This window comes from Cibotium barometz, chromosome 6 (assembly GCF_041138505.1).
Source record: "Cibotium barometz isolate CiBa-2024 chromosome 6, ASM4113850v1, whole genome shotgun sequence".
Taxonomy (NCBI): Eukaryota; Viridiplantae; Streptophyta; class Polypodiopsida; order Cyatheales; family Cibotiaceae; genus Cibotium; species Cibotium barometz.
The window spans coordinates 36,170,621-36,314,799 of NC_141051.1; the positions used below are offsets into that span (position 1 = coordinate 36,170,621).

At 43.5% G+C, this 144,179-nt stretch overlaps 5 protein-coding genes across 8 annotated transcripts in view; 3 read left to right on the forward strand and 2 right to left on the reverse strand.

Annotated features, from left to right (window-relative positions):
• Positions 1–1,387, forward strand: part of LOC147637688 (serine/threonine-protein kinase AFC1-like) — a 3,786-nt gene extending 2,399 nt beyond the window's left edge. For 2 of the 4 annotated variants that reach the window (XM_086799517.1, XM_086799519.1), the window contains 5 exons: positions 150–294; positions 391–455; positions 539–636; positions 790–895; positions 978–1,387. In XM_086799517.1, the coding sequence (XP_086655643.1) occupies positions 150–294; positions 391–455; positions 539–636; positions 790–895; positions 978–1,115 (552 nt within the window). In that variant the 3' untranslated portion in view covers positions 1,116–1,387. Of the gene's footprint in view, positions 1–149; positions 456–538; positions 637–789; positions 896–977 lie in introns of all 4 variants that reach the window. The other 2 variants (XM_086799518.1, XM_086799516.1) reach the window with 2 other exon arrangements.
• Positions 1,388–21,358: 19,971 nt separating this feature from the next.
• Positions 21,359–95,172, reverse strand: LOC147637689 (uncharacterized). The gene is made up of 4 exons (XM_086798939.1): positions 95,023–95,172; positions 94,780–94,936; positions 51,570–51,735; positions 21,359–21,637 (listed from the first exon to the last, which is right to left on the reverse strand). Exons 1-4 carry the CDS (start codon positions 95,054–95,056, stop codon positions 21,452–21,454), a joined length of 543 nt encoding a protein of 180 aa, XP_086655065.1. The 5' UTR covers positions 95,057–95,172; the 3' UTR covers positions 21,359–21,451.
• On the forward strand, positions 29,737–32,624 carry LOC147637690 (uncharacterized). Its single transcript, XM_086799520.1, has 3 exons — positions 29,737–31,557; positions 31,641–31,962; positions 32,092–32,624. The coding sequence occupies exons 1-3, from the start codon at positions 30,071–30,073 to the stop codon at positions 32,551–32,553; spliced, it is 2,271 nt and encodes a 756-aa protein (XP_086655646.1). The 5' UTR covers positions 29,737–30,070; the 3' UTR covers positions 32,554–32,624.
• Positions 36,649–37,674, reverse strand: LOC147637691 (uncharacterized). Its single transcript, XM_086798937.1, has one exon. It carries the CDS (start codon positions 37,651–37,653, stop codon positions 36,649–36,651), a length of 1,005 nt encoding a protein of 334 aa, XP_086655063.1. The 5' UTR covers positions 37,654–37,674.
• On the forward strand, positions 81,904–83,657 carry LOC147637692 (uncharacterized). The gene is made up of 3 exons (XM_086798938.1): positions 81,904–82,362; positions 82,477–82,795; positions 82,923–83,657. Exons 1-3 carry the CDS (start codon positions 81,905–81,907, stop codon positions 82,950–82,952), a joined length of 807 nt encoding a protein of 268 aa, XP_086655064.1. The 5' UTR covers position 81,904; the 3' UTR covers positions 82,953–83,657.
• Positions 95,173–144,179: the final 49,007 nt, after the last annotated feature.

Here is a 144,179-nt window from a genome sequence, read left to right on the forward strand (position 1 = left end):
AAGGGAGGATGCATTTTGTCAGTTGCCCCGGTTTGCAAATTTAGTCAATTGAAATTGCACCTATTAGTTTCGTACTGAATTTTTCACTTGAACATCTTGGCAGTGTTTTTTATGTATGTTTTTCTGACTGATACGGTCTTTGTTCACAGAGCTCTCGAGCTGGAAAACACTTCACATGCATCCCCAAGTCCAGCCAGATAAAGCTTATTGATTTTGGCAGTGCCACATTTGAAAGCCGTCATCATTGTTCGATAGTCTCAACGAGGCATTATCGTGCCCCCGAAGTAATACTTGGTGAGCATGGTGCCGTGTGCTGTAGTTCTCTTTTAAGATGTGAGTTGTCCTCTAGTGGAAGAAGCCTCACTTTGTTTTTTCCTTCTTATTTCCTAGGTCTTGGATGGAGTTATCCTTGTGATATGTGGAGCGTTGGGTGTATTCTTGTGGAGTTGTGCTTGGTAAGCTTTTCATCCACGTCGCTCTTATCAGGATTAATAATTTCATTGTTTTGTTTTATAATCATCTCCTTTTTCACCACCAGGGTGAAGCATTGTTCCAGACACATGAAAACCTGGAACATCTTGCTATGATGGAGCGAGTTCTTGGGCCAATCCCTCAACACATAATAAAGAGGCTTGAGTGAGTCGCTTTCTACTTAACTGGTTTATTACTAGTCTCCATGCACGTCTTTCAAAGGAATTGTAAGGACCTTGTTATAAGTTCTGCGCACTAGGCAAAAGGTGTGTGCACTTTTAATGGTTTTTTCAAGATCTGACTGTTCCCTCTATGCAGTCGGAGGGCTGAAAAATACTTTAGACATCGACGGGAATTGAACTGGCCTGAGGGGGCTACCTCAAGAGAAAGTATCAGGGCTGTGAGAAGATTACCTCGGCTACAGGTGAGTAAGCCTTTGGTTTGACTCTTGCAAACTTATGGGGTTAAACAGGTTGTCAGATTTTGATGTTTGGCTGTCTCTGCAGAATCTTGTGATGCCATATGTGGATCATTCTGCAGGTGCTTTGATCGACTTGCTGCATGGTCTTCTTAAATTTGATCCATCCGAGCGTCTGACAGCAAAAGAGGCACTGAAACATCCGTTTTTCAACCACCAGAGATGATTTTGTCGCATCTGCTGTAAAACCTGTACTCTCAGTTGTAAACGTGAATGCATGTTGGAAAGGAGGTTTTTCACAGGAAATGCTTGTGAAGAATTTTCATTGGTATAGTGTACACAAGTCCCTTAGGAACAGCTACAGGCTGATCACAAAGAGACGCACTGCTGACAAGGATGTGGATTATTTTTCCAACCTGAGTCTTCTCAGGGTATTTGTGTGCCTATGTCATGTCCCTGTACAAATATTCAAACACTTCAATCATTTTATTTCTTAACTCATGAAATGTGACAGTTTTTAAATTCTTTTCTTTAGCTGTTGAGTACAATTTTAGTCAAATAACCTCTTTCAAACTGGGGAGTAGTATGCCTTAACAGTTTTGGGAAGTTTTTGGGAGAGAGAGATAGAGAGAGAGAGACAGAGAGAGAGAGAGAGAGAGAGAGAGCAATCACAAATCACAATGATTGATAACTTTTTTTTGGCACTTTGCATTATCTGAGAGAGGCGATTCTGTTTTTTTTTTTTTTGCCCTGCGCTGGCGCTCCGGCTGCGAGGAGACAACTTCACGACTTCAAAAAAATCCTATTTTTTTTCTTACCGTGTGCTGATTCCAATTCTAAGGTTGAAACCTTTAGGCAGAATAATTAAATAGCGCCTGTAAGGGTGCTAATTAATTATTGTTCAGGCTCAGGCTGTATGTGTAGAATTATCCCAGTTCTGTATGTTTTAGTGGCTGTAAGCTGGTGTGCATAATCTTCCTGTTGAACTAATGTTGTACTTTTTTCTTTTAAGGCCAATAAGCAGTGCAGATTTGCTACAACCAGATCATCATTCTGGCATAATTACTGGAAAAGGCAGCTATACATCTTCCAATGGATTGGCCTTCTGATGTTTCTCACTTCTCGAAAAGCAGAAATCCGTTTCTTCAAAGATCCATAAACAATGAGTGGGACTGCACAAAAACAAGCAATGAAATAATGTGACTACCTATTTACTATGCCTAGGCTTCCATCTTATCAAGGATCAAGCCTACATAATATATCACGTCTCATGATGTTTTAGATAAGAAGTATGGTGTCAAGTTTACATCCCCCGGATGTGAATTTGCATCTATATTCTAAATATTAGAACTTAAGCACCTTATTCTTGCACCACTGTATGGGATTAGGAAAGAAAAGGACTTTTCACATCATTAATAGTTCATAAGGTTAGGAAAAAGCAATGCTTTGGTTAAATAAGCAACAAATATTATCTAGTGACTGATTAAAAAATATCTCCCTTACAGTAATTGCCCCCTGATGCATGATTTTTTTCCTTGCAGAAAGGGACTAGTAAGCATTCACTCAATCCATTGATCAGAAGACCAATTGATTTTAGACCTCCTAGGAACAAAGGCATGCATCTAGTGCCGCAAACAGGATTAATTCCTTTTTGGTGAAGGATGAGAAGTTGAACGTAATATTAAATAAAGAGGGGGGGTGGTGTTAGGCCAAATTTGAAGGGATGAAGAGCCCCATTGGGGGGGAATGATCATAATCTTCACACATTTATTAACATATATTATATTTATTGGAAAAAAAAACTGAGATCTCACTTCTATAAGCAAAGATGTGAGGAGCCGACAATGGGCAAGCCAGACTTCACATGTTAAAAGTTGCAGAAATTGAATAAGCTAGAATGGAGTTTGGCTTTGATGTCAAGAAAATCTGGAAGAGTTTCTTTTATTCAATTGATTTTGAATTATGGGACTTCATATCAATGAGGAATAATAGCTGCTTGAGAGCTTCCCAACCTACGAAATTATATAATACAAAGTATGGTTAGGATTATTTAATGTCTAAAAGATATTCACAAAGAAAAGAGGACTTTTTTGCAAACCTCAAATCGACAATATATATATATATATATATATATATATGTATATATATATATATGTATATATATATATATGTATATATATATATATATATATATATGCATACACAGTTTTTTATCTAAGAGATTGATATAGAAAAATGAGTCCTTCATTGTGTACAATTCTTAGGGGTAGCTCGAGAGAGATTGAGACATGTGAGTAAGAATATATATATATATATATATATATATATATATATATATATATACATATATGGCTATTTAGTGCTGGGTATTTTTAACTTTTTTGTTAAATCTTTCATTACAAATGCAAAAATAAGAAACTAACAAGTGTGAAAATATAGCATACTACAATTATATTGTAGTAATGTTTTGCTATACTTAAGTATACTTTATATAAATGTATATTTAAATATAATATATAACACTTAAATGTATTTGCTTTTAAGTATCTTAGGTATGTGAATTTGTAGCATTAAACATTTGATGTATTTATAATTTAGTAGCTCTTCGCATGCATGTCTCGCACTTGCTAAAAAATATGTGTACACACTTACCCATCATCAGTGAATGTGTGCGTGCATGTGTGTATGTACGTGTGCACATGCATATGCTATGTGCATGTGTATGTGTGTGTCCACATGTTCTATGTACATGTGCATGTGCATGTACACGTGGCAAGAATTTGAAGGTTCGAGAAGGGGAGGAGGAGGTTGGGATAGAATTTGAATTTGGAGGTTTTGCACAAGTTAGCCCACTAGTTTAGAATAATGAAGCCTTGCAGTTGTCTTGTGACACCTATTACGTCCAAAGAGATTCGATCCCACGACCTCAGGGAGGCATTCGAACACTTCCATGGGTTGTAAGATTATGCAAGGCTACCTATGAAAAAAAGAAATCTCAAAATATTTCTTTCTAATACTATATGCTTCAAAGATAAGGCACCAAAATGTTGTTTTGCATTTCCATTAAATATATTTAGTGAGTTTTTTCATAAATAAAGTGTTTTTCTAAGGTTTGATTTTAGTATGTAATGATTAATGCTTGAAAAAGTCAATGAAATGAATGCCCCTCCTTGCCCTTTCTATTTGCATGCATTCATCCATATCCTTTCTATTTAAGGTCTCACAATTTATTTAGTATGTAATGATTAATGCTTGAAAAAGTCAATGAAATGATGACCCTCCTTGCCCTTTCTATTTGCATGCATTCACTCATATCCTTTCTATTTAAGGTCTCACAATTCTCTATAAAAAGCCTCAAAGGGCTCATCGCATGAGTAGAGGGAGGGAGAGAGAGGAGAAGAGAAGGGGAAAATTGTCTGAATATACATATCGAAAATTGTCTGAATAGAATAATAATATGCCCACTTATTTATTCGATTCACACTTCACTCTAGAAAAAGATTTTGGTCCATAATTTTTATGATACTTCATTAATTTATGCCCATTGACACAACCATAAATTAAAGACTTTACAAATTGCAAAGTCATAACCTTAGAAAAAGATTGGATTTCCATGTGGCAAGAGACTTGTCGGATGTGTACAAGGCTCTAAGCCTGAAAGGCATCTCTTGAGGGAGATGCATGAAGTGATCAACCGACACAAGATTTGTATCAATTAGTTGTTAAAAGAAAATGTTTGGCTTAAACTATTTAAAAACTTAATTTGATGCTAAGGTTGTTCTCTTGTTATTGATCAATCAATGAAAAAGAATGTGAGGGGACATATTGAGATGATTGAATTGAATATTGATTAAACACTTGTTGCAACTGCTGCCTTTTTTAAGGGCACAAATTCATATGGTATTTTGCAAAGGTTTTCACATGGAAACTTTTCTTATGAAGAGGCGAGGCCAAGTAAGGGATGATTCAACAATCTCAAGATAGACTTCAAAGATCAACCATCACATTATAATGTATTTGTATCATCCAAAATCAAATAAAATCGGCCATAACTTTTTGTAGCCCTCGTTTCAGGGAACTTTTTGTTGGAATTAGGGTTGCAGGAAAGCACACAAAGCTTGGAGAAGAAGAAGCAAGAATGCACACAACACAAAGTGTATTAGATTGTGTCAATGTACAAAGATAAGTTAGCCCTAGAGTGATGGGCGTATATACAAGCCGGGGGAAAAAACCTCCTAAAGAGGGAAAAAGTGCCCCGGCGGTCCTAAGTGTGTTCACACACATCACTGCCTATATATATATGGCAACAAATCCCCCCTGGGAGTGATGGTGTGAACGAGAGCTGGCACTCATGTATAGGGGAGTGCCATGCCCGAAGTAGATCAGTCCACAAAGGGAAGCAAGCCCAAAGCTTTGCGGAAAGCTTCGAACTTCTCACGAGGAAGCGCCTTTGTGAAAAGATCGGCGAGGTTGTCCTGTGTTGGCACATAGGCCAAGCTGATCTCTCCTGCTGAGAGTCTCTCCCTGACATAGTGATAATGCACCTCAATGTGCTTTGTGCGAGCATGAAAAACTGGGTTTCTTGCAACTGCCAATGCACTCTGACTGTCAGTGAAGATAGAGGTGGCAGATTCCTGTCCAACACCCAAGTCAACCATAAGCCGTCTGAGCCACACACACTCAACCGTAGCTGTGAAAGCTGCCCTGTACTCAGCTTCACAACTAGAAGTGGCCACAGTAGGTTGCTTCTTGCTCAACCAAGATATGCATGAGCTACCGAGCATGAAACAAAAACCACTTGTGGACACTCTTGTGTCATAGCAACCAGCCCAATCTGAGTCCGAAAAAGCATGTAAATCTGGCGGCAACGATCCCCCCTTGGGATAAAACAACCCAAGATGTATGGTGCCACTCAAGTAGCGAAAGATGCGTTTAACTGCCTTCCAATGCTGAGACCCTGGGCTATGCATAAACCTGCTCACCTGTGAGACTGCAAACTGAATGTCCGGCCTCGTAATGCATACATAAATGAGGCAACCAACAGCTGTGTGATAGAGTGTGACATCAAAGTGATCTCCAGCATCATGAAGACTCAACTTCAAACCTGTCTCCATTGGAGTAGCAATAGGCTTGCAGTCTTCAAGGCCAAATCTCCGCAACAATGTCTCAATATACTTTGTCTGACACAAAGCAATACCTCCATCACACTGCTTAAATTGTATCCCCAAATAATGATGCAAATGCCCCAAATCTGACATCTCAAAAGAGGCATTCAAATCAGCCTTAAAATCAGCAATATGACTCTCATTTGGTCCTGTGAGCAGCATGTCATCGACATAGAGAGCAATGATTAGATGTACACCATCCACACGTTTAACATACAAAGTGCTTTCTGTTGGACTATTCTGAAACCCATGTGCAGTCAAATATGCATGTATTTTTTCATACCAAGCTCGTGGAGCTTGCTTTAAACCATATAAAGCCTTTTTTAACCTGCACACTTTGTTTTCCTGCCCTCTTTGAACAAAACCACGAGGCTGCGATACATACACCTCCTCATGCAAATCTCCATTTAAGAACGCAGTCTTTATGTCCAGCTGATGTACATTCCAACCATTATGAGCTGCCAATGCACAAATGCTACGAATGGTAGTCATACGACAAGTGGGAGCAAAGGTCTCATCAAAATCAATGCCCTTTTCTTGAGCATAACCCTTTGCAACAAGTCTAGCCTTATAGCGATCAACACTGCCATCTGGCTTTCGTTTCAACTTAAAAACCCACTTACATCCAATGGCCTTTTTACCAATAGGCAAATCACACAAAGACCATGTACCATTCTTCATTATAGCATCATATTCACTTTGCATTGCAGCCAACCAATTTTCTGAATTTTGTGCCTCATCAAATGAAAGAGGTTCTTCCTCTTCACACATACTAGACACAGCCAAAGCATAACAATCTGATGCATAAGAGGCATGCTGAAAACCTGAACGAGTACGACTAGGCATAGGTGCATCAATCTTACTATCACGCAAGGTTTGCACCAGCCATTTAGGCATACCTCTAGCCTGCTCATTTTCAGCCCTATCCTCGTGAATTACATCCTGTAAATCTGCATCAGAAATAGGCTGATCTATGATGTCGTTTGAAATTCGCATAGGCTGAATATTTGCCTCATTAGGACTTACATTTGAATTCCCACCTGTAAACAGAGGCAACAATGTATCAAATACATCCCGTGAGCTCACACCTGTCTCTTTGGTACATGATAACAAAGGCTGCACAGCATCTTCTACAAAAACAACATCTCGACTAATCAAGATACGCTTTGACTGTGGATGATACAATCTGTAACCTTTGCTTTCAGCACTGTAACCAACAAAAATGCATTTGACAGCCTTATCATCCAATTTTCTGCGTTGTTGCACAGGCACTAAAGCATAGGCCAAGCAACCAAAGACACGCAAGTGACCAATAGAAGGCTTCCTGCCATGCCAAGCTTCATATGGAATAATAGACTGCAAGGCCTTAGTGGGACACCTGTTGAGTACATATGCAGCACACATGACAGCCTCAAGCCAAAACGCATGTGGCAAAGCTTGGCTCTTGACCATACATCGTGCCATCTCCATAAGTGACCTGTTTTTCCTCTCAGCAACACCATTTTGCTGAGGGGTATATGGCACTGTAGATTGGTGTTTTATCCCACGACTAGCCAGAAATGCATCAAACTCTTTAGACATGTACTCCCCCCCTCGATCAGTACGGAGGGTGCCCACAGTACAATTGGATACATTTTCAACCATAAGAAAAAACTGTTTGAAGCACAATAACACTTCGGACTTTGCCTTCAGTGGATATACCCATGCATGCCTTGAGTAATCATCAATGAAAGTCACGAAGTACAAGTGTTTACCAAATGACGGAGTTTGCATAGGCCCACATACATCACTATGTACAAGCTGCAATTTGCGAGTGGCCCGCACAGAACCATCCTTTGGAAACGCAGAACGCTGCATTTTGCCCAAAATACAGCCTTCACAAACATGTTTCAATGGTGCCTCAAGAGGGGGCAATGAAGCAACCATATCAAATTTCTGCAAACGCAGCAAACTAGCAAAGTTCAGATGACCAAAACGAGCATGCCATAGTTTTGCATCTGAAACTGCCTTTTCATCAGAAACTGCATTTGCTGAATCTTCCACACACTTGTCATAAGAATTGAGCCTATACAGCCCACGAAACAAGGTTCCAGATGCAATAATCGTATCACCAAAAGTCAAATCATGAACAGTACATCTGTCATCCACAAATTTGACTACAAATCCAAGTCTAGCAAGCGCAGAGACAGACAATAGATTCTTCTTTATCCCTGGCACATACAAAGCATCTGAAAGTGTGAAAGCGCTGCCATTTGCAGCAGTAAGCATAATTTTACCAACGCCCTTCACTGGGTAAGAAGCATTATTGGCACATGTGACAGTATTCCCATTAGGGACAGCCTCAAGAGAAGTGAACATATCACGATGCGAGGTAATGTGCTTTGTAGCACCACTGTCAAAATACCAAACATGAGAGTCAACAGAAACTGCCAAACATGCATCATGTACAGATGGGTCATACTGGTAATACACGCTAAACGCCCATTCTGTATCCTGCACAACATTTGCAGAATCTGCATTTGTAGAAGCATCCGCTATTGTGGCTGCATTTGACTCTTTCTTCTTTGCCTCTTTAGCCTTTAGCTTAGGGCAATTCTTAATGACATGATCATTTGCCTTACAATAGTTGCACCTGGTCTTTTTCTTGCCTTTATCAAGAGCCTTCTCAGACTTATTGTTACTACCTGTGGAAGGAGAAGAAGTTGCAGATCTACTAATAGGAGAAGAAACAGTGGAAGGGGCTGCCTTACCACTTCTTCTCTGCTCTGCTGGGCAGCAATAAATGCTTGATCAACTGCACGCTGCCTGGCCCTGTTTTGCCTGGACTGCGCTTCTTGCAAGAGCTTGTTGACTAAAGTATCATACTTGACAGCATCAGGTCTGTCCTCATTAAGAAGTCTCCATGTGGAAGCAAAAGTCTGATATGTCTCAGGTAAAGCATCAAGAACAGTCTGCACAAGAGAATGATCAGGAATAATCTCACCTGCAGAAATCAACTGTTCTTTGAGATCTTTAATCTCAGCAAGAAAAACATTCATGTCATCATCTTCTTGCATAATCTTCAATTCTAGCTCTTTACGCAGGTGAGCGATTTTTGCCTCGTTACGACCTGCATACAAACCAGCTAGAATATCCCAAGCCTGTTTTGCTGTTTTAGCTGAACGAATATGTGGGGTGATGTTACGTTTGACAGAAAGTGCAATCAAGGCATGAGCCTGCGCATCTTTACCATCCCAACGAGCTTGTTCAGCAGTGGGTAAAACAGCACCAACAGTAGAGCTGCTAGAACCTGCAACATCCTCAACAGATCCTACATCCACAGAACCTGGACGTACATCCATACCCTGCACAATGTTCCACACTCCTTTTGCAACCAAAACATGCTGCATCATGTATGCCCATAGTGGGTAGTTACTGTCTCCATCCAGTTTGTCTTCAGTAGAGACAACATGCGAAATACATCATTGCTGTTATCAGCCATGGCCACTGACTGAAACTGATGCAAAAGCTGCCTGTAATGAAGCAAAGACTGAATAGAAAACAACTCGTGCTATGTAGCACGGTCCACAATAGAGTACGTATGCCTGTTTTGCAGAAAACTGCACTGTCGAAATTTCTGCAGAAAATGACGAAAACACCTGTGCAGAACTTGAAATGCAAAAACGGAGCCCGAAACGACCTCAGATGCAAATTCTGAGAACGCCAAGCCCTACGGGCTTATTTGCAGAGTATAGGGACCTGCAAGCGCTCGTGAAAACTCACCTCAATCGGAGAACGTGAGTCGGAGGGTGCTGACGGTGTAGCCTTGGAAGCCGATGCCTGCTCTGATACCAATTGTTGGAATTAGGGTTGCAGGAAAGCACACAAAGCTTGGAGAAGAAGAAGCAAGAATGCACACAACACAAAGTGTATTAGATTGTGTCAATGTACAAAGATAAGTTAGCCCTAGAGTGATGGGCGTATATACAAGCCGGGGGAAAAAACCTCCTAAAGAGGGAAAAAGTGCCCCGGCGGTCCTAAGTGTGTTCACACACATCACTGCCTATATATATATGGCAACACTTTTTTTGTTTTTTTTTAAGTTTAAAACCTACATGTTACTTTACTTATAGATTTAATAAGTTATCCTTACTTTAATTAGTTTTTTTAATAAGTTATCCTCACTTTAATTAGTTTTTTTAAAGTACAAGTAGTATACTTATAGATTTAATAAGTTATCCTTCCTTTGATTAGTTTTTCTTTTAAAAAGTTTTAAAACAATTGAAGATTTTTTTTGTCAAACACCAATTCCAATAATTATAGGATAGGTGGGCTAGTTTTAGAATGGGCACACTATTAGATATTGGTGCCACTAATACTATTATTCACGTGGAAATTATGTTATCTATTCATTATTTTATACATTACGATTTACCTTAGTGCAAACCTTGGTAGCTGTCCCATCTTTCTCAATGCATCTCCATCTACAATGTGTCACCCCCGCTAGAGCCCCTCTTGTCTCCAAAAAAAAACATCAAGCCAGAACTTGCAAACTAAAGAGAGAAAGATAGAGAGGGTAAGACTACAATGTGATTTGAAAGAGAAATCCTCCAATCACTCGCCGATGTTGAGAGAGAGAGAGAGAGAGAGAGAGAGAGAGAGAGAGAGAGAGAGAGAGAGAGAGAGAGAGAGAGAGAGAGAGAGAGAGAGAGAGAGAGATGATTCTTTCATGTTCCTTAAGGCTCAAAGAGATAATGTTCAGAAGGCTATAGCTGTTTGGGATACTTTAGGTCTTGCTTTAGGGTTATGCATTAATATGCAAAAATCTGCTCTAATAAGCTGTACCAAGAGCTATTTACTTGGTTTGGGATGGAATGGGCATCACACGCCACTTGGGTTATCCGATTGGACTTGGTGTTGATTCTCAAGCTTTGTTCGCATGTATTTCTGCAGGGATAAATGATAAGTTTGTGTATTGGAAATCTCAGGGTTGGCTTATGCATGTTCGGCTCAAAGTGGCACAATCCATTATGATTAGCGTGATATCTTTTTTCTTACCTTTATTGTCATGTACGGACAAAGCTTTGCATTAGGTACAATAGCCAATTTGATTTATGCTATGGAAAAGAGCAAGAAATAAGCCAGGGAAGACATGGATTTCTTGGGAACATGTTTCTACTCCGAAGAGGAGTGGAGGGGCAGTCCTATTAGATGTCAGATTACATATGGTCGCTCTAGGAGATGGCTGTTATTGTTGAAATTTGAGCATAATGATGAGCTATGGTGGATCATACACTAGAATCAACATGATTAACAAAGTGATTAGCAAATAATTAAAGCGTAATTAGTGAATAATTAGCAAATAGATTAATGTAGGCATGGATACTCAAAAACCAACAAATTCTCATTAGGGCTATGCCTCAATTTATAGAGTTTACATCAAGCATCAAATCCCATTGATTTCTCCATGATTCACTCCCAAAATATCTCCACCTCTTGCCTGATTCTCTCCATCTCTTCCCTTTTCCCTGAATATCTCCCAGAATAACTCCACACTCCTAAATTCCCTCATGCTACCCATTATTCTCTCCCAGTAGATTCTTCTCACCTTTTCACAAGTTCTTTCACAATTACATCTCCTCTTTTACACCCTCTATCTAAGAGCTTGTTCCCGCACACACCCTATTCACTTGTATTTTCCAACACCTCCCCTCAAGTGAATAATCCTAGCACACCTGGACCCTATACCAAGTTTCTCTCTTACTTGATAGCCCGTGACCAGTGCCTCAAGTCCCTAAACTCCATAGTCCTTGACACTCTCTCTCTCTATGTGTCCAAGGCTACTATAAGTGCCCGCGACCTTGACTAAAGTGCTCACACATACATCTACCACTTGGCCTACATCATCGGTGGCTCAGAGGTGGTTTTACTTTGTTGGGGCAGGTTACATTGGGTTGTGGGGTCCTCTCTCTCTCTCTCTCAGAGATTTTCACATGGCTCCTCACTCTTTGGAGCCTCACATCTTCTCTTTTCTTCAGTCTTCTTGTCGTAGCAGCATCTCTGCACGCGTTCGTCTCTTCTTTCAGTCTTCTCGGGGCAGCTTCTCTTCTTGTGGCAGCTTCTCTTCTCGTGTCCATGTCTTCCTTCAGATCTTCTTCTCGGTGTGGATCCTCTTCTTGGAAAGAGATATTCTTCTTCTTTCATGGCTGGGGCCATGAGCTCGTCTGTCAGGTCATTTTGCTCCATGTGAGCAACATGTTTCAATGTTTTGCTGACAGTTCCTTTGGGCTTTTTATGTTTATCTTTTATCATTATGCAATGCAAACCCAAATTTATGCGGGAGGTCTTACCTCTTGCCTTATTCTGGACAAGGGCAATGTCTGTTCCCATTTTTACACTGATGCAATGTGCCCAATACATAATGCGTATAGCATTCATTCTTATGCACATTCCAAATGCAACTCTGGCTATGAATAATCTTGAATTTGAGTGAGATTTACAGGCATTAACCAAGGGTTAAATGCAAAATGATGATTTTCACAAATTTATCAGCACAATTTTTCTAGAAATTACATTAAATCAAGGGTAACCAATTTGTACGGGATGGTTGGAGTATCAAACCAACTCCGATTTGCAATCTGAAGTTATAGGGATCTGTATCAGATACCTAATGGTTAATTTGAACCCTCAATTATACCAAAATACAGTGATTAGCACTGATTAATCACTGATTAGCAAATTAATGCTCTGTTTTGTGTGTAAAAAATAGAGTATGTGGGGAGTCCAGATCTGGTGCCTTCCACTTCAAATGAGCTCAAATGCTTTCAAATGCATCAATAGCAATGAGTCTAGTAGAGGATTAAGCCAAGAAACACAAGATTTGACCAAATATTAAAAGCTTAATCTCTGTTTTACCAAAGTCACCTGCAGATTTGATGAAGAGCTTGGATCTCAATGTAGACTTGATGAAACTCAATTCTGTCTTCACCAGCTTGTAGAGCATGCTTGATTACACCTTGGGCTAGGAGGAATTAGAAACATTTGAACTGAGCTTGAAGAAATCTTCAATTCCCTTCAGAAAAACGACGCCCAGTAATTGAGCTCCCGCCGGCGTTCTGCGCTGAATTGGGCCACAAGATTTGAGTTGTGTGTAGCCCTATGAGTCTACTATAAGTACCTAAAAGGGCTTAGCCTAATGTTATGTGTGCAAGGCGAATGGAGTCCTCCACTGGCTGGGGGTGAAGGGGAGAAGTGAAAACTCACTAAAATTTTGATTTTTTGCTAATTATCTACTAATCCTAATTAATTAACTAATGGCCTCATAAACCTAATTGATTCTAGGCATGGCTCTGATACCATGTTGAAATTTGAGCATAATGATGAGCTACGGTGGATCATATACTAGAATCAACATGATTAACAAAGTGATTAGCAAATGATTAAGACGTAATTAATGAATAATTAGCAAATAGATTAATGTAGGCATGGATACTCAAAAACCAACAAATTCTCATTAGGGCTATGCCTCAATTTGTAGAGTTTACATCAAGCATCAAATCCCATTGATTTATCCATGATTCACTCCCAAAATATCTCCACCTCTTGCCTGATTCTCTCCACCTCTTCTCTTTTCCCTGAATATCTCCCAGAATAACTCCACACTCCTAAATTCCCTCATGCTACCCATTATTCTCTCCCAGTAGATTCTTCTCACCTTTTCACAGATTCTTTCACAATTACATCTCCTCTTTTACAACCTCTATCTAAGAGCTTGTTCCCGCACACACCCTATTCACTTGTATTTTCCAACAGTTATTGCAAGATATGTGTGTATCTCAAGAGCCATGGGTGGTAATGGCTAATGTCCTCATAGAGGAGGTCGCACTTGTGCATGGTAATACCAGGATTGATGGTACATGGTGGGATGTAGTGAATGGTTCCCAACAGGTTCGAGCAGTGGCTTCACCTCTCCTTTCTCATTTGATGATCTCATGGAAGGAGGTGTTGGCACACACTAAATGGAAGCCTTCAGATCAACGATTATAGTTGAATTCTATGGTAGGTGAGGTGTTGGCTACTTCATGACTTTTGGAATGGCCTGACAAACTTGTTGAGTGGCAAAAATTCAATAGAATGGCTCGATTAGGACTAGTGAGAATTCTAGATGCTTTGTTCCCACGTAGAGGTCGCTTATTGTCTTTTCAAAAAATCTGTCAATATTTTCGAGTTCCACGTGAAAATGTAGAGTTATGGGAGAAGGTGAGGGAAACACTTACATCATTTGGTGATATTCCTCAGTTGGAGGATCAGCAACCTTGGTTAGATTGGGCATTTAGAAAACCTCGGGATATTGTCCAGCGTACAATAAATCAAGTGTACGATATGATGGTGGAAGATAAGCGCTAGATCATTGAGAAGGCTAGTAGGGTATGGAACATCAGGAAAGAGTAGGGCCTAGTGGAAGGAAGTAATCTTACAGGGCTGGTGGTCTAAGATTCCATATCAAGGGAAGGTGTTCCTATATGATGCATGCTAGTTGGAGGCCTACCATTGGGAGACCAGTTTGCGAAAGCGATGGATTGCTTCTAGGAATTGTGTGTTTTGTACTACATGCTTGGAAACATGCCTGCATCTTTTCATTTCATGTTCGGTGTGGAAAAGAAGGTGTGGGATTTTCTTTCTTGTGTATGGACTCTGTTGACAGATAGGCCTATAAAGGTTAAAGAATGGATTTTTGACAAGATCCCGAATGGGCCAGATAACCCAAAACATTCAGTTTTCTTTCATTTTTTCAGGTGGACAGATTTGTGGCATATCTAGTTAACTAGGAATGCCTTTGTATTTGATGAAAAAGTTGGTATTACAACTCACATAGGTTGTATAAAAGGGCTACTATTTTGGCAAGTTTCTGTCTTGCGGCGGCCAACTCATTTGATGGAGAATGACACGTCTATATATTGGATGAGGGTACTCTGAGATACACCTGTGGTTCGGAGTAATTAGTGAGGGAAAGCTAGTACATCACATGGCGGCCATGTGGCCATTTCATAAAGTAATTTTGGTAATTTATCTTCTATTACGAGAGAGAGAGAGAGAGAGAGAGAGAGAGAGAGAGAGAGAGAGAGACTTTCACTCTACCATTCCATGCTGCTAAGAACTCATTATTAGATCTTGCTCTCCTTCTCTTGTTTGGTTGCATAAGTACCCAATTTCCTTTTGAGATGACAAGTTTCTCCCATTGCCGCATTGAAGAAATTGTATATGCCACTACTACTAAACAACTAGAAGAAACAGGTCTCCATTGTTTGGAAGTTATCTCCTTACAATTTGTTTGATACTCCATGTTTTGTTCTAAACGACATTTTGCACATGCATGGTGATATTTTTCTATCAACAAAATTTTATGAATAGAAGAGCAATAGATGACAGAGAGTAGAAATGTGACAGAGAGTAGAAATGGAGTAATACCTGTCAAAGAGAGGAAAAAGAATAATGATGGAAAATAGAAGAGCTTAACAATGAGCGAGAAAAGTTATTTGGGAGGGAATTTTTTTCACTCCTCTTTGATTTCCTCCCAAGCGCATTGACTGCTCCGACAACCTAAAAATTCGGTTGAAAATAAAAAATACACCTACATTGAATGTATGACGTTAACATTCAAAATAAAGAATAGTTTCGAACCTTCATTTTTGCAAATTAGAATTTGATTTACGAGTTTTCTAACGTTACATTAGCCTTTCTCTCATTGGAGGAGAGGGATTTTTCATTCTAGCCAACAGGCCCCAAAATGAGCCCTTACTTTTCCTAATGTTGAGGCAAAATGCCAAGAATCATTTGGTGCTACTACAAGGGCTGAAAATTCAACAAACTCACATGTATGTGGACTAGCCTTTCATAATGCCTGACATTTCAGCATGTCATTCATTTGTTGATGGGGATAGTGGCTTAAAATAGAGCCTTGATGAGGAATTTGGGATCTCGGATATTGTTACACCAAGTGTACAAAGAGCCAAAGAAGTGTCGAGAACACCTCGCAATGATCTAGGTGTGAAGGTTTACAAGGGTCAGATATCTAGTGGTGGATAGGCTGAGATATGATGGATATATATACAGCCCATCATTATGCTTGTATGGTCAAAGAAATACATGAAATAGAACCCATATATTTTGAGGAGGTACTTAGACATAAACATTGGGAAGATGCCATGGATGAAGAGATGGTTGCATTGGATGCAAATGAGATGTGGGATTTAGTGCCTAGGCAATTGGATGCAAGTGGGTCTATAAAGTAAAGTAGAATTCATACGGGTCGGTAAGTAGGATAAGGCAAGATTGGTAGCCAAGGGATATGCATAGAACTATGTCATTGATTAGGAGTCGTCCTTCAGTCCCAGCTGGTAGGATTTTAACCGTGAGAGCAGTCATTGCTATGGATGCAGCTAAGACATGGTCTAAATTATATCAAATGACTGTAAAGAATGCATTTCTACATTTAGATTTACCCAAGGTCTACACGTGGCAGCCACTACGATATGAGGACCATACGTACCCAAGGTTTGTTTTGCAGGTTGCGTAAAGCCTTGTATGGCTTGAAACATGTACCTAGAGCATAGTTAGACAAGATAGGAGAGTATGTTATCACTATTGCAATTTATATCCATGGCACATTTTTCACTTTATGTGAAAAAGATAGACAAGGGAATTGTTCTAGTAGTCAGGTGACTTGATTGTTATGTCATGGTTATAGGGAAGAGACAAGAATATAAAAAAGTTCAGCCATCCAACTCTCTTGTGTGTATGTGTGCTTTCTTGCAAGGAGCTCAAGCTCACCCTCTCCCCTGCATTCTTCTCAATTGGGGGATTGGAATATGGATAACCAACACACATGGTATTCTAGTAGAAAGAAAACAATTACCATCATGGAATATTGTAGACTCGCTAGTTTTAAATGCTTCTATTAGTGAATCCTATAGAGCCAAACTCTTTGTAGAAGTTTAACGTTCATTACGGCCAAGTATTGCAACAAGAATTACTAAAGTGAACATATGCGTGCCTATTTCAGTGTTTGTAGAATTTTTCAGCAAGTACACAATAAAGAATAGCAAGACAATGCTGACATATAGAGTTAATGATACAGAAAAAGGTCTTGATTTTCTTGATTATGGTTGGGATATGAAAATTTTCAATAAGGTGCATTGTGAAGTGCCAAAAATACTTCTAGTGAAGTATATGATTGGGTCTCAAAATTTTATAATGTCCTTCTCTTACAAGCATAGTCAGTTCATTGGTGACAAAATTATCCCAATGGATCAAGATTTGGATACATCTAGTGAAGGAAATCAATTTATTGACATAGAGGTATATAAAGGAGGAATATTATTGGTTGTTATATCTCTTAGGCAATGTTGTACACTCACTCAACTGCGCCATGATCTTACCGAAACTGAAGCCAATTTGCCAAAGAGCTTTACATTCATTATTAACAAAACAAAGGTGATTTCAATGTAATGCTTTCTTATTTCATCATTGAATCAGTCTTTTTAATTCATATCAATAACATCACATAACAACATGTATTACAAAGAAGAGAGCACATACATTGCAGAGATATACCAAATGGCATTCTTAATATCTTTCATGATTAACTAAAAACAGGAAAGGAGTTAAATTCCATCTTTTATGTTCAAAAGTAATAAGGATGACTGTCATTATCAAAATATAAATCTTACGCTATTTTCATTTTAGAATTGGAGTTACAGATTCAAAAAGATCAATGTTTGGAGGCATATGATCCAGCATAGAGAAAAGCCTCTTCAAACATCTACAACACATTATATTTTAGTAACTTGAAATTAAATCAAATTAATTAAACATAGAGAAATTAATAGTACATACAATCCAAGTTTGTTGTGAGTCCATTGATAGAAGTGTAAAGCCAGCAAACTTTTTCTGAGCAATTTCAATTACCACAAGATTCCAATGGGAGACGCTACAACATAAGAAAAGGATAATCAGTCTTCCTTCATAGTTCTCAAAAATATTGAAGACAAACACTACTTACTCTGCATGGTAGGGAAAGAAGATTAAGGAAACACATTATTAAGTACTATCGAAGACTTCTATGACACCGCGGTCGGCCACCACATATTTTGACATTCATTGGCCTAGGCACTAGAGAATTTATATTTCTCTTGTATAATGGAGTATTTTACATGCGTGATCATTGCTTGTATATGGTAGGCACGCCATGGGATAATAAGGTTAGAGTTACTAGCTAGGACAATGTGTTTACACTAGTGTAGGCAGTCTTGGATGCACTAGGATCTCATTTTTAACATTGCCCGACCAAGTGTGAACATTATGAGGCAAGTATAAAGGTAAAATTGTAACTCTATATCCTCATTCTTGTATACACTCTTGTATGCTCTCAAGTAAAGATAGTGCTCTATTCTTGTATACACTCTTGTATGCTCTCAAGTAAAGATAGTGCTCTATTCTTCTCTGAAACCTTGCCTATCTTTAGCATGGTGATGGCAGCTTTGTTAGGCTACTTCGGTGTGCTTCCATTGACGTAGCTACCACGAGGATTCCCCGATTCAAGCAAATGAGATAGAGGTAAGTGAGAGTTGCCTCACTAATGCATTGCATGTTTCCCATGGCATATTGGGTTCGGGTTGGAGTTTAATTGCATGAGAGAAGAGTCCCATTAAGTGACCAAAAGACCAACATTAATGGTTCTGCTTGCCGTGTAAAAATGCAAGTGCAACAATTCCCATGCCACACTCTCTTAAATCAAGGAACCAAACAAAAATACAACATAACATAAATTTATCTCAATACAAGAGTCAAATCAATGTGTACAAAGCATGGTGTTAGTGATTTTATTAAACAACCTTGCCACAACACCTCACTCAATACAACAAAGAGACTACACATAAAGGGCTAGTAAAAGTTAGTCAAAGATATGGCAGATTAGTGCTTACATCCAAATTTAATCCATGTATTGAAGTAGAATGAAGGTAATGTTATATGTGGAAGTGAAGCAATTCATTGCAAGGGCATGGAGAAAGTGTCCATGAAAGTCTAGATTAATCACAAATCTTGTAACACAAGAGAGGCTAATTCACAAGAGCTCAACAAATCACTCCAATAACAACCAACAATCCACATGACTAGATGTACACTACAAAAGGGGTGATATTAACCTAACCATACTTAAAGGGTCAAGAGGTTATATCAAACCTCATTTGGATAAAAACACTCGATACATTTGGTAACTTAACTAGACATAAAAATGTCCTTTTTAGAGTTTCTAAAAACATTTTTTAGCTATGTGAGTTGTTCACCAATGCAAATTTCATGCAAGCTGTATAACATACATTACTAAAAGGACATTGAAAAAATATTGGAAGAAAAAGGAAGGCTTGATAAGGCATCCTATGTATAACATACATTACTAAAAGGACATAGAAAAAATATTGGAAGAAAACAGAAGGCTTGATAAGGCATCCTATTCCTCTCAACAAATGAAGAGGTACCATACCACCTTTATCCGCCTATCTTTTAAATAAAAACCTAACATCTAAGGTCCACAACAAGTCTAAATGCTACATTCATTATCTTTTTCAAGTCATTTGTAAACAAAATGTGTGGACTTGGAGGTAACTAAAAAGCGCTCGAGTCTCAATGAAAATCAATAGATGCATACATGCCAACATATGTAGTAAGCCTTGCATAACTTTGCATCTCCCTTAAATTGAACTAAGAACTATACGAACTGTAAATTTAAATCCCTAATTGTACCCTTGTACCATACTACTTCCCATGAGATTCCATGTGCATGTTCCATCAAGGTATGTCCTAAAAATGCAATGCTACTAGAACCTCCATATTTTAGCCCATTAAGGATCTTTAAAAAATATTACTATGTGAAGCGATAAATGTATTCATGTAAATAGAACTTAGATTAACGGTGTTGATAGCAAGTTTTTTTTTTTTTTTTGAAATAGAAGTCACTATTATGTGGTCAAAGAGCAACATAGGGAGAAAGTTTGGATTATGAAACTCATCAAAACACCAAATCTTGTAAGTTTTAGGACAAATGAGAGATCTTGAATCATGTAAGATTAATATTAATTGAATGTAATAGGCTCTCAACACCTCTCCTTTCCCCAAGTCTGATTTTGTGCCTTGTTTTTGTTACCAAGAATGTAGGTTGTAGAGTTTTTCATGATTCTCTTACTAGAAATCAATTCTAACCATACTAGATTTTTGTGATGGGTTTCAAGGCATCAAAAATAAGATGCAAAAGGTAGCATGTAAAAATTCATCATAGATAACTGGGGAAAACATTTTGAAGATAGCCACTTACCAGGACTAGGACACCTGAATCTTTTGTTACCAAATTAGTATTAAATTAAGTAGGAAATCTTGGTGGTTAGTAGACAAGGGAGTTCATGGTCTTACCAAATTAGTATTAAATTAAGTAGGAAATCTCGGTGGTTAGTAGACAAGGGAGTTCCTGGTCTAAGGACCAGCAAGATAACCACCAAATGGAATTGAAATCAGATTGCTTATTTAAGAAAATAGCACTTCTCAAAAAGTAGACAGACGATCCAAGGCTAGTCAAAGTGAGGTTTAAAATGTAGCTTATGTTCAATTTGCTAAAGATTATATGGGATCAGCACCACATCAAGCTCTTTGTTATGGCCATGAGAAAGGTGGCTTCCGTAGTGCATTCTTGAGAGACTTTACTCCATGCCTACTTCATGTGTCCATCTATTAAGCATTGTGTGATACATGCATTGATCACAATTCCAAATCTTCGTGCTATTCTTAAAGAGGGATTTTCATGCATATAAAATCATTCTCAGATACACAAACTCAAAACATTCCAGAACAGGTATGAAGCTTTTTGAATCTGAGCTTAGTTTGGATCAGTTAGCATGGATCATCAGGTATCCATGTTCTAGCATTCAAGAACAAGTATAAAGTTTTCTGAATCTGAGCTTAGTAGCATGGATCATCAAAGCCAAAGTTCTTTACAGGTTGCTCTTAAAAGCTCTTGATGTCTCTAATAATCAATGTTGATGCCCCCCCACCCCCTTCTCTCTCTCTGTGTGTGGGTAGAGCATTCTCCTTTGCCAAACAATTTTTCTTGCTTTTTGGCCCAAGTAAAAAGGACAAAGTTGCTGCTGTAGGTGAACGTATGGACAATGTGAACTCAGCTCAAAAGACACCTTTGGTAGCAAGGCTCTTTCTTAATACATAAAAGTCCAAGGATTGTTACCTATAATGAAAACGGACTACTGAAACAATGCAACACATCCTTTGTTCAGAAAAGAAATCTTGATTGAAGAAACTACCGTACACGAGCAGTTCATGCTGTGCTGCTGCCAAAACCTCATAAACCACAATATCAAGGAGTTTCCTTGTAAGGATCTCCGAATAGCACTTCACAAGAAGACTCAAGGGCATGTAACAATAATTTAGGACTCTTAATTTGGCTGTAGAACTCTCCATACTCATCAGGACATTTGCAAATATACTCTACATCACAACAGAGGGTCTTGAGCTCCTCTATGAACATCTCTAATTGCTCCACCTGTATAAAATTAGCCTTTCAAAATCTCTCTCTCTCTCTCTCTCTCTCTCTCTCTCTCTCTCTCTCTCGTAATAGAAGATATATTACCAAAATTACTTTACAAATGACCACATGGCTGCCATGTGATGTACTAGCTTTCCCTCACTAATTACTGCGAACCACAGGTGTAACTCGGAGTACCCTTATCCAATATATAGCTGTGTCATTCTCCACCAAATGAGCTGACCGCTGCAAGGAAGAGACTTGCCACAATAGTAGCCCTTTTATACGACCTATGTGAGCTGTAATACCAACTTTTGCATCAAATATGAAGGCATTCCTAGTTAACCAGAAATGCCACAAACTTGTCCACCTGAAAAAATGAAAGAAAATTGAATGTTCTAGGTTATCTAGTCCATTCGGAATCTTGCCAAAAATCCAATCTTTAACCTTTGCGGGCCTATCTGTCAACGGAGTCCATACGCGAGAAAGGAAATCCCACACCTTCTTTGCCACCGGACATGAAATGAAAAGATGTGAGCATGTTTCCAAGCATGTAGTACAAAACACATAATTACCAAAAGCAATCCGTCGCTTTCGCAACTAGTCCCCCAATGGTAGACCTCTAACTAGCATCCCCTTTGTATGACCTGCCCATTCCATCCCAAACCAAGCAAATCGCTCTTGGTACAGCTTGTTAGAGCAGATTTCTGCTTATTAATGCATAACCTTGAAGCAAGTCCAAAAGTATCCCAAACAACCATAGCCTTCTGAACATTATCTTTGAGCCTTAAGAAACATGAAAGAATCGTCTGCCAATGCCTGGCCAACCATCTGCTTTTCGCTTGGAAGTGTAAGCCCTACAACTTCACCGTCCTCCACTAGGTTATCTAGTCGAGATAAGATTGGATATGTAACAATTGCAAACAAGAGAGAGCTAAGTGGACATTCCTGCCTAACCGATCTCGTCAAATGAATAGACTCAGTCACCCCACCATTAATCATAAGCCTAGCCACTGCATATTGGCTAAAATAGTATAAATCAAAGAAGACATGCGAGGGCCAAATCCCATAGCCTGGATAAGCTGTGAAAGAAAAGACCAATTGATGTGATCATAAGCCTTTTCAATATCCAGTTGAATCATAACAACCTCTTGCCTTAAAGCCCTTGCATAATTAATTCCAATTTGTACATTCAGTACATTATGCAAAATATTCCGACCTTTAATAAATCCATATTGCCTTGGATGAATCAAAGTAGGAAGAAAACATTGCAACCTGTTGGCCAAGACCTTTGCAAATATCTTATACATGGCCCCCATCAATGTGATTGGTCTCCATTGACGTAGATTAACTGTGGATGAAACTTTGGGCAATAAACATACAAGCCCAATCTTCCAACTCGCAAACATGACACTTGTATTTCACACCTCCTGAAAAATAGAAGCGAGAGGGACCTTCAACTCATCAAAATACTTCGTGAAAAGCTCATTGGGGAGTCCATCCCATCCTGGACTTTTCCCTTTAGGCAAATGCTTCAACATAGCTTCCACCTCATCCTCAGAAATCTCTTTTCAATTTATTTGTAGAAACATCTGATACCTAGTGACAAACCAAGTGAAACAAAGACTCTCTAGTTGCAATGACATCAGGAGATATGACCTCCTGCGGATCCAATAAATGGCGATAAAAGTCCATACACACATCCAAAACACAAGCAAGATCAATAATCAATACTCCTTGCCTATCTTGCGTCCTAACAATATTCTCACGTCCATGCTTTTGCTGCAAACAAGGAAAGAACATACGTGACTGACAATTAGAATCCATTAGGACATCCATTCGAGCCATAAGCTTATATCTCACATATTGATTCTCATGCAATGCTACAACCTCATGAGACAACCAATCAATAGCTATCTCAATGTTAGGGCGAGAACCGTCCTCTTGAATCACCTAGTTCAAATCAACCAATAACGATTCAACAGTCCCAAGTTGACACCCCAACAAAGATTACATGGCCTCGAAAGTTTTGTAACACCTACAACATAAACTGATGGAAAACAGTATGCTCCAAGAAAGTTTGGTTAACCTTAACAGGAGCCTTTCCCAATAATGGCCTATAAGTATCCACAGAATTGCTATGCATCTCCAATACCAAAGGGAAATGATCTGACAAAATATGATTATATTCCACCTGCATGGACAATATCTCTGGCAAAAACAAATCATGCTGGCAAATATACATTCGGTCCAGATGAGCCCTTGTACCCACATACTATTGAAAGGCATATGTAAATCCTCTCTCATACGGGTGTAGCCATGACATGATGAGCCCTTGTACCCACATACTATTGAAAGGCATATGTAAATCCTCTCTCATGCGGGTGTAGCCATGACCACATATCTTGTTTCAAAACTTGATTGGCAAACACATTCCAGCTATGCATCTCCGGCCCATCCATAATAGAGTCAAGTATAGAAGCATGCTCGACAATTCACATACATTAAAATCGCCCAAGACAAAGGAAGGCTTAGCGTTGCACAAACACAATAAATCGTCCCATAATTGACGACGTTGCGCAACACCATTAGGCGCTTTAATCCCACAAGCCATAATATTTTATCTATAAACTCCACTTCCACAACAATGAACCGCCCTCGGACATCCTGCATATTCAATGATGGCTTAAACTGAGATTTCACTACAATCATGATCCCTGATTGTGTAGTGGGATGCCCACTATAAAACACACGAAATTCCTTGTAATCATATACTTGTCCAGCCATGGAATGTTGTTTATGCTCCACAATACAAAACATATCCCATTGACCTTGAAACACAGTACGCCACATGCAATAATTCTTGGAAGGTGAACACACACCTTTTACATTCCAAAGAGCAATCTTCATAATCCATCAAAATAGAAAGCCAATCAATGAGAGGTACCACCATCGGCCTCTCTTTCCTTAAAATATTACACATGATCGTCAATGCCTTCTCTCTCCATCTATTCCCATACTCTTCGTAGCAAAACATCCACCCGTTCCTTCTCACCTAAAGTACGGGTATCACTAGGTGATATATCCTATCTCCACTTGCCATCTAAATACTTCTTGTCCCAAGCTAAGACCATAGCCTCTTTTTTATCAAATAGAAGAGAAAAATTTACTTGATTTTCTTTCGTAACTTGTGGTCTCAAATTATACCGAGAGTGTGATACCCTGCCTTGGTTATCTTTCTCTAAGTCCATCTTGTGGCACTAGGATGAAATGATGAAGAGGCACCATGACCAGCACCCACATTTTGATTACCACTAGAAGTAGCCGTCTAGCGAGCACCTCTCTTTGCCACCACAAGCCAAGGTCTATCTTTTGTATCTTCTAAAACTTGTTTACCTTCATCTATCAAAACTTGTTTACCTTTATCCACCACTTGCTCACTTTGTTTTGCTACTTATTTGCCCTTCTCTATATTCAAACCAGATGGCAAAACAGGAGCTAATGTATCCTTATGAATCAAACCCTAGGACACATTCGGTTGTGGTTGAGCATTCACCTCCTCTGGACACTTTGAAATGAAGTGACCCATCTCCCCACAACAGAAGCAATGGTCTACAAACGATCCCCACTTTAATTCGAAATACAAAGGGTCAAATCCATCCACGCATAACCTCAATTGTTGAGGTCGGGGCTTCCCGGTATTCCACAACATGCAAAGCCTATTCTCTTTTTATTCTTGGAGGACATTCTAGGCTGCACCAATACCTCCCCAATAGTACGCATGGCCAACGGTAACAATTCCCACATAGTTGATGGAAAGTCTACAACCTCCACCCAAATAGGGCATGCTTGGCGCAACATATCTCTATACTCTGCCATAGGACACCAAGATACAACATGCACCAACTGTCCATCTAGAAATAACGGGACTTTCTGCACAACCAAATCCCGAACTTCTTTGGATGAGAATAGGACCTCATAGAATCCTCTCAGACCGTCAAAGATCTTCTCCACAAAATTACCATCTAATAAATCATGTAATCAATCTATAATCCTGTTGAAGAATGGAATTCTTCCAATAAAAAAGAAGATTGCAACCTTGTTATGAAAGGATTCCACTTGTGCCACAAACCGCTGTGTTTCCACTCAGGCATCTACCACTTCCTCTATTGGAACCTTGGTAGCCCTAACATGATTTGCCATCACACATGGCTGCAAAATCTAATTAGCTTGTGCAACTCGAAAGTCACAAGCCACCTCATGGTTCTCTTCTTGAGGTGCATCAAGAAGCAAGGTATCTTGAAGCATCCGACCAGCCTCCTCTCCATACTCACCACCGATCAATCTCTGCCTTTTAGCCTGATCTTCAGACTCTAGCTTTGGCCCTCCACCCTAAAACTTCTATGCATCTTTTGTTGAGACATGTGCCTCTACAAAATCCATATCTATGGTTCCCTGACTCATTTCCACAAATTAATGCTTACACCAGAAGAAGGAGAAGAGTTACATTTCAACCCTGCAAACAAATTGGAGAAGATCCACTGCCTAGATGGAAAATCTCGTTGCACGAGTGGCTCGGAAAGGGAGGCAAAACCCTAGCACAACTGGTGGAACCGCTTCAGGCTCATCCACACAGAAATTAGGACAAACACAAACACTCTGCAGGCTGAAAATCTGCGCGCGCGGCTGCAATCGCGAATTCTCTACTTCCCAGATGGAAAATCTGTCTGCACGAATGGCTCCAAAAAAGGGGTAAAACCCCAGCACAATTGTTGGAACCGCTTCAGGCTCACCCACAGAGAAATTAGGGCAAACACAAACACTTTGCAGGCTGAAATTCTACGTGCGACTGTGAGCGTGAATTCTCCACTGCCCAGATGGAAAATCTCTCTCTCTCTCTCTCTCTCTCTCTCTCTCTCTCTCTCTCTCTATATATATATATATATATATATATATATATATATATATATATGTGTGTGTGTGTGTGTGTGTGTGTGTGTGTGTGTGAGAGAGAGAGAGAGAGAGGTGACCCTATCTCTGCAAGCCTGCGACTGCACGTTTGCGACCTGCGACATTCTACTCGCCTCCGACTTGCTCGTCTGCTTGACGTGCGACCGGCTCGACTCTACTCGCCTGTGACCTACTCCTCTGCTCGCCTACGAGGCTTTGATCGCTCCAGTTCTAGATTTGGCAGAGAACGCGATTGTCTTGTTCTTCCCGGCTCATATGCCAGCTGCACCCGATGTTGGTTCGTGGCTCAAAGCTATGTTACAAGGTAATTATGTGCGTGGATGCTACATAGTTGATCGTGGGTTCTATGAGGTCATCTTCACTGAACCACAGTACAAGCAAATGCTTCTTGAAAAATCTCCTCTTTTCTTTGGTCGCCGATTGGTGCATGTGTACCCATGGTCGCCTACAAAGGACTACCAATGTCTTATTCGCCATAAATGTTCAGTATGGGTGGAGGTGCCAGAGATCCCGCTTTACTCTGAACCGGCTCTGCCTAATGTTGCTCAGAACTTGGGAAGGGTGGTTTGTCCACTGAGAGCTTCGAAAAATGCACATCGTTTCTGCGTTCTATGGAACACTGATGTGCCAACGCCACCAAGTGTGGTGCACCATCCATGTTGACATGAATGGCATGGTTCCACAACAAGCTCATTTTACCCTCAAATGGAGGAGGATTGCTGGTTCTTGTTTCTCTTGTGGGAAATTTGGTTATATGAAATCTGAATGTCCTACAGTACTGTTTCCAACACCGGCCAATGCTGTATCTCCTTCACAAAAGCATGTTGTTGCTATTGTCAACAATGGTCAACCACCAAAAGTGTTGAAGCCCTCTAAAGTGCAACCTGTCAATGGTCAGGACAAGGGCAAATCCAAGGTGAATAATGCACCATCAGTGTCCAAGGATAAAGATAAGGAAGCTCAAGAATTGAATGCTTGGCAAACACCTTAAAAAGTCATTAAACCCCGACCAATAGTCCAAAGGAATTAACATGAAAATGTTTCTAAGAATGGGTCAGACACTACTGCCTCTTTCCCAAGTGTGGTTAGAGGAGTTGCTGGTGTAGGCAAAATGTGGACAGTTGTATTGCATGGGCAATCAATTCACATATATGATGGTATTGATGCTAATGCTCTTGCCAATCGGTTTTCTCTAAATGAGATGCAAAATGATGAACCTACAGAATCGTCCCGCTCTCATGAAGAGAGATTGGTAGATATTCAGTTGGTCACCTGATTTTCATGCTAGTTTTCATCAACATCTCTGTTGTAAATATGTATATACTAGTCAAGTGTGTTTCCTATAATGTGCGTGGCCTCTGTGACGCCAAATAGAATCACCCTCAATCATATGCTCCAAGTCAAGCTACACGAGCTTCATTGTGGACCTAATATAAAGAGACTAAGTATATCCCATGCACTTTTAGAAGAAGTACAAGAGCGGATATGAGTTATCTCTTGCCATTTACACAAGAGAGCAATCAAGGCACGAGCTTGCGCATCTTTAGCATCCCATCTGAGTTGTTATTGTGTAGAAGGAACAAGTGAAGGCGGTGCACTTCCACAAGAACTAGGATCACTCGTTCCAACAATGGATCCCCCTGATGTGCTAGCTGCAGATGCGGGACCAGCCTTCACTCAACACCAGATACATACACCCACAAATTCTTTGCAACCAGTATATGCTTCATCACATATGCCCAGGGGACCAGCCTTAACACCAGATACATACACCCACAAATTCTTTGCAACCAGTACATGCTTCATCACATATGCCCACATGGGATAATTAGTCCCATAAAGCTTGTCCCCGGTAGAGAGCATCCCAAATACATCATTATTAGCCATGGCTCAAAGTAACTAACAATCTGTCCCAAGCTTGATGCACAATGCACTGCAAACCCTCAATGTCCACTGAAAGGCAGGCTTCTGTGATGCCCAATGATTCACTGATGACAAGGACTTGCAAATGTATTGAGATGATAAAGTGTAGGGATAGAAAAGTTATCTGAATAGAGCTTAATGACCAAAACATACCCCAAAGATGTGTGTCAAAATGTTGTATTTCAATGCCGATTGTATTAAGAGAGAGCACGATGAATGCCGGATTTAACCCAGGACTCGATTCGGCTCTATTTTTGGAGAAGCTGAAAATTTGCATAGGGTTTTTGATGGCCTAAATGGGCTTCGATTCTGGAGTTCTTCGTCTTGGGAGACTCGGGACATGATGAGGAACACGGGTGTGCAAAAAAAAAAACTACAAAATTTCTGGCCTCAAAAATCAGCGGGCGGAGCAAGCAGCTCAGCCGGCGAAATGGGCGCTGCTATGGCAACAAAGGTGAAAATCCCCAAAATTGATTTGGGGGTTTTCTAATTCACACCTAGGCGATTCTTCCAATGTAGGAAAAAATGTGGAGCGATGGTCGTAACAGGCAGTGCTGGCTGATTTTGTGGTGGCGCAAGCGGCTATTGGCTGCTGCTGCAGATTCATACGGCAGGCAGCTGGGAGACGACAGCTGCTGCAGATCTGAGTGGCAGGCAATTGCCTGGGAGGCGACGGGTGCTGCAGATCCGTACAAGGGCAGATGGCGGGCAAATCCGTATGGCAGCTATGGGTGGCTGCAGGGCTGGCGACCAGCACAAAGGCTCTGATACTAATGTTGGGTGAGGGAGCTTGCCTGCACACACACACACACACACACACACACACTTTTTTTTGTAAAGCTTCATGTCATTAATTACAGGTGGGAAACCTCAAAACGAGGAAAACCCACCAAAAAGATCACACTTTTTATTTACAAGTGGGAAACCTCTAAGCGAGGAAAACCCAGAAAAAGAAGAGTAACTATAGGCTTCACTACCTAGAAGCAATCAAAGTAAATCCTATAAGCATCAAGAGTAATGTCCCCAGCATCATAAGCAAAATGAAGTGCGTGACCAAGCGAGAACTTGAAGTAATGGAAGGGAACAATGTCATTGGCTTGGAACATGAGGTTGTTCCGAACATGCCATATGGTCCAAAAGACCCAGAATCGGACCCAGCTGAAAAATACAGCAAACTGACACTGTGATGCTTGTAACACCCAGTGTTGCATAGAAACGCGTTTCATACACTTATGAAACGTACGAAACGTTTCTAAACGTTTCGTACAGTATGAAACGCGTTTCTTAAAACATGCAGTTTTTAAAAACCTCAAAAAACGTTTCTTTCCTGGATTCGTACGGCGCACATTATCACGCTTCCCAGTGGCCGCCGCATGCGAGTTCGCCGATTTGCGTGCATCCATCTTGTCCTTCCATCGCATCTGTCGACCCCCAGCTCCTTGGTGTCCTTGGGCCTTGTGGAGGTCTTCCAAAGGGGTAAAGTCCTGTTTTGCTCTAAGTTGGTTTTCTCTGCACAACTCACAAAACAGCACACTTTTTTCTCTTCCATCAATATTTATGGCATATCTTCGACGGTGTCGCACTTGCAGGGCCAACAATCTGCATTTATCCTCATCTTGTAGGATGCCTCGAACAGGTGATTCTCTTTGGAACAATGTCACCTTCGAGTCTAGATATGGTGGCTCAGGCTCCGGAAAGTGGAAATGCAACTTTTGTGCTGATAAGCACCATGGCAGTCTCACCAGGTTGAAGGCACATTTCTCACAAACAAAGGGTTTCGGCATTGGGCCATGTAAGCATGTGCCACAAGAAATCTATGATAGCCTCAAGGCTTGGAAGGCCATGCAGCTAGGTATCCCCCTTGAGGATATCCCCAATCTGGGAGAGCCTGAAGCACGTCAAAGTGTCTCCAAGAGGACTCGCAGTATCAGAGAGGAAGATACCAGTGGTGATGTTGCAGGTGGTGTTGCAGGTGGTTCTAGCTCGGCACCTCGAGCCAAAAGAACTAGTCTTCCAGTGTTCAAGAAAGGACATGTACAGGCAGGGATGCAAAAGGCTGCCATGAAAGAGGCAACGAGGGAGTTGATGAAGTTGTTTATTCAATGTGGATTATCCTTCCACATTGTCAGGACTCCTCGATGGAAGAAGGCAATAAGAGCTATCTCCCGCATTGGGTGTGAGTGGGATGGCCCCTCCTATGAGACATTGCGCACTACTGAGCTTCGCAAGGAGCAACTGGCTGTGGAGATGGAGATGGAGCCTCTCAAGGCCACTTGGGCAAAGTATGGTTGTACTTTGCTTTGTGATGGATGGACAGATGCGCGGAAGAGAAATGTGTACAACATTCTTGTGTCCTCCTGCAAAGGCACAATGTTCATTCGTGCCATAGATGCATCGGTGCCAGGGATAGTGGTTACAGGGGAGTTCATTATGTCCCACATGCGCCAGGCAATCAATGAAATTGGGCCTGATAACATTGTGCAGGTGATCACGGACAATGGGTCCAATTGTGTATCCATGGGCAGGATGTTAGAGGAGGAGTTCCCCAAGATTGTGTGGACACCTTGTGCAGCACACAGCCTTGACTTGATGATTGAGGATGTGGGAAAGCTTGATTGGGTGAGCCATGTATTTTCAGCTGCATCTACCATGGTGAACTTTGTCACAAAGAGGCCAAAGGTTTTGAGCATGTACAGGGCCAATAGTGATCTTGAGCTTCTAAAGCCCTCCAAAACTCGGTTTGCATATATGTTTATTGTGGTGGAGAGACTAGTGAGAGTGCGACATGGCTTATTACGCACAGTTGTGTGTCGTGAATGGACAGCATGGGAGGACAAGGATGAGCCCAAGTCTATAGCATTCTCTCGTATGGTCATGAGAGATACTTGGTGGCAGGATGCAGAGGGACTTGTGAAGGCACTTCAGCCCATGTATAGTGTCCTTCGGCTCACAGACATGGAGGGAAGTACCATTGGGTTGCTTTATGAGTTCATGGACAGAATTGGTGAAGCTCTCAATGATTTCACTACCTTGTCGCGTGACAGGTGCTCACCCTTGGGCTTTAACTTTAGTCTTTGAGTTATTTTATAAATCTTGATCTCTTATGTGTGTCACATGTTACATGCAGAGTTCAAGATATTAAGGAGATCTGGAATCGGCGTTGGGATTGGTTTCATAGGCCAATCCATGCTGTTGCTCACATTTTGCATCCCCTTTGGAGGAATGAGGAGCAATACCTCAATGAGGAGCTAGAGTCAGGATGGATCGAGTACATTACCAAGTTGGTGGGAGTGGGAGGTGATATACAGCTGATGCGAAAGCTCGAGGATGAGCTTCTCATTTACCGCAACGGTAGCCATATGTTTGGGCGAGCTACTGCATTGCTCAGGGAGACACAGTTGGAGCCAGTGTCTTGGTGGGAGAAATACGGTATTGGGACACCCAACTTGGTAAGGTTTCTTGATTCTTGAATCTTGTATCTTTGTCTCGTGAGTCCTATTCTTTCAAAATCCACATTCAAAATTCAAATGCTACTGTCTTTTTGACTCTAACTTAACATTCTTTTTTGTGCAATGTAGAGACGGATTGCACTGAGAGTTCTCTCCCAGGATTGCAGTTCAGGGCCTTGTGAGAGAAACTGGAGTACATGGGCTCTTTTTCACACGAAAAAGAGAAATAGACTGTCCTCAGCACAGTTGGAGAGGCTTGTCTTTTGTCATTGCAATCTCCGATTGCTAGAACAAAAGGGTCATCCCATTGAGCCTCGCCAAGTGAATCCAGACAAGATTGATATCATGAAGTGCAAGGAGATTCCCGACATTCCTCAGGAGGAGAGAGACATCTATTCTATGCTCTATGAGGAGATCATGGCTCCGGCTCGCACTACACGATCTTCTCGAGAGGCTAGTACTAGTGGTGCACCTGCACCTCTAGAGGATGAGGCCTTTGAGGACTCGGCTACCGGCAGTGACCTTGAGAGTGAGGCTGCAGAGGCAGAAGATGCAGATGAGGATGAGCATGAGGATGCAGATAGTAGCTAGCAGCTGCCAGTATCATTTTATTTGGATTTTGGACATGTTATTTAGTTTGAACTTTGGACATGTTATTTATTTTGATCTTGGATTTAGAGTCATGAATCATCACCCATGTGGTGATGCTTTTTGATTTTTGTTTAGTCATGAGTCATGACTCATCAGTGATCACCCACGTGATTTGTGATATCATCATATCTTACATGTATTCTGTTTTTATTGAAATGAATTCAATGTGGTCTCTTAAAAGTTCTGTCAATATTTTTTTTCTTTTGTATATTTCAAGTAAAAAATATACATGTTTTTTCTGTTTTGTATGAAACGTTTTTTTACCCGCTTCTTATCTTTTATGAAACGTTTCAAAACGTATGAAACCCGTTTCATACCTGCCGTTTCTGAAACGCCTGGCAACTATGGTAACACCCCAAAAAGCCAAAAGCATCTGTGAAAAATGCCCGAAGGGAAACGAAGGCGAAGAGCAGTCAAGACCCGGCGAATGAACGATCTGGAGCATACGCAACCCCATAGTAAATGTGGGACAGTCTCCTCAGTAGCTTTACATCGGACACAACGTGAAGGCGCAATATGACGTGCATGTAACAAGCTACCAACAGGAAGAGCACCAACCAAACAGCGCCACAAGAACAGGCGTTCTTTAAGAGGCAGATGACTTTTCCAAATGCGAAACAATGTACGTTTCCACCACATTGAAGATTTGGAGAGAGACCATAGCTGATTACCATGTCTGACTATCCATGCATCCGATTGCAAGAGGGCATAAACTGTCCCAGCTGAAATACATTTCATAGCAGTGGTTCCAAGATTCCAATCAGATAGACGGGAATCCACATTCAAGCGAGGTAAAGGAGAAATATCAACAATCATCCGCTGAATTTCTGTCCAAAGATGAGAATAATGGGATCCCAATTGAAAACAATCCGCCGCAATAGAGAAGGAAAGAACCTGACCAGTGTCATCCACCACCTGATGTATCTGACAAATTCCTTTTTGAGATAGAAAATATGCCTGACGAGGTGAACGGTCAACCAAAGTGGAAGAAAATACACGACTCCAATGCAAACTCTCTAGCCGCAGGGAATTGCCCATCAAAGATCGGGAACCATGCCATATCATATGTGAAGTAACTTCCTTCCAATCAATAATGAGAGAAGAAGTGAAAGGACATCCCGGAATGTGTCCTTCAAGTTTTCCACATATAAGATCCCAGTATGTGGGTTGCCAATGACCATAGAATGGCGTGACAATATGCCGACACAAATGGGACACCATGAGAGTCCAGGGTTGCTGCTGATCCAACAAAACCGGCAAAAGCATAGCTTTCCTAGCCAAAACATGACGTCTCAAATCCAAAATATTCAGGCCTCCAAGGCGCTTAGGAGAGCATAACTTGTCCATGGATAACAATCTGAGGCCCTTTCCACGAGATGAAGTGCGCCAGAAATGCGCCAATATACTTGACATAAGGAACTTCAAGCGGGATTGAGACCAATATAGCAAAGGTAGATAAAACTACACATAAGCTACAAGAATGCATTGCACAATTCTAAGACGCACATGAAGCGGCCAAGTGGACAACTTCCAATAATGTAACTTGGAGTGCAAGCGCTCGGCTACCCAATCCAATTTCCGTGTAGCCGATACAGTCCAACCCAGCGGATAACCCAAATGACGAACTATAATGTTCGGAGGAACAAGTTCGCCTGGCCAAAGCAGCTTATGCCAATCATACTCAGTCAGAGCCAATAGTTCGGAGGAACAAGTTCGCCTGGCCAAAGCAGCTTATGCCAATCATACTCAGTCAGAGCCAATAGTTTGGATTTACGAAGATTCACTTTGAGGCCTGCTGCCAATCCAAACAAATGAAGAGTGTGCATAATTTGTTCCACATCATCTTGGTGATTGCGAGGCATAAAGAGAGAATCATCTGCATAAGCTTGCACAATAAAATGTTTCCCAGAGGGTAATTTCAAGCCCTGCAATCCTCCAGACGAAGTCAAAGATTCCAAATACATAAGCAGGGGATGAGTAGCAATCGCATAAAGCAAAGCACTGAGAGGACAACCTTGCCTTACTGAACGTCCCAAATGCCAAGGATCTGTGAGAAAACCATCCAACAAACCGGCAGAGGTACTGTCAGCATACAAGAAATAAACCACAGAGGATAGCTTAGGCCCAAAATCCCAGCCGAAGCATGGTATCTGCAATGTAATCCCAAAGAACAGTGTCAAATGCCTTTTCAATGTCAACCTGCATGACCAATACATCTTGTCGAGTGTATTTCGCATACTCCATGCCAATGATGACATTTGCTAGATTATCAGTAATTTGCCTTCGTAGAATGAAGCCATACTGAGATGGATGCAAACCATCATGCAAAAACCCTTTAAGTCTATTGACAAGCATTTTAGCCAGCAATTTATAAACCACACGCATGAGCGTAATCGGCCTCCATTGCGAGAACTCTTCACAAAGTGCTTGCTTTGAAATCAACTTGAGCAAGCCTTCTTTCCAAGATGAAGGCAAAACGTGTAGCTCCCATGCCCTGTTTATCATTAACAATAGTGGCTGATCCAGGTAGTGCCAAAACGACAAGAAAAATTCTACAGTAAGGCCATCCCAACCGGGAGATTTCCAACGGCCCAAATCACACAAACTGGCATACAATTCTGTCTCCGTGAAGGCGGCTTCCAAAAGTTGAGCCTGGTGCGCCGATAAAATCGGTGCAACTTGAGATAAAAACAAGCGACGAGCCTCTCGACCTTCTTGCGTGAGAGAAGAGGCCTCAAAAATCTTTCCATAATGAGATTCCATGGCCCGTGCAAGCCCCACACGAGAGGTAGTCCAATCACCAGTCGGGAGTTTAATCCTCTTAATAGTTTGAGACTGCCTAGAAAGATGTAAATGACGAAAGAATTGTTTAGAAGTGCATCCTTTATCCGCTATAGCCTTTTGGCGAGCTCTAGTCTGCCACTTTGCCAATTTTCTCTCATCATTACGATGCAACAAAGCACGAGCAGAAAGCAACTCTGTCATCTGGATTTCAGTAAGAGATGAAGTGTTAGCCAGATGCATCAAACTTTGACAAGTGCCTTTGGCCTGTTGAACTTGCTCTCTGAAATGCGATAAATAGTGTCTGCCATAATCCTGGATCACACATTGAACCCGCATAACAAAACGAAACCATGCTGTGTCCATATCAACATGCATTTGAGAGATCAATGGCGAAATAATATCCACAATCAGATTGCGAAAAACCTCATGCTTAAGATAAGCATTATTGACATGCAGAAGTCTCTTTCTAGTTAATGAATCATTGGCAGAACATGAATCGAATTGTATTTTCAAGCATATCGGAGCATGATCCGAGAGACACAAGGAGTAATCAATCCACATATCACATACAAAATCATCATACTGCTGCATCTGAAAGAGATACCATCGGTCCAGACGAGCACGATACATTGATCGAGCGTTATGCTGAAATGTGAATCCTGGATCATTGGCTTGCAACAGAGGCCACAAATCCAAGGCATTACATGTGTGCTGAAAGAGATCCCAAGCTTGTCGTTCCACATGAAGCATGTGAGAATGTCCAGTAGTATTATCCACATGATTTGGAGCATTATTAAAATCGCCACAAAGAAATGCATTAGAACGCCAACAATAAGAGGAGATGGCATGCCACAAACGAGCCCTGTCAGTAGAGGCTGTGTATGCATACACACCACCAAACTCAAAAACTTCCCCATTGATAATACATTGAATGACCATCCATCTGCCAGCTGGATCATTGAATACCAACATGGGAAATAATTCATGGCGAACAAGCATCAGCACTCCAGAGTATCCAGCGGATCCTGCATAAGCTATCCAATATCCCGCAAAATAGGAAGTTTGTCCGGCAAAATTATGCTGATTATGCTCTTGAAGAACAACAATATCTGCTTTGCAAGTATGTACATAGTGCCAGATTAGCCTCCATTTATCCTGATTGCATAATCCGCGCACATTATATGAAATGCAATGTATAGAACTATGCATCTTAAATGGTATATACAGTGGGCGAGAAAACCAACAGAAAGCTTAAGAACTCGTGCCCATGGGCACATCCGCATCTGTCGCGGAAACATCAGCTGCCAAATCAAAACTCGAATGTGGAGGAAACAAGTGATGGCCTTCCGACGTTGAAGCGGTGCCCCCTGTAACTACTTCCTTATAGGATCGAACAACTTTATCCCAGGCCTGAGCCAAGGAAGAGTTATCATTACAAGGCAGTTTTTGCTGAGCAACATTCTTCAAGGGGGGCACATAATTGCGAGAAGATGGTAGAGTACGTGCTTTGACAGTTTTCTTGGGTACTATCCACGCCTGAGTAGCAGGAAGCTTCTCTTTGCCCTTGTCTTTGATGTTCGGGGAAGCAGGAACACTTGGCATTTGAGACTGCTTCCCTTTACCTTTATTTAGTCCAGTTGTTGATGTGGATGCAGAAGCACCTTTAGATTGTGCCTCAGGGGAAGATTTCGCTGGAGGAGGAGTCTGAGGGGTAGGGACAGCCGAAGGAGGGGGTTGTAGATTTGGTTCAGAACATTCAGATTGCATATGACCAAATTTGCCACAGCGAAAACAGGAATTGGCAAATTTCCCCCATTTAAGCTTGAATGGTCGCTTTCCGACCACTGTGTCCCCAGAATCAACGGTAATGCCCATAGGAGCAGGAAGATCAGTGTCCCATAGAATACAAAAACGATTTGTATTGGCATCCAACTTCGGGGGGCAAATCACTTTGCCCAATTGAGCAGCCAACAAAGGAAGAAAATGACGCCAAGTACGAGGAAAATCCACCACTTCAACCCAAACCGGGCACTTATGTCGAATAAGGCTCTGATAATCTTTAGTAAGAGCCCAGGGAAGAACATGAGTCATTTGCGTATTGAAGAAGAGGGGAGACATTTCCAACAAAGCATCTCTAGCTTCCATGTCTGCTAACAAGACCTCATAGAATCCTCTTGCTCCAAAATAAACACCCCGGACTGCTTGACGCTTAAGCAAGAAATCAACCCATTGTCCCACATCCTGTGCACTAGGCATCTTGCCCGGGAAAAAGAGAATCACTGCATTCAATGCATGGGTGGTTGCAGGATCAGGGTGCCCAGTTTTGTCCACTCAAGCACCCTGTAAATAGTAAAAAAACAGGCATTTATTTACATTTAGAGGCCAATCTCTCCTAGCTAACGAAGGAATTTCCTTTCAAGTTCTTTTGTTAGAACGTCACATGCAAAGTTGGGAATATAGTTGCATAATCTAATTAAGCATTAGATAGTTAAAAGTCCTCATTTCCTTTTTTTTTTCTTTTTTTTTTCTTTTTTTTCCGAGAAAAGATCCTTTCATTAGTTATGTAAAAAAACGCCCGTAGGGCTACAAAAGAGATCTCTCCTGCTCCTAACAGAGAGAAGAGCAGTGAATACATCATGGCAGCCCGGGAGACTCTCCCTAGGTGCTGCAAAATACAAGCATCAGTCTAAAGAACTGAGCGGCTAAATCATACAATAGGGGGAGGGAAGAGCCAAACAGGTGGCCTGTAGTGCCAACGGGGGGATCCCGTGTGTAGGGTGTAGAACGGGCCGCAGCGCCAAGTGGTGTGAAAGGCCTGGCGCCGTAAGATCGCCTCATCCGAGTCTCCCCGGATGCGGTCGTACTGTCCTCGCAGGGTGTGGATCAACTCCTGCCAAATCCCCCGAACAGTCTCTGCTGGTGGCTCTAATCTCCCCTCAAAGGCCGTAAAGCACCGGGCCCTCCAGGTGAACCAGATGGTGAGGCTGCTGAGGAGCTCCCATCGTAAATCCCTCTCCTGTGTCCAGCTGGCGGACGAGAAATCCGGTGCCGGAACCAGGCGAGGCTGGCCCCTAATAAATCTGATGGCCTGACTGCCCTGCTCCATCTCATAGCCCATAGCAGGCCCTGACGAAGTCGACCAAGCAGCGGCACCCCACGTAAACATACCCTCTGGAGAGAGGGGGGCCAGAATACGCAGCATCCGCAGCCAAATCTGCTGTGCCTGAGGGCAGTCCCAAAGGCAATGTCTCTGTGTCTCCATAGGGTGGCCGCATCGGACGCAGGCCGCCGGAAGACCGCTGTAAACAAGCCAAGTGCCAACTGCTGAGCCCCTGTGGGCGACCAGCCCCCACTGAAAAGCCGAGATCCTGCGGGCCTGTCGACTAGACCAGAGCCGAGCCCAGAAATCCTCCAGGAACTCCTGTGATAGTCCCTGCAATCGCCAATGCCCCGCTGCCGCTGGAGAAACCGTCCTCCTCGCCGTCAAAATATGTCGTCCCAGCCGAACAGTATACTGGAAAAAGGTGATCTCTGTGGCCTCAAGGGATGCATAAGGATCATGCCACTCGTACTCCCCGGGGTCCCACTGTAGCCGGGCCAAGGGGCGCGCTGCATATGCCCATATGCGCCAATCCGGGAGCACGTCAGCAGGGTCGGGGTCAATATGCCACTTCCGAGAAGCGGCAGCCACTACCCGAATCCTCTGAAAGGTGCACTCTGCAACCAAAGGCGACTCCACCTCCACTCTCTGGAGTCTGCCCTAAGAGTGGAGGTGGAGTCGCCTTTGGTTGCAGAGTGCACCTTTCAGAGGATTCAGGTAGTGGCTGCCGCTTCTCGGAAGTGGCATATTGACCCCGACCCTGCTGACGTGCTCCCGGATTGGCGCATATGGGCATATGCAGTCCTCATTTCCTTAGGTACAAGCTCAATGTATACACCATGTCCCAAATTTGGTTGGTTCCATAAAATGCTAATATCTTTCACATATAAACTCATATGAGATTTCCACTTTGCATCTTAGATCTTCACATAATATAGAGCTTAACTTGATTTTTTGAGAGATTTTTAAGCTATTTGTCTATTTTCTTTAAATATTTCAAGGCCTTTAAAGTGTTATAATATATGCCACTTTTTGCACCCACAATAACTACCACTTAAAAATGCATAATCTTGTAGATCAAAAGAGTGGTAGATAGTGAGACATTGGTAGAATGTGGTGGTTAGTCAAAATTGCAAATCCAATGGTTCGGTTTTTAATGATCTCTTTTCTAAAATTCTTCCAAGCTATCAGAAGGCGTGCAAATACTAATAATCTAATTAGTAAAATTACATTTTTGATGTAAATCATCTAAAACCTATAGGGACTAGTGTACTTGTATTGGTGCATCTATGGAAAAAAAATTAGATCACTCTAAGTATGGAAAGATCATTTTTTAATTGTTTTATCATATTTTTAGTTAATTTTGATAAATTAGACTAATTTATATTAATTTAAGTTATATTGGGGGTAAATTTGAGTGTATGTGTATTTTTTCTATTAGTTTCTTAATCTCGTTTGAAGTACCTTTTCCCCCCAAATTTGTTGTCCAAGAATTGTCCCAGTCCAACATAAACTGGACAAAACTGGACACCCTGATCTTGCAACAACCCGCATACTGCACAACCGGATCCATGAGCTCCTGCACCGGAATACGCACTTCTGGGACTGGAGCAGGTCCTTCCCAAGCACATCTTGCTTCTTCGAAATCCTCATGCAGGCATTCCTTAATCAAAGACATGGCATCCAAATTCGAGGTGTTCATTGCTTTCCGACGCTTATAAATGGCCAGCTCAGGTGATTCCATCATGCACACCTTAAATTTTCTATAATCCCCAGAACTGCTGAAAGCCCTACTGCTGCTACAGACAAGAATTTGCTGCGGTACCACTGGCCGAATCTGCTGCAAGCCCCAAATGAAGTAGAAACCCTAATGCTGTTGCAGACGAGGAAGTACTGCTGCTGTAAAACGCTGCTGTAGAACAGGAGTCAGGCTGGCTGACACACACACACACACACAAAAACACGCACGCACACACACAGTACGCACGCACGCGCGTACAGACACAAACAGAGATGTACAACGCAGCACACACAGGGGCGAGTGAACACACTCAGCGGCACAGAGAAGACTCACGCTGTCGCTGGACAGATTCTTTCATGTGGTCGCGGCTTTATCAGACAGGTAAGTGGCGAGCAGAGTCGAGCAGAGACGCAGGCGATTACAGTCGCAGGTTCGCAGGCGAACAGAGTCGCAGGCTCACAAGCGAGTAGAGTCGCAGGCGAACAGGGTCGCAGGGTCGCAGGCGAGCAGTAGAACAGGGTCGCAGGCGAGCGCACCACACCACACACACACACACAGAGCACGTACACAAAGAAACATGACAGAGAAGAAGCATGCTGGAAGTACTCTCAATGATAATGTCAAAGTGAAGTACAAAGTACTAACAAGCCTAGGGCTAAGTGTGCCCAACACACTAGAGTGTGTTCACACGGGGAAAAACCACCTGCCACCAACATAGGGTAAAAGTTTCCGCGTGTAAGACTCTTCGCACTAGGACTTCCCAGAGGCCAAAGGCTAACAGTAGGCTGTGATGAAGACTCTAAAAGTTAGACCACTCTGTATAGGTAGGAAGATCAGCAGCAACGGAGAGCACTGGGACTGGTTGTTGCCGATGAAGAGGGAGCAGAGGGGGTTTTTATTTTTTGTAAACCATAATGTGCACACCCAAAGTGTGTTGTGCCCACATGATGATGAATTTGCGGGTATCTTGCAACTAAAAATGCCACATGGTACAAATATATGCATTCATGCCTCCTGTCGATCTCGAGAAACATAAACTCTTGGAGTAGCTAAGGGCAGTTCGTGTGCATTCCCTCTAAGCTCCCCCCCTCCCTGTTCGATTCCTGTGCCCCCCCCCTGCCCCCCCCCTGCAGCAGCCTCACCCGTTTTGCCCCCTCCCTCCTTTCGCTGCTGCTGCGCCCTCACCCCCACCCTGCGCCACCCTGCTCCCCTCTCCCCCTAAGCCTGCCCCATACCCCATCCCGTTTTCTTTTGCTGCCCCCCGCCCCTTCTCACCTCTGCACCCCCCATTCTTATCTTCTTTTTTGCCTCCCGTTTCCCCGCCCTCCCTCCTCCGTATCTTTTCCCGTTTTTTCTCTTTCCTCTCCCTCTTCCCACAGGTTGAGTTTCAGGATCTTCAAGGTGTTCTCATCTCGGCAAGTCTCGGCATTTTCTAGTCTTCACCCCCAGGGGCACTCCATGGCAGCCGCTTTGTCATGCCTGGCCGAGGCCATCGTTGCTTGCTTATCCTTTTCCAAAGCGGACCTTCATATCCTCACCACGACTATTGCAGCATTAGAGGCCTCCACCCTGGTTTGCAAAATTGTTGGTAGCCACCCCGCGCGTGGACAACTCAGAGATATTTTACAATCAAGCCTCATTGGTGAGCCTACAAAGATTACATACATTCACCCTCTAGGGCGTGGCTACTACCAGGTGGAGTTCGACTCGCCAATGGAGTCAGACCGAGTCATGCAACTGAGCCCCCTTGCATTGCGTACAGCACAGGCCTTGCGTCTAGCCCACTCGCTAGCATGTCGGACTTCCCAGTAACAATTTGCTTCCCAAGCCTTAGGAAGGAATACCTTCCTCTCCTCCCATAGCGAGAGTGGAGTATTCAGACCTCCCAGGCCAATGTTTCATTTGCAGGCAAATGAGCCATCTAGCCAGAGCTCGCCCTTAGCGTCAGTCGAGGAGACCGCCCCCAGCGGCCCCCTATATTCCGTTCAAATCCTCACCAGGGGGTAGAGAGAGAGGCAAGTTCTCAGGCAACGGAACACCAGGTCCGCGGACGACACAGCTGCTAGAGAGTGGCGAATGGTTGGCCCACGCCCAGGCCGTCAGCTGACCACCAAGGCTGAGCTTTGTCGTCATACGCGCTAGGCTAGCAGAGCATAGGAGGATTTAGTTCTATCAGAGAACCGTTTTTAGCATTTATCACAACTGGCCCCTCCGGCCCCTCTGATTTGGAAATTGATTCCTCGTCAAGATCCCTCCCCCGACCTCAGTGCCCAGTGAGGCCGGTAGACCCCACTAAGCCCCCGGTGAGCCTCTCCCAGCCAGCAACCTTCCTCTCCGATGGATCTCTCCTAGCAACACCCCTCTCCGACCTCTCCACCCCCCCTCCTCCCCCGCCCCCTCCGCCTCCTCCATCCTTGCCCCCGTCTTTACCCACAGCTATTCCTTCAGCCCCGTCCTCTGCATCAGAGCCCACCCTCCCCGCTCCCTCTGCCTCTCCACTCCCATCGACCCCCAACAGCCCTCGACCCGCCGCAACAGAGGCAACGAGTTCCGTTTGCTGCTTGATTCACTATTTCTCTGAGCCGGTTGAGATGACCATCACCGCCTCCCCGGTGAGGGCTCTCCTGCCACATGGCCCATGTGGGCCTCCCCAAGATCTTGGGACAACCTATGGATTATAGTTTCTGTCTTCCGGCAGAAGGGACATATATGTTTGAGGAGACAGTAGCATCAATTCGGATGTGTGATTTTTCACCACTCTAGACCCTCTACGCCAAAGAATGGCACGATGATCTTCTCTTTCCCTTTGAGTGCAGCCCCGAGGACGGAGTAGGACTTTGAGTCAGTGACTGCCAACATCCAGGGTCATGCAATTGAGCTCTCCCATCATCTTCACGATCTTCGCATCACCGACGTACTCACCCATCTATGGCCATTGGTTGGGATGGATCTTGGAAGCTCATGCCACAAAGATTAGGACAGGGAGATGGTGGCCTCCAGCCCGGAGGTGCTACTTTTTGTGTTCATGTATACTTCTGTCGTAGTACCTCTTACACGTACCTCCATTGTGATCGCTGGAGTCCGGAGTACACATACTCACGCTCGGAGAGAGTGGCATCGCATAGAGGACAGGATCCACACCCACTTGGTGCGCCTGCGTCCCAGGACAGATTGTGATTATTCCCCGTCTAAACCCTCACCCAAGACTCTTCAGAGGGCAATTCCGCCTCACAGAGATTGATATGCGGATAGTCTCGTGGAACATACAAGGTTTAGGGGGGCCTTAGTGCTTTCAAAGACGAGGCGCCCTCACAGGAGAGCTTCAGAGAGCCACAATGGGGGGACCTATTGACATTCTTTTCCTTCAGGAGCATCACCTCTTTGAGGGGCGCATCTGCCGATGCGGGAAGATTTTACCAGGCAGGAGTCATACTTTCTGGTCTCCATCCTTCGGCTCTTCAAGGACGCAGGGAGGAGTTTGTATTGCTGTGAGTGAGCAGCTTTTGCCGACCTTGATAGGCTCAGGAGTCATAGTCCCGGGGCGATCACGGTGGGTCACCATTTTGGATAGCGTTCGCTTCCTCAATGTTTATGCCCTGAACTCCGCTGCAGGTAGAGCCCTCTTTTGGAGCATAGTCTGGCAGGCCCTTCCCCAAGCTGACTTTCGATGCATAGGCGGTGACTTCAACATGATAGAGGCAATAAAGGACAGAGGACGGAGGAGGCATGGCCACAATCTCAAGAGCAAAGTACTCTACCTGGGAGGAGATGATTCTGGCAATTAGGGGACAGGACCCTTGGCATCTTTCAAAGTTTGGGCACAACCCTAAGAGCCTTAGCTTCTCACAATCGGATAGGAGAAGCACCGGCCGACCCTTTCTAGGCTTGACAGGTTTTATGTTGATGAGTGGGCTTGCAACCAAAGGGCATGATTGGTATCTTAGCAGGCACTACTTTCTCAGATCACGCCCCGGTTATTCTGTCCCTAGAGGACCCCTGGAAACATGACAGGCATGCGAGCTCCAGGATTCCGGACATCGTCATTCAGGACCCCAAGATCTACAACAGGATAGAGCACATATGGGCCGGACTGGACTTTACCTTAGGCTTTGCTACGTGCACTTGGGATGTTGGCCTAGGGGAGATCAACGGTTTCCTACAGGACACCCAAAGCAGATTGGAGGGATTTCGGAAGTAGGAGCACAGTTTGAGGAGGGGTCTGGCCTCTTTACACTGGCTTCATGAGTGCTCCCCAGATAGCCCATGGATTGAGAGTCAGCTTGCTGCCACCCACACGGAGATTAGATCCATTGAGTAGAGGAGGGAGGAGTACAGATACCATGCCAAAGCTTCATTCTGGACTCAAGCCGGTGACAGAGTCATAGGGAATTTCTTTGAGATAGCCAACCCCCACAAGAGGAGAGATGGTATTCGTAGGTTTTGTGGCCAGGATGGAGCTATTGTTTCTGATCCCCCCCATGTGAGAGCCATCGCCACTGATTCTTCTGATCTCTTCTCACAGGAGCCCCATTATCCCCACAGGTGATGGACGCATGAGAGAGGGTCTGGCAGCACACAAGAGAGGTGGTTCCCCCCTCTCTTCACTCCTTCTTATCGACTCCATTCACAATTTCATTGCGGAGGAGTTGGTGGGAGGCGGTGACGGCACTACCAAGGGGCAAATGCCGGAGGGCAAACGGGCTTCCAGTATCTTTCTTTCTTCGTCACTGGGACCTCATGGAAGGCAGCCTTCGAGCTACCTTCAATGAGATTATGCTCACAAGGGCCATGCCAGAGAGACTCTCAGAGGGTTTGATACACTTGATTCCTAAGGAGGGTGGTGACAGATTGGAGATCCAACAGTGGAGACCCATCACTGTTCTAGGGACAGCCTATAAGATCTTGGCCAAGGCCATCAGTAGGAGACTTCATCCCTTTCTCCCGGACTTGATTCATGACACTCAGACTGGCTTTGTTCAGGATTGGAGCATTCTGGACAACATCTTTACCTTCTGGAAGGCGACAGCTTCAGCCAAGATGCGGCAGCAGGACCTCGTAATGCTACTCCTAGACTTTGAGAAAGCTTATGATAGGGTGGATTCGAGCTTCCTGGAGGGGCACGATGAGCCACATGGGATTCCCCGTGGAGTGGATTCGGGGAGTCTCAAGATTTTACTCAGCCTCGCACAACCAAGATCTCATTCAAGGAGCCTGTGGCAACAGATTCCCGCTTTCCCACTCGGTACGGCGGGGCTGTCCTTTGGCACCTTACCTCTTTCTATTCGTCGCAGAGGCCATGAGTAGTTTTCTCTCAGCCCAAGAACCGGACTGTAGGGATTGCATCTCCCCCTCCGCACGCAAGAGGAGCTGCTTGACTCAGAGTTTGTAGATGACAAGGCAACTTTCCTTTGCAAAGATGTGGGGAATCTGCAAAGCTTCACGGAGGCAATCGAGGTTTTTTGCCGCACATCAAGAGCACAGATGAACTAGCACAAGTCATGTGGTTTTTGGGTAGGCTTTGCACCCACCCCAACTTGGCACCCAGTTGAGGCTTTACAGTGGATCCCGAGGGGCACTCCAGTTCGCTATCTTGGTTGCCAGGTCGGCATTGACATCTCTCCTGAGCAACAGCTTGCCCCTCTTCTTCTAAGTATTCGGAAGAAGCTTTTATACTGGAGTTTTACAAGCCTCTCCCTAGCAAGTAGAGTGGTGGTGGCGAACCAAGTTCTTCTTGCCACCATGTGGTACATCACTTCGTGTTGGGCCTTCTCTCGAGCATGTATTGGCCATGTGCAGCGGTTGATCAAGAACTTCTTATGGGCCGGCAATGACGGGAGGCCAGCCAAGGCCAAGGTGGCATGGAGAGTGATCATTCAGCCACGTCGTAGAGGTGGGCTAGGCCTCATTGACCCTGCTATTCAGAGCCGTGCCCCGCTGGGCAAGCTGATCGTTAGAGGACTCCTTCCCGGTGGCGAGCCTTGGAAGGACTTCCTCTTTGCCCAAATTTCAGCCCGCACCCCAAGTCTAGGGGGACCTTGGTCCCCGTAGAGTACCAAATGGATTTTCACAGAGATGCGGGCCTGAGGTTTTACTCTAGCTTTTGAGGACAGATTTGCAGCCAGCTTACTTCGAACTTGGGATCACCTCAGGCCGGCCTTTAGGCAGATAGCTCCGGCAACCTCAAAGGAACGGCTTCAGTAGCCTTTGGTCTGGAACCCCCTCTTTCGTTTACCCAGTGGCGGCGTGGCCACATGTTGGGGGCCGACCTCATGTATCATGGGGCACCTTGAGCATAGGACCAGCCAGGTCCCTTGGAGATTGGATCGCACACAGGGAGGGTAGTGGTCAGCTCACTTTTTCTATTGGATCCAATGGCAGACTAGAGAGATCCGAGCTCCCCTTAGAGGATTTCAGTGGTTGCACCTTGCAAAGGGTGAGGGTGATTGGTTTTCAGGCATGGGAGTGGCACATAGCCCCACCACCGGCCAAGGTGGCCAAGGAGAGATTCTAGCGGCTATGGATATGGGAGTGCCGACCTCTCACGTGCCTGCAGTGGGCCCGGGAGAGTGGACTTGGCATAACCCCGCTGATTAGGAGGAGACTCTGGATGCCCTCTTTTTGGCATATACGGTGCGGCTAGGCCACAAGATCTAGATGTCAGAGACTGATGGCACCCCGGCAGCAGCAGCACAATGGCAGTCACAAGGCCTCTCACAATGCTTCCTTTCAGACTTTTGGAAAAGGCTTTGGGACAGTTTTCGCCGTAAAAAGATCACCCTCTTACTATGGCTGATGGCACACAAGCTTGGCGGTCGGCACTCGGCTGGCAATTGGAGGTCGGCCAGCTGCTTCCCCACAATGCCGCCACCCTCAGGAGTCTCAACAACATTGTCTTTGGGATTGCCCAAAGGTTCAACAGATCTGGCAACGGATTCTTTGTATCTTCACTATGGACAGGACCTCCACCCAGATCATTACGTGTGGTACTATCGCTTGGGCCACAAAGGCTGAGGTTAAAGCTTACGAGGCATGGTACACATGGGAAATGATGTCCCACTTAAGTGATCTTAATATGGGTGCACTTGCTAAATCCTTCTTGATTGTTTCATAAGGGTTCTAGCACCCTTATTTTGATTAAAAGACATTAAACATCTTATATAGAGTTTAGGCTATCACGTACTTAATGTGAACTCACATACAAACACTTTATTTAAACCATCTTTAAATAAACTCGTTATGCACATATGCTCAAGCTTGCAAATCACCCCTTATGTGAATCACCCATAGAGACCCATTTGAACATACTATAAAGACTCTTGAAATGAACACCCACTTATCATCATAAAGATTAATGGGGCATCTATAATAGCCATGTTCCATGAATTGTTACATAGCTTTATAGTGTGGGTCAATTTGATTTTGCTATTGTTTGTAGAAATTCCATTCTTAAAGACACTAAGTCTCAATCTTACATCATGATGTAATATTGAGATACTGAGTCTCAATATATTGAGACATTAAGTCTCAATATTAGGATGGGGGATGGCTAGCCCTACAAGTCTCTCACCATCGTATTTCAGCAATACCAGTCATCACAGCCCCACCTACAAACCACTGGCGACCAGGCTCATGTCAGAGATGGGAGATTTGCAGTAGCATCGCAACCTGGCACATTTGGTGAGCTAGATGCAACGAGGCCATCGATGGTACCCACACTCCGCCAGCTGAGTCCATAGCATTTGGCTCGACATCATTCACAACCTTCGTGGTAAGTGGGGGAAGCTACAGGAAGGTTCTAATCGCATGCAAAAGTGGCGGCAAGCTTTCTTGAAGCTCTGGAGGTGGTGACCCCACTTGGCATTACAGACCACCTGTGTGGTTGTCCCCCCTCCCCCTATATGAGATAGCCTTCTCCTCACAGAGTGGCCAGCCGGAGGAGAAGCGTCTCTTCCCCTTATGATCATTTGATTCCCGCCCGTATATAAGATGAGTTTGTATCTAGCCCTTCATGGTTGTATCTAGCCCTTTGTGGTTGTCTTTCATTAACTAATAGAAGGATCTTTTTCCCCGAAAAAAAAAAAATTTGCCACATGGTGTTTATGGTTTTTTCTTTTTTTCTATTTTTGTTGCAATCACAAAGGTTTGTGGTTTGAACACACCTGACTATCTTGCTGTAGCGAAGCAAGAAACACCATCAGAAAAGGGCTCAGCCAAAAGTAGTCAATAAAAACAAACCAATGCTGCGTGAATCGTCCACTGTATGTGCTAAGAAATGCACCATGTTCAGGGCTGAAGCACGTACACGCCAGAGAGTGGCCCCACGGCTGGTTGTAGCACACAGAAAATAAAGAAAAGAAAACGCAAACTGCCAAAGGAGGGGGATCCTCCACGGTATAGATGTATGCCTCCAAATTCTGTAGCTTCATCTTGGCTATTCACCCCTAGTTGCTGCCTTCGGGGCCTGAGCACGGTGGGTGCCGGGTGGGATAAGGGAGGCAGAGGGCACACACGCAGCGCCTCACAGATGGCAGCTGCCACTGGCACGCAGCGGCGACGGAGGGCATGCGTGCAGCCACCAGCATGCAGGCATGAACAAGGTAGCTTGTAGAGCACCCAGACACAGGCAAACAGAGGGCAAATCAACCTATGTGCGTAGCACGAGCAGAAGCCAGGGGGCGAAGGCTCACATCATGCCTACACGCGCGCGCGCGCGCGCGAGAGAGAGAGAGAGGGAGAGATGAAATGAAATGATATATTAACGTCTCTAAGAGGCCATAATGACCTATGAGACCAAAACTGAGAGTACATCTGAAGTTAGTGTCTCATCAAAGAGAACAACTAAATGAGACTAAAAAGTACAATAAACTGATTGTCTTACAGTTATAAAAACAGAATTGTAAGACTCCAAGATGATACTGAGTAGAAAATATTGGAAAATGTATATCAAGTAGATCCATGTATGCTGATCAGTTGAAGTGTTGCCCTCTCCTTAGATCAAGTATCTCCGCCATGGGGCTGTCTAGAATATCCATATACAAATGCCATAACACAGCCCAACACGAGGCTACCAAGCCGGAACACAGACTGTAGAAATGCCGAGCCAACAATATAATCCATATACCTCCGTGTGGGTATTGATTCTTCCCCAAAAACCACGGGTCTTCTACAATACAGCTGGTACAACAGGTTCAGCTCTCCATTCAGCCGGTACAGCAGGTACAATGGCTGGTACAGCCGATACAGTGGCTGGAACAGCAGGTATAGTGGCTGGTACATCCGGTACGGTGGTTGGTACAATAGGTACAACAAGTATAAATGCTGGTACAACATGTACAATGAGTAGTACAACAGGTACACTGGCTAGTACAAGTACAGAAGCTGGTACAGCCAGTACAATGGGTGGTACACCAAGTATAAAAGTTGGTACAGTCGGTACAAGGACTGAGTACAACAAGTACAATTATTAGAAATCATAATAAATGATTGAATACCCTTGCCTTCAGTATTTCTTCGCGATGGAAGCCTCCAAAACAGTCCCCAACAGCTGGCATTCTTCATGGGCAGCCTTCAAGAGAGAGAGAAAGAGAGTAACCATCATTAGGGAAGCCTTCAACGGTGGTAGAGGCTAGTGTGCAACAAGAGAGCCTCTATTAATGAAGATAGAGGACTCCAATTTATAGATTTGGGCCTCCCATGAGCTAAAATGGCAAGAGAAGGCTACAATGATAAGTGGAGAGCCACACAATAGCTGAAGTGACAAGTGTGAGGCCACTTGTCTCACTTTGATCCACTTTCTAACCAGTGTCAGGCCACTTGTCTCACTTTGGTCCACTTTCTTGCCACATGTCCCAATCTAAGAGATGGGTCCTTCCATAAACTTTATCTCTAAAAATATCCCAACTGGTAGACATTCTGTCATAGGCACTTTGCCAACTCTTGGTATCTGCTCAATTCCAGATGTACTGACGCGAACATAGTTTCCATCGGAGTCGGGCCAAAAATAGCACTCTCCTAAATTTTAGGAGTGTGGGTCTTTGTATTCTAGGATAATCCCCCATTCCCAAAGCTTGTACTTTCCAAATATTTAGACATCTTGGAGTCCACCAGACTCCTTTCATACTGGGAAATGTCCAAGCTGGTGACAGAGACCAAAACTGAGAGTACATCTGAAGTTGGTGTCTCATCAAATAGAACAACTAAATGAGACCAAAAAGTACAATAAACTGATTGTCCTACAGTTATAAGAACAGAACTGTAAGACTCCGAGATGATACTGAGTAGAAAATATTTAAAAATACTGAAAAATGTACATCAAGTAGATCCATGTATGCTGATCAGTTGAAGTGTTGCCCTCTCCTTAGATCAAGTATCTCCGCCATGGGGCTGTCTAGAATGGAGAGGTCGTAGAAGCGAGGTAGGCGCCTCCAATGCCGAGTAATGATGGCTCTGATCTCGCGATGGTGAGGATGCCGTGGTCGGGATCTTGGTGGGCGTGGCCGACGAGCACGACATAAGATAACTGCTCTATCAGTGGTGACTCCTTGGGAGCGTGGTCGGTGCCCCGATGGCCCAATGGAGGAGGTATCAGAAGATGTGTGGGCTGGGTTGCTGGTGCTGGTGCCAAAGAAATCTGTCAGGGTCCTCTGTCTAGGTACATCATGGCTCAGCATCCTGTCTGCCAAGAGGGTCTCTCTGTGTCTCCTGAGCGAGAGAAGAGAGAGAGAGAGAGAGAAGAAGAAGAAGGAGAAGAAGAAGAAGAAGAAGAAGAAGAAAAAGAAGAAGAAAGATCTATTAACATCTACAAAAGACCCGAAAGGCCTATGAGACCATGAATACAATGATACCATGGTCAAATATGAGACCACAAAAGTATATTGAAGGGATTTCAAAATTTATTGACAAATGTGGCAGCACATGATCAAGGCTCGCTAAAACAATAGTACTACCCATCCTATTGTATGCAGATGGCATAGTTCTTACATTGAATTCACCAAAGGGATTAAAGAGAACACTATATGTGAGGAGAGGCATCCCCCAGATGCTATTGGGACAAAAAAATGTAATATTAAATGACTTCTAGCCTAGCATGTGCAGGCATGCATGCACACACAGACAGAGAGTGTTTTTTTTTTTGTGTGTGTGTGTGTGGGGCGGGGGGAGGGGGAGGGGGGGGGGTGGCAGTGGGCTGGGGGGTGTGCGGGTGTGGGTGTGGGGGGGTTTCTTGATGCCACGAGGAAAGTGAGGGAAAATCAAGAAATACCACCATAAAAGCATGAGCATTTCAATTATAAAATGTGATTAGTATAAGAGGGTAAGGTGTCACTACATTACCTGACATGAAAGCTTTTCAACCACAGTCTCGAATTTCTTTTCTGACACATCCACCATTGAATCTTGTAGTATCACGTCTGTCACCTCCTTGGGAAAAGCCGCGCTTTTGGAAGGTTTTTCCAGCTTTTGAAAAAGTTTTTCCCATTCATCAATCTCCGCTAAATATCTGGCTCAAGTTTCACCAGAAGGCAACAAAACCACATAGTAAGGCTAACAAAAAAGTTGGAGTTTAGACACTTATGCCAATGCAAAAGAAGTGCAATCTAGAATTCAGGTTCACTAAATTATAAACTCCATGCATAGAGTATGCTACAAGATTAGAGTGTTCCTGTTCCTCTTCGCAGTGCATTCCATGTATACAAAAACGTTCTTCCAACTGATCACATGAATGCCAAAGCTTGAGAGAGAGAGAGAGAGAGAGAGAAACCTGAGAGAGGGTCACCATAGGAAGCTGGATATAGGGGGGAATCAGTGTACGGAGCGGAGACATGAGCATCTGGAGGAGTTGTAATCCCACTCAGGCCACCTACGTAGGATCCTTACAATTGTCGGGAAGGATGAGGAGGCCCGATACATGTGGCTGTGACTAGATCTCCTAGGGGACAGGCTTACACATTGCAGCTTGATATTTTCCACCCGAGACATCTGCATATGCCCAGCCCAATGGGCAATTGCCATACATGCCTCTATATGACAACATCATAGAATCCTCAAAATTGGGCGACATTCTCCTCCTAGCGGATTTTAATGCCAGCACGAAGAGCCATCACGTTCACTTACTCGATTTTGGACACCCCACAGAAGTTGAAGCCTGGGCTTAATGCTTATTGGCAGCCTTAGATGGAGGCTCCTCTCAGGGTGCCCAAGCAGTCCTGGTGTGTTAGCTATGGGAGTTGACGGTAACTCTGCCAAGTGCCCAGAGTTTGAGCTGGCCCCCAGTAGAGCCGGCCCCAAGGGAGGTGTAATCAGGCACCGATCAGGTCTCCTTTAGGGAAGGCGGAAATGAGGGTTCCAGGCCATGGCTCTCTCCTCTTGGCAAGTGGGGGGAACCTGAATGAGGGCGGGAGAAGCTACCAGGGCTCGCTGCAAACCAGTCCTCAAAGCCAGTGCTGAGATTGCCGAGGGGGGACTCCAAGAAGATCCATCGAATTGAGGAAAGCGCAAGGAAATGCGGCTGATCAGGAAATTCTTCCACGACTCCTCCCCGGGCTGCAATCCACGCACGATCAGCTTGCCCAAAAGGGACCTGCTCTGGGTCACAGGATCTATCAAGTCCAAGCCTGTTTCAGTTCGAGGCTAGATCAGTACGCACCAGGCCACCTTCGCCTGACTTGGGCAACCATCTCCTCTAAACCAAAGAAAGTTCCCGATCAAACGTTGCACCTGCCCACTGCAACAATGATGGAAGGCCCAGCATGATGTGATGTACCACATGGTAGCCAAAAGAAAATGGTTGGCTACCACCACTCGCCCTGCAAGTGATAACCGAGCAAAGCTCCAGTATATGAAAGCTTCCTCCGAGCACTCAGGAGGAGCAGGGCTATCTACTGCTCTGTTTAAAAATCAAACCTAACATCCAAGATACTGCACAGCCGTGCCATAAACTCGTCAACTAGGCGCCAAGCCAGGTTCGGAGTGCTACTAACCCAGAAGCCACACGACTTATGCCAGTTGATCCTCCCCCCTAAAGCCAAGAAGAACTCCTCAACCATTGCTCTAAAGCAGTGGAGGTTCCCTTATGCTGTGGTGTCATCTACAAACTCTGCATCTAGTAGCTCCTCCATGGTGCCAATGGACAAGCGCAATGTCATGTGCACACATGGACATGGCTGATCCAAGCTAATCCTTGATTAGACAGCAGATAATGCAGTAGGTTTGGGAAATAGTAGCCTTAGGTGCAAGCCAGGACCTTGTCAGCCAACTTAACAAGCCATCCGCCAACAGGATGCCCACACGTATGAAAAGGCCCCTCTGTTGATGTTTATTCAGGTTGTGAGCAGGGAGAAGGGCAAACTGACCAGCCTTTCTTGGGTCTATAAAAGGCAAGGCTTTGTCCATTGATTATTCATCTCTCTCCCATATGGAGGCACGTCATAGATAGGATTTAGAAGGTCATTAGTCACTCTTTTGGGCAGGCCAAAGGTCACAGAATTTGTAAGTCGCAAGACCAGCATCCAGACCATGCAGGAGTCTACAGTTCTCGAAATTACTGGAAAAGACTTGGATAGCATGAAAGATCAATATGTCGATTCCGCAGAGATTGGTACTCAGTATACTTTGGCCCTCCATTATGAGCTTGGCCATTACTCAGTGCAGAACGGTTGGTTGTTCTACAAGTACGTTCTCTGTGTCATTCGGAAAAGTGAGCAGCTCTTCTCCATGATGTCCATGACTCCTTAGTTGGAGGCCAAAGAGGTATCAACAATACCCTCAAGAAATTGGAACGGTCCTTTTATTGACCAAAAATGAGACGTGATGTTTATTCACATGTTCAAGCATGTAAGATTTGTCAAAGGTTCCACATATGAAAAAGGTTGGGTTACTTCAACCTTTGCCTATCCCCTACGGACCTTTCATCGACATTTCTTTGAACTTTGTAGGCCTCTACCAGCATCCACCGGATCTCGTAACCCTCAATGTTTTACCATTGTGGATCGCTTTAGTAAGTTCGGCATGCTCATCCTATGCAAGCATACGGCCACAATTGAGAAGGTAGTCCGCCTTTTTCTCAAGCATTGGTACCCCATTTGTGGTTTGCCTAGCACCATTACATCAGACAGGGATTCCAACTTCACCTCGAATTTTTGGAGGACATTATTCAAGAACTTTGGAAACCAATTAGCCTTTGATGTTCTCAAGTTATACTATCATGACAGCAGTCCAAATGGGAACATTTTCTTCCATTGGTCCAAGCCATCTTAAACGATACTCATTCATCCAGATTCCAATGTTGGACGTACTCCGTATGAGGCAACTTTTCGTTGTCATTTCTCTTCTCTTTTGACAAGAATGGTGTCTCCATCTCTTGAGGCTAACAAAACGACAGTAGCATTCTCCAAAATCATTGAGTCGGTTAAAGACCGCTTGACAAAAGCCCAGGAAGCTTATAGCAAACAGGCAGATAAGTCTAGACGAGATGTCCACTTTAAGGAAGGGGATTGGATCTATTTGCGCATAATGAAACAGAGATTGAAACAAGTGGGCAAACGTTGTCCCAAGCTTTCTTTCCATAGTTTTGGACCTTTTCCTATAGTTAAAAAGTTAAGTGATATCTCCATGAAGCTGAAGTTGCCTAACAGTTGGACAATGCATGATGTTTTCCATGTTTCTTGGCTAAAAACCATATGTTGGACCAAAAGTTTTTGATGTTTCACATGAACAACAGCCAAATGTGATTGACGAAGCACAAGTCATTGAGCCTAAGCAAATCATTCTTCATCATTGGAAGCATGGTTCCAGTCGAAGACTTCGTCAGTTTCACACAAAGTTTCAAGATCAAGATACCCATGAAGCCATTTGGCTAGACAAGGAGTTCTTTCAAGAGTACCCCGAGTTATTGGCGGACTACTTGGAAGCCATGAACCTGCCGCCAAGCTAAGCAAGAGAGAATGTCGCATGCACTCTGCACTGTAGTGCATGGTGACAAGAGGGCTCATCATCAGTGCATCATTATACAGCAATAGGACCCTTTAGGATTTGATATTGTCGTATGCCATGGCCCCATTGTAATCCTCAATCCAAGATATGTCAGGTACGAGCTATGTAGGTCATTCCTCAGCCTAGTGTCAATCAAATCCCTTAACCCACTTGGAGAGAATCATTCATGCGTGTAGAGTCAATAGAAACCTTAGGATTTGCATTAGAAAGCACTCTGCATTTGCATAGCATTCATCCCATATGCATATACATCATTGCAAAAGCATTAGATTATTATTCAGCATTATTTCACATTTTTACCATATTTTCTAGCATTTTATACACAATATTTCAGCATTCATATCATTATTCTAGCATTTATCACATAATACAAGTCGTATAGCATTAATTGCTACAGTCGGTCAGCTTTATAGCCAGCCGACCAGCAGCCATACTCATATAAATAGCATCGCTTGGCTTTATCTCATATCATCTCATCAAGCGAATCATAAGCGATTCAGTCCTCACACTTGGGCACATCATCGCTTGAGCATACTTCATCAAAACGCAACATTAAGCATTCAGCCAAGGAAGGAAGTGCTTCAGCCCTTGAGTTTTCAGCCTTCAGGCAGAATTCGGCATTCATCCATCACCTCGTTTGCTCCAGCCATCACGATGAAGGTAAACGCAGCTTGTTCATTCATTCATAGTGCATAATCTCAACCTAGAACAGTCCCAAAGCAGCCCATCTCTCAGCCTTCCTCCATTCCCTTGGAAGAGTGCATTGACATTGAGATTTGTCATCATTGGTGCTTCTACAGCCGGGTACAGTTCAGCCCAACTCTTGGTCTTTCAAAGGTCTTGTATTTGGCTTATCGCAGTCAAAGTCAGTCATACATTCATTCTCTTCAAAGATAATAAAGCAAATACTCCTAGCAATAAGAGGGGGCCCTTCGGTGGGTGATTTGGGACCCAACAAGGTGTACAGATCTATCTCTCTCGCATCTCTTAAATGTGAAGCGATAAAGTGGATTGCTAAAGACTCGCGAAACTCAGGATAAAGAAGGCGGTGTGAGACTGTGTGATTGGATCCTTCATCTATGCATAATTCCGTAGCATGTTACAGATTTTGTCCACATGCTACTGTCCGACAGCTTATGTTGGCCGACCAACAGCATATGAACATATAAAAGCAAGCATTGCAATACACCTCAGATCATTCAGGTATTCAGCAAAGTGCAGAGGTAGTCAGTCATCCAAATCAACTCAAGGCTATTCAAGAAGGACCTCTTCAACATTCAGCCAGCATGTGCGCAATCCTACAGCTATCTAGACTTGCATTAGTGGCCAGAAGAGTCTTCAACAGAGCCTTGGATTGGTGGATGTAGGCTACTCTATGGGCTATCCATAGGTACCACACATTCCTTGGTATGTGCCTTGTAGATCTAGTTATTAGACTTATTAGACTTTAGGTTACATGGTACAGTTAGTACATGTACTTGTTATGACACCTAGTTGTGTTGGGACACCTATCCTAGGGTTTCATCATATTGGGTGTAGTCTTTGTACTTTCCATTATTCTTCAATTAACTCTACTTCAGCAACACGCTTTGCTTCTTGCTTCCGTTGTCTACTCCACCCAACAGTGGTATCAGAGCAGGCTTTGCCTTGGTTTCCAGCCTTCCCCCGCGTGAAAGCTTCGTCTGGATCTCACTTTTGCTGCCTACCTTCTTCCAGGACAGATTTTCAGCAAGTCGCCTCTCTTTGTGGCTTCCTGCTTCCGTCCCAAAGGTTTCTGTCGCGAAAAGTTTCTCCAGATTGCTTCCTTTTGCTGGGCGACTGCTTCTACAGGCTGAATTCTCTCTCCTGGAGCTTGACAACTGCATTCCAGGGCTGTTTTTTGCTGGTCGACATCATTTCTGGGTGTTTTTCAGCAGATTGACTTCAAATCAACCCAGATCTGCTGCATTTTGCTGGTCGCCTCTCTTCCTGGGCTCCATTCAGCTAGGCGACTTCTATTTTGGCTGCAGATTTGCTCGTTGACTTCATTCAGTAGCATTCCTGGCTGGGGCGACTGCATTTCAGGTTCATCTGGTAAGCTTCTGTTCTTTCTGTTGCACAGTTGGCAAGGCCCTTGTGCCTCTGGACTTGGCTTTTCAGGTACCATTTGACAGTGGACAGCAGTACACTTTGGCAGTGATCTTGCTCAGCTGAGGTTATGCTTTGAAAAGCCTTGAGGCTTACGCATTCAGTCTCACTGATATTTGCAGTTGAGAGCTTGAGGCTCCTGCTCTTTGCTTTTGTCATTCTTGTGCATTTGTCTGCATAATGGCTGGTGGCAAAGATGATTTCTTTGGGGCCTTCGGTGCTGATGATAAGCTTGATGGGGTTAACTACCCTATGTGGTCATTCATGATGAAGCATGTCTTGGTGTCCAAGAACTTGTGGAATCTAGTGTCTGGCAATGAGCCTAGGCCCGTCAGCCAGGCTACACCTTCTTCCAGTGATGTTACATCCACTGGTTCTTCCCGTGATGCCTTTACTCCTCCTACTTGGGAGATGATACAGTGGGATGGCCGTGATGCTAAAGCACACGCATTTATTGCTCTGTCTATCAGAAAAAGTATTGTTCCTCATATCAGATCATGCACTACTGCTAAGGACTCTTGGGATAAGCTTGCCTCTTTGTATCAGGTACGCAATGAGGCCCAGCACTACAGTGCGCTATTTGGGATGCTATGTGGGCATTGACATATCTCCGGAGCAGCAGATAGCCCCCCTTCTTCTGAGCATTCGGAAGAAGCTTCTGTATTGGAGTACCGCTCGTTTATCTCTCGCTGGCCGAGTGGTTGTGGCCAACCAGGTTCTGCTTGCTACCATGTGGTACATCACTTCTTGCTGGGCCTTCTCTCGGGCGTGCATTGGCCAGGTGCAGAGGCTCATCAGGAACTTTCTTTGGTCCGGTGGCGACGGGCGGCCCGCCAGGGCCAAGGTGGCATGGGCTGTGATCACTCAGCCGAGGGAGAGAGGCATAGTTGATCCTATTTGTCAGAGCCGAGCTTTGCTTGGCAAGTTGGTGGTTCGTGACCTCCTACCAGGCGCTGAGCCGTGGAAGGAGTTTCTTGTTTCCAGGATTCTCAGCCGCACTCCTTCTCTTAGCGGCCCCTGGACCCCCAGCATCAGGTGGATCTTTACAGAGCAGCGATCCAGAGGAGTGGGCCTTGGCTTCGAGGAGCGTTTTGCAGCTAGCCTTCTGAGGGCCTGGGAGCATCTGAGGCCGTCACTCTTCCAAACTCCCCCGGGCACCGATGAGGAGGGCCTGAGGCAGCCATTGATCCGGAACCCCTTGATCCGACTTCCCAGTGGTCATATGGTTGGATCGCGATCTCACGTGTCGTGGGGCCCGTTGAGCTCCGGCCCAGCCCAGTCCCTAGACGACTCGATATGTTTTCAGCAGCTGCCTCTAGAGGTTCAAGAGAGGAGACTCGGCGGGATGAGGGGCAGAGAGTTGATGAGGCAGGACACTGAGGCGGCAATCCCCCGGGAGTGGCGGACTCCAGTACAGGACCCTCCACCTCCACAGTGGATGGGCGTCTTTACTCGGCATGAGATCCTTCTAGCGGTCTGCGGCTCAGCACAGAGAGTCGCCCCACTCACCTTCGAGGTGGGAGAGGGAGGCCAGCTTCAGAGGACCCGACTAGATTTGGATAAGTTCCAGGGTTGTATCTTTCAGAGGGTGCGGGTGGTCGGCTTTCATCAGAGACAGTGGCATGTAGACCCCTCACCGGCCTCGATAGGGGAGGACTATTCTTGGAGATTATGGGCTTGGGACAGTAGGCCTCTTATTCGCCTTCAGTGGGATCCAGGCGAGTGGCTTTGGCGAGATCCCTACTCGGCCCCTACCAGCCCAGGCACCCCCTTTTTTCAGTACACAGCGAGGCTGGGGCGGCGGATCCAGAGGCACAGGATAGCGGGCACCCGGCGGCGGCCGAGCATTGGCGGCGACAGGGGCTCTCCCCTGCCTTCCTTAGGGACTTTTGGCAGCGCCTTTGGGCAAGCTTCCGGCCCCGGAAGGTGACGCTTTTTCTTCTGGCTTACAGCACATAGAGGACTGGCTGTGGGGACTTGGCTAGCTTTTGGCAGACACCCAGCGTCCTGCCCTCGGTGCGGCCATGCACAGGAGTCGCAGCTGCACTGCTTATGGGATTGCCCACAGGCACAGCAGGTCTGGCAGCGAGCTCTCAGGATGGTTTTTGCAGGCTCGTCAGGTGAGATGATGGTGACGTGGGGTGCGGTGGCTTGGGCCACGGACAGCGGCCCGGCCCTTGGATACGAGGACGTCCCTGGCAGTGTGACCATCCAGGTCTCTGACAGGGCGATGGCGGTGGTTCCGACGCCAGACTTCTCTTCGGCAGTCTCCCAAGAGGGGGACGGGCACAGATGGGAGATGATCAGCAGCATGACGGCTTGGTACATCCAACACATTCATTTACATTCATCACATCACATTTATTCACATCCAACACATCCATTTACATTCATCACATCACATCACATTCATATCCATTACATTCTTTCTCATAACCATTCCATCACATGTATTCCATCCACATTATATCACATCACTTCTATCCACATCATATCTCATTCATACACATCTCATCTCATTCATCCACATCCATCCAATCGTTCACATGTACGACTACTCACATCTATCCATACCTAACACTTCACATCTATCCATACATTCATATCTAACACTTCACATCCACATATATTCATGTCACATCACATTCTTTCACATACACATCCACATCCATTCTTTCACATACACATCCACATTCATTCTTCATATACACATTCACATCCATTCTTCCCATTCTTCACATATACAAACCAAAGAAGAGAAAGAACTGAGATGTGCGGAGGAACAACGAGATAAGGAAGCCACACGCAAATATGAGGAAGACCAACGCCGTTGAGAAATCGCCAACCAAGGGTTCAGCAAAGAGTCGACTGGGAGGCTATGCAAATCCAGCATCAGCAAACAATGGCACAGATTTTGGCATCCCTCCCCTAGCTGGCTCCGAATTCCTCGTCCTCCACCGCCCCTACCACCATCGTCATACGAGCCTCTCCAAATTTTTGTAAGTATGATGGTAAGTGTGCTCATGCTACTATTACTCAATTTATTCATCAATTTAAAGCACATTTTCCAGCACCCCAAGTTCCAACTCACTGGGGAAATTGTTACTTGGTGGCGACATTGGTCACAACTTCACACAGACCCCATCACAGGCCAATTCCACTTTCATTGGACTACCTTTGTGGCTGACCTCAAAGCCCGTTTTCTTCCACCACAGTACATGACCAATCTTGAAGACGAGTTTTACAAACTCACTCAGGGTGGTTCCTTGTTTTGACCTATTCCAACAAGGTCATTACAATGGCCCAACAGTTGGGCATATCGGAAGAAGATAAGCTCAAGCACTTCATTCGAGGTTTAGACACTAACATTAGGTACCCAATTAGGAATTTTGAGCCTCAGACTTACGCACAGCCACTGACCCTCGCTCAGAATCAAGAACTCATGCTGAACAGAGGTCCTTGAGGCAAAGCAGGTACGGTCTTCCCCTAACCCCCAACAGCAATCATCTACTGTCACCATTTTAGGCATCTCCAAAATTCATTTGTGTGGATGGACTTTGGATGCCCAAAAGATCAAGAATGTACAAGCTTTGGGAATGGGGGATTATCCAATACAAAGGACCAAGTGTTCGTAGCATGGTCCAGGCACTCGAGACGGTTTCTTGGACACAGAAATGGAATTTGGAGCTCAAGTGTCAAGTGGAAAGTATATATATGGCGAACTCTTGAGGATTTGGGAGAGATCGAGCAATGAAACAGGTTTCTACGTGGTGCTTACATGTATTTCTCATGTGGTGGAACACCAAGAGATCATCTCCTAAATTTTAGGGAAAGTCGTTATTTTTAGCAATCTCCGATGGCATTTCCGTTCACGTCATTACCTCTGGAATTCGACAAAGATCGAGTACACAGCTTGTCACCTCATTCTCCATTCCACCTCGTCCTATTGGGGCAGATCATACATACTTGGCATTTTCACTAGCCGGATCACCAGTATCACCAGCCCCCCACATACCGACGCCACACACTACCATCTACTTCACACATGACATGGCCGACATATACACTAGCAGAGTAGAGGATGGGCTCCTCCTCATGGATCCCCTAGCACCTATGGATACCATTATAGCCCAGCTGGCATCACTCCTACACACGGCTGCAATACAGAGCTTTCCACATCGTGTCCACTCAGGAGAGCCTGCGAGATCTGGGACTATGCCCCATAACACATGGTATGATGACGAGTGCAGAGCCCTATACTCACGACTCCGCATACAGAGAGCCTTGGGAGCCATCACAGAGCAGGAGTCGAGGAGAGAGATGAAAAGACTTACTCGCCGCAAAAGGCGGGCCTTCGCAGAGATATAGGAGCTAGAGATCTTTCATTTCTTCATGAGTAGAGATAGCCCTGTCTCATGGCGGCACTTCAGAGAGCCCCGGACACCGACACCTATTGCAGACCCACAGACATGGCACACATATGCAGAGGGCCTATACCACGTCCCACAGCAGCCACCTATACCTCAGCCACAGGAGCCTCGACCTACAACAGCTAGCTTCTTTACCCACTCGATGGTACAGGAAGCTATCCGCCGCCTACAGCATGGACAGGCCGCCGACCATATGGGCCTGCAGGGTGAGCATCTCATATATGCAGTAGATTCTTTGGCTCCTTTTCTTGCACACCTGTTTAACAGGGCACTAGCAGAGGGTTTGCCTGCAGAGTGGACGATGCACACCATTGTGCCGATTCACAAAACAGGGGATATGCTCGATCCGAGCAACTACAGGACGGTGATGGTTGGCCACGTGCTGGCCAAACTCTATGGTGCAGTGTTGGAGCAAGAGCTTAGCTTATATGCTGAGCGAGCAAGTTTACGCTCATCAGGGCAGGCACTACCACTGACCATGTATTCACTTTGAGATGTATGATTGATCAGGCCAGAGTGAGGAAGAGAAAGCTCTATTGCTGCTTTGTGGATTTCCGCAAGGCGTTTGACACAGTACCACGAGAGAGGCTTTTTCAGCGCCTGCAGTCTCTTGGCATACTAGCAGATATGACATGGGGCATCTATGCATTATATGAGCAGGTTTTTGGCCGAGTCAGATGTCCAGGAGGTATGTCCGAGACTATTGCTAGCACCATTGGTGTGAAGCAAGGATGCCCACTTTCCCCCACGCTATTTGGGTTATACATTGATGAGGTGGCTGACTTCATTACACAGGGAGGCGGAGATGGAGTTGATTTAGCAGGTACATCAGTACATATTATGCTTTATGCTGATGATATTGTATTAGTGTCTGAGTCTCCAGGTGGTCTACAGCAGCATCTACATGCACTCGATGATTTCTGTACACAGAGGGGTCTTACTGTGAACCTTGGGAAAACCAAGGTTATGGTCTTTCATACATCGAGACAGGGCAGGAGTCAGCTGACATTCACTCTCGCAGGACGCCAAGTGGAGGTGGTGACATCATACGTGTACCTAGGGGTTACCTTCTCTGCAGCAGCCACACGCTTCACCATGGGTTCAGCAGCCAAAGCTAGATTGACACGGGGATATGCAGCATTGGCTATGCTAGAGAGACAGTGCCATCAGGTGCATTTTCAGGAGCCCCGGACGAAGGGGTGGCTATTTGACACATTAGTCAGACCTGCATTGATGTATGGAGCAACGGTATGGGCGCCAGGCCTTGCTACCCATTGGTGGACACAGATAGAGAGACCACGGGCCCTCATGATGGCACGCACGATACGCAGCAAACCGTCAGTACCTCATGACATTATCCGAGCAGAGTTTGCTGCGCCTCCTATGATGGTAGAGGCCATATTTCAGACTATATCCCTGCTAGACAGATTCAGAGAGATGCCACAGGACAGATTGTCATACAGAGCTTTTGAGGCATCTAGACAGCTGGCTGAGGCAGGAGACAGAGGATCATGGTATGCACAGATCACACATTGGTTCTCACAGCATGGCCTAGACATGGATCATCTACCACCATTCCAGTATGACAGGGATGCACCACATATCCGTCTCTCACATAGTGAGAGGAACAGAGTATTGAGACAGGACCTATGGCAGCTCTATACACGAGAGACATGGATATCGCCTACACAGCCTCTTCCACCGAAGATGCTATACTACAGAGATCACTTCATGAGTATCACTGATGATGGATTTATAGAGAGGCCTAGATACATGGAGGGCTTCTTACCACACGGCTCCCGAGTGGCTATTGGTTAGCTTAGAGTTTCATCACACCGATTGGAGATTGAGACTGGCAGAGCAACACGGATCCCCTGAGAGGAGAGGGTATGCAGATTGTGCAGAGAGGAGGTGGAGAGTGAGGAGCATTATGTATGCAGATGCAGAGCATATACAGCCATCAGAGAGAGATATCCCATTTTATTCAGAGAGCCACATTCCCTACACCAGATCTTTGAGGCAGCAGACCAGCGCATACTGGGGAGATTCATTCTAGACATTCAGCGCCACAGAGAGACATCATTACAGGCTCAAACAGCTCCAGAGGGGGGACGACAGACACATTACTACATTTTTTCAGAGATCCATCCCACTCCCAACCCCTACACGGCAGGGAATTACTCTCAAGAGAGCAGAGACACTCAGAGCCCACAGGAGACAGAGGACACTTGGCTTTTGGACACCACGCCTATACCAGAGAGAGATGACAGAGATCAGAGCTCAGTTTCACAGAGAGGGTGCGGAGCGACTGGCTCGCTTCAGAGCACACCCAGGCATGTTCTTCAAGGAGCTGTGGACACCCCCTTCATTGATGTATACCATTTTATACCCCCAGTATGGTACAGGATGGAGCTAGCTAGGTTGCATATCATGATTGTATACTCCATGCATATAGCTTTGCATTCTCCTAGTAGTAGAGCTCCATCCCCTCCCCCACTCATTGTACTTATTGCACACCCAGATTCAGCTTTTTAGTTCAGCACTTTTTCATTTTGTTGGGATGACAGAGGATACCCCATACAGGTACACCGATTTGTCTCATAGAGGCCAAGTTCGGTCTTTTGGAAGACGTTAATAAAATCTTTCTTTCTTTCTTTCTTTCTAGTGTTTGAACCCCATGTCCCAACGTTGTTGAGACAAGCTCATTAATCATTTATATGCAAGAGGCTTCTTATGTGTTTGGATGGATGAAATGATAATGCTCTACTTTTTGTTGTTTGGTTTGAGATTGTTGAGGAAATTCATGTGTGAGTGAGGATATGAGGTTTGTTGAATCAAGTCTGTGTCAGAAAGCTCTAATTTTTAAATCAGTATCTGATTGAGTCAGCTATTGTCAGTTGTGTGTTTGGTTTAGTAAGCTGATGCTATGAAAGGGTAGATCTTGACTTGTTTGAGGCCTGTGAACTCTGGGCTGACAATCAAAGACTTGTCAGAAGTCAGCCGGTTAGGTTGGGAACTGGATGGTGATTTACATCAGCTGAGGACTGTGTCACATCAAACGGGGGTCAGCTAGGGTCAGCTGAGTATCAAAAGGAGTCAATTGAGAGTATACAAGGGTAGATATGAATCATGATGTTTGTGGGTTGAAAGGAAAAGATTAGGGTTTCTGTCTGACTGTCAGATTTTCAGTTAGTCAGTCAGCAGCAGGCAGATTTGTTGAAGGGGAAGGTGTTTCAATCAACAGGGGTGTGTTGGAAAGTTGTGTGAGGTTCTGAAGTAAGTTTTGAAGATAGGTAAGGGTCGAGGAACTTTGAGGAAGCTTGGCGGACATAATTCTGACTGGGGTCAAAACCAACTGTCTGATTCAGTTTTCAGTCCAGCAACTGATCAGTGTGTGTCAGCTAGGAGTGTTTTTGGTCAACTGGTGGTCAGCTAAGGTCAGCTGAAGACTTGGGAGTGAAGACCAAGGTTGCGGGAGGTCAAGACTGACTCAGGAGGACAGCTAGAGGAGTCAGCTGAATCAGTTTGAGGGGTTTAGAGAGTATTTAGGTGTCCAACTGTGTCAGCTGGAGAATAGAGGACATCAACTAAGTGAATTGGTACCTTGATTTGGTTCCCATGTATGTATATGCTAGTTGTATCTACGAGATCCTGGCTGCATAGAAGCATGTTAATGGATCTTGGAGAACCAAATGCAATACATAATGCCATGGATATTTGATGGATCTTGGAGAGCCAAATACCATAGCCCAAGTACATATAAATAGATGGGGTTTCTTCCAAAATATGTGTTTAAATGCATACATTTGTGGTCATGGCTTATTTTTATTTGCGTGTATTGTTTTGTTTGCCTGAACAATGCTTGTATTTTATTGCATGAGAAGCTCATGGATCTGGGGACACCTGGATTGCACCCATGGGTTAGTATGTTACATAACCTGTCTTCAATTAACTTGTATTGATGGATTTGTACAGGAATAATTGACATTTTGAAGGAAGTCCACTCTTATGTAGTTTTCTATCTCTATGCATGCATGCATGACAGTCTAGCTAAGTATTGTTGATAAACTTCTTCTCCATGATGAGAAACCTCCATGCATGCGACATGCATGGTCAGAAACCCTCATGCATGTGACATACACAGTTAGAAACGCTCATGCATGCGACATGCATAGTTAGAAACCCCCATACATGTGACATGCATGGCCAAAAATCCTCATGCATGCAACATGCATGGCCAAAAAACCCCATGCATGCAACATGCAAGCTTTTTCAGCTACATGCATGCATCATGCAATGCTTTATCTTTTCATGTATCTAAAAGTGTGTCATGCAAGCTTACTTTTCTTAAAAGTAAAGCATGCAAGCTCACTTTTCTCCAAAAGAGTCATGCAAGCTAGTTAACTCAAAAGAAAAAGATAAAAAGTAAACTTTTCCTCCTCTTTTAGCTACACAAGTTGCTACTTTAATGTGACGACGACGCTTATTAGCTGTGCGCTGATATTGCTCTTGGACGCTGACCATCTTATCCTCGATCTATAATAAAATATCTTGCATTTACTGAATGAGTTGGTCTGCTAAAGCCACTTTATGTTGAAGAACAAAGTTGGCAGGAACAAGGCCATAAGCTGCTTGAAAAGATGTCATTCCAATAGCTATATGATAAGAATTATTATAACCAAATTCCACAAAGGTAACTATTCTTCCCATGAAGATAATCGAGACTGAACATAATGACGCAGCATTTCTTCTAGAATCTGATTAACTCGTTCCGTTTGTCCATCTGTCTGTGGATGATAAGCAGAGATAAAGAGTAAATTTGTACCAAGAGACTTAAATATCGAAGTCCAAAAATGTCTTGTAAACTTTGGATCTTGATCAGAAACTATAGATTTTGGCAATCCATGAAGTTTGAAGATATACTGTATGAACAGTACTGCAATATCTGAAGCCTGGGCTGCTTTCTTGCATGGAATGAAATGTGCCATTTTAGAAAATCTATCAACCACCACAAGAATCTGTGTATTGCCTTTAGAAGAACATGGCAATGAAGTGATAAAATCCAAACTAATACTTTCCCAGCGTTCATTGGGAACTGGAAGTGGTTGAAGAAGACCAGCTATAACTTGTCTGCTAGCTTTTATACGTTGGCACGAGAGACATGCTGTAACAAACTTAATAACATCTTGCTTCATTTGAGGCCAATATATGTAGCTATCAAAAGACGATATGTCTTGTTGATACCTGGGTGTGCAACATAAGTGACCTCGTGATGTTCTTTCACCAATACTCTTCGAACATGAGTATCATGAGGTACACAAATTCGGTCCTGATAATATAATAAACCATCCACTATTGCTCCATAAATCTTCAAGCCAGAAGAAGTTGCATTCTGAGAATTGAGAATTCGAAATGCATTTCCAAAATCACAATCTTTTGAATAACGGTCCTTGAAACTTTGAGGTATATCCATTTCAACTGTAGAAATAGCTAAGACCAAAGCTGGCGGCATAGGACTGCGGGCATCCGCAACCACATTGGTAAGACCAGGAACATACTCAATTGTCATATGAAAATTGGCTAAGAATTCGACCCAACGCGCTTGCCTAGCATTCATAACTGGCTACATGAAGATATATTTCAAAGAATGATGATCTGTTTTCACCACTTAATCCGCACCAAGGAGATAATGTTTCCATGCACGATAGGCATGAACAATAGCTAAAAATTCCTTGTCATATATTGGGTATCTTACTTGAATTGCAGAGTGCTTATGACTGTCAAACGCAATAGCACGTCCTTGTTGCATCAAGACGGCACCAGTGGCAATATCAGAAGCATCTGTGTAAACATCAAAGGGGAGAGTAGGGTCAGGAATAGCCATGATAGGAGTTGTTGTCAAAGCTGTCTTTAAATTTTCAAAAGCTTGTGTTGCAACTTCAATCCATTTGAATAATGGAGCAGACTTTAGAAGTTCTGTTAGAGGAGCAGCTATTTCGGAAAATCGATAAACCTTTGTGTGATAGAAGTTGGCAAGTCCCAAAAAAGAACGAACATCATGGATGTTTGTGGGAGTTGGCCAATTGACAATAACCTGTATTTTCTTTGGATCCACAGAAATACCATTTGCTAAAACATGATGTCCAAGGTACTCCAAGGATGTCTTGAAGAATTCACTTTTGCCTCGATTAATATAAAGAGCATTGTCACGAAGCACCTGGAAAACGATCTTAAGATGTGCCTTGTGTTCTTCCATATTACGACTGAGCACCAAGATGTCGTCAAGATAGATAATGACGAACTTGTCCAGAAAAGGACAAAAAAGATCATTCATCAGACTCATAAATGTTGCAAGAGCATTGGCTAACCCGAATGGCATGACCAGGTACTCGTAATAATGACCATATTTTGTGCGAAAAGCTGTCTTATATTCATCACCTTCGCGAATGTGAGTCTGATGATATCCAAACTTAAGATCAATTTTGGAGAAGACCTTTGCATGGAGCAATTGGTTAAACAATTCATCAATGCGCGGAAGAGGATACTTATTCTTGATAGTCAACTTATTAAGGACACGATAGTCGATGCAAAGGCGCATAGACTTATCCTTCTTTTTCACCAAAAGTACTGGAGCTCCAAAAGGGCTTTTGCTTGGTCGAATATGTCCTTTCTCCAAAAGTTCAGTAAGTTGTCGCTGTATCTCCTGAGATTTCGTAAAAGAAACTCGATATGGAGCACGAGTAGGTGGAGTACTGCCAGGAAGGATATCAATAGCATGGTCGACTGGTCGCTGAGGTAGGAGAACCGCAAGAAGCTCCTGAGAAAAAAGATCCAAGTATGGAGCAAAGAAAGGTTGCCTGAGGTACATCACCTTTGTATCTATGTCCTCGGGAGGATCGTTGGCTGAATAGACCATTAAAAGTGCTGAGGAACAACCACTCTTATGGACCAACCGTTTCACTTGAAGAGCTGAAAGGGTTGGTGGAGAAGGTTGGTCTCTAATTCCTTCGAGTGCCACAAGCATATCATTTTGAGCAAATTGTATGAAATGGTTCCGGAAACTGATCAGGGGATCATATTGATACAACCATGCTTGACCAAGGATCATATCATAATGTGCCAAATTCATGACTTGAAAATCCAATTTGTCACGATAGTGCTGAATTCGAAAGGAGAGGTGTTTGGCAACGGTGTTACACAAGGATGTGGAGCCATCGGCAAGCTCTACCTCATAAACAACGGCACTTGGAGAAGTCCGAATCTTCAATCTCTGAGTAGACTGCTGGGGCAACAGTGAAGAGGCAGCTTGTGCTGTGGCAGTAGCGGTAATCACTGAAGCATGTGCAATAGCATGGTGATTAACTGCACGCTTTCCTTTGTCAGCAACTAGGGGTTTCTCCTTGGAAGTGGAGGATTCAGCATTAGAATTATGTCGATGGGTTGGTCTTTTGGCTCACTCAAACCAACGATGAGGCCCATTACAAATTGTGCCCAATCCTGTATTTTGTTGATCCCGTCCAGAAGGAACAGTGAAAGGACAAGGATTGCGAGATTGGTCACGTCCTTGGTCCCGTCCACGATCTGAACTGCGTGGTTGAAAGTATTGAGAACGTCGAGACCGAAAAGAGGACGATTCTTCTGATCGGCGAGGGTGTTGAGAATTATTCCATTGGGGATTAGGCCGGGAGGTAGAAGTGCCAGAAGATTCTCTGTGACTATCTCGATTCATACGAGATCCATTGGCTTTCTGAAAGGCATTAGCTCGACCGGAAGAGGCCGAATTTCGAGAATTAATGTCTGCAACGCGCTCCGCGTATTGTATGGCATCGGCAAGATCGACAGGGTCATATTTCTGAACATTGACACGCAGTGTGGGGTTAAGACCTTCGACAAAGGCATGAAGTTCATCTGCTGGGGACAAAGAGTCAATCTCCAATATCAAGTTGGTGAACTGGGAGATATAAGAGGCCAAGGAACCAGTTTGGTCCAAATGGCGTAAGCGAGTACGGGCTTGGAAATCCGCATTGGCAGGTATGAACTGCTTATGGAGGACCTGCTCGAATTTTTCCCACGTTGTAACCGATTTTCCGGCGTACTGTCGTCGTTGCCACCACAATAAAGCAGTGTCTTTGAGGAGGGATACCGCAAAAATCACCTTTTTGGAATTAGAAAGGGTCATGGTTTCAAAGTATAACTGCAGTTTGTAGAGCCATTGGTCTAAGATGCGCTTATTGCGCTGACCACCATAAGAGTCAGGGGGTTTAATTTCCAATTTCTTTGTTTTACTGGCTTGTAAAAGACGATAAAGAGTTTTAAGGTCGTCGCCTTCAACCTCGGAAGGAAGTACATCTGCGTTCGTTGGTACTGTTGCTGAAACATCTGCTACTGGTATGGAACTCGTGTAGGAGTGGCGATCCGTGTGGAGCTGCTGGATCTGCGAAGCCAAGGATGCCATAGACTCCTGGAGTTGCTGTTGGAACTGCTGCTGAAGTTGCTGCAAAGCTAGCTGCCATTCCGGAGGGGCTGGGATGTCAACGGTTCTGCCATGAGAGAAGATGTTGATGTAGAGGCTTTAGGGTGATGAGGCTCTGGGGGTTTTTGCTGTTGATGACACCGCTGGGCTCTAGTAAGAACCATCGGCTGGAGAGTGCGGACATCTGGAAATCCCGAGAGGAGAGGCTACGTACTAGTGAAGCGGGTATAGACCATCCAATATAGTAAGGGCGATCCTCTAGGACTGGGCTCGCACGAGAGTCTGCTACTCGAAAAGAAGGTACAAGGGTAGGGACAGCTACTGGTGTCAAGGGTGTATACTCTGGTGTAGAGGGATGCACCGTGAATGAAGATGGATAAACGTCCTCAAAATTATGTGGAGAATATCGCTGTTGAGAGTTGCAGAGGCCATGATAACAGAATAATGAAGAACCATGAATCGGGCTGAGCGAACAAATGCTGGTCGAAAACAGCACGCCAGGCTGGCGTGCTTTTTTTTTTTTAGCATTGGTTGCTAGCCGTGGGTCCCCCCCCCCTATTTTTTTGAGTTAGTGCTGGTCGCTGCTATGGACGTCTTCCTTCATTTTTTTTCTCTTGTGCGTGGTGCTGTCCGCTGGCCGTCGGTTCTCCCTTCTTTTTCTTTTTTTTTTTTTGAGTTAGCACTGGTCGCTGTCGTGGGTTCCCCTTCTTTTTTTCTTTTTTTGTTTCTTGTGCGTTATGCTGGTCCACCACCCTTCGTGTCTTTTCTTTTTTGTGTGTGCTGGGCGCTGTAACCGGCTAGCCGGCGTTTTCTCTTTTTATGTTTTTGTGTACTAGTCGGCCTGGGCACCGTAGGCTGCTGGCCGTTTTTTTTTTTTTGTTATAAGGTTTACAGATGTCCCTTAAAATAAAAGGACCGGCTGCTAGGATGGGCGGCCACGGTATTATGGCCGGGTGCTGGTCTAAAGCACATGAGGGTGGCGATTCAAAGAGGCACGCCCTTTGGTGAAAGGGGTGCGATGCATCACAAGGGCACGAGGCTTGTCAAGTGGTGCGACTCTTCAAAAAAGGTACGACCCAAAGCAAAGGCAATCTTCATGCAAGCGAGGGCATCTGCTGCTGCTGCAAGGTCGTGAGGGGAGATGGTTGGCTGCAGGGTGCAATTGCCATAAGGGCTTCCTGCTTGCTTGAAAAGAAGAAGGTAGCCTTTTTTTTTGTAGAAAAAAAATTGGGAAAAAATGACTAATCAAGTAAAATTGGCAAAACTGAATGGGGCATTCTCTCCTGTTCTTCCATACAACTCTTGCTATCCCTAATTCTAAGGTTAATTTGGTGACTTAGGTTTTTTGATTTTTAGGGTTAGGGTTAGGGTTTTTTGGATGTGGGCATCCTACAGGTTGGAGCTTGTTTGCTCTGATACCACTGTGAGGACTTCCTAGTCTATTAAGACATGATTAAAATTGAATACAAGAACTAAAGATAATTAGAGAGCAAAAAGCTGAGTTGTTTGCATTGAGACATAGGCCTTTCTTAAATAGAGGCCGAAAGGTTACAAGTGAGGAGACACATCCCTAGGAAGGGGTGTGGCTCTTGAATCAATGGTTATGTCCTTTGGACTTAGGGGTGTCTTTTAATGAATAGACATGTCCTTTGATAGTGACCCATGTGTAAGGGTGTGACCCTTCACAGGTTGCCTTTCAGTTAATAAGGAATTAAGGAGTAATTAAGGAGAGATAAAGAGAGTTAGTCACAATCGTGATATGGGCAATCTTGGTGAAGGGTGCAGGGCACCATATTGCTAACTTGTAGCTGGGCTACTTGTAGGCAAGTATAGTGTTTGTAAGTTGTTTTCCTATTCAATCATCTTGGAAGAAACGGTGGTGTATGGCTGGGCCAATCCACCCATTTTATGTACTTGTAAAATTCTTACTCAAGGCAATACATATCCTTCAAGGAGGGGGGACCAGCCCATCTTCTGGTCCCTAGTGCAGTATCATTTCTTTTCAATACTTACACATTGTAAAATCAATTGTTATGGCTATGTATGTGGGATATGGTACTGATCAAAGGATGATAAATCTTGTGATTTTAGTATTAAATTTTGTATAACCACGCCCCCATTTGTGACAATGATCCTTGTGAGCCGGTTGATACCTCTCTATATCGGAAGCTGGTTGGTTCATTGATCTGGTTGATGAACACCAGATTGGACTTGAGCTTTCCTGTGGGGCTGTTGAGCTCGTTCATGCAAACGCCTTCAAAGTCTCGTTGGGACCACGCAGGGTTGCAGGTCTTGCAGTATCCGCAAGGTACGAAGGATCATGGACTCTTCTACGACACTGGAGGGGAAACGAAGGACCAAGTCCAACTCCAAGGCTGGAGTGACTCAGATTGGGGAGGAGATCCAGAAACGAGGAGATCTACATCAGGCTACGGATTTACCCTCGGCTCAGGAGCTATATCATGGAGCAGCAAGAGGCAGCCAACTATTGCCTTGTCATCGACAGAGGCAGAGTACTGGGCTGCTTGTGGTGCTGCTTGCGAGGTTGTGTGGCTGCGGAGGTTGCTTGACACGACTGGGTTTCCACAGAAGGAGCCCACGGTCATCCAGTGCGATAACCAGAGCTGTATCGCTATTGCTCAGAACCCGATCTTCCATGCCCGGACCAAGCACATAGAGATACAATATCACTTTGTTCGTGAGAAGATTTTGGCTGGTGACATCTTGCTTGTTTATTGTTCGACGGAGGACAATGCCGTAGACCTCTTCACAAAGTCTCTACCTTAGGCTATGCTCCGGCAGCACTCCAGCTCACTGGGGTTGGTTCCACATCCAGGAGGGTGTTAGCAGTCATCTCCTATCTGTACACCAGGGCCTCTGTTGTGGGTGTGCCCACCCATTTTAGGTGTTCCCTCATTTTTCATCACTTTCCATGTATTGTCTCATTTTTTCTGGGTGTGGGAGGGCTATTGGCTGTCATCTTCTGCAGGCTGACTGGTGGAATTGCTACCCGACCTGGTTCAATACTAGACAACTGAGATTTTGCTGACAGAATGTGTTTTTTACTGGTCGTGAGCATGTATGGCTGCTGTCAGTCTGTTTTGGGCTGGCCGACCAGCAGCCTGGGGCCATATAAAATGGCCCCTGCCCCCCACACTTGTTTTGTACCATTACCAGGATTTTCTAATGTATATACAAAGTTTATACAGCTTCTCTATCCCTCTCTCATTTGCGTTTTTCTCTCTACAGCAGTTGTCTTCATTTCCGTTGTGCATTTTGACAACTGGATGGTGATTTACATAAGCTGAGGACTGTGTCACGTCAAACGAGGGTCAACTAGGGTCAGCTGAGTATCAAAAGGAGTCAATTGAGGGTATACAATGGTAGATATGATGTTTGTGGTTTGAAAGGAAAAGATTAGGGTTTCTGTCGGACTGTCAGATTTTCAGTTAGTCAGTTAGCAGCAAACAGATTTGTAGAAGGGGAACGTGTTTCAGAGTCAGCAAACAGTCAACTACTGTCAGCCTTAAGTTTGTGGAGTTGAGTCTTGGTGGGACTTGAGGTATTTGAGGGATTGGAGGTGTTAGTGGACACTGGAGAGTTGAGATCTGACTCAGAACAACTGAGCCAGCTTGTGATATGCAGCGGAAGTCTTTGTATTGGAAGATCCTGTCACACAATATGCTCACACCGTCTTCTGTATCCTGAGTTTCGTGAGTTTAGCAATCCACTTTAATACTTCAAACTTTAAAGAGATGAGAGAGAGATAGATGAGAACTGTACACCAGATTGGGTCCCGAATTACCCACTGAAGGGCCCCCTATCCCGATAACGAGATAGTATTTGCTTTATTTCTTTAGAGAGAATGACTGTGGACTGTAGATAAGCCAAACGCAAGATCTCGGAGGATCGGAGAGCGACTGATCTGTACACTGCTGTAGAAACACCTCAATGACTTGATCTCGAGCCTATGCACTCTTCCCAAGGGCATGAGGAAGGGCTGCACACCTGAGGCTGAGAGAAGAAGGTGGACTGTTCTACACTATGTTAGAATGCTGAAAACACTTATGAATGCTGTGTTACCTTCACCAGATGACTGCTGCATGTGTGGATGATGCACAGAAGGCTGGACACTGATGCAAACAGCAGATTCAAGGCTGGAAACTGCTGTAGACTGAATCTTCAGGGCTGGAAACTGCTGTGGACAGAAACGCTGAAGTGTAGGGGTGCTGTGGACTGAAACGCATGAGAAACAGGGGCTGCAGGGCTGCTGCTGTACGGCTGGAACAGAAACGCAGAGAACTGCTCTACGGCTGTGCAAAAACGCAAGGCTGCAAACTGCTGAATCTGGCGTTGAACTGGGCTGAATGGTATGCTGAATCTGGGCCTGAACTGAGGCTGAATCAGGACTGAATGCAAGCGCCTAGGGCTGACTGAAGCTATGGTTCTCAAGGGGCTGGAGAAGAAAGCTTAATTGCTCTAGGGCTGGATTAGTCTTGGGCTGAAAGCAAGGGTGAGGAGAGCTCTTAGCACAATGAAGACTGAATGAGAAAATAGGCTCTATGCAAGCCTATTTATACTAACTGGAGCTTGGTCATTTAATAAAGTTTATATTTATAAATTATAAATGCCCAATAATGCAAATAATGCTAAATAAATACTAATAAATATGGAAAAAATACCAGATAAATCCCAGTAAATTCCCTAAGGCTTCGGGGATGTTCTAAATGATGCACAGGCATATGAATGCATATTATGCAGGATGCAGAGTGCTTTCTGATGCAAATCCTAAGGCTTCTACTGACTCTACATGCATGAATGATTCTCTCCAAGTGGGTTAAGGGACTTGACTGACTGACTGACCCGCTAAGGCTGAGGAATGACCTACGTAGCTCGTGCCTGACTTATCCTGGACTAAGGATGTACAATGGGGTCACGGCGTACGACAATTATCATCCTATTGGGTTCTAAAACTCTACAACTGTTGCACTTCTGATGATGAGCCATCTTGTCACCATGCACTGAGTGCAGAGTGCATGTGACATTCCCTCCTGATTAGCTTGGCAGCAGGTTCATGGCTTCCAAGTAGTCCGCCAATAACTGGGGGTACTCCTGGAAGAACTCGTCGAGCCATACGGCTTTGTGGGTGCCTCGATCTCGGAATTTCGTATAGAACTGACGAATCCGTCGAGCGGAACCATGCTTCCATCGATGAAGAAGGATCTGCTCAATAACTTCTGCCTCGTCTACCACGTCTGGCTGTTGTTCATCTGAAACATCAAACACTTCTGGACCAACATATGGTTTTAGCCAAGAAACATGGAAAACATCATGCATTGTCCAACTGGCAGGCAACTTTAATTTCATGGAGATATCACTTAACTTCTTAACTATTGGAAAAGGGCCAAAACTACGTAATGAAAGCTTGGGACAATGTTTGCCCACTTGTTTCAATCTTTGTTTCACGATGCATTGAGAGACCCAATCCCCTTCCTTGAAGTGGATATCTCGTCTAAACTTACATGCCTGTCTGTGAACTGAATGATGGCCAGGCTTAAAATTGAGGGCCAACCTGGGTTGAGTACCAAACTCTGCGGAATCGACATACTGATCTTCTAAGTCTTTTCCAGAGATGTTGAGAATGGTAGACTCCTGACTGGTCGGGATGCTGGTCTTTCTACTAAGAACATCTGCTACTACTGGGTTATGCTGACCAGGGATGTACTTAATCATTCCTCCAACTTGTTGGAAGAGTTGACCCTGTCTAGTGTGCTGAGCACTCCACTGGGCACTTGGCATCGTCGGGAGCCACTTAAGTGCTTGGTGGTCTGTGGTGACTGTGAAAATGTGTCCATAAGGAACATGTTTCAAATGTTTGAGAACTGACTGTTGTTCTAGCTTGCCCTTGAAAGTCTTGGAAAGACAAGAGGGAAACTTGCTAGGAGGTTCTGCTAACTGTGGGATACTGGTTAGGAGATCATCCTTAAAAATGTCTGAATGAGAAAGGAGATCTGCCAACTGAGGGACTGAAGATGATGAGACAGCGGTTATTGATGAGATAGAAGCTGTCTGAGCATAAATTAATGCTCCTTCTGCTCCCTTGCACATAGCTCGTCGGGCCTGGAGATGAGAAATCATAGGAACGCCAAGAATGCTCCTATCCCCCCGAATCATGACAGGCTCAGGAAAACCTTTAGAGATGATAAAGGTGTCCTGCCCCCAATTTGGAATAGGTTCATACTGACGAAACCACTGGATTCCTAAGATCATGTCACATCCCAAAAGAGGAGAGACAATGAAATCTCGTTGGAATGAGACCTTTTGAACTTGAAAAGAAAACTGTTGTGCCTTCTGAGAGATGTGGGTGCGGAGACCAGGTGTAAACCCGTCTACCTCCAAATGATAGGACACTAAGGTACAGCTCATGTTGGTAGCCAACTGGGGAGAGATGGCGTCCTCAAAACTGCCCATGTCAAAAAGAATTATGAACTGTCGGCCCTTGGCAGAGCCATAAGCTCGGATCAGGCTTTTCTGTGTGGTTGTTGCCTCACCCTCCTGCTTAGCATGAAGTACCACGGATGGCATGGAATGCATAGAAGGTAAGATCTGAACCGCATTGGTGGCAGCAGGCAGGTCTAGAGGAGCGGGGGATACTGCGGCAACTGTGGCAAAAGGCTCCTTGGAGGCTTGCTCCGCTTGTCCTTTTGGACAATCCTTCTTACCATGCCCAATGGTATGACAGAAAAAACATCTATTTTCTGACTGGTACTTCCTTTGCTCCTCTGGAGGAAGATAACCTCCAGTAATGCCTGCTTTAGCCTTTTCATCAGGGGCTTTCTTAGGTTCTTTATCCTTCTTACCCCCTGAACTGGAGCTATTACTGCTGTCCTTCTTAGCATCTTTAGAAGATGCGTTACCTTTCCCTGTCTGTGCAGCTGATTGCTGCTGCTGGGGTTTGGTACTGGACTGAGATGCTTGCTTGGGCTCGCCCCCATTAAGCTTCATTTCTTCATTCTGAGTGAGAGTCAGAGCCCGGTCATATGTACTTGGTTCAAAGTTACGAACTGTGAACCGAATGTTAGTCCAATCCACGAATGAATTGCTCCATCTTGGCCTGCTCAGATAACCCTAACTGCTGTGCTAAAGTAATAACCTTACCGGAAAACTGAAGCACTGGGGATCTGTTCTGTCTGAGTCCATAGAACTCGTCTTTCAGACCGGTCATGTACTAGGGCGGGAGAAATCTGGTCTTCAGGTCATGGACAAAGATGTCCCAGTCAAAGGCTGTGACACCTGTGGCCTGGTCTGTATGAATACCAAACCAATGCTGCCACCAAGTGACTGCCTCACCAGTGAGATGGGGAGCCGCTAAGTGGACTTTGTCTTGTGGGTCTGTGATCCTAGCTAATGGAAAATGAGCATTAAACTGATGAATAAATTGATTAACTTATGAATGATCACACTTACCATCATGCTTACTGAAATTTAGTTGACTGCGAATGATGGTGGTTGATGCTGCTGCGGGCTGCTGGCTGGTGACACCTATGACTGGGGAGACTGAGGAGAGCTGCTGATACCTCAAGTGTATGGCCTCCTTTTCCCGTTGGTGTTCGAGTAACATACGTTCTCGATCAAGCTCACGTTGGTGTTTCCGAGCGGTGAGTTCAGCCTGACGCCGGTCTTCGTCGATCCTGCGTTGGGCTTCCTCATAGTCCTGTCTTTCTTCTTTTTCTCTTCTCCTTCGGGCCTCGTCCTCTCTCCTTTGTTGTTCCATCTGAAAGAAGAGGGAGATGTAGTCGGGTGCTGCTAGAGGTGTAGAAGGACGTGCTGCTGCTGCCTCCAAGAGTTGGAGACGCTCCATGAGCAGCTGGTTCTGAGCTCTAAGAAGAGCTATGGTGTCCGCTGTAGGCGAAAGAACAAGGTCTCCTTCGGGGGAGACGTCTTCCAGGTGATGAGTACTCTCTCCTGTAGACATGATGCTGAAGTCAGTGGTCGTGCCGGAACGCAATCTAACCATCCAAGGATGCCCCCACGCTAGGATACGGTGTGTGTGGACAATCTGAATCTGATACCAATGTGATCTGCAGCAGAAGTCTTTGTATTGGAAGATCCTTTCACACAATATGCTCACACCGTCTTCTGTATCCTGAGTTTCGTGAGTTTAGCAATCCACTTTAATACTTCAAACTTTAAAGAGATGAGAGAGAGATAGATGAGAACTGTACGCCAGATTGGGTCCTGAATTACCCACTGAAGGGCCCCCTATCCTGATAACGAGATAGTATTTGCTTTATTTCTTTAGAGAGAATGACTGTGGACTGTAGATAAGCCAAACGCAAGATCTCGGAGGATCGGAGAGCGGCTGATCTGTACACTGCTGTAGAAACACCTCAATGACTTGATCTCGAGCCTATGCACTCTTCCCAAGGGCATGAGGAAGGGCTGCACACCTCAGGCTGAAAGAAGAAGAAGGTGGACTGTTCTACACTATGTTAGAATGCTGAAAACACTTATGAATGCTGTGTTACCTTCACCAGATGACTGCTGCATGTGTGGATGATGCACAGAAGGCTGGACACTGATGCAAACAGCAGATTCAGGGCTGGAAACTGCTGTAGACTGAATCTTCAGGGCTGGAAACTGCTGTGGACAGAAACGCTGAAGTGTAGGGGTGCTCTGGACTGAAACGCATGAGAAACAGGGGCTGCAGGGCTGCTGCTGTACGGCTGGAACAGAAACACAGAGAACTGCTCTACGGCTGTGCAAAAACGCAGGGCTGCAAACTGCTGAATCTGGCGTTGAACTGGGCTGAATGGTATGCTGAATCTGGGCCTGAACTGAGGCTGAATCAGGGCTGAATGCAGGCACCTAGGGCTAACTGAAGCTATGGTTCTCAAGGGGCTGGAGAAGAAAGCTTATGGGCTCTAGGGCTGGATTAGTCTTGGACTGAGAGCAAGGGTGAGGAGAGCTCTTAGCACAATGAAGACTGAATGAGAAAATAGGCTCTATGCAAGCCTATTTATACTAACTGGAGGTTGGTCATTTAATAAAGTTTATATTTATAAATTATAAATGCCCAATAATGCAAATAATGCTAAATAAATACTAATAAATATGGGAAAAATACCAGATAAATCCCAGTAAATTCCCTAAGGCTTCGGGGATGTTCTAAATCATGCACAGGCATATGAATGCATATTATGCAGGATGCAAAGTGCTTTCTGATGCAAATCCTAAGGCTTCTTCTGACTCTACATGCATGAATGATTCTCTCCAAGTGGGTTAAGGGACTTGACTGACTGACTGACCCGCTAAGGCTGAGGAATGACCTACGTAGCTCGTGCCTAACTTATCCTGGACTGAGGATGTACAATGGGGTCACGGCGTACGACAATTATCATCCTATTGGGTTCTAAAACTGTACAACTGTTGCACTTCTGATGATGAGCCATCTTGTCACCATGCACTGAGTGCAGAGTGCATGTGACACAGCTGAAGCAGATAGGTCAGATTTCAGTCAACATGGGTGTGTTGGCAGATTTTGTGAGATTCTGAAGCAAGTTTTTGAGGGTAGTTGAGGCTCGAGGAACTTTGAGGAAGCTTGGCGGACATAATTCTGACTAGGGTCAGCAACAACTGTCTGATTTAGTTTTCGGTCAGCAACTGATCAATGTGTCAGTTGGGAGTGTTTTTGGTCAACTAGTGGTGAGCATAGTAGCAATGAAACGCGTTTCGCTGTTCCTGAGGCATACGAAACGTTTCGAAACGTTTCGTTGTTTTTGAAACGAGTTTTTTTTTGGACAATTTTTTTTCCCCAAAACTGCAATATCCACGTTAAAAAAACGTTTGGCTGCCGTTTTTGTGCGTTTCTGTGCGAGCAGCCTGCAGGTTCTTCGAAGTCACGCCACACGCGTCCAGCCGCGCAGTGCGCACTCTAGCGTGAGTGACCACTGACTTGCCTCTCTCTCTCTCTACACCTCTCTCTCTCTCTCTCTCTCTCTCTCTCTCTACACACACACACAGCCGTGCTGCATTGCTGTCGTCTCTCTCTCTCTCTCTCTCTCTCTCTCTCTCTCTCTCTCTCTCTCTCTCTCTGTGTGTGTACACACACACGTCACACGTCCTCTTTACACCTCTCTCTCTCTCTCTCTCTCTCTCTCTCTCTCTCTCTCTCTCTCTCTCTCTCTCTCTCTCTCTCTCTCTCTGTGTACACACACACGTCACACGTCCTCTTTACACACCTCTCTCTCTCTTTACACACCTCTCTCTCTCTCTCTCTCTCCACACACACAGCCGTGCTGCATTGCTGTCGTGTGTGTGTGTGTGTAGAGAGAGAGAGAGAGAGAGAGAGGTGTAAAGAGGACGTGTGACGTGTGTGTGTACACACACACACACAGAGAGAGAGAGAGAGAGAGAGAGAGAGAGAGAGAGAGAGAGAGATGTGTATGTGTACAGTGTGACATGTGTGCACTGTGTAGAGTCTAGACTCTAGAGAAATGAAATGAAATGATATATTAATGTCTTCAGGAGGCCAATTTCCAAAATGACCTATGAGACCAAAAAAAGAGAGAGAGACACACTACAGAATTATGATTAAATTTATAAGGCTGAAAATTAACCTGAACTTTGAACTTTGAAGGCTGAAATTTTCTTGAACTTTTTACAGAATCGAGATGGGTCGCAATCGTGATGCTGTATGGGCCCATGTCACCTCACTTGGAAGATACGGTGGGTCTGGGGCCGAAAAGTGGAAGTGCAATTTCTGCTTATTAGTGACCGGCGGGAGTGTAACCCGCATCAAAGCCCATTTGTCTGGCTTGAAGGGTGAGGGCATTTGTGCTTGTCCCAGGGTACCAAAGGCTGTGTATGACAGTCTACAAGAATGGAAGAAAATCCAAGAAGGGGTTGTAGACTATAACACAGGTACAGGTGTCGAGGAAGAAGAAAGCTCCGAGGTAGTGGCAAAGAGGGGGAAAACTCATGTGGCTGAAAGCCAAGATTCCTTTGCAGGTGGTGTGTATGCAGGTACGAGCTCTATGCCGGTAGCGGCTCGTTCTAAATTGCCGATTGTGGGGTCTCTCAAGAGAGGCAATATCAAAGCAGGTTTTCAAAAGCAGGCTGTGAAAGAGGCAACTCGAGAGCTCACTAAGCTCTTCATACAATGTGCCTTGTCTTTCAACATACTACGCACAAATCGTTGGAAATGTGCCATGCGTGCCGTCAGTCGGATTGGATACGAGTGGGAGGGACCCAACTATGAGACTATGCGCACTAAAGAGCTACGTAGAGAGCGTGCACAGGTGCATCACGAAATTCAGCCATTAAGGAAGACTTGGGAAAAGTATGGTTGCTCATTGCTTTGTGACGGGTGGTCAGATGTACGCAAGAGAAGTGTGTACAACATCTTGGTGTCCTCTTGCAAGGGCACAATGTTTTTGCGTGCCATTGATGCATCCCAGCCAGGCACAGTGGTTACAGGAGAGTTCACTTGGCGCCATTTGCGTGAGGCTGTTTTGGAAGTTGGGCCGGAAAATATTGTGCAGGTTGTGACTGACAATGGTTCAAATTGTGTTAGTATGGGCCGCATGCTTGAGGATGAGTTTCCACGCATTGTTTGGACACCATGTGCCAGTCATAGTTTGGATCTTATGATGGCGGATATGGGCAAGCTAGGTTGGTTGCAGGAAGTATTAAATACAGCTCGCTTCATTGTCAAATTTGTCACAAAGCGGCCCAAGATCCTTTCTATCTACAGGGCACAGGGTGAGTTGGAGCTGTGTAAACCTGCCACCACGAGGTTTGCATATATGTTCATAGTGCTTGATAGAGTAGTAAGAGTACGAAAGGGACTCTTACGACTAGTGGTGTCCAAGGAATGGTATGACTGGGAAGCTGAAAATAAGTGTTCAAAGTCAGATAAGTTTGTTAGCACTATCATGGGTGCTGAGTGGTGGGCAACAGCAGAGGGATTGGTGAGGATTTTACAACCTTTCTACAGCGTATTACGAATCACCGACATGGAGGGTTGCACCATGGGCCTCTTATATGGGTACATGGACAAGCTCGGGGAGTGCCTTATAAAGGCAACTGGTATTTCTGACATCCAGTAAGTATTATATTTTACTTCTCTTTAAATTTCAGCTCTAAACTTTATTTAATATAAACTCTAAATCGTGATTCGTGATTCGTGATTCGTGATTCGTAATGTTCAAAAAACTAGGAAGGCCAGCCTCCGTGCTATTTGGCAAGATCGTTGGGATTGGTTTCATAGACCAATCCATGCAGTGGCCCACATTCTCCATCCTTTGTGGAGACACGAAGATCAGGCATGTTGCGAGGAGTTGGAGGATGGTTGGACCGAGTATGTCATAGCATGGGTGGGTGGAGATGTGGATCAGTTGGCTACCTTGGAGCAGCAGCGGCTTGCCTTCCCCAACAAGACAGGAAAGCATTTTGGGTCACCGACTGCTAAGTTGCATTCAGGGATGTTACAGCCTGTATCTTGGTGGGAGAAATATGGTATAAGTGCCCCACAGTTGGTGAGTATTCATTAAAGTTTCATGCTCATGTCACATGATATATCATGATTCATGCATGTGCTTTCACCTGTGTCATGGATAATGAATCATGTCTCATGTGTGATTTTTCGGGTTTGAATTTTGGCAGAGGAGGCTTGCTATGAGAGTGCTTTCATAGGACTGCAGCTCAGGTCCTTGTGAGAGAAATTGGAGTACATGGGCCCTTTTCCACACAAAGAAAAGGAACAAATTTACCACTCCACAATTAGAGCGGTTGGTTTATTGTCATTGCAACCTCCGTCTACTTGAGCAGAGAGGTACTTCTATAGAGCCGATTCAGGTGAATGTCGACAAAATCGACATTGAGAAAGTGAAAGACATCCCAGAGATCCCACCTGATGAGCAGGACATTTACACCATGTTATATGAGGAGGCGATGCAGGGAACCAGGCAAACACGTAGCCGCTCTCGAGCCAGGGTGGGCAGGGATACACATGGTGCTAGCACTAGCAGGAGTTTTGTACGTGGCACAGATGATGGCGGTAGCACGAGTGTTGCATGTGAGACAGCGACAGCAGAGGTTGTAGATGACTCTTCTGATTGGACCACAGCTTCTGAGGCATCTGATGTTGCAGATGAGGATGAGGATCTTGAGTTGGATGATGCAGAGGAGGATGAGTAGGCTCTCAGAGTCTAGTATCTACTTAGTACCTAGTCATGACTCATTCTCATTTTCATTTATGATTTATTGACATGTATGATGTATTATGTCATGTTTGACATTGGAGGCTACTAGCTAGAGCCTTGGATAGTGTTGTTATTTTTAGATTTTTTTGAGTTTCTTTCATGTATGGTGTTAGTGGCAGTCACATGTCACATGTGACATACTCTCATTTGCTTCAGCCATAGCCCATGTGGCATGTGACATTTATGATGTATCATGTGACATTTCTCATTTTATGGATTGCCACTCTTTGGTCCTGACTCCTTTTGCCATTTGGTTACTTGTAAGTTGTAAATCGTAAATTATTAAGTTGTGCTATGTGACTCGTGAGTGTGAAAAGAGTGTTAAGTTTTCACATGTCTCAGACTTCAGTCTTCAAAGTTCTAATTTGCAATTTATTTGAGCCTATGAGATCAAGGTAACATGTGTCCCCCCCCCCTCCCGCGGGTACCCGAGCCGTTTCATACTTCTGGGCTTCACCATGAAACGTTTCGAAACGTGTTTAAAAAACCTTTTTTATGAAACTCCTGGCTACTATGGTGGTGAGCTAAGGTCAGCTGAGACTTGGGAGTGAAGACCAGGGTTGCGGGAGGTCAAGACTGACTCGCGAGAACAACTGGAGGAGTCAGTTGAATCAGTTTGAGGGGTTTGGAGAGTATTCAGGTGTCCGACTCTGTCAACTAGAGAACAGAGGACATCAGCTGAGTGAATTGGTACCTTGATTTGGTGTTTGTGCTGTGTTGTGGTGTTGGTTTATAGAGCCCTCCCTACAGTGGTGTGATTGGACGAGCTATAGAGGCAGGTCTCCCTTGACACATCAGCGTGAAGACTCGCGGTCAAAAAGTGTCCACCAGGGGCAAGGCTCTCGAGGCATTGCAGACAATGAAGAAAGTTGCCTTTGAGTTACCAGTTTTGAAGTTGGCATCATGGGACGATCCTATAGAGATGCCAGTTTTGATGAATAGTTTATGGTTTTGGTCTTGAGTATTGGAGGCTCCTAGCAGTATGGGATGCTAGAATTGTCGCCTACACAAGGATCTCATATGGGGAACATTTTAGTGGTATGGGACGCTAGAATATGTCGCATATGCAGTTACAAAACTATGAACTATTTATCAGTATCATGGATTGGCTGGTTCTAGTCTATGAGCTGTTTTGAAACTAGCATGGCAAGTATTTTGCGTTCGTCTGGTTGGTCGAAGATATGCAGAGGGATCGGACCTGCATATGGTTTTAACCAACTGACATGGAACACATCGTACATAGTCCAACTCGGAGGTAGCTTCAACTTCATTCAAACCTCATTAATCTTTCTCTGGATGGGAAAAGGTCTAAAGCTCCTGAATGACAATTTTGGGCATCGCTTGCCCACCTGTTTCAACCTTTGCTTCATAATCCGAAGACACACCCAATCACCTTTCGAAAACTTCATATCCCTTCGGTCTTTGTTAGCCTATCGAGTGTAGGCCTCCTGCGCTTTAGCCAACCTATCTTTTACTGACCTCAAAATCTCCTGGTAAGACTCCGTCAATCTATTTGCTTCAGGTCAGTGCGAACCTCAAAGTCACGGCCATAAAGAAAATGTTTCCAATGTTTTAAGACCTATATAACTGCGAGGAGTTCCCGATCGTAGACTGAGTAATTCTTTTCTGCAGGCAGTAACTTATGAGACATGTAAGCTACTGGATGACCATTCCGTTGTAATACACCTCCAATTGCGATATTACTCGCATCCGTGATCACCTGGAATGGCTATTCCCACGAGGCAAGTGCTAGACAAGGTGCCTCTGACAAAGCCACCTTGAGGTTCTTGAATGCCTCCAACGCTCGTGGAGTCATTCGAATCTGTCACCTTCTTGTCTTGACACCCTTTCGCAGATCGGTGAGATCTGCCAAGAGGTCAGAAAACTTGTCTATGTGGGTGGAGTATGCCTGGCATATACCCACAAAGGATCTGATGTCATAAGCAGTCTGTGGTACTTCCCAATTGACAATCTCGGCCACCTTGGCCGGATCAAGTCAAATGCCTTCTGCACTAATTATATATCCAAGGTAATGAACCTCGAACAAATAAAATTCCGACTTCTTCTCATTGACGTAGAGCTCGTTGCTTTCCAGCAACTTCAAGACTTTCTCCACATCAATGTCATGTTGCTCAACCGCAGCTGAAAATACTAGTATGTCATCCAGAAATATGAACACACACTTTCCAATCAATTCCCGGAACACCCGCATCATCATGCGGTTGAATGTGGCTGGGACGTTCGTCAAGCCAAAAGGCATGACCACAAATTCATAGTGGGCCCGTTCCGTACGGAAGGCTGTCTTGGGAATGTCCCCCTCAACAATCCTCACCTGGTGGTACCCACTCTTCAAATCGAGTTTCAAGAACACCTTAGCCCCATTCAGCCTCTCAAGAATATAATCTATTTGAGGCATCGGGAATCTACTCTTGATAGTCAACTTATTAAGTGCACGATATAATCGACACACAAACGAGAAGACCCATCTTTCTTCTTGACAAACAGGATCGGTGCTACAAATGGCAACACATTGGGACGGATGAAGCCAGATTGCAACAATTCTTAGTGTTGGCGGTCCAACTCCGATTCCATTGCCTTGGAAAGGCGATATGGAAACTTGCTCGGGGGTTTCGAGCCTGGGAGAAGATTGATCTTGTGGTCCTCCAATCTGGACGGGAGGAGCTGGGGAGGGAGATTGTCGCGAAGAAAAATCTTCTGGAACCTTTCATGGAAAGCCAAATACTTCTCGGAAGCATTGGCCACCATCTGGGTAGTCTGGATGTAGATCATCGCACAATGTGCGCCTTTCCTTATTGCTCGTTTAGCCTGCAAGTGGCTTATGAGCGGAAAGTTTGGAATTCCTAGCTCACACTTAATGGTCACTAGGGTGTTTGACACATTCCGACTAATCTAGAAAGTGTGCTTGTCCCACTTGACATCAGGAAGGAACTTGTGAAACCACCGAATGTCCAATATTATGTTTGCTCCTACAAGAGGGACAACCATAAAATCACGCACAAACTCCATGCCCTGAATAACTAATTTAGCACCTAGAGCTTCATACTGTCAGAATATGCAGCGGAAATGATAACCAAACTTGGGTAGACAAGAGCAAGTAGACTGCAGAAAATAAACAGCACAAGAAACACAAAGAGAGAGGTGTGTAAACTCTTCTCTATACACAAGATCCCGGAAAAACTGAATGAGAAAGTGGTGGGGGCTGAGGGGCTATATATACATCTCATAGAGGGCAGTCAGCCAGCAGAAAGAGTGCCCACGGCTGAAGAAAAAAGTCCCACGACTGCATAAATGCAGTCGGCCAACATACAGATGCCCACGACTGATGAAAAACAGTCGGCCAGCAGCCCTTAAGCCCACGACTGATGAACATCCAGTCGGCCAGCACTGGGGTGCTCCTGGCATCATCTGGCAGCCCTCCCACCACTGGGAAAAATGGGAAAAAATAAGGAAAAAATACGGGGAGTGTGGAAAAATGATAAAACACCTCATAAGGGCGGGCACACCCACAACAAAGGCCCTGGTGTATCAAAATAGACAGGAGATGACTTCTAACACCCCCTCTCAGCTCCTGGCTGTGAAACCAACCCAAGGGAGCTGGAGTGCCGCCTGAGCGTAGCCTGAGGTAGAGACTTCGTGAAGAGGTCCACCGCATTGTCCTCCGTCGAACAATAAAGTAGCAAGATGTCACCAACCAAGATCTTCTCACGTACAAAGTGATACTGTATCTCTATATGCTTGGTCCAGGCATGAAAAACCGGGTTCCGAGCAATAGTTATACAACTCTAGTTATCGCACTCGATGACTGTGGGCTCCCTCTGTGGAAACCCAATCTCGCCTAGCAGCCTCCACAGCCATACAACCTCACAAGCAGCACCACAAGCAGCCCGATACTCTGCCTCTGTCGAAGAAAAGGCAATAGTAGGCTGCCTCTTGCTGCTCCAAGAAACTGCTCCTAAGCCGAGGGTAAAACTGTATCCTGAAGTAGATCTCCTCGAGTCTGGATCTCCTCCCCAATCTGAGTCACTCCAACCTTGGAGCTTGACTCCATTCCCTCCTGTGTAAAAGAGTCCCAGATCCTTCGTACTCTACAGATACCGCAAGATCCGCAATCTTGCGTCCCAATGAGACTTCAATGGCATCTGCATAAAAGAGCTCAACAGCCCCACGGAGAAGCTCAAGTCCAATCTGGTGTTCAGCAACCAGATCAATGAACCAACCAACTTCCGGCACTGCGAGGCATCAACTGGCTCACAAGGATCTGTAACGGTTAACTTTGTGTTCGGGTCCATCGGCGAAGTAATAGGCTTGCAGTTCTCCATCCCAAAGGCCTCAAGCAATTCATGAACATACCGCTGCTGAGAGACGAAAAACCCCCTCTGGGTCTGCCAGATCTCCAATCCCAAGAAGAAGTGGAGTAGGCCTAAGTCGGTCATCTCAAACTCCTTTGACAAGGCAGCCTTCGTCACTCCAATGTGCTCCACATGACCGCTGGTGAGAATGAGATCATCCACATAAAGGATGATAAGTGTGACCATGCCGTGTTCCCGAAAGAGATACAGGTTCGGATCTGCAACCGATCTCTGAAATCCAGTCTGAATAAAGAAGGAATCAATCTTCTGATTCCAAGCCCTGGGAGCCTGCTTAAGACCATACAAGGCCTTACGTAACCTGTAAACCATCCCTTCCGATCCTGGAACAATAAAGCCTGGAGGCTGCTCAACGTACACCTCCTCCTGCAGGTCACCATTAAGGAACGCAGATTTTACATCCATCTGGTACACAGGCCACTTCTGAGAAGAAGCAAGGGCAAGAACGGTCCGAATCGTGGTCATCCGCGCTGTCGGTGCAAAGGTATCCTCGTAGTTGATGCCTGGCCGCTGAGCATAACCTTTAGCCACAAGCCTGGCTTTGTGTTTGTCCACCGACCCATCAGACGCGTACTTGGTCTTAAAGACCCATTTGACACCAATGACTGACCGCTTCGACGGCCTCGGTACCAACTCCCAAGTGTTGTTCTTCTCGATGGCATCAAGTTCCACCTGCATGGCTTTCCTCCAAGTATCCTGCGAAAGGGCTTCCTTTACGGAAGTGGGCTCTTTGTCCCGCATGATACGAGACATCAAAGCATAGTTCACCTAAAGAAGCTCCGCCATGTTGCTTTTATCTCGGACTCGATGTGATCTTCGAGGACCGTCCTCTGTGGTCCACTCGGAGGGTAGCTCCGTGACACCTGACTCCCGAAGGGTGTCTAACAACCACCTAGGTACTCGAACAGATCGTGGAGCCTCCTGTGGTAGCGGGGGCTCAACTCCAGCTGCGGGCTCAACGGTCAACCTCCTGTGATGACTGAGGTGGATCAACTGGAGTAGTAGACTGGGAATCATCATCAGACTCCTCTGGATCTCCAAGAAGTGGTGGCTCCTCGACAGTGGATGCTGGAACATGCTCGTCAAAGACCACATCCCGGCTGACAACAATCTCGTTCCTCTCTGGATCATACAACCTGTATCCCTTGGAAAGAGAGTTATACCCCACAAATACCAGCTTGCGGGACTTGGAGTCAAGCTTCCCCCTCTGCTTCTTCGGAATATGCACATACACGTCACTCCCAAAGACACGGAAGTGCGAGACATCGGGTTTCCTGCCAAAATATGCCTCAAATGGAGTCATATGGGGTATAGAAGTCGTCGGAGAGCGGTTAATGGTATGGACAGCCGTTGCCACAGCCTCACCCCAAAGTGGACGAGGAAGATCACGATGCTCCAGCATGGTCCTCGCCACCTCTACCACAGTCCTGTTCTTACGTTCAACAACTCCATTCTCCGAAGGTGATCCGGTATTGGCCAATTCCCTCTTGATGCCATGATCTGCACAAAACCGGAAAAATACAGTCGAGGAGAATTCACCTCCTTTGTCAGCCCTGAGAGTCTTGACCTGGAATCCAGACTCTTTCTCCACCATCACGTGCCAATCCTTGAACCGAGCAAAAGCCTGGTCCTTCTGGGAAAGAAAGTAGACCCACGTGAATCTGGTACAATCATCAACAAGCAGCATGAAGTAGAGAGATCCTCCCAAGGATGGTATCTGGTGTGGTCCACACAAGTCAGTGTGAATCAACTCCAATGGTTTCGAAGCCCGCCTGGAAGCCTGCTTCGGAAAGGATTCCCTATGCTGCTTACCACGTATGCAAGAACTGCAGCGTCCTTGCCTATTACCAACATCTTGCAAGCCAACCACCATCTGGTCCCGGAAGGCGCGCCGCAAAGCATCCACATTTAAGTGGCCAAAACGAAAGTGCCACAAATCTCCGACCTGAGAGCCTGTCAATGAGGAGAGTGCAGAGAGCTTGTAGATGCCATTCTCCACACCGCCTTCCCAAACAACTTTGCCTGTCTCACGGTCCCTTAGAGCAACTGAATGCTCCTCAAATTCCACCCGAAAGCCAGTCTTGCATACCTCATGCACTGACAGAAGATGAAAACCTAGAGCAGGGACATAAAGAACACGAGAAGCATGCTTGCCCCCCTTGCCGTCGGGAATAATCTCCATCCGGCCCTCACTATGTATCGGAATAGTGGAGTTATCGCCAATAAAGATACGACCTGACTACCGTTTAAGATCCAGAAAGAAGTCACGGGATGGAGTCATGTGCCTGGAAGCACCACTATCAAGAATCCATTCCCGGGTATCCTTTGCGGTGAAGCGAACTGCCTCCTCGCTCGAAGATGATGAAGCATCGGACTCCACCATCTCTAAGTGCACAAATGCCGGAGTCTTCGCAGCTGAGGCTGAGGAATCAGCACTCTTTCCTGTCCGCTTAGGGCACTTCCTTCAGTAGTGGCCTTTCTCGCCACAATCATTACAAGATCTTTCGGCCTTTAGCTTCTCTCGTTCTGGATTTGGCTTCTTCTCAGAAGACTTCTCCGGTGAAGCCTTCCCTTTGCCCTTGTTGGTATTACGGCCTTTCGACCGTTGGCCAGTTAAGGCCTCCGAACCTCCGCCGTGAGGAGGGTTCGTGAAACGTTCCTCCTGGTCCAAGACCATTGGCACAAGCTCCTCCCAAGTAATGGTGCTGAGCCTGCCACTCGTGATCAACGAGGAATAGAAAGCAGAATACTAACCAGGCAAATGGGAAAGTAACGTGATGGCCATATCTTCGGATGATATCTCTTTCCCAGCTTGAAGGACTTCCTGCTGAAGGGCCTGCAGCTTGTTGATGTGTTCCCGCATCGTCGAGGACTTTGCAGGGTTCATAACCCGCATCGGCACTTCCAAGGATATCCGTTTCATGGGTGACACCCTGTTATACAAAGAAGCCAAGTGCTCCCATATGCCTCTCGCCAGCGTCATGTGCTTCGCATGGTTGATCACTTGTGGTGTGCAATTGAGGAAAATAAACGATTCCCCTTCCTCAGCTTCCGGCCGTGGCACCCCTATGATAATAAAATCAGCAAGGTCATATGACTCCAGAACTGATTCCATCATGACCTTCCAGATGCCGTAATTGGACCCGTCCAACTGACGATCCACTAGGAACGTGGGGAGAGTCGGAATCTTCACGTGCTTCTCGGCCATCTCTAGTAAATCTGCCATCGCGGAGAGTAACCTGAAAGGGTGGGTGGGTGGGAAAAAAATATCTGAAAATCTGAAAATCTGCAAGTGGCTGTCCAGCACCTTTGCCCGCCTTCCTCTTGCGAAACAGTCCACCAATCAGCAACCTGTTGCTCCCCCTCTTGCTCAAAAAAAAACGCCCAAGATCTCCTAGAGCCTAGGGCTCTGATACCATGTCAGAATATGCAGCAGAAATGATAACCAAACTTGGGTAGACAAGAGCAAGTAGACTGCACAAAATAAACAGCACAAGAAACACAGAGAGATAGGTGTGTAAACTCTTCTCTATACACAAGATCCCGGAAAAACTGAATGAGAAAGTGGTGGGGGCTGAGGGGCTATATATACATCTCATAGAGGGCAGTCGGCCAGCAGAAAGAGTGCCCACGACTGAAGAAAAAAGTCCCACGACTGCATAAATGCAGTCGGCCAGCATACAGATGCCCACGACTAATGAAAACAAGTCGGCCAACAGCCCTGAAGCCCACAACTGATGAACATCCAGTCGGCCAGCACTAGGGTGCTCCTGGCATCATCTGGCAGCCCTCCCACCACTAGGAAAAATGGAAAAAAATAGGGAAAAAATATGGGGAGTGTGGAAAAATGATAAAACACCTCATAAGGGCGGGCACACCCACAACAAAGGCCCTGGTGTATCAAAATAGACAGGAGATGACTTCTAACATATACTTGACGCTCGTTGTCATACCTGTGCTAAAACCCTCAACTTGCTTGTCCACCGAAGTCAGGACGAAACGGGCACGCCGAGCGGCCTGTTCTGTGACCACGTCCTCCATGTTGCCACTATCAAACAAGACAACGACTCTCTAGCCACCTATGTAGCCAAAGGTCTTGAGCAATTTGTTGCGCTCATACTCCTGGTCATGGGCGCCCTTCTGCTTATCTTCGAGCTCCCGGCTAATGATTGCTCCAACTGAAGCATTGAGATTTGAAGAACTAGGGACAGGCACCGGGGTCTATGCGGGAGCTAGGCTCATCACTGAAGCCGTGGAGGTTAAGGCGGCGGTCTTTGGAGCAATAGTCTTCTTAGGACACTCCCGAGAAGTGTGTCATTTTGTATGACAAAAGAAACACCTACCCTCCTTGTACTAAGCAATCTCCTCAGCACTCAACTTGCCACCAGTCTTGCCTACCTCCACTTTCTAGTCTGGACACATTGGTCGAGTTCTTGGAGCCAGAGGCTCCCGTGCTCTGTCTTGGGGAAGACTCCGTCTGGTTCTGGCCTTTTCCCCTCGAGGTGGTAACCTTGGGAGTAGCCGGCTGGGAAGTCTTGGGCTTGCCACCATTGTGCTTCATTTTAGCACTCTGCACAAGTGAGAGTGCGTCTTCGAAGGTAGATGGCCTAAACATACACACCTCCCACTGGATTTGCGTGTCCAGGCCATACTGGAATTGCCCTTTCTTGTCCGTATATCAGATATGTGTACTATAGAGTTGCAGAGATCGTAGATGCCTAGAACTATACTTACTAGAGCTCAGTCATCACAAAGAATATTGAGGCAGCATGCTGAGAAGCAAGATACCGCACACACATCTATCACCAAATTCTTTGGCTCTCACCAAAGGACCCTAGCCGACAGCTATCCATGTAAGATCCATTGGGAGTAGGAACAAATAGACCAAAGAAGGGTTGAGGTGACCCCACAGAATGAGTACACCTCACGCCGTTGCATGCTTGCACCACACACTTGTAGAGTCCTTTGAGAGAGAGCACAGGCCCTTATGAGAGCCAGACGCCCCGCCTCCAGAGACCCAGACCGTCTACTCATACGGGACATTCTCCAACACCACCAAGTGGCACCCCCACGAACAATGGACATTGCTCCTTGTACATAGTAATAGAATAGGAGGACACACAGGTTTTTTATGCCGACTCCATTGTATACATGGACCTACATAGCAGGCTAGCCTTGTTTTTCTTTCGGTAGCTTGGTTTTCTTTTCATGTTGTCTTAACATCCAGTTTATTGATGGATCATATGTAACAGCTTTTGGTCTCATAGACCCTTGCAACCTTTTGTGGACGTTAGTATAATCTCTCTCTCTCTCTCTCTCTCTCTCTCTCTCTCTCTCTCTCTCATCGAGAGCTTCAAATCGAGAGATACTTTAGAGACATAGGAGTACTCCACCACAAGAGGTAGATGTAGGCAGCGGTAGGCAGCCTCTATGAAGTTACAGATGAGGAGGAGACACACTAACCCCTGTTGGTCATGTAGAGTTGAGATGGTGAGTTTTTTTTTTTTTGAGTTAGATTTATCCTGACTACATGATGTAGTTGTTGGAAGGTTGGCGATTTCAAGTGTGTGATCTATGGCTAGAAGGTGCCTTGGATTATCCCATAAGTGGAAGCATGGGAAGTTGAAGAGCCATATATAGGCTAGAGTGGCGCCTTGTCATAGTCACCTCCTCCGGCCGGTGTTTTGGGGGGCAGCTCACCGGGAGATGGGAGCCCGGTGGAGGGATGTTGCAGTGCCCGTTGGGGGTGTTCGTGGTGCTCGATGGTGATGCGTCTCCTACGTGCGTTAGTCTTCCACTACGCATTCTGACATGGTATCAGAGCCCGGGAGCGTGTGGTCCTGGGCGGCTCAGGCGTGTGTGGTCTTGGGCGACCCCCTCACGCCTCGGTGGCTTGCGGAGGTCGAATCCAGGGTGGCTTGCGGAGGTCGAATCCAGGGAAGGTGTTGGAAGGTTGGCGATTTCGAGCGTGTGATCTATGGCTAGAAGGTGCCTTGGATTATCCCATAAGTGGAAGCATGGGAAGTTGAAGAACCATATATAGGCTAGAGTGGCACCTTGTCATAGTCATCTCCTCTGACCGATGTTTTGGGGGACAGCTCACCGGGAGATGGGAGCCCGGTGGAGGGATGCTGCAGTGCCTGTTGGGGGTGTTCATGGTGCTTGATGGTGATGCGTCTCCTACATGCGTTAGTCTTCCGCTGCGCATGCTGACATGGTATCAGAGCCCGGGTGCATGTGGTCCTCGCGCCTCGGTGGCTTGCGGAGCTCGAATCGAGGGAGGGTGTTGGAAGGTTGGCGATTTCGAGCGTGTGATCTATGGCTAGAAGGTGCCTTGGATTATCCCATAAGTGGAAGCATGGGAAGTTGAAGAGCCATATATAGGCTAGAGTGGCACCTTGTCATAGTCATCTCCTCCGCCGATGTTTTGGGGGGCAGCTCACCAGGAGATGGGAGCCTGGTGAAGGGATGCTACAGTGCCCGTTGGGGGTGTTCGTGGTGCTCGATGGTGATGCGTCTCCTACGTGCGTTAGTCTTCCGCTGCGCAGTCTGACAGTAGTCACACTTGATGATTGTAACACTTTTGGTCTCAAACACCCTTTGGATCTTTTAAAGACATTTATAACTCTCTCTCTCTCTCTCTCTCTCCCTCTCTCTCCCTCTCCACGTGTATGCACGAGTGAATGAATGAAAGTATGTACACGCATATAAGCACACGTGGGAATGCGCATGTATGTATCTATGAATGTAAACGTGCGGTGTAACATATACATACATATGCACATGGGTATGGACGTAAACCACGGCGCTTGCAATTTTTTTATGGGTCATAAAACAGAGCGCTTGCATTTTGAAGGATGGGGTAAAGACCTTGCTTTCAGCTGCTGCAATGCAGCTTTCTTCCTCTTGCGGCGCCAATGTATGTCGCTCTGGGGCTGGATGGGGACTTCGGGGACCTCGGATGCAGGATTTGGCTCCTTCTTACGCCTCTTGTATATTAACCCATCGTCGTTTACAATCTCCCAACCTGCGGGATTGACACTCCGGCGAGTGAAAGGGGCCCAGAGCAAAAGGACTTGAGATGGCAGCGGGACTCAGAAGTAAAAGTGGTACCTTCGCCAGAGCGAACGATTACAGGCCCCGTCATGCTCTCCACACAGAGTATTTTGCGCGGGACTCTCCTCGCAATTAGCACACTTGCTGAAAGTCATGACATACACGCCATTTTTGAAGGTTCCTTACACACACGTCCATCATGATCCATTTCTTGGGGGGTTTACACACCAAGGAGGAAGCTACAAAGATGATATGAGAGAGAAAGATTCTCTCTTTCTTTACACACCAAGGAGGAAGCTACAAAGATGATATGAGAGAGAAAGAATCTCACTCTTTCTTTACACATCTCGTGCCCATAAACTCATTTTGCAATCTCACTCAGCTCTCCTGACTATAGGAAATGCTCAACAAATGCATTGTCAGACAATGTCGCCAAAAATGGCTTCGGGGGCTGGCAAAAAGTAACCAATTAGCAAGTTGTTCTCGAGCCTTTTCAACTCTATCACCTGTATCACAATCAATTTCCTTTGATCAAGCATGTCAATCCAGCCCCACATTGTGTTGCTACTAAAAATCTAAGGTGTGTAAAGTATGTCAATTCAACACCACACTTCGTGAGACAGCATTCACACAAGTTCGTGGGGAGTGTTGGGTGAGGGGATGGTGTGTAAACCCCCTAGGAATTGGGCAGGGGATTGCAGAGCTTCCTATTGCCTTCGCAAACATTCGCAAGCAAAGTGGGATAATTCTAATGGTATGTGAGACCTTTTCAGAGTCTTTGCCTTCTAAGAATGTAAAGTGTTTACCTTTCGAGAGTGTTTGCCTTCCAAGAGTGTAACTCTATTGTTAGTCTTTAATGTAACTCTATCATTAGTCTTTATGGACATTGTTCAAATATATCAAATGCATGGGGCTAGCCCTCTTGGTTAACTTGGCATCATCACATGGGATTGTGATTCCGTTTTGGGGAGAAATCCTTGGATAAAAAAGGCATCAAGCATACGATTTTAACCATGATAATATCATAAATTACTTGGTAGCCTAGGTTCAACACCATATGGCGATTTGACCATGCATGGCATACAAACCTATTTTGGACATATATAAATAAACACTCGAAATTTATAAGATGTAGTACTAGATTACATGTTTGTTAAGTATTGCTAATACCTCTTTGAGCCAAGATGATTACTTTTAGTATTTGTCATACATTGTCCTAGATTTGAAAAATTGGAAGCATTGCCCAATTAGGCTATCATTCTTATATTTAAAAGAAGAAAACATTGTTGTGGATGGAGTTCCATACCCTTCAAGCCCATTTATGTGATTTTATTCAAAGCATTTGCCTATTATTTATGGTGTCCAAGTCAAACGTTTCATGCCATCATGCATGACTTTGACACAAGCACAATTAGTGTAGACAAACCTCACTTTTTGTCATTTGGAAAAGGCATGTAAAGACTAACTTAGTTCACACACTTGAAGAATTGGAGCAAGGATGAAATTCAAGGTTTTGGCTATAAAAAAACCCTAATTGATATTGTACTTGGTTGCCTAAGGTAACTACCATTTGGTGATTTGTTAATACAAGGTTGTCAGACCTTGCTTTTTAGACGTACACTTTTCTAAATTCATTGGAGGTGGTGATGAACAAAGTGTAGTAGTTTATAGCTACAATTATAATTTTATACTCATAATCTAGCTCAAGAAACCAAAACATTTTGAACAAAGTTGTTTACTTTTAGTGTGTCATCTTAACTATTAATGAATCACCCATGTAGCTATCATTTCAATTTTTTTAAACGAGGAGGGTAATGCGTAATGCAATGCTTGCAAGATTTTTATTGGTTGTTCAAACTTGGGGTACTTTGGTGGTGTATGTGGTGTGGAATTTTGATTACCCAATAGTATTCTTTTGAAAACTTTGGCATGTGTTACATTCGAAAGCTATCTTGGCATATTAAAAATTAAAAATCCAATACCACCCCATCAATTCTAGGAATCCTCTAACTTCCTTTATTGTGTTTGGTTTCGGCCAATCGATGACACCTTGTACCTTTGTGGGATCATTTGATATATAATCTTTTGACACTATGAATCCTAAATATTTAATCTGGTCGATAAAAAAGGTATGCTTACTCTCCTTGGCGAAAAGTTTGGGCTTTCTAAGAGTTTCCAAGGCTTTACACACATGCTTCTCATGATCAACAGCATTCTTGGAGTAAACTAGAATATCATCAAAGAGAACTACACAAAATCATCCAAATGCTCTGTGAAGATTTTCAACATCAATAGATTAAAGGTGGCAAGGGCATTCTCAATCCGAATGGCATTACTATGAACTCGTAATGTCCATAACAGGTATTAAAATCAGAATAGCATTACGAATGGCAGGAACATTTGTCAATCCGAATGGCATTAATGTGTACTCGTAATGTCCACACCGGCGAGTATTAAAATCCATCTTGGGAATATCCTACTCCTTAGTCCTAATATGATAATATCCAAAGAATGAAGTATGATTGTACTGTTACTACATGCCATGAGCAGGGACTTTTTATGGATTGATAGGAGTGACCCTACTCTGGACCCGGATTGTCTGGATTGGTACTATCAAGGGTAGCTAAGTATTCCTCCTTCCCAAACCCAGTCACACTATTTTTATGCACCACTAGGGGATTGTGGAGCCACCTTTGTGGACCTGTTCTATCTATAGTTTCATCCCCTTATACCATGTCTTAGTTGTGAGTGTTGTATGTTGTCCGTAGAAGCATGCTGGCACAGTAAAACTTAGTTTAGGTGCTATGGGACAAGACTCTTGGTGTCCACAACAAGAGAGACACCACAATGACATGATGAAGTGAGTGTACTTTACCCATTGGGAGAACCCTATCAAGTAAGGAATGCACATGAAGAGCTTGTAGAGAGTAGAGAAGGAGGGCAAGAGCTTACACACTTACACTGTCATTCTATGAAATAATGTTACTAACATCAGTAGGTTATCCTCAAGTTGGATGGCATTAGCTGTGACATCCTCCTAGGTGTGGTGATACCTCTAATGACCAAACCATTGTGAATATCTTCATATTTAAGCCCATGGATAAATCGATCAAGCAATTAATTGTTGGAAAAATTCTCATGTAGAGCACAAGGAGAGTTCAAATGCTTGAGATGACTAATAAAGTCTCTCACTGACTCATCTTCTTCTCTCTCAGCTTTGTGTAACTGTGAAGCCACACTCCACAAAGCTCCCTTACGCACAAATTGCTTTAGGAATAACCTTCGAAGCTCGGTAAAGTTTAGACGTTCTTCAACTCTCAGGGTTCGATACCAATAACCAACTTTGCTATCTAGTGTAAGGCTAAAGGCGTTGGTCTTTGCAAGCTCATTCCTCTCACCTAAGGCCTCACAAACGTGATCGAAGACGTTGAGATATCTTCTAGGATCACTCTCTCCATTTATCTTGTGTGTAAGCTTCACAATTTTTATAGTCTTTCTAGAGCTACTATGTCTATTATCTCTCATGGTTGTATATTTTCGGCCACAACTCTCCCCAATGCTTGTGCAAAGGCTACTAGATCAGTTGGCAGGGCTGCTACTAGAAGTATCGGTACAGCAAAGGCAATATGTGGTATGAAGGGCACTGCCTGCGAGCATAATGGCATGAATCCCAAAGGAGTAACATGAGCCTAATAGGTGGGGGTCGTATAAGAATTCCCATAGGTATCGCGATGACATATGAGACAAGGATACCATTGGTCTAGTTATTTGTGAGGATGTCCCCCTTGCTATGGGCTACATTGGCAAAGTAGAGGAAAATGCAAGGAATCGAGGATCTTGGGTGAAGGTTCCTCCTTCTATGGGCTTAGCAGATGATTTGGATGCGTTAACTAGGCTTGGAGCCATTGTTATAGGGACTATGTTACAGCCATGGTTTGCTGTAGTTGTCAAAGGGCATGAAACTAATGGGAAATGCTGCGTGGTTAGTACCCAATACCACAGAGTCTGGAATTTTGCTAATAGCATCTTGAGTGGGTACCTCTCTACTATGGTCTCAAAATGTGAAGCTCGTGCTAGTAAACTCTTGGAGTCCTGTGTAACCTTGAGGAGCAATAGCAACAATTGGGACTTGGTCCATTGTGTGGCTAGGTGTCACCATGTGTCTCCATCTCACCCAAGGTAGGGTGTTGTGCATTGCTTGTCCCAACCTGTGTCACGAATACATGGGCATGGTGATTCCTTGTCTAAGCCTCTCTTGCTCTATAATAGCCTGAATACATTTCACGACCATTCGAAGTCTCTCTTCCTCATCCACGGAAGTAGAAATGGCTTGCTTGATTTCCCCCTACCTAATAGCATAAATAAGGCCCATAGCCAGGTCTATCAAGGTTTCCTAGGTGGCATTGAATTCCCAACTCTCGGTTTGCAGTAATGTGTCCAAGAATCTGATACCTAGATCCACCTTGGATATGGTGCTCTCTGGTTGTTAGTCACCTGTGTAATTGGTGAAGCTTGGGTGGCTTGCCCAATTAGTGCAGCTTGGGACGCTAATTGTTATTGGACTCGGCGTAAGGTCTCTTCCTCTTTTGCCCTAGCAGCTTGGATTAGGGCTTCTACTTATTGTACCTCCTCTTCGCCATCTGGCAGTAAGTTTTGAGTGAGGTTTTGTTCTATAGGCATCAGATTACCAGTCATGATTGGTCCCATGTGGACATGGATTTCCACATGCATAGGGCTAGTGTGTACGACAACAGTAGGTGTGGCCTTGGAGCTAACCTCCACTCCCTCATCCCCAAATTGATATGCCGGTTGGTTAGGTGCAAAGGTTGCAATTGAAGCCGAACCCCTGAAGTAATTAGTCATGCGATCTATTAAGCTATTAGAGGTTCTAGCGTTCAATGTTTGAGTGGAGATTTCTCCCCCATGGTTTGGTACCCCTTACATCGATTCTAGAGCGGAGGAAAGTGTCGGTGCTTGTTGAGAGTCTCAGGCGCTATACAACATTGAATATCGTTTCCTGAAGAGGGTCGTGAGATAAAGGTGTGTTGATAAGAGCCTACTTGGGTCAACACGGTTTCCTCTAAAATGTGCCCAGATCGCAACATCATATCATTTTAGGTGGTTTTAGGGCTAGGGGATGTTTAACAATTTGTTGTTTTTTTTAAATAATTTTTTAAGGAGTTAGAGAAACTTGTCCAAATGGGTTTCAAACGGTTCTAATTTGGGAAGGGTTGTGTATGCACTTTTTTAGAGCCGACTAGAGATGGTTACTTATAGTTGTGGATCCCTTAAATATGCGAGTGCAATTTTTTTGGGGTCTCGTATAAGTGCGCCAAACTAATCGCAAGGCCTAAAACATATAATAGGCAAACTTGTGTGTGCAATTTAAAAAAAAAACTTTTTTTTGGGGTGCCACGCGGACCTTTACCTTTTTCCTTTTCTCCCTTTTTAAAGTTTTTTAAAAACTTTTAACTTTTATCCCTTTTTTAACTTTTAACTTTTGTGGTTTATGGTTTATGGTTTTGGTTTGTGGTTTACGGTTTTTGGTTTATGGTTTATGGTTTTCAGTTTCATACATAGCTACCCGAAATGGGGTGCTTAGGGTTTTTGGAGTTTTCCAAGATTCCCTTTTTGACTTGGGACCTAAAGTCTACATGCATTAAATACGGCTAGCCAAAAGACTTACAACTTGTGGCCCATAGTATAGGTAGATTAAGTTAGGTTAATATGCGCAATTTGCACTAATGCAGAAACACAGAAACATAAAAAAACTTGCAAACACAGAAATAAATTTGGTTTGCAAATCGTATCCTAAATCGTTGTTTCTAACCCAATTCCTCCGTGTAAGGAGTCCAAATTGGGATAAAACCTATGTCCCAAAACCAATTTTAATTCCTTAAATTTAAAGGCCAACTACTATTTTGTATGTGCGAAATTGAAAAATGCAGAAAACAAAAAATGTAAAAATTAAAAAAAAACTTGAATTGCAGGAATCAAAGAATACACAGTTTTAGGACAACATTAAAAATTGAACACCTAATTTCTAAGATAATAAAAGAATGCAACAAAAGCAAGAATATGGAGCACAATCAAAGTTATTTTGTCATTTCCTATCTACTGTTTTCTTGCAAAAAACCATAATTTTAATCAATATAACCATTTAAAAGCTTTCAAAATGCATTGATGCTATGCGGTGTGGCTATTCCCCGGCAGTAACACCACTTATGGGAAGCCCTTATGCCATAGGAAGAATACAAGGAACAATCCAATGTCATGGGTCTTTACCCAACCATGCTCGAGAGCATAAATAGCTCAACTGAGAAACCAAACCTACCGTAAAAATGCACAATTGGGGTGTCACTCACCTCGTGAAAGCATGTTACATAGGAATCTCGTAGAAGACAATGTTGCCACACACCCAAGCCTGAAAGCTCCACTCTGCCACTGTCACCGTCAGCACTCCAAAGGAAGCTCACCCTTCTCTCACCACTTAATCTCTCACACTCACTCTCTCACATGCAAGCAAGCAAGCAATAGCATAAGATAGTAGATAGAGAAGAAGAGAACTCTATTAAATTAGCATAAAATGAGTTGTGAAAGTGGTCTTGAACATGGAAGTCTCACTTGCAGACATTGTGGTCAAATGCCAGAGTGTATAAGGACTTGTTCAGCTTTACCTTGGAAATTGGCAGGGGCCCAAATCACTGAGAACTTGAGAACTGCTAGTTCTAATCCTAGTGCTTAACTGTGTGGCTGGATTCTACATCTCTCTTCTCCTTCTTGGTCAGCAAAACCATCACACGGCATTAGAAGGGTTGACTGGGCTAGAAAGGCCCTCCTCTAATTTCTAAGGGAGAGGTCTTTGATTAATATGGGTTGAGTCCGTAGGCCTCAAAAAATGAGATCCTGGAGTAGAGGGAGCTAGATAAGTGATAACAACTTGAGCACTGGGGCAATCATTCTAGGTCCTTATTCTTCAACAAAAGTCTCTCAAACCTTTTTCAAGGCATCCTACACTTAGTTTTTTTGCGATACACCCTTTAGGGGACTTTCTCTCTCTAGAAATCTCCCTTTTTATGAGAGAGTCAAACTCAATCCAGTCATTTTTGAGGCCAACTAGATTATCTACGGATATTCCTAGAATAATAATTTATTCCTATGCTTAATCTTGCTTTCTCAAGGGGTTATTTCACTTTTTCTTTCTAAATTTCTATCTTCTCTCTCTAGAAGTCTACTTGAGGGATTCTTCTCTCTCTAGATTTCTACTTGAGGGGTTATTCTCTCTCTATAAATTTTGTCATTAATGTTCAAAAAGATCCCTAAGTATCCCACTAAATAGCTTTAATTGATCTAAGGCTTTCTTTATCCTCCTAAAAATCTTTTTTTTCTCTCTAAAACTTTGATACCTATTTTTCTCTCTCTAGGGTTAAGATCTAAAAATGAATCTTATTCAAAAAACTAATTTCTCAATTGATTAATTACCTTTTGGCCAAGCTTTCAGGAGACCATTATACACACTCATGCATATAATTCAATGAATTCAACCTTAATTAAATTCTAAAATCAAGGCTTTCATTCCACCTACCCCTAGGTTCATCCGGGAGCATTAACTTCACTAATTATCAAGCTTTACACTTAGAATAGATTTTTAACCTAAGGTTAATTTAAATAATTAATCCTAAGGTCACTGCTAAGGTCAAGTAATATTCTATTTTTGAGAGAAAAACTAGATAATATTTCCCTCTCAACAATGGATTAAATTAATCCTTTTTTATTCTAAGCTTTAGAATCTACATGATGCTCATTTAATTAAATTAATCATAAATGGGCACATAGCCATATAAAAAACCTTTCTCCTTTATAAACACCTATGGTTCTTGCATATTTATTTATGCCAAAATATCTAATTTAAATTAATTCAAATTAGACCAATAAAAAGTAAGATAATGCTAGAAAAAGATCAATTTTGTATAATAATTATGAGTTGTACCTCTTTAGGCTTGAATTTGACTTGATGCACATGCAAAATTAAATGTAGATAGCAATGTAGATAGCTTGTACAATACCCTAGAAGCCCACAAATTTGACTTGTGTAGTACCCTAGAAGCCCATAATTTTTTTAGCTTCTCCCTAGGTACTTGCAGTACTCCCAATGAAAAGGTTTTTGTACTTTTGAAGAAGTTTAATGGCTAGAAAGGGGGCTATACTAGTCTAGGTGATGTACTTGGCACATAAAGCAATAAAATGTACTCACAAAGATCAAGAAAAAACTCGTGGATATATCTTAAGGGAAGGGGGGGTATTTCTACTAAAAATTGATGGTTCGAAGCCTCCACATGCTTATATTTCACACTAGAGTTGATGTCATGCCATACCTATCATGTAACTCGTGTGCACGATAGAAAATGGGGGCTAAACTAAAACTTAGACTAACATGCATTTTATTTAAAGTGAACTAATAGAAGGTGTATGACTAGTTTTGCGTAACCATTTACCATAAACCACTAATAATTATCACAGATAGATAAACCACCACCTACCAAGCCAATCCATCTTGGTTTTTCCTAAACCATGGTTTTCCAAACCTTAGAAAAATCACCCTTAGTCCAACTAGATTAAATAATGTGCATGCACACTTGGGTATGCCTATTTATTTAATTTATCCAAGGGATATTCTTATAATTAAATGCTTTAATATTCTTATTAATCTATGCACTTGTGTTAATTATTTATTTTCATTTTCTTAATTTTTCCCCTTTGGTCTAATTTAAGTTATAAGGTATATGCACTAATGTGCGCATATGCACCTAGGGGTCTTCCCTTTATTTTTTGCACATTTACCCCTAAAATTTTACTAAAAAATACTTCAATTTATTTACAGCAACACCATAGGAAGGGACCATATCCTAAATGGGTGAAGGCGCTCTTGGATGCGAAAGCTCTGTTTGGGACAACACATAAGAGCCAACAAATAGTTTGTAGATCCAAGAGAATAGAGGAGCAAGAGAGGGCCTCTGCTTACATTATCAATATGGCCTTGATGGTTGAGATAACAAAAGTACAAGAGCTAGCCAGTTTAGACGAAGCATTAGCAGATCTGAAACTGGAGAGGTGGCCAGGTAGTTAGAGTATGACTCAATTTTGAGAAACCACACTTGGGATCTTGCAGATCATCATATAAAACGAAAGGTTATTGTCACTAAGTGGGTTTGGAAGGCTAAGTACAAGTCTAATGATGGTACATTGGGATAAGTACAACACAAGGCTCATTTGCGAAGGGTTTTGCACAAGTTGAAGGCTTTGGCTTTTAAGAGACATTTGCTCACACAATTAGATTGACCACTATTTGTGTGGACAGGAAGCCAGGTCCTCCACACTCCACCAAGATCAACTCATCCCACTATCACCTCCAACCACTTTGACTGCTGGTGCCCTCCGACATCTCCGACTGCAATCACCGTTGGTGCCCTCCAACATCTCCGATAGCCATCACTGTCGGTGCCCTCCAACATCTCCGATAGCCATCACTGTCGGTGCCCTCCAACATCTCCGATAGCCATCACTGTCGGTGCCCTCTGACATCTCCGACCCATCGGGTCCTCCGATTATCAATGGCACTTACGACATGCATGGCCAACTCTGATGGTGCTCATGGGGAGGCAACACCCCTCTCCCTTTCCCAAGGCAGGGCGAGATCCTATTCAATATCCTCTTTGAGCACCATCTCCCTTTTCCCAATGGAAGATCTTTCCTCTACACCACATGATGAGGGTTGGGACTTCGAGGAGGAGGACACCCAAGGAGGAGTTAAGGGGGAGCACTCTCTTCGTCGTGTACCACATTCTCTCGGAGACGACATTCTCTCTTGTAGCACATGCTCTCGTGTATCAGATTCTCTCTTGGAGTATGCTCTCTGTTGTATCATTCTTTTTGGCATCTTGGTATACAATGTTACCCTCTTGTGGTATTTGGTCTCTCTCTCTCTCTCTCTCTCTCTCTCTCTCTCTCTCTCTCTCTCTCTCTCTCTCTCTCTCTCTCTGTGAGACTGAGGTGAGTAAGTGGTCAATGGTAGGTGTGGTGTGAGTGAGAGGCCTGTAGGGATACTGTGGTGCTAGGTGGTACCACTAAGAGGTATGACTCTAATCCAGCAACATGTAGCTGTAGTGTAAAATGGCATGAGAGTAGATATAATCCTCTACACAAGAGAACATAACATAATCTCACCTCCCTTGAGTGTGCCCCATACCCCTATTATATAGGAGGTCCCTTAAGTGACTCTTGACTCTCCATTTCCCATGTGTGTCCCTTGGATGCCTAACCCTAACCTCAACCCTTAAGGTTAGTCCTAACCCATGCTGCACTAGAGCTTGTTCCCATGCTCCCATGCTCACACAAGCCTAATGTGGGTTAGACTCTCAGTATATGTGTGCACATAACATACTTCCCCTCTCTTAATACATTGCACTCTTGCAATGAAAAGAAGGAAATCTACGCTGAGCATTAAGTCGAATCCTCTATTTCCCTATCTTTTCACCTAATTTTAACCTCAGGGATTAGTCGACTATGAAGTTTCATTCCCTGAATTCAAGTATCTTTTCAAGTTCATGTAGAACATAGGATAAATCTTCAACTTCAACGAGTTCTTGAGGAGTAACTGTGTTATCCTCACCTCCCAGATTCTCTTTCAATTTACTAACATGAAAGACTGGATAAACTCTAACATGTGGAGGCAGTTTTAGTTCATACGAAACTGTGCTAATCTGACGTATAACTCGAAATGGACCACAATATCTAGGAGATAATTTTGAGCATATTCTTGTTGATAAAGTATGAGAGTCAGAACTTTTAAATAAACCAATGCTCCTAGTTCAAAAGACCGAGGTGAGCGTCCCCTATTAGTATAAAATCATGCCCTATCCTGAGCACTCCTAATAGAATCCTGAGCTTTAGTCAGCATTTCCTGCATATTACGCAAGAAATCCCTTGATGCATGAAGCTCAATGTCCTTAAGACCGACATCAATAGGTGCCTTGGGTTGATACCCATACATAAGCATGAACGGATTAAAACTAGTAGCTGTATGTTTAGAACTGTTATAGGCAAATTCCATCATTAGAAGATACTTTTTCCAATTTGATGATTTTTCAGAGACATATGCACGAAGCATATCTTCTATAGTCTGATTCACACGCTCTGTTTGCCCATCAGACTACTGCGGATGATCAGAGAAACCCATACTCAAAGTAGTTTCCTCGTTGTAAACCATTTGGAATAAAGAAGGAAGACATGGCATTATAACCGCACAGCAGGAACCAAGGATCCATCGGTGGCCCGACGTACCCACATCTGCACAAGGAATTATCGATATCCTGAGTTACCCATATCAACATAGGGAGTCATCAATGTCTCGATGAGTCACATATGTACATCCGTAAACCATCAGGTAGACTATATAAATCACCTAAAGGATGGAACTAGAGAAAGAAATGCCAACAAAGGAAGAATCCAAATTTTCTTAATCCGAACACAACAAGATAAACTTGTTGAACTCTAAAGAAAGAGATTTCAACAAGTAAAAATGCCGACGAGATTACACTCATCAAAAACATGCACGCTATAGATAAAAGAAATTTATCTAGAGAATGCTTACTCTACAACTTCAAGTGAAGTCAAAAAATGAGATTGTCTTTGATTGTTGAGGTCAACATGCCAAGTAATGTAAGCAAGGCAACAATCTTGGGCCCAAATTATCCCATAAGATAATATATTTGAGAGATCACTAGTGTCCCATACCACCATGATACCACCCATACATACCTTACCAATTTGAAACTCCCTAGTATCTAAGAAAATCATGCATAAAAGGAATGAGATGGCCTTATCCCAAACTTTCACATACTAAAACACGTCTCTATATACTTGAGACCATATTAAGGAATAACTCTTTCTGAGTACATCATTAGAAAACAATTTGAATTATTGAAGCCTTTCTAATGATGATAATTACACAATAAAGTTAGGGTAGAAAAATATCAATTCACCTAGATACATAAGCAACTAGGTATCTAAGTTGGAATATGTACAAGAGTATAAGAAACATACTCCAAAATTACGTGCAAAAAATCAAAGGCAAAAATCGAAGGCAAACCCTACCTTCAAAGCACACATGATAATATTCAAAAGATCAAAAGATCCTTATAAAACCATGGATAAATGCATAGAAGCACCTCGAATCCATGAAAACCATAGTTGATCATAAAAATCAAGGCATGCTATCTAATGGTCATTAATCATGCCAAAAGAAGTATTAAAATTGGTGGCCAACTCATCAATCCGGGGAGTAAATGAACGTGGTGTCATTCAAGTAAAACTCCAAAGTAAGCAAGTGAAACACATGTGTGTAGCACTCATTAAAAAAAACCTAGACACAAGTGATCTAGGCAGAACCTGATGAGTCCATATAAAACTTGGAAACCATCCAATAAAATCCACCAAAACAACTAGATCAACTAAACAAATGATAGAATTTATCTTAGGCTTAGGAAATTAAGCATAGACCACACTTACACAAGTGCAAAATAAATTATCATGGACAAGTATCAAAGGAAAGACACACTTTGAATGCAAATTCTAGCCATCATTGAAGAAAGTAAGGAACATGTCCAAAAAGAATGGCTAAAAAATGGTAAAAAATCATGAAAACATTGTTTAGAATCCAAATAGAAATAACTACTAATACAACATACAATCGCCATTAATAACATGCGAATAACCCGCATCTATCTAATGTCAGCACTTGAAAACGTACTTCAACACTAAATAACCCTCGAGAATATTAAATTCTCGAGAAAAAAGAATTATCATGATTTTTTCTATTTTTTCCTAATTTTTTAGGGTCTCAAAATACGATAATTTTGAATTCTACCAAACCTATCTTATGGCATTCCAACCTATATTTTTTGAGAAAATTTTTAGCAATTAGATTTGCCAAAATACTTTTGATACTTTAAAAATACCAATTTCTAGGATTTCTAAAAATAATTTCTAGTTATTCCTAATTTCTCGTGAGAATCCCATGTTCACAAAATTTCCAATTCTGCCCGACAATTCTCAAATTCAATGATAATTTATAATTTTAATGGATTTTCTAAATTTTTAGGTAAAAAATAGATTTTTAAAGGAATTTAAATAGTCACGCGTGCCCAAATGGACACACCACATGTCAATCACCAATCCCACATTTTCCAGAAATTCAATATAACCTTTGTCTAGTTTTTCACTAATTTCCAAGATTTTTTTTAAAAGTTACCCTGAACGCATTAAAATACAAACGGTCCAGAAATTTTGGAATCCCAATGGTTTTCTCGGAATACGGAAAGCCAACAGTTTCAAAAAAATGAAAAGAAAAAAAATGGAATGTGAAAGGTCAAAATTTTTCGGAATCCAAAAGGTTAAAAGATCACCGAAATTTGGAAGGTTAATAGGTTTTTTGGGAAAGCGGAAAGCTAAAAGGCTCCAAGAGAAAAAAAATCAAAAAATTTCAGAGATTTTTTTTCTCAAATCTCTTATTTTCTCTTTTTTTTTCCAAGCTTTTTTAAAGAGCTTTGAAAAGATTTTTTTTAAATTAAAAAAAAAGCTTTTTAAAAAAATTTCAAAATTTTAATAAAAGTTTTTTAAAGCTTCTAATTTTTTTTAAAATGGGGAGGTGGCGATTTTTGCCTGGCACTCTGCAGTGCAACCCCCCCTCCCCGTGTTGCACTCTGCAGTGCAACCCCCCCTCCCCGTGCCCTCCCCGTGTTGTGAAATAAAAAGAGGAGACATGGAGACTCTCTCCTCTCTCCTTCCCTTCTTCTCCATTCCAATCTTCTCTCTCACCACCCCCTCCTTCTCTGTTAACACAAAGGAGAATTAAGCTTTAATTAAACCTTGCTTAATCATAATTAAAAATTAATTATGATTAATGTTTAATAAAATTATGCCTATTAAGAGGCGTTCACACACCAGGAGAGAAATAGATGGAAAATTCAGTTTTGAGAGAAAAAAAGAATCCCACACACACGGGAGAGCACTCAACGCATCAATTGGCTACCCTATACTACATTTCAGCAGAAATTTGGCAGAAAAATTGATAGTATCATTGCGGAAAACCCGCCAAAATGTTATATATATATATATATATATAAATGCTCTAAAAATTTATAAATAATTAGAAAAATTCTTAAAATTATAGAAATTCAAGGAATTTACTCTACCACAAATATTCGCAATAAGATGTGTGGTATTTTGGTAAAAACTTCATAAATGCTTATTTGAAACAAATTTTTTAAAGAAAAAATAGCATTGAACTCATGGAATTCCCTCGCAACGTTGATTTGTCCATTAAATAGAAGAAACACACGTTCCAACCTCCATATTGACAATCCACGTGGGTAATCACCGAAACAAATCGACAAGATAATATTTTTATTTAGTAAATATTAAAATTTAGTTTAAAAAATGCTAAAAATTGGAATAAGAAAGACAAAACAACAACAATTAACTAGAGATTGCTCTGATACCATTGTTAAAACCCTAAGATCTCTCTAGATAATTGTCATGCATAAACATGTATAAACTAGGCATAAACTCATCCACCCAACCACCCCCGAGAGCCTAAGGGGGATGCACACATGAATTACAATGAAGTACCTCATACCTTAACCTTGATGTTCCATACCACCAAGAGGTATGACTCCAATCCAGCAGTATTATGTAGCTATAGTGTGAAATGGCATGAGAGTAGATATAATCCTCTACACAAGAGAACATAACATATCGCCTCCCTTGAGTGTGCCCCATGTTCCTATTATATAGGAGGGCCCTCAAGTGACTCTTGACTCTCCATTTCCCATGTGTGACCCTTGGATGCCTGACCCTGACCTCAACCCTTAAGGTTAGTCCTAACCCATGCTGCACTAGAGCTTGTTCCCATGCTCCCATGCTCACAAGCCTAATGTGGGTTAGCCTCCTAGTATATGTGTGCACATAACAGCCATCTATAGCCAAGACAAAATTTAGTGATCACGATGGGACTCTCCTAGAGGTCAAGGATAGTCTCAAAAAAATTCCCTTTTCTTTTTTGGTGATTTTTGATTGTGGTGAGAGGAGTGTTGTGTATGCTCCCGAAGACTAGAGCTTTTGGAGGTAATTCACTCCTTTGTTCTCCTCTTTGAACTAGTCGTTGTGCAAGATTCTTCTTTGTTCCCTTACTCTTCCCTTAACATCTTCCTCTTCTAACCTTATGGCAGCTCCAAGGCCAAAGCCATTGGCTACTATCCTTAACCGTGTGCAAGTTAAGCTACTAACCTTCAAAGGTACCATCAGTGAAGATGAGGAAGACCATGTGCGGAAGTTCCTCTCACTATGTGTGACTCAAGAGGGCTCAACCGAGATGATGCACACTTGGTCTTGTTCTCGACAACGCTAGAAGAAACTACAGACCGGTGGTATAGTCAATTCCTCTCGCTAACCACTTCCTAGATTGGGCCACCCTCAGGCTATAGTTCTTGGCTACCTTTTGGCATGGGAACTACTTCAACCTCATTACTCAAGTGCTCAATTAAATCTCCATGAAGGTGGGAGAGTCGTTGGCCCAACTTGTCACAAGAGCTAAAGTTTTGATCACTCGTCTATCCCAAGATCTTGGAAACTACATGCTACAAATAGTGGGTTCTTCGTGCACTCCCTACTCAAATGGCGATGAAGATGAGGGAGAATTTTCCACCCCAAGGCACTCTCTAATACTTCCAAGAGAGAGCTACACAATTGGAGAATGCTCGCCTTATGGTGGCGAAGCATAGTACCTCTTGGTCCCCACTTATCCCTTGCATGTCTTCGACTCCTCCAATGGTTCCTCTAGCCCCAGCGGTAGCTTCTACATTCGCTTCCATGGACGAGCTTGCCAAGCTCAAGAAGGAGCTTAAAGATTTCAAAAGGTCACAACAAGAGGACACGTGGTAGCTCAAGGAAGGAGATTGAGTAGCTCAAGGCCAAAGATCCCAAGACAAGTCCATGGTGCTTGGTGCGTAGTCCATCTTCCAAGTGATTGTCCCACCAAGAAATATTGCCCATTTTGCTCAAAGGCGGGCCATGAGGACAAGGAGTGTTACTACCTCAAGGGACTTTGACTTATGCAATAACAACTTAAGCAAGGTGCCACCCCACTTAATCCCTTCACCGAAGACTACATGGTGACCCCAACCTGTAGTGCTTCTACTTCTGCCTAAGGCCCTAACCAACAACCAAACCCAACACCCTTCTTGAACCATCAATTTTTCAGTAGGAGTAGCTACCCCCCAATCCCAAGCTTATATTAACCCTATCACCACTGGCCCCTCCTACTTAGCTTCCCCAGCAAAGACTACACCCTTGTGGGGAGCTCTATGGGAGGCACCGGCAAACGTTCTCTGATTGAGGAGATTTTTTCGCAGGAGTAAAGCTATAGGGAAACTATTACGTCCTATCGGACAAAATTTTTCGAGTCGAAAATGCGTTTCGGGCGCGTTAGGACCTCCGTTTTTCAGAAAGCAGGCGATTTCGAGCACTGCGGGTAAGTCATCGATTCTATGCAGAACTCTATTTTAAGAACTGCAGGAAGACAGATTGGTTGTGTAGACATTGTGTGTGCTGCAAGGAGGTCAACAGTTGCCATTGGGTGTATGTATGCACATTGAGGTCACTGGTTGACATTTGAGTGTAGTACAGTACCGTTGCAAAAAATACAGCAGTTTGTGCAGGACAAACCAGAGTGTTGTTTCTGGTAAATTTGTGTGTCTGGCAAGATGTCAAATGATGGCATAAACCAAATTGTTACTGAGAATCTTGATAAGAACAACTACCATGCTTGGAGGTTCAGGTTGACAAACTTCCTGATGGAAAAGGGTTACTGGGACTACATAGAAGGTGAGCATGAAGAGGCACCGGAGATATCGGAGATCAACCCAACTGCTGTAGATGTGAAAGAGTTCAAGGATTGGAACCAAAGAGCCAGAAAAGTTATGTATTGGCTCTCTATCAGTATATAGAACACCATGATTTGGGTACATAAAGGATGCCAAGTCCCCCAAGGAGGCGTGGGACACCTTGGTAAAACTCTATGAAACGAATACCAAGGCACGAAAGATACAGTTAAAGGAATTGTGACAGGGCTGCCAAAGTTTAAAGTTGAAGGTATGCATAAAATATGTGAAGCATGCCAATTTGGAGAGCAAACAAAGCATGTATTTCCACGTGATAGAAATGTGAGCAGAAATGCACTAGATGTTGTGCATTCAGATGTATGGGGTCCTATGAAGACCATGTCTATGGGAGGCTTTAGGTATTATGTGACATTTATTAATGACCACACAAGGAAAGTGTGAGTATACTTCATGAAGGAGAAGAGTGAGGTGTTCACTCATTTTCAGAATTTCAGAACAAGGGTTTGTAAGACCCAGTGTGAAAGATCCCTGCCCCCTCCGCGCAACGGATTCGGGGGGTGCTAGCAGCGAAAGTAACACTTCTTGCGCAGGGCACTCGGGGCCTCACCCCCATGGATATCCAGATAAGAGACCCACGGATATCCAGATAAGAGACTAATCCCTTGGTTCTTCAAAAACCGAACCCGGAAAAACTTCCCTCGCCCAAAAAGCACGGGCGATTCCTCTAGGATATTTGTAACGTAGTTAGGGTCTTACTGACTAAACTGCTAGTAGCGGAAGTAGCACTTCTTGTGCGGGACACGGTCCCACACTCAGGGCCTCGCCCACGGATATCCGGACAAGAGACTAATCCATCGGTTCTTCCAAAACTGAACCCGAAAAAAGTTCCCTTGCCCGGAAAGCACGGGCGATTCCTCTAGGATAACTTTTCTCTAACGTAGTCGAAAGCCTTAACTAACTGAATTGATCTGACCGAACCCGTAAGTCCCATAGTCAGATCATCAGGGAAAAGATTGTACTTGGATCATAGAGACCAACGCTTTTTTCCTCATTGAGAGGCACATCCCTTGATTCTTTTAAATTTGTTTTTAATTTTTGTCTAGGATTTACTTCATCTATCGAACCAGAACAGAATTGAGTCTCAATTTAGGGATCCGTCAGTCCAGCCTAACCCCATCCAGTCCCATGGGTTAGCCAACCGCCCAACCACTGTAGTGATGGGATCCAATTAAGAATTTGGTTAGGTTGTCCCGGGTACAAGGGAAAAGAGTTCCTAGGCCCCCTAGCTGGATATTCATGCAAACTTAACCACTTACACACCCAATATTGAAATTACCTTTTTCACAGATTCAACAGTCTTTAAAACAATCATTTGATGAAACCATAGTGTCACTGATCATAATCCTCTAATTATCCAGTTGAATCCTTATTTCTAAACATTCCTTCATCGGTGTACTTATGGCATCATTGGCAACCAGAACGCTCACCCCCTGTCCACTCAGGGGCCTTTTCGATAGTTCCTAGCTCATAGTAGTAACCGGCAAGTATTCACTTTAACAAAAATGGAGTCTCCGTTGAAGATCAGCAAGATCAACCAACAGATCCATATAAAAGAGCCATGGACTCATCCGTTGTTTGAGGACCAGCAAGGTCAATCAGATCCATGTCCGAATTCAGAAACAACTCTTACTCCTTGTTCCAATATCTTCCCTGACGTACGTGTGGGTATCTTTGGTGACCCGGAGCCTGAGCACCAGCACCCTCTAGGATCCTTCACAGGTCACCTAGCGCTTCACTCATAGGCCGCTTCCTTGGTCCCTCATCCACTCTACCAGAAGCTCACCATTTAAATCAAACCAAGGCTGGTCAAGACCTCGGCTGACCTTGTTACGTGAGATGTCCTCCGTTGACTCTTCATCAGCAGTTGCAACTTTAACACATAGGTCTCCACGACCTCATTCACAAGACGGTCAAAATGTTTCCCTAGTATTCTTGACATAAAACAGTCATTTAAAAACAAATTTCACATACAATTACAGTTCCAACAATATTTCCATCTTTTCTCATCACTCCACATCCTTTCACATTAGTCCCCATCTTTTCTCATCTTCCCATAATTTTTTTTCTTCATCGATCCCTATCACATCACATCATTCCCACATCAAATCACATCCAATCGCATCATCCACACATCAATCCACATCATCCATACATCCATCCACATCATCCACATCATCCATACATCCATCCACATCAATCCACATCATCCATACATCCATCCACATCAATCCACATTATCCACACATCCATCCACATCTTTCATACATTCATCCACATCAATCCACATGTCAATCCACATCATCCATACATCCATCCACATCAATCCACATTATCCACACATCGATCCACATCATCCATACATCCATTCACATCAATCCACATTATCCACACATCAATCCACATTATCCACACATCGATCCACATCATCCATACATCCATTCGCGTCAATCCACATTATCCACACATAAATCCACATTCATTTCATAAGTATTCCCATTCTCATCTAATCACATCTTTTTCTATCTCATCACTTATTTCCTCATGTATCCTCATTAGATCTCATCCACTTGCATCTACCCATACATCTCATCACTTCACATACATTAACATCTATCCAATTTACATCACATCTTATCACATCCATTCCACATCACATCTCATTCATTCACATCCTGATTCACATGCTAACACATTCATTCACGTCCCTTATCATTCATTTGCATCCTGATTCACATCACATCACATCCATTCACATCCCTTATCATTCATTCACATCCTATATCATTCATTCACATCTCGATTCACATGCTAACACATTCGTTCACATCCTATATTATTCATTCACATCTCGATTCACATGCTAACACATTTATTCACATCCTATATCATTCATTTACATCCTGATTCACATGCTAACACATTCATTCACATCGTATATCATTCATTTACGTCCTGATTCACATGACATCACATCTCATCTATTCATTCACATTTATCTGATTCACATCACATCACATCCATTCACATCCCTTATCATTCATTCACATCCCGATTCACTTGCTAACACACTCATTCACATCCTATATCATTCATTTACGTCCTGATTCACATGACATCACATCTCATATATTCAAGAGACATTACCTACTGGGTCAAAGATTCACTTTGCTGACAGATCATCAGAGCTTAAAGTGGATCTTCACTCAGAAGGATCTCAACATGCGCTGAAGAAGGTGGATGCAGACCTTGCATGAATTTGATTTTGAAATCAAGTACCACCTAGGTGGCAAAGAAAATGTGGTAGCAGATGCCCTCAGTAGAAAAGCCTCCTTGCTTTGCGATCACAATGGTGTCAAATCCATTGATTAATGAAGCAAGAGAGAAGATCATGCAGGATATATTCTTTGGCCCTATTGCTACCCTACTTATGTAGGAAAGCAAAACTCCTTAGGAGTTGAGCCGAGTTCAAGGGTACAGCCTGGATGAAGGAATTATGTATTATAATAGCAGGCTATGCATTCCTAATGATGAGGAAACTAAGGGTCAAATTTTGAATGAAGCCCATGATACCTTTATAGCAGGACATCCAAGTTTCATCAAGACCTACATGTCTGTAAAGAAAAGCTTCTTTTGGCCTGGACTAAAAAAGGATGTACTTAATCATGTACGTCAATGCTTGATATGTCAGAAAGTCAAAGCCAAGAGAGTAAAAATGCTTGGGAAGTTACATCCATTAGATATCCCCCAGATGAAGTGGGAATGTATCAGTATGGATTTTATTACTGGACTACCTTTAGTGCAATTAGGTTACAACTCCATCTTCGTGGTAGTTGTGAGACAGACTAACCAAAGTTGCCCATCTGATTCCAGTAAAAGAAACCTGCACTGGAGTGGATGTGGCCAGAGTGTTTCTCAAGGAAATCTTTAGATTGCATGGCCTACCCAGGAGAATAGTAAGTGATCGAGATCCCAAATTCACGTCGATTCTGGCCTGCATTCTTCGAAGCAGTAAGAACTTTCTTGGATCTCAGCACAACTTACCACCCCGAGACCGATGGTCAAACAGAAAGGGTGAACCAAGTAATCGAAGATATACTTTGGGTCATGCTGTGGTGGCAGGGAACCCAAGAAGTGGCTAAGCTATCTACACCTAGTCGAATTTGCCTACAATGCTTCTTATCACCAAAGCATTAGAATGAGCCCTTTCAAAGCTCTGTATGGACAAGATTGCCTAACACCATTAACTTGGTCCGACCCATTAATTATGTACATAAAGTATATAATGTCTCCTTATCTCAAAGTACATAATGTATTTCATGTCAGCCTACTTGAGAAGTATGTACCGAGCCCGAATCATGTGCTTAATGAACTCTTAACTTCTTCAACCGAGGGGCAGATGGAACTCCAACCTGAAGAAATCCTTACGCACCCCTACCGCTTCCTCGAGCACCTCCTGGTGATCCTTGTGAACACAATTCAACTAGTTCTAATCTCCTAGATGATCCTCCTTTTCTCCTTTCGACCTCCCGCCATCCTCCTTCCTTCAGTATGACCCTCTGTATCACTAGCACCTATAGCATCTCCAAGAAAACCACCCAGAGGTCCCTTCTCCTTGTATACAAACTCAGTAAACCATGTCATCTATATTCCTCGTGCCAATCAAGAACTTTCCATCATGCAAGGCATACTCCAATCCCACAAAAGAGTCAGATAAGAGTCTGAGATTGTGTGCTACTTTGTCAACCACTAACCGTGAGAAGAAGATGAGGAGGGAGGGAATAAGATCCTTCCCATTCAAATTGAATTGATTCTAACAAGCAAGATGTTACAAATGCTTCCGAGTACGATGTCAAGGACATTGACAAGGCTGAAGAAGGCAATGAGAGAAGTATTGAGTAGTAGTGGGTGACCTGTTGGACAAGAAGCCAGGTCCTCCACACTCCACCAAGAGAAACTCCTCCCACTATCACCTCCAACCACTCCAGCCGCCGCTATCACCACCGCTGTCACCACCGCCGGTGCCCTTCGTCGACATCTCTGGTTGCCATCACTGCCAGTGCCCTTGGACATCTTTGATTGCCATCACTGTTAGTGCCCTTCGACATCTCTGGCCCATCGGGTCCTTCAATTACTAGTGGCACTTACGACATGCATGGCCAACTCCAATGGCACTCATGAAGGCAACACCTCTCTCCCTTTCCCAAGGCAGGGCGAGATCCTCTTTGAGCACCATCTCCCTTTTTCCAACGGAAGATCTTCCCTCTACACCACAGGATGAGGGTTGGGACTTTGAGGATGAGGACACCCAAGGAGGAGTTAATGGGAGCACTCTCTCCATCGTGTACCACATTCTCTCGGAGATGACATTCTCTCTTGTAGCACATGCTCTCATGTATCACATTCTCTCTTGGAGGATAGTCTTTGTTGTACCATTATTTTTGGCATCTTGGTATACAGTGTTATGCTATTGTGGTGTTTAGTCTATCTCTTTGTGTGAGTGAGGTGAGAGAGTGGTCAGTTGGTGGTGGGTGTGGTGTGAGTGAGAGGCCTGTAGGGATATTGTAGTACAAGGTGGTGGTCGGAGAGCACGGTAGGCAGTGTAGAGCATAGGTCTTGCATATGTCTAGCCAATGAGGTTGACTCATCCTTGGTGGGTATACTTCCCTAAGAGGATCCACCCTCCATTTCCCCTAACCCTAGTGTTTGTGTTGGTAGGCGTTTGTGTTGGTAGGCCGCGAGTTCCCTAGAGAGAACCAATAGAGCCATGCACAATTTGAACCACTATTTGTATAGTACTCACTTTGGCTGCTCACATAATAAGTGGTCGGTATTGCAAATGGATATGAAGTCAGCATTTTTGAATATCTCAAGGGGGAGGTTTATGTGGCATAGCCACTTGGGTTTGAGATACCTGGTCTGAAAAACAAATTGTACAGACTCTGGAAGGTATTGTACAGGCTGAAATAGGCCCTTTAGGCATGGTACCCAATGAATAAATTCTTTATTTATAAATATTGATCTTTCTAAAAGCCTATCAAATGCAAATTTGTATATTTTCTCTAAGTATGTTATGTACGTGATCATTGTCCTATATGCGGACGGCCTTAATATGATTGAAACCATGAAGAGAAGATTTGGCAAACATTGGAGATGTTGAGTTCAGAGTCTGAAATGACAGATCTTGGGCTTCTACATTTATGTTTGGGGATCGGGGTTTGGCAAGAGTCAGATGGAATCTTCATTTCTTAGCAAAAAGATACAAGGGAAATTCTAAAGGCATTTGGCATGGCAGCTGAGTACAAGGTTACTCGCATGGAGGTTGATGTGAAGCTTCCTATATAGAAGTTATTCACCCAAACTAGGAGATAGATGACACATTATCCAAAGCCTCATCATCAGCTGCCAAGGGTGCCCAACTAGCACCAGCTAGAGTCCTAGTTCAGGATATGACCATGGACGAGTTGGCATAGAATCTGCTCAACCATTTAGGCTAGCAGTAGCAGCAGCCCTAAGATCAACCCTAGCTAACACTTCAAGTAGGACACCCAAATCTATTCCCACGAAGAGATATGGTTTGGCATGCAATTTATTGTCGAATCATATAAGTACAGAGTGTCCAATGCTAAGGCCTAGACAACATCAATATTGTGCCCATTGCTAGTACCACAGGAACCATGACATAACTCGTTGTTGGTACCAGGGAAACTCGGCACCATAACCTATTCTCTTGATGCCAAGGCAATCATTGGCCTTACCAGCCCCACTAGTCACTCCTTAGCAGGCATAAGCTCTAATGCCTACTTATCAAAACCATTTATCACAAGGTATGTATAGACTGGCCCAATTGCCATATCCGCCTTTGGTATTGCCACCCTAGCCAATTCGACGCACCAGTATAATAGTACTTGGTGACCCTACCCATAGAAATAGAAGCCCAAGAATAAGAGAGATATGAGTTTTATGACCAACAAGACCCATATGAGTAGCAATAGTGCAATCCCTACTACACCTCTTTGTTCAAGGCCATGGTGCAACAAAGAGCAAAAGACATCAACAATATGGCACGTAGGCCACTAAATTAATGTTTCCAATGCAAAGTTCCACACCGTATTACAAAGTGCTCTCATCTCATGAAGATCGTCCCTTGAGTGCTCCTAGCTCTCCAAATTCCGTGCCCAACACCAACATAATTATTTATGGGGGCACATGCTATAAATGCGGATTTGGTCATGCTTACAAGGATTGTCCCGATAGAGTGACAATAACCTCCATGGTAGAAGCATCTACCATTCGAAGATATGTGATCTATCATCCATTCTTAGTGTGATTTCCTTAGTGATAACTTAGGGTGTCTTGTTCGAAGGTAGAAGTCTCATTTATTAGAGTAACTGAGTGTAGTTCTAGTAGATACTTTCCCATGATTGAGGCATCACCTTTTAGGTGAGCGGGACATCAAGGTTAAGGTATGAGGTACTTCATTGTAATTCATGTGTGCATCCCTTGGGCTCAAGGGTGGTTGGGTGGATGATTTTATGCCTAGTTTATGCATGAGAATTATATAAAGAGATCTTAGGGTTTTAACAGTGGCTCCTCTAGTCCTCGCTATGGAGCTCACGGTCTACTGATACAAACACTAGGGTTGGGGAAAGGGAGCATGGATCCTCTCAGGGAAGTATACCCTCCAAGGATGAGTCGACCTCACTGGCTAGACATGCAAGACCTATGCTCTACACTGCCTATACTGAGCTATCCGCCCATCTTAGGGTGCCCATGCCTATCATTTTTGGTTACAAAATCTGGGCATAGGAAGGCAGCTAGAACACTTGTACAACCAAGTGCCTGTCATAGCATCTTTGGGAGCAACATAGAGGGGAGATTTGGAGACTTTGATTGGCTCTCTATAATACAACATTCAAGTCCATATCTTAGGGAATTTGCAGCCCTAATCAAAGCGCTCAAGACCAGCCAACAAACGTGCCAAAAAATGGTACAAATCGATGCACCCAACAAGCTTTGCAGTCAGGTCCACATAAGAGCCTCCACAATAGCAAATAACTCCTAATCAAGCCCTTAATTGGTTCGTAATTAGTCAGATATCTTACTAATTGGTGGTGCAATTCTTGGACATAGCTCAGGGAAAAACTGGAGCAACAAACCTTGCACGATTTCATGCACAATCGTGGGAGAAATTTCTCCTCCACTGCTCGCTATTTTTCCTCCATTTTAGGAAAAGTCAAGGTGCAACAAAGGTTTATACCTCTTGTGGTTTAAATCATTTGAATATTTTCCAAACCTTAGTGGTTATAAGGTCTATTAAAACCTTAGTGGTTATAAGGTCTGTTAAAACCTTGATCTCTTTGTGAGATTTGAAAGGTCTCATTGCATTCTTGGTGAATTTATGGCACTCATGTTGTATATGCTCTAGCACTATAAAGAGCACATCTCTCATCTTGTATTTCTTAGCGAAAAAGGATTAAAGGGTGTGGTGTGTTAGCCAAATCCCAAGGTATTTACACACTAAAACTAAAGCTCAAATTGCACTAGCCAAAGAATCAAAGGCAAATTTCAAGATTAAGACAATGTCACATTATCTGGAGTGGTCCAAGTTTATGTGTACACATCTTATTTGGTAAAGGGATACTTGAGTAGAGCATTTCTGGGTTAAAAGCCAAGCTCCATTGTAAAGTCCTAAAGCTATAAAGGACTTCCCTATTTGTGTAACACTGTGTGTGTGTGTGTGCGTGCCAGGTTGAGTACCATGGAAACTATGGTGGGAAAGATGTTTGATAAAATAGATAAATTTGATGGCTCCAAGTAACATACTTGGTGCATCAAAATGCAAATGTGTCTCATAGAAAAAGACGTGTGGGGAGTGGTTAATGCGATTGAGAGAAGAGGCCAAATAGAGATCCACATCTCATTACTAAGTGGACTAATTTAGACTCCAAGGCATTATCTCTCATCATTTGTGAGCTCAGCAAAAGACTTCCAATGAAGCAAGGCTTAGGCACAAGTCCATCTTTGGGAAAACCAATGCAACTGCTAGGTTCTTCTTAAGGAAAAAACTTTATAGGATAGAAAAAGATGACAAATCTAGTGTTTCTTCTTGTGTCAATGACATTCGTATGATTGATACCATTGATGAAGAGGAGGCCATCTATGTGTTGCTCTCCATCATGCCTCCTTGTTATAAGCAGTGTGTCTTAGTGATAACTAATCAAACCAATCATAATGTAACGTAGTGACTCATGCCCTCATTTTTGAGGAAACCCACATGGAAATTCCAAAGCTTCAGCTCCTTCAACACCAAATCTAGTGGAGCATGCCTATTCTGCTATAGTCAAGGACATGAAGACCAAGGCTCCTAGGACTTGCTACTATTGCAAAAAGAAGGGCCACATCATCAAAGATTACTTCAAAAGGAAGAAGGATGAAGAGGAGAAAGAGAAGGTCAAGGAAAAGCAACCAAAGAAGGAGGAGGCAAACTTCTCCGACTCATTATTCTAGCAATTGTTATGTATGGCATTTTATAGCCCGTGGGGCACTTTTTTAATCTTAGTGGTAGATCTGATCCAAGCACACCCTGCGTGGTATGGATGCTTGATCAAGGGAGGGTGTTAGAAGATATGTGATCTAGCATCCATTCTCAGTGTGATTTCCTTAGTGATACCTTAGAGTGTCTTGTTCTAAGGTTAGAAGGCTCATTTACTAGAGTAATTGAGTGTAGGTCTAGTAGATACTTTCCTATGATTGAGGCATCACTTTTTAGGTGAGTCTGATGAGAAAAGGGAGGTGGAGAGATTCATGGGCCCTAGGCACCTCCTTCTCATGAGCCTATATAAACAAGGTATACTACTCACACTCAAGAGCTAACTAGAGCTAAGTGGGGAGTGTAATGCCAATGCTTTGTGTACTTGCTTAATGATCAATATACTAAGTGGTCCTTTGTGGAAATACTCTCCTCTTTGCATTTTCCATTAGCATGTGTTTATGTGATGCTTTGTGGTGACCTTTAGTACACTCTACTATTGCTCATTGGTTACATCTCATTATTGTCTGAGTGGTGGCAAGTGTTTCTCTAGTGGTGTGAGTTTGTCTATTGGATGATCATTTCCATTGCTTGATTCATTCATTCATTAAGCTCACACCATGTCTTTTAACATCTACCTCCTCTTCGATGAGCCTTAACCTATTAAGCACATGACAAGGACTCATTCACAGAATCCTCCTTAATGTAGGCTCCAAGCCAAGACAAGGGTGGCAGCCAAAGGAACATCTAGGTTGCCACCAATAACCAAAAAGCCCAGGATTTGACTTTAAAGCAAGAAACTAAATCTAGAGAGGCAAGCCCCAAAGATGTAATAGTGAGATCATGGGTGATATGCGGCCAGTGGGATGACAGGCTATGTGACAGCCATTCTAGAGACTGGCATAGTTATAGCGCTAGCTCAGTTCACACTATAGAGAACCCTAGTATGTATTTGGTTGAGTACATTTTCATATTGTGTGTACTCTTATCTTTGTATATAGTGTGTTGAGTGTTGCATGAAGAAGAAGAAGATTTTCAGCCTCTCACCTTGTGTGTTCTCTTTTAGGGTTTTGTGAGTGTGTGTGTGCTTGCAAGAGCTCAAGCTCTCATCTTTTGACTTTCTGGGTCTCTTGCCTTCTTAACAACATAGTATTTCCTTGATGTTTTAGGCGTACCAAATTCTTTTTCCAAAGCTTTCAGGGATGCCTTGTCAAACCTCAGCTCCCCCTCCATGGATAGCTTAAATACATAGGAAACTAATTCTAATGACAGAAATGTTGAAATTAGAGCAATGTGATGATGAGCTATGGTGGATCAAACACTAGAATCAACATCATTAACAAATGATTAGTAAATAATTAAGATGTGATTAGTGAATAATTAAGATGTGATTAGTGAATAATTAACAAATAGTTTAATGTAGACATGGATGATAAAAAACCAGCAAATTCTCATTAGGCCAATGCCTCAATTTATAGAGTTTACATCCAAGCATCTAATCCCACTGATTTCTCCTTGATTCACTCCACCTCTCCCAGAATATCTCCACCTCTTTTGCTTGATTCTCTCCACCTCTGACTTTTCCCAGAATATCTCCACACTTTCTAAATCTTCTCATTCTACCCTTTATTCTCTCCCAGTAGATTCTTCTCACATTTTCACAGGTTCATTCACATTTACTCATCCTCTTTTATAGCCTCTAACCAAGGGCTTGTTCCCGCACACACCCTATTCACTTGTATTTTCAACACCTCCCCTCAAGTGAATAGTCTCTAGCACATCTGGACCCTATACCAAGTTTCCCTCTTACTTGATAGCCCGCGACCAGTGCCTCAAGTCCCTAAACTCCATAGTCCTTGACACACACTCTCTCTCTATGTGTCCAAGGCTACTATAAGTTCCCGTGACCTTGACTAAAGTGCTCACACATACATCTACCACGTGGCCTACATCATCGATGGCTTAGAGCTGGTTTTACTTTGTTGGGGTAGGTTACATTAGGTTGTGGGGTCTCTCTCTCTCTCTCTCTCTCTCTCTCTCTCAGAAAAGATGATCCGACTCCACTTCCTTTGGAGCCTCCATGAAGTTTGTCGATGTCATTTCTTCTCCACTGGGTTTGTCGATGTCATTTCTTCTCCACTGGGTTTGCTGTAGCAGTCTCTTGCCATGTGTCCTGGCTTTCCACATTTGTGGCAAGTGAAGGTCCTTCCTCCTACTCTGCCTCTTCCTCGTTCTCATCCTCGAGAGAATCCTCCTTGGGTGAAGAATGCTTTTTCTTCTCCTGCTGAGTCGAGCCATTTCTTCTCTTTGCCTCTGCTCTCTTGCTCTAGTAGAGCTACTTCTATCTCGTGTACCTTCAATTTAGGTACATTCTTTAGTGTTGCTACAATATTTTCATATTCCCCTTTGTCCACACTCTTCAAAAGCACTGCTAGTGCCTCATCATCTTCTACCTTTTTGCCAATAGCTGCCAGCTGTTGCTTAATGCTTTTATATCTGTTCAAGTGTGTGATTAAAGGTTCACTTTTCTTCATGTCCAATTTACAGAATTGCATTAATAGATTTATCTTTGAATTTTTAGCTTGTGTGCCAAATAATTTATTGAGTTCATCCCATGCATCTTTTTCCCATTGTATCCCTGTGATGTGATGAATGATTTCATCATTTAAAATGAGTGCAATAAGTCACAATGCTTTTTCATTCCTGCTCTTCCACTCATTTTTTCCTCTCTCTGGACATTCAGCTCTTCCCTCAACTAGCCCCCATAGATTTTTCCTCATAAGCAAATACATGGTTTTTGTCTGCCATGTGTAAAACTTTGGCTATTTCTTGTGCTATACTCATGGTGATGTGAAGGGGGTCTTACCTCTTGATCTAATTTCAAGATTCAAGGGCAGTGTCTACCCTTTTACAACTTAATCTGGTGTTTAAGAGATGATTACAACAAATTTATCAGCATAAAATCACCAAAAATTACATTAAATCAAGGGTAACCAATTTGTACGGAATGGTTGGAGTATCAAACCAACTCCGAATTACAATTTGAAGCTATAGGGATGTGTATCAGATACCTAATGGTTAATTTGAACCCTCAATTGTACCAAAATATAGTGATTAGCATTGATTAATCACTGATTAGCAAATTAATCCACTATTTTGTGTGCAAACAACAGAGTACGCGGGGAGTCCAGATCTGGTGCCTTAGACTTCAAATGAGCTCAAATTCTTTCAAAGCCATCAATAGCAATGAGTCTAGTAGAGGATTAAGCCAAGAAACACAAGATTTGACCAAATATTGAAAGCTTAATCTCTGTTTTACCAAGGTTACATGCAGATTTGATGTTTGAAGAGCTTGGATCTCACTGTAGACTTGATCAAATTGAATTCTGTCTTCACCAGCTTGTAGAGCATGCTTGAAAACCCCCGGGGCTAAGAGGAATTAGACCCATTGTAGCTGAGCAAGACATCATCTTCATTCTTCTATAGAAAAACGACGCTAGCAAATCGGCAAAAATTGGGAGCTGTAGGCCGCGGTTTGCTGCGTGGGTTCAACTAGCTGGAGCACAAGATGTTGGTTACCTATGGCTAGAAGGGTTTGGCCTAATGTGATGTGTTCAAGGAGCTAGAGCTCCTCCACCAGCTGGGGGTATAGAGGTGAGTTGAAAAAAGAGGAAAAATTATAATTTTCTACTAATCCTAATTAGCAAAAAAATTAGCAAGATAATGGGCTCACAAAATGATGGATTCTAGGCATGGCTCTGATACCATGTTGAAATTAGAGCAATGTGATGAGCTATGGTGGATCAAACACTAGAATCAACATCATTAACAAGTGATTAGCAAATAATTAAGATGTGATTAGTGAATAATTAATAAATAGCTTAATGTAGGCATGGATAATAAAAAACCAGCAAATTCTCATTAAGCCAATGCCTCAATTTATAGAGTTTACATCCAAGCATCTAATCCCACTGATTTCTCCTTGATTCACTCCCCTCTCCCAGAATATCTCCACCTCTTTTGCTTGATTCTCTCCACCTCTCACTTTTCCCAGAATATCTCCTAAAATATCTCCACACTTCCTAAATCTTATCACGCTACCCTTTATTCTCTCTCAGTAGATTCTTCTCACCTTTTCACAGGTTCTTTCACATTTACTCATCCTCTTTTATAGCCTCTAACCAAGGTCTTGTTCCCGCACACATCCTATTCACTTGTATTTTCAACAGGAAATACATTGGGTGAGACAAGACCATCTTGTTTTGCAAAAATTTAAACTGCTGCTTAGCCTGCTCATTTCCCATCCACTAATCCCAGAGCAATAATGCAAAATCCAACAGGCCGACAACCTGTAACCATGCTCTGTGTTTGGATTGAGTCATATCTAATGTTACCTTTGAGTCGATGAAGGTTGTTGATGTATCAAGCTTGTTGGAGATCTCTTCGACGACAACATCATCATCTTGAGAAATTGCATAAGAACTGTCTTCTCTTGCTGGTGTGCCTCTGCTCTACGAGGGCTATGCCTTACAGGGCCCTTTTGCTTGGAGTGGTCCATGAATGCCTTAACGATTTCATCGTCCAGGCTCACAAAGCTTTTGTGCATGCCGGACATCTCTCCTCACCGACCATGTGTGAGGGCGTCTTTTTAAACAAGACATTGGCAATTATAAGCTTGGCTTGTGTGACAACTCATGTCAAGTGACTCCATTTGCACCTTTCCGTTCCTTTTTTATAGATGCATGTTGATCTTGACTGACTGCCATGATGAGTCTGACAGCTATAACATTATCAGTCGGGTGTGGCCCAAAATACTTTTTCAATGGAAACCCATTGACAGGTTTACCAAACTGATTCCATGATAAATTAGATAACAGGAACGTGCCTTGTCCCATAACTTGTTTTATCAAGAAGGGGCCCACATATTGAAGTTTCAGCTTCCTTGGATGTGGTCCCAACTTTGAATTATAGAACATCACTAAATCACCTTCCCTGAGTAGCTTAAACTTTATATTTCTATTGACAATTCTTGTCTCCGCTCTACTGAATGACCTCTGAAATATAAGCTGACTGAATTCTGTCTTGTTCCAACTCCAACAATTTTTCCAATCTGTAATCCAAGGATTTCTCAGTTGATAGCTTATGGGCTACTGCAATTCTCACACTAGGGACCAGGAACTCCATTGGTACAACTGCTTCCAACCCATAAACTAACTTGAATGGTGTGTCCTGTTTGTGACCTTGAATGCTGTCCTTAAAGCCCATAAAGTAGATTCTAACTTTTGGTCCCAATCCTTCCTATTCTCTTCCACAATCGTTTTCAGGATTTTAACCAAGATTTTGTTAGAGCTCTTTGCCTAACCATTAGCTTGAGGATAATACACTGTTCATTTTTTGTGAATAACCAGGAGAACTCTGGTGAGCTTCTTGACGACCTTATTCAGGAAATGGCCCCCCTGATCTGAAACTAGTTCTATTGGGCACCCATACCTGGTCATGATGTTCTTATACAAAAACTTGGCCACACTAGAGGCTTTATTGTCTTTCAAAGCTATTGCCTCTACCCATTTTGTACAATAATCAGTCTCGCAACAAGGACATACCTATTTCCTTTAAACCTTGCAGCTGGTTTGAATGGTCCTACAAAATCCATTCCCCATTTTTGAAATGGTTCTAAGGGTAATACAAGTTGATGAGGCATTCTGTCTGTTTGAGTGGCCTGCCATCTTTTTGACACTGGTGGATACATTGTTTTGAGAATTCATGGGTATCTTTAATTATAGTGGGCCACCATAGCCCTGCTTGAAATATCTTTCTTCTTGTTATCTCACCATAGAAGTGTCCTCCTGCTATTCCCTGATGTGCCTCCTTAATCACAACTGATTCTTCAAATTCAGGGACACACCTCCTGATTACTTGATCTATGTCCCTCTTGTAAAGTACCCTTGCAATAACAAGGAAGGATTTGCTCTTCAAAGCTAACTTCTTCCTCTTGTCCTTGCTCATTAATTCAGGAAATAATCCATCTGTAAGGAACATCAACATCTGGTCATACCAATTTTTTGATTCAAGTAACTGAGTTTGAAAAATCTTAGAGTCAAGGAAATCATCTAAAATTCCCTCTAGCTTCTCTCTCGTTTCTATTCTGCTAAGATAGTCTGCTACCACTTGACTTCTTCTTGGTGTATGGTTAACTGTATAATTAAACTCCTATAATAACAATAACCATCTAGCCATCCTCCTTGACAAGTCAGGTTTATCCACCATATAAAGAAGAGCCTGGTGATCTACATAAAAAACCACCCTGTTGGCCAAAAGATAATGTCTGAACTTCTTGAGAGCATATACCATGCCTAATGCTTCTCTTTCTGTAACTGAATAATTCCTTTCTATTGCAGTAGCAAGAACTTTGCTTGCATAATATATTGGTCTAAACCAGCCCTTTGTCTTCTCCTGCATCAGTACAGCTCCTATTGCAATATGGGATGCATCAACAAAAACATGAAACTCCAAGGTGGTTGAAGAATTGGTGCCACCACCATCTTCTTTAATAATTTGAAAGCTCTATCCTGTTCTTGAACCCCAAATAAAAGCTATCTTCTTCTTTGTCAGTTTTGTCAAAGGATGGCACACATGAGATAAATATCTCAAAAACCTGTTAAGCCATTTCACCTGTTCTATGAACCTTGCCAATTGCTTGACATTCTTAGGTTGTACAGCTTCTTGGATTGCAGAGACTTTCCTGCTATCAATATGCATTCCCTCTTCAAAAATAACATATCCAAGTAGAATGCCTCTATTTACAGCAAAAGCACACTTTGAGGGGTTAAGTGCTAAACCCACTGTCAGGCTAAAATCAGAGAGGTATTTTGGGTCTGTGTACATATGGTGCGTGTGGTGTGTGAATAAAATTTGCCCTGAATGCCCTGACAAGTGTACAGGCTGAGTGGTTTAGCAGAAAGTTGGTTTATGCACGTGTTTTATTTTTCGGAGCGGTGATCTGGGAGTTTTATGGCAACGATATGGTGTGCATAAGGATACTAAATGGAGGGTACTGACTGGAAATTGATGGGCTTGGTGGCAATGATGCTGATGAAGACGGCGGGCAACTCTTGCATTTATTTGGAAATTATGGGCGCCGTATCTTCTGGAAAAAGTATAAGGGGAAGGAGAGTTTTTAAACATTAGTGGGTGGCCATTACTTGTGGCTTTGAGGCTTTTTGGAAAAAAAATAAAAAATAATATAACATGGCCAATTTAAAAAAACCATGTGGCGCTTATTGTGGTGGCCAACTCACCATCTAGAAGGTGGTGGAGAGGTGAGAAGGCGTGAAAGAAGGGAGACGGGCACTGCAGAAAAAGAGGTGAAAGGAGGGAGAGCCAAGGGGGGTCATCGCCTTGCTGAAACGGGGACGCCTGGGGAGAGGCGAGCTGGGGCCGCTGGGGGTGTGTGGCCATCGTGTAGCAGAAGAGGGGCTGGACCACCTCAGTAGAAGCACTGGAGTGATCGAGGACGTGTGACCACATAGGCGCAGAGTGAAGGACAGAGGTGCTGGCGAGTGCAGTCGGGAGCTGAGGGTCGCCTTTGCGGAGAGGTTGAAGCTGCGGGAGGCAAAGAGAAGGCCGCTTTGGTCGACTGGGCGCAGCCGACTAGTGTAAAAGGTGCTTGCTGTAGAGAAGCGCTAGAGTGATAGAGGACGTGTGGCCGCCTTCGAATTGAACACAAGCAAACGTAGGTGCAGAAGCTTGGAAGAGCTGACGGGCTGCAAAGGTGGTGGGCCTGTGTGAAGCGAAGAAAGCCAGAGTGTTGGCCGCCTTATTGATACAAGGTTGGCAGGTTTGAGAGCTGCAGAAAGAGAAGGCCACCTAGGAGCTGCTGGTGGCAAGGTGAACAGCTAAAGGGCTGGAGTACAGCCGGGTGAACAAGAGAAAGAGGCTACAGGTCTCTTGGGTAGAGGGCTGCTGTTTGGAAGAGACTGAATATGCGGCTTGGGTTGGGATGCATGGAGGCTGCTCTGGAATGGAAAGCAGCTGCAGGTAACCGCGTGAGAAGAGAGCCGTAGTGGCGACCGGGAAAGGATTGGGTGATGTGGCTTTGGCTGGATATCTGAGGATGCTGCGATGAGTAGTTAGTCATGGTGTTGAGGATTGTGCGAGGCTCTGGTGGTTGGTGAAGCTGCTGGTCACGACATACAGAGAGTGGGAGCTGCTGAGAGAAGGTTAGCTGGTGTGGGCGCCTTCTGGAGAGAGTAGCTGGTCTTGTGTGGGCGATGATTGCAGGCAGTGCGTGGATGCTGACCAGAGAGGGAGCCTTGGGTTTTTGTGTGTGTTGAATGCAGAAGAAGTGCTGATGTGTGGGCTGGAGACAGTGGGGCTCGCCTACGACAATTGGCAGATAGCAGCAGACAGAGAGTAGCCAGACTACAGAGGAAGTGAAGAAGGGTTGCTGGTGTGGGCGCCCTCTGGAGATTACAGGGACCGGGAGACAGAGGCTTGGTCGTCAGATGCAAGGGTGTATTCCCTTGGCAGTAAATCCTGGCCAGAGTCCTGGTCTTTGGTGTATTTTGCTGAGTTTGTACGTGGTTGATGCTGTATATGTTTTTTGCTGAATAATCATCTATCCTTCGTGGTTCTGAGCTGTCTTATGGTGTGGGTGGGTGGCGAATGGTGAGAGAGTGTTCCAGCCGGTGGCCGGTGGTGCCCCGTTTGTGGTAGTTTTTCCAAGTTTGGGAGGTGGAAGGGCTATAGAGGCAGGTATTTCTTTCTTTTTTTCACCTCACACCCACCATCCTGCATCTCTCAAAGCAAAGCCTGAGGTGTTTTAAATGGTCAACCATTTTGCCAAACACACTAAAATCATCTAGAAAGACTTTCATGAATGATGTTAAAAATGGTTCAAACACTTCCTGTACCCACTTTTGAAATGTTGGGGGAGCATTTTTCAGTCCAAAATTCATCACATTACTGCAAATACTCCCCATTCTATTATAAATGCTGTTTTGTCCCTATCTTTTGGTGACATCAGTATTTGATTATAGCTACTAAATCCATCAAGAAAGCTATATACTTCATGACCTGCTATCTACTGAATCAAGGAGGGTATCACAGAAGGGTAAAGGGAATGGATCTAAAATAGTAGATGCATTAAGTTTCCTGTAATCAACACATACCCTGATTTTCCCATTCTTCTTAGGTATAATTACAATGGGAGATAACCAAGTTACCTCATGTACAGGGTAGATAAACCCCACCTTCAAGAGATTATCAATTTCTTCTTTCACCTGCTTTGCAAAGTTAGGGTTCATCCTATATCTTTGCTACACTACATGTTTGGCATCCTTTTTTAGGTTGATATTATGCTAGCAAAACCTTGGATCAACTCCTTTCATATCAGTGTAATGCCAAGCAAAAATATCTCTGAATTCCCATAACAGACCTGTCAAGTCCTCTTTGAACTATCCTTTCATATTAATACTGATTCTAACATTCCTTGGCTCCTCCTGTGTCCCTAAGTTCAAATCCTGAAGTTCATCTTCTTTAACCCTAGATGTCTTGGACATATGTTCCTCAAAAGCTCTGTCTGCCTGGATAACTGCCTGTATCCCTTCTTTTGTGTTCTCCATTATTTCTTCATCCTCTCCTTCTGTAATTTCCTTTTGCATTTTTAGGTCTAATTTCTGATCTGTTTTTATGGCATGCTAGTCCATCTTAAAATCCTTTTGAAAAGCATATTGTTGGACAATATTTTCTACATCCACCTCAAAGACAAGGATAACTACAGGATTTCTCCTTAGAAACTCTTCTTCGTCATCCTCTTGCAATTCTGGTACCATATTGATTGCTTTCACCCCCCCATCAATGGCCTGAAAGCTTTACGAATGGTCCTCTTGGACCCCATATCCATTTTGACCTTCTTTTTTCCCCTTCTGATCACTATTTGGTCAGCTCCCCAATCCTGCTTCACTTTGGTAGTTCTCAACCAAGGCCTTCCCAAGATCATTCGATAAGGGTTTTTTGACTCTTCAAGTTTCAGCACAATAATAATTTTTCCTCTGACTATTCCTAGTGGCTCCACTCTCCTCTAGTCTCTGCCATCTCAACTTGGAATGGTGCACTGTCAAAATCAGTAATACCTAATTGTCTACAAATGCATTCTAGTAAGATGTTGACTCCTAAGCCTCCATTCAGTAAAGCCCCTTTGATATTACAATTTGTAATACTACATTCAAAATGGGTACCTTGTAATCCACACCATCCACCTGTGATGGCTTTTCTTGTTGTGGTTCTGGGAAAACCTTCTGAACTGTGAGAGGACGTTATCAATTGCCCATTTTTCCATTAATTTCTCTTTAAATGCTGGCACCAAATTCAGTACTTGTTCCAAAGTCAGGCTGAGCCTAGCTTGCATCAAATCCTTGAGTAGTCCATCTTCTCTTGAACTCATGTCTTGTTTTTCTGCCAACCCATCTCTATGATAAATTGGTAAGATTTCGACATCTTCAGAGTGTGTTACTGGTATGACAAGTTCTTCCACCTGTTCCCCTTGTAACTTGTTGAGTTCCTTTAAAACTCCTATTCTTATTTCCTTCTGAGCTTCCCAAACAATAGGTTCATCTTTTTCTCGTGAACTCTCAGTTGGTTTTTTGCCACCCTGATTCTTGGATCTTGTAATAGCCAATACATCATGATCCTGAACTTCTTCCACCTTCATACATTGAGTACAATCACAATTCTAATGTGCTCCTTGACTATTTTTTGTTTGTTTCAGTGATATTTTTGGTTCTTGAATTGTTTCCTCCAACATTACTACCTTCAGTTGGGCAGGAGGTTTAGTTTGTTGATTTTGATTTTCTTCTGGTGTATCATTGTATCAGATGATAGGAATTCCCCTCTCATTCTTGTGCTTGCACCACAATTCACAAGATGGTCCTTGTCTATGTCCCTGCACCCCATAGTAATTGCAGGTATTATTGTTGTTAAATCCCTTGTTCTGATTATAATTCCTATGCTGCCCCCCCCCCCCATTGGTTCATATTTGGATTCATGGGTTGGAATTGGTTTTGATTGAAATTTTGATTTCTCTTAGGAGGACCTGTGGCTCTCTTGTTTTGTTCCACCCCAACCTGATTGGCTTGTGGGTTTACAGGTTGACTTATTGACACAATATGTGGAGGTAATCTCCCCCTATACTGTGGATTATATCGGTTTATTCAAATATATTGTTTGAAATAACTCGTGGGACTCAAAATAATGTCCTTTTACAAATATGTTGACTTCTTCAAAAATAGCTTGCTTTATTGGATGTGCAAGCTAGTCTAGTAAAAAATAGATGTAAACCTAAAACCATATAAAATGTGTACATTTCTTATAAAATCAAATATGCACAAGGGAGCCTTCACATATCCTAATAAATATATATACATTGTCAATAAATATGGAGGATGGCCAAAATGAATTAATGGCACTTATTGTCACAAAATCAAATAATATTTATCGATACTCAAAATTGATTATCTCAAAATATTCCTAACAACCACCAGCTTGCCTCCATTATCCAATCTAGGGATCTGTGCTTATATGAACTATGCTAATCAATTAATAAATTAATTGATTAAAAATATAAATAACCATGCGAAACTCATAACATCAAGATGGTGCAACCAATACTCCCACACATGTATGGATTCACCCCCCGTATGCATAAAGTAAGCCATGATCCTCGAGATTTAGAAAGGCGTCCCAATCTAAACCCATCTAGGAGAATTAATAAATAATGGGCCATGATCCCTGAGATTTAGAAAGACGTCCCAATCTAAATCCATCTAGGAGAATTAAATAATGGGAAATGTGAGATTATAAATATTCCATGAGTTAACTCCTTATAACATGCATCGGGGTAAGAAGCAACTGTCCACAATTATCACAAAATCCTAAATAATCATCATGAGCTAGTATGAACATAAGATGCAATCAAGGATGGATAGGCATCGAGGGCATGATTAAGAATGTTTGATGAAGTGGCCTTTACACTTGACTAAATATCTATGATAAATATTATCTTTTCTTATTGTTGTTTGAATTCCTAACAAATTCCTAACCAAAAGGGTTAATAATACAAGAATATATTCAATAAAGGAATGTCTACGTATTATTTAATAAAGGGTCAAGTATAAAGGAGTAGCCTTTATACTTGACTAAATATCTATGATAAATATCTAATCCCACTGATTTCTCCTTGATTCACTCCCCTCTCCCAGAATATCTGCACCTCTTTTGCTTGATTCTCTCCACCTCCGACTTTTCCCAGAATATCTCCACACTTCCTAAATCTTCTCATGCTACCCTTTATTCTCTCCTAGTAGATTCTTCTCACCTTTTCACAGGTTCTTTCACATTTACTCATTCTCTTTTACAGCCTCTAACCAAGGGCTTGTTCCTGCACACACCCTATTCACGTGTATTTTCAACACCTCCCCTCAAGTGAATACTCTCTAGCACATCTGGACCCTATACCAAGTTTCCCTCTTACTTGATAGCCCGCGACCAGTGCCTCAAGTCCCTAAACTCCATAGTCCTTGACACACACTCTCTCTCTATGTGTCCAAGGCTACTATAAGTGCCCGTGACCTTGACTAAAGTGCTCACACATACATCTACCACGTGGCCTACATCATCGGTGGCTTAGAGGTGGTTTTACTTTATTGGGGTAGGCTACATTGGGTTGTGGGGTCTCTCTCTCTCTCTCTCTCTCTCTCTCTCTCTCTCTCTCTCTCTCTCTCTCTCTCTCTCTCAGAAAAGATGATCCGACTCCACTTCCATTGGAGCCTCCATGAAGTTTGTTGATGTCATTCCTTCTCCACTGGGTTTGCTGTAGCAGTCTCTTGCCATGTGTCCTGGCTTTCCACATTTGTGGCAAGTGAAGGTCCTTCCTCCTACTCTGCCTCTTCCTCGTCCTCGTCTTCGAGAGAATCCTCCTTGGGTGAAGAATGCTTTTTCTTCTCCTGCTATTGAGTCGAGCCATTTCTTCTCTTTGCCTCTGCTCTCTTGCTCTAGTAGAGCTACTTCTATCTTGTGTAGCTTCAATTCAGGTACATTCTTTAGTGTTGCTACAATATTTTCATATTCCCCTTTGTCCACACTCTTCAGAAGCACTGCTAGTGCCTCATCATCTTCTATCGTTGATTTTTTGTGAATAACCAGGAGAACTCTGGTGAGCTTCTTGATGACCTTATTCAGGAAATGGCCCCCCTGACCTGAAACTAGTTCTATTGGGCACCCATACCTGGTCATGATGTTCTTATACAAAAACTTGGCCACACTAGAGGCTTTATTGTCTCTCAAAGCTATTGCCTCTACCCATTTTGTACAATAATCAGTCTCGCAACAAGGACATACCTATTTCCTTTAAACCTTGCAGCTGGTTTGAATGGTCCTACAAAATCCATTCCCCATTTTTGAAATGGTTCTAAGGGTAATACAAGTTGATGAGGCATTCTGTCTGTTTGAGTGGCCTGCCATCTTTTTGACACTGGTGGATACATTGTTTTGAGAATTCATGGGTATCTTTAATTATAGTGGGCCACCATAGCCCTGCTTGAAATATCTTTCTTCTTGTTATCTCACCATAGAAGTGTCCTCCTGCTATTCCCTGATGTGCCTCCTTAATCACAGCTGATTCTTCAAATTCAGGGACACACCTCCTGATTACTTGATCTATGTCCCTCTTGTAAAGTACCCTTGCAATAACAAGGAAGGATTTGCTCTTCAAAGCTAACTTCTTCCTCTTGTCCTTGCTCATTAATTCAGGAAATAATCCATCTGTAAGGAACATCAACATCTGGTCATACCAATTTTTTGATTCAAGTAACTGAGTTTGAAAAATCTTAGAGTCAAGGAAATCATCTAAAATTCCCTCTAGCTTCTCTCTCGTTTCTATTCTGCTAAGATAGTCTGCTACCACTTGACTTCTTCTTGGTGTATGGTTAACTGTATAATTAAACTCCTATAATAACAATAACCATCTAGCCATCCTCCTTGACAAGTCAGGTTTATCCACCATATAAAGAAGAGCCTGGTGATCTACATAAAAAACCACCCTGTTGGCCAAAAGATAATGTCTGAACTTCTTGAGAGCATATACCATGCCTAATGCTTCTCTTTCTGTAACTGAATAATTCCTTTCTATTGCAGTAGCAAGAACTTTGCTTGCATAATATATTGGTCTAAACCAGCCCTTTGTCTTCTCCTGCATCAGTACAGCTCCTATTGCAATATGGGATGCATCAACAAAAACATGAAACTCCAAGGTGGTTGAAGAATTGGTGCCACCACCATCTTCTTTAATAATTTGAAAGCTCTATCCTGTTCTTGAACCCCAAATAAAAGCTATTCTTCTTTGTCAGTTTTGTCAAAGGATGGCACACATGAGATAAATATCTCAAAAACCTGTTAAGACATTTCACCTGTTCTATGAACCTTGCCAATTGCTTGACATTCTTAGGTTGTACAGCTTCTTGGATTGCAGAGACTTTCCTGCTATCAATATGCATTCCCTCTTCAAAAATAACATATCCAAGTAGAATGCCTCTATTTACAGCAAAAGCACACTTTGAGGGGTTAAGTGCTAAACCCACTGTCAGGCTAAAATCAGAGAGGTATTTTGGGTCTGTGTACATATGGTGCGTGTGGTGTGTGAATAAAATTTGCCCTGAATGCCCTGACAAGTGTACAAGCTGAGTGGTTTGGCAGAAAGTTGGTTTATGCACGTGTTTTATTTTTCAGAGCGGTGATGTGGGAGTTTTATGGCAACGATATGGTGTGCAGAAGGATACTAAATGGAGGGTACTGACTGGAAATTGATGGGCTTGGTGGCAATGATGCTGATGAAGACGGCGGGCAACTCTTGCATTTATTTGGAAATTATGGGCGCCGTATCTTCTGGAAAAAGTATAAGGGGAAGGAGAGTTTTTAAACATTAGTGGGTGGCCATTACTTGTGGCTTTGAGGCTTTTTGGAAAAAAAATAGAAAAATAATATAACATGGCCAATTTAAAAAAACCATGTGGCGCTTATTGTGGTGGCCAACTCACCATCTAGAAGGTGGTGGAGAGGTGAGAAGGCGTGAAAGAAGGGAGACGGGCACTGCAGAAAAAGAGGTGAAAGGAGGGAGAGCCAAGGGGGGTCATCGCCTTGCTGAAACGGGGACGCCTGGGGAGAGGCGAGCTGGGGCCGCTGGGGGTGTGTGGCCATCGTGTAGCAGAAGAGGGGCTGGACCACCTCAGTAGAAGCGCTGGAGTGATCGAGGACGTGTGACCACATAGGCGCAGAGCGAAGGACAGAGGTGCTGGCGAGTGCAGTCGGGAGCTGAGGGTCGCCTTTGCGGAGAGGTTGAAGCTGCGGGAGGCAAAGAGAAGGCCGCTTTGGTCGACTGGGCGCAGCCGACTAGTGTAAAAGGTGCTTTCTGTAGAGAAGCGCTAGAGTGATAGAGGACGTGTGGCCGCCTTCGAATTGAACACAAGCAAACGTAGGTGCAGAAGCTTGGAAGAGCTGACGGGCTACAGAGGTGGTGGGCCTGTGTGAAGCGAAGAAAGCCAGAGTGTTGGCCGCCTTATTGATACAAGGTTGGCAGGTTTGAGAGCTGCAGAAAGAGAAGGCCACCTAGGAGCTGCTGGTGGCAAGGTGAACAGCTAAAGGGCTGGAGTACAGCCGGGTGAACAAGAGAAAGAGGCTACAGGTCTCTTGGGTAGAGGGCTGCTGTTTGGAAGAGACTGAAGATGCGGCTTGGGTTGGATGCATGGAGGCTGCTCTGGAATGGAAAGCAGCTGCAGGTAACCGCGTGAGAAGAGAGCCGTAGTGGCGACCGGGAAAGGATTGGGTGATGTGGCTTTGGCTGGATATCTGAGGATGCTGCGATGAGCAGTTAGTCATGGTGTTGAGGATTGTGCGAGGCTCTGGTGGTTGGTGAAGCTGCTGGTCACGACATACAGAGAGTGGGAGCTACTGAGAGAAGGTTAGCTGGTGTGGGCGCCTTCTGGAGAGAGTAGCTGGTCTTGTGTGGGCGATGATTGTGCAGGCAGTGCGTGGATGCTGACCAGAGAGGGAGCCTTGGGTTTTTGTGTGTGTTGAATGCAGAAGAAGTGCTGATGTGTGGGCTGGAGACAGTGGGGCTCGCCTACGACAATTGGCAGATAGCAGCAGACAGAGAGTAGCCAGACTACAGAGGAAGTGAAGAAGGGTTGCTGGTGTGGGCGCCCTCTGGAGATTACAGGGACCGGGAGACAGAGGCTTGGTCGTCAGATGCAAGGGTGTATTCCCTTGGCAGTAAATCCTGGCCAGAGTCCTGGTCTTTGGTGTATTTTGCTGAGTTTGTACGTGGTTGATGCTGTATATGTTTTTTGCTGAATAATCATCTATCCTTCGTGGTTCTGAGCTGTCTTATGGTGTGGGTGGGTGGCGAATGGTGAGAGAGTGTTCCAGCCGGTGGTGGCTGGTGGTGCCCCGTTTGTGGTAGTTTTTCCAAGTTTGGGAGGTGGAAGGGCTATAGAGGCAGGTATTTCTTTCTTTTTTTCACCTCACACCCACCATCCTGCATCTCTCAAAGCAAAGCCTGAGGTGTTTTAAATGGTCAACCATTTTGCCAAACACACTAAAATCATCTAGAAAGACTTTCATGAATGATGTTAAAAATGGTTCAAACACTTCCTGTACCCACTTTTGAAATGTTGGGGGAGCATTTTTCAGTCCAAAATTCATCACATTACTGCAAATACTCCCCATTCTATTATAAATGCTGTTTTGTCCCTATCTTTTGGTGACATCAGTATTTGATTATAGCTACTAAATCCATCAAGAAAGCTATATACTTCATGACCTGCTATCTACTGAATCAAGGAGGGTATCACAGAAGGGTAAAGGGAATGGATCTGAAATAGTAGATGCATTAAGTTTCCTGTAATCAACACATACCCTGATTTTCCCATTCTTCTTAGGTATAATTACAATGGGAGATAACCAAGTTACCTCATGTACAGGGTAGATAAACCCCACCTTCAAGAGATTATCAATTTCTTCTTTCACCTGCTTTGCAAAGTTAGGGTTCATCCTATATCTTTGCTACACTACATGTTTGGCATCCTTTTTTAGGTTGATATTATGCTAGCAAAACCTTGGATCAACTCCTTTCATATCAGTGTAATGCCAAGCAAAAATATCTCTGAATTCCCATAACAGACCTGTCAAGTCCTCTTTGAACTATCCTTTCATATTAATACTGATTCTAACATTCCTTGGCTCCTCCTGTGTCCCTAAGTTCAAATCCTGAAGTTCATCTTCTTTAACCCTAGATGTCTTGGACATATGTTCCTCAAAAGCTCTGTCTGCCTGGATAACTGCCTGTATCCCTTCTTTTGTGTTCTCCATTATTTCTTCATCCTCTCCTTCTGTAATTTCCTTTTGCATTTTTAGGTCTAATTTCTGATCTGTTTTTATGGCATGCTAGTCCATCTTAAAATCCTTTTGAAAAGCATATTGTTGGACAATATTTTCTACATCCACCTCAAAGACAAGGATAACTACAGGATTTCTCCTTAGAAACTCTTCTTCGTCATCCTCTTGCAATTCTGGTACCATATTGATTGCTTTCACCCCCCCATCAATGGCCTGAAAGCTTTACGAATGGTCCTCTTGGACCCCATATCCATTTTGACCTTCTTTTTTCCCCTTCTGATCACTATTTGGTCAGCTCCCCAATCCTGCTTCACTTTGGTAGTTCTCAACCAAGGCCTTCCCAAGATCATTCGATAAGGGTTTTCTGACTCTTCAAGTTTCAGCACAATAATAATTTTTCCTCTGATTATTCCTAGTGGCTCCACTCTCCTCTAGTCTCTGCCATCTCAACTTGGAATGGTGCACTGTCAAAATCAGTAATACCTAATTGTCTACAAATGCATTCTAGTAAGATGTTGACTCCTAAGCCTCCATTCAGTAAAGCCCCTTTGATATTACAATTTGTAATACTACATTCAAAATGGGTACCTTGTAATCCACACCATCCACCTGTGATGGCTTTTCTTGTTGTGGTTTTGGGAAAACCTTCTGAACTGTGAGAGGACGTTATCAATTGCCCATTTTTCCATTAATTTCTCTTTAAATGCTGGCACCAAATTCAGTACTTGTTCCAAAGTCAGGCTGAGCCTAGCTTGCATCAAATCCTTGAGTAGTCCATCTTCTCTTGAACTCATGTCTTGTTTTTCTGCCAACCCATCTCTATGATAAATTGGTAAGATTTCGACATCTTCAGAGTGTGTTACTGGTATGACAAGTTCTTCCACCTGTTCCCCTTGTAACTTGTTGAGTTCCTTTAAAACTCCTATTCTTATTTCCTTCTGAGCTTCCCAAACAATAGGTTCATCTTTTTCTCGTGAACTCTCAGTTGGTTTTTTGCCACCCTGATTCTTGGATCTTGTAATAGCCAATACATCATGATCCTGAACTTCTTCCACCTTCATACATTGAGTACAATCACAATTCTAATGTGCTCCTTGACTATTTTTTGTTTGTTTCAGTGATATTTTTGGTTCTTGAATTGTTTCCTCCAACATTACCACCTTCAGTTGGGCAGGAGGTTTAGTTTGTTGATTTTGATTTTCTTCTGGTGTATCATTGTATCAGATGATAGGAATTCCCCTCTCATTCTTGTGCTTGCACCACAATTCACAAGATGGTCCTTGTCTATGTCCCTGCACCCCATAGTAATTGCAGGTATTATTGTTGTTAAATCCCTTGTTCTGATTATAATTCCTATGCTGCCCCCCCCCCCATTGGTTCATATTTGGATTCATGGGTTGGAATTGGTTTTGATTGAAATTTTGATTTCTCTTAGGAGGACCTGTGGCTCTCTTGTTTTGTTCCACCCCAACCTGATTGGCTTGTGGGTTTACAGGTTGACTTATTGACACAATATGTGGAGGTAATCTCCCCCTATACTGTGGATTATACCGGTTTATTCAAATATATTGTTTGAAATAACTCGTGGGACTCAAAATAATGTCCTTTTACAAATATGTTGACTTCTTCAAAAATAGCTTGCTTTATTGGATGTGCAAGCTAGTCTAGTAAAAAATAGATGTAAACCTAAAACCATATAAAATGTGTACATTTCTTATAAAATCAAATATGCACAAGGGAGCCTTCACATATCCTAATAAATATATATACATTGTCAATAAATATGGAGGATGGCCAAAATGAATTAATGGCACTTATTGTCACAAAATCAAATAATATTTATCGATACTCAAAATTGATTATCTCAAAATATTCCTAACAACCACCAGCTTGCCTCCATTATCCAATCTAGGGATCTGTGCTTATATGAACTATGCTAATCAATTAATAAATTAATTGATTAAAAATATAAATAACCATGCGAAACTCATAACATCAAGATGGTGCAACCAATACTCCCACACATGTATGGATTCACCCCCCGTATGCATAAAGTAAGCCATGATCCTCGAGATTTAGAAAGGCGTCCCAATCTAAACCCATCTAGGAGAATTAATAAATAATGGGCCATGATCCCTGAGATTTAGAAAGACGTCCCAATCTAAATCCATCTAGGAGAATTAAATAATGGGAAATGTGAGATTATAAATATTCCATGAGTTAACTCCTTATAACATGCATCGGGGTAAGAAGCAACTGTCCACAATTATCACAAAATCCTAAATAATCATCATGAGCTAGTATGAACATAAGATGCAATCAAGGATGGATAGGCATCGAGGGCATGATTAAGTAGCAATTGAGAATGTTTGATGAAGTGGCCTTTACACTTGACTAAATATCTATGATAAATATTATCTTTTCTTATTGTTGTTTGAATTCCTAACAAATTCCTAACCAAAAGGGTTAATAATACAAGAATATATTCAATAAAGGAATGTCTACGTATTATTTAATAAAGGGTCAAGTATAAAGGAGTAGCCTTTATACTTGACTAAATATCTATGATAAATATCTAATCCCACTGATTTCTCCTTGATTCACTCCCCTCTCCCAGAATATCTGCACCTCTTTTGCTTGATTCTCTCCACCTCTGACTTTTCCCAGAATATCTCCACACTTCCTAAATCTTCTCATGCTACCCTTTATTCTCTCCTAGTAGATTCTTCTCACCTTTTCACAGGTTCTTTCACATTTACTCATTCTCTTTTACAGCCTCTAACCAAGGGCTTGTTCCTGCACACACCCTATTCACTTGTATTTTCAACACCTCCCCTCAAGTGAATACTCTCTAGCACATCTGGACCCTATACCAAGTTTCCCTCTTACTTGATAGCCCGCGACCAGTGCCTCAAGTCCCTAAACTCCATAGTCCTTGACACACACTCTCTCTCTATGTGTCCAAGGCTACTATAAGTGCCCGTGACCTTGACTAAAGTGCTCACACATACATCTACCACGTGGCCTACATCATCGGTGGCTTAGAGGTGGTTTTACTTTATTGGGGTAGGCTACATTGGGTTGTGGGGTCTCTCTCTCTCTCTCTCTCTCTCTCTCTCTCTCTCTCTCTCTCTCAGAAAAGATGATCCGACTCCACTTCCATTGGAGCCTCCATGAAGTTTGTTGATGTCATTCCTTCTCCACTGGGTTTGCTGTAGCAGTCTCTTGCCATGTGTCCTGGCTTTCCACATTTGTGGCAAGTGAAGGTCCTTCCTCCTACTCTGCCTCTTCCTCGTCCTCGTCTTCGAGAGAATCCTCCTTGGGTGAAGAATGCTTTTTCTTCTCCTGCTATTGAGTCGAGCCATTTCTTCTCTTTGCCTCTGCTCTCTTGCTCTAGTAGAGCTACTTCTATCTTGTGTAGCTTCAATTCAGGTACATTCTTTAGTGTTGCTACAATATTTTCATATTCCCCTTTGTCCACACTCTTCAGAAGCACTGCTAGTGCCTCATCATCTTCTACCGTTGATTTTTTGTGAATAACCAGGAGAACTCTGGTGAGCTTCTTGATGACCTTATTCAGGAAATGGCCCCCCTGACCTGAAACTAGTTCTATTGGGCACCCATACCTGGTCATGATGTTCTTATATAAAAACTTGGCCCTACACTAGAGGCTTTATTGTCTCTCAAAGCTATTGCCTCTACCCATTTTGTACAATAATCAGTCTCGCAACAAGGACATACCTATTTCCTTTAAACCTTGCAGCTGGTTTGAATGGTCCTACAAAATCCATTCCCCATTTTTGAAATGGTTCTAAGGGTAATACAAGTTGATGAGGCATTCTGTCTGTTTGAGTGGCCTGCCATCTTTTTGACACTGGTGGATACATTGTTTTGAGAATTCATGGGTATCTTTAATTATAGTGGGCCACCATAGCCCTGCTTGAAATATCTTTCTTCTTGTTATCTCACCATAGAAGTGTCCTCCTGCTATTCCCTGATGTGCCTCCTTAATCACAGCTGATTCTTCAAATTCAGGGACACACCTCCTGATTACTTGATCTATGTCCCTCTTGTAAAGTACCCTTGCAATAACAAGGAAGGATTTGCTCTTCAAAGCTAACTTCTTCCTCTTGTCCTTGCTCATTAATTCAGGAAATAATCCATCTGTAAGGAACATCAACATCTGGTCATACCAATTTTTTGATTCAAGTAACTGAGTTTGAAAAATCTTAGAGTCAAGGAAATCATCTAAAATTCCCTCTAGCTTCTCTCTCGTTTCTATTCTGCTAAGATAGTCTGCTACCACTTGACTTCTTCTTGGTGTATGGTTAACTGTATAATTAAACTCCTATAATAACAATAACCATCTAGCCATCCTCCTTGACAAGTCAGGTTTATCCACCATATAAAGAAGAGCCTGGTGATCTACATAAAAAACCACCCTGTTGGCCAAAAGATAATGTCTGAACTTCTTGAGAGCATATACCATGCCTAATGCTTCTCTTTCTGTAACTGAATAATTCCTTTCTATTGCAGTAGCAAGAACTTTGCTTGCATAATATATTGGTCTAAACCAGCCCTTTGTCTTCTCCTGCATCAGTACAGCTCCTATTGCAATATGGGATGCATCAACAAAAACATGAAACTCCAAGGTGGTTGAAGAATTGGTGCCACCACCATCTTCTTTAATAATTTGAAAGCTCTATCCTGTTCTTGAACCCCAAATAAAAGCTATCTTCTTCTTTGTCAGTTTTGTCAAAGGATGGCACACATGAGATAAATATCTCAAAAACCTGTTAAGCCATTTCACCTGTTCTATGAACCTTGCCAATTGCTTGACATTCTTAGGTTGTACAGCTTCTTGGATTGCAGAGACTTTCCTGCTATCAATATGCATTCCCTCTTCAAAAATAACATATCCAAGTAGAATGCCTCTATTTACAGCAAAAGCACACTTTGAGGGGTTAAGTGCTAAACCCACTGTCAGGCCAAAATCTGAGAGGTATTTTGGGTCTGTGTACATATGGTGCGTGTGGTGTGTGAATAAAATTTGCCCTGAATGCCCTGACAAGTGTATAGGCTGAGTGGTTTGGCAGAAAGTTGGTTTATGCACGTGTTTTATTTTCCGGAGCAGATGCTGGTGATCTGGGAGTTTTATGGCAACGATATGGTGTGCAGAAGGATACTAAATGGAGGGTACTGACTGTAAATTGATGGGCTTG

Bases quoted from the DNA above. Each gene is read 5' to 3' on its own strand.
- LOC147637690 (XM_086799520.1), top strand. From the start codon at position 30,071: ATGGCATATCTTCGACGGTGTCGCACTTGCAGGGCCAACAATCTGCAT. The intron at 31,558-31,640 runs GTGCTCACCCTT...TGTTACATGCAG, and splicing joins ACTACCTTGTCGCGTGACAG to AGTTCAAGATATTAAGGAGA. The intron at 31,963-32,091 runs GTAAGGTTTCTT...TGTGCAATGTAG, and splicing joins GTATTGGGACACCCAACTTG to AGACGGATTGCACTGAGAGT.
- LOC147637691 (XM_086798937.1), bottom strand. From the start codon at position 37,653: ATGCCTAGTGCACAGGATGTGGGACAATGGGTTGATTTCTTGCTTAAG.
- LOC147637692 (XM_086798938.1), top strand. From the start codon at position 81,905: ATGATGGCGGATATGGGCAAGCTAGGTTGGTTGCAGGAAGTATTAAAT. The intron at 82,363-82,476 runs GTAAGTATTATA...TCAAAAAACTAG, and splicing joins ACTGGTATTTCTGACATCCA to GAAGGCCAGCCTCCGTGCTA. The intron at 82,796-82,922 runs GTGAGTATTCAT...GAATTTTGGCAG, and splicing joins GTATAAGTGCCCCACAGTTG to AGGAGGCTTGCTATGAGAGT.
- LOC147637689 (XM_086798939.1), bottom strand. From the start codon at position 95,056: ATGACGGGGCCTGTAATCGTTCGCTCTGGCGAAG. The intron at 51,736-94,779 runs GTCTTTACCCCA...AACTTGAGCCAG, and splicing joins TTGCAGCAGCTGAAAGCAAG to ATATTTAGCGGAGATTGATG. The intron at 21,638-51,569 runs GTAATGTAGTGA...AATTTTATACAG, and splicing joins TTGAAAAGCTTTCATGTCAG to GTGGAGCAATTAGAGATGTT.